At 39.1% G+C, this 142,179-nt stretch overlaps 13 protein-coding genes and 4 long non-coding RNA genes across 77 annotated transcripts in view; 7 read left to right on the forward strand and 10 right to left on the reverse strand.

Moving 5' to 3' along the window:
• Window positions 1-3,931: 3,931 nt before the first annotated feature.
• Window positions 3,932-6,381, forward strand: LOC6575474 (UDP-glycosyltransferase UGT5). Of its 2 annotated transcripts, none has more exons than XM_015168008.3 (5): window positions 3,932-4,004; window positions 4,587-4,696; window positions 4,759-4,852; window positions 4,910-5,575; window positions 5,663-6,381. In XM_015168008.3, the coding sequence occupies exons 2-5, from the start codon at window positions 4,625-4,627 to the stop codon at window positions 6,319-6,321; spliced, it is 1,491 nt and encodes a 496-aa protein (XP_015023494.1). In that variant the 5' UTR covers window positions 3,932-4,004; window positions 4,587-4,624; the 3' UTR covers window positions 6,322-6,381. The 2 variants fall into 2 exon arrangements, with proteins under 2 accessions (XP_015023494.1, XP_043863955.1); XM_044008020.1 differs by lacking the exon at window positions 3,932-4,004 and adding an exon at window positions 4,379-4,558 and having other exon boundaries at window positions 4,613-4,696.
• A 9,189-nt stretch (window positions 6,382-15,570) lies between these two features.
• Window positions 15,571-17,193, reverse strand: LOC6575475 (homeobox protein bagpipe). The gene is made up of 2 exons (XM_002001448.4): window positions 16,681-17,193; window positions 15,571-16,539 (listed from the first exon to the last, which is right to left on the reverse strand). Exons 1-2 carry the CDS (start codon window positions 17,081-17,083, stop codon window positions 15,794-15,796), a joined length of 1,149 nt encoding a protein of 382 aa, XP_002001484.1. The 5' UTR covers window positions 17,084-17,193; the 3' UTR covers window positions 15,571-15,793.
• Window positions 17,194-23,822: 6,629 nt separating this feature from the next.
• LOC6575476 (muscle-specific homeobox protein tinman) lies at window positions 23,823-27,424 on the reverse strand. The gene is made up of 3 exons (XM_032733536.2): window positions 26,851-27,424; window positions 24,998-25,683; window positions 23,823-24,419 (listed from the first exon to the last, which is right to left on the reverse strand). The coding sequence occupies exons 1-3, from the start codon at window positions 27,030-27,032 to the stop codon at window positions 23,938-23,940; spliced, it is 1,350 nt and encodes a 449-aa protein (XP_032589427.1). The 5' UTR covers window positions 27,033-27,424; the 3' UTR covers window positions 23,823-23,937.
• Window positions 27,425-28,338: 914 nt separating this feature from the next.
• Window positions 28,339-56,214, forward strand: LOC6575477 (modifier of mdg4). 29 transcript variants are annotated; one of them, XM_015168014.3, is made up of 7 exons: window positions 28,344-28,459; window positions 28,724-28,990; window positions 29,073-29,212; window positions 29,889-30,759; window positions 40,504-40,758; window positions 40,829-40,992; window positions 41,164-41,245. In XM_015168014.3, exons 2-6 carry the CDS (start codon window positions 28,777-28,779, stop codon window positions 40,948-40,950), a joined length of 1,602 nt encoding a protein of 533 aa, XP_015023500.1. In that variant the 5' UTR covers window positions 28,344-28,459; window positions 28,724-28,776; the 3' UTR covers window positions 40,951-40,992; window positions 41,164-41,245. The 29 variants fall into 29 exon arrangements, 27 of the variants coding, with proteins under 27 accessions (XP_002001486.3, XP_015023510.1, XP_015023512.1 ...); XM_002001450.4 differs by lacking the exons at window positions 40,504-40,758; window positions 40,829-40,992; window positions 41,164-41,245 and adding exons at window positions 32,736-33,172; window positions 33,411-33,950 and having other exon boundaries at window positions 28,339-28,459; XM_015168017.3 differs by lacking the exons at window positions 40,504-40,758; window positions 40,829-40,992; window positions 41,164-41,245 and adding exons at window positions 49,672-49,826; window positions 49,906-50,241 and having other exon boundaries at window positions 28,343-28,459.
• Window positions 35,375-36,020, reverse strand: LOC6575478. Its single transcript, XM_002001451.4, has 2 exons — window positions 35,931-36,020; window positions 35,375-35,871 (listed from the first exon to the last, which is right to left on the reverse strand). The coding sequence occupies exons 1-2, from the start codon at window positions 35,950-35,952 to the stop codon at window positions 35,639-35,641; spliced, it is 255 nt and encodes an 84-aa protein (XP_002001487.2). The 5' UTR covers window positions 35,953-36,020; the 3' UTR covers window positions 35,375-35,638.
• LOC116804678 lies at window positions 35,971-36,655 on the reverse strand. Its single transcript, XM_032733276.2, has one exon. It carries the CDS (start codon window positions 36,653-36,655, stop codon window positions 36,143-36,145), a length of 513 nt encoding a protein of 170 aa, XP_032589167.1. The 3' UTR covers window positions 35,971-36,142.
• Window positions 36,607-40,056, reverse strand: LOC26527489. Of its 16 annotated transcripts, none has more exons than XM_032733296.2 (4): window positions 39,930-40,056; window positions 39,158-39,310; window positions 38,224-38,897; window positions 37,474-37,642 (listed from the first exon to the last, which is right to left on the reverse strand). In XM_032733296.2, the coding sequence occupies exons 3-4, from the start codon at window positions 38,403-38,405 to the stop codon at window positions 37,576-37,578; spliced, it is 249 nt and encodes an 82-aa protein (XP_032589187.1). In that variant the 5' UTR covers window positions 38,406-38,897; window positions 39,158-39,310; window positions 39,930-40,056; the 3' UTR covers window positions 37,474-37,575. The 16 variants fall into 16 exon arrangements, with proteins under 16 accessions (XP_043863860.1, XP_032589173.1, XP_015023520.1 ...); XM_044007928.1 differs by having other exon boundaries at window positions 39,158-39,443; XM_032733287.2 differs by having other exon boundaries at window positions 39,888-40,056.
• Window positions 44,531-45,431, reverse strand: LOC122756975. Its single transcript, XM_044007929.1, has 3 exons — window positions 45,321-45,431; window positions 44,994-45,206; window positions 44,531-44,927 (listed from the first exon to the last, which is right to left on the reverse strand). The coding sequence occupies exons 2-3, from the start codon at window positions 45,046-45,048 to the stop codon at window positions 44,767-44,769; spliced, it is 216 nt and encodes a 71-aa protein (XP_043863864.1). The 5' UTR covers window positions 45,049-45,206; window positions 45,321-45,431; the 3' UTR covers window positions 44,531-44,766.
• Window positions 56,215-57,295: 1,081 nt separating the features above from the next.
• LOC6575495 lies at window positions 57,296-87,280 on the forward strand. Of its 4 annotated transcripts, none has more exons than XM_044007923.1 (15): window positions 57,296-58,567; window positions 64,891-66,169; window positions 70,986-71,133; window positions 73,402-73,646; window positions 83,532-83,654; window positions 83,767-83,904; window positions 84,140-84,277; window positions 84,349-84,437; window positions 84,503-84,630; window positions 84,700-84,819; window positions 84,893-85,038; window positions 85,409-85,589; window positions 85,675-85,997; window positions 86,068-86,265; window positions 86,467-87,280. In XM_044007923.1, the coding sequence occupies exons 1-15, from the start codon at window positions 58,514-58,516 to the stop codon at window positions 86,616-86,618; spliced, it is 3,462 nt and encodes a 1,153-aa protein (XP_043863858.1). In that variant the 5' UTR covers window positions 57,296-58,513; the 3' UTR covers window positions 86,619-87,280. The 4 variants fall into 4 exon arrangements, with proteins under 4 accessions (XP_043863858.1, XP_032584199.1, XP_043863859.1 ...); XM_032728308.2 differs by having other exon boundaries at window positions 83,541-83,654; XM_044007924.1 differs by having other exon boundaries at window positions 73,402-73,466.
• A 2,665-nt stretch (window positions 87,281-89,945) lies between these two features.
• On the reverse strand, window positions 89,946-95,048 carry LOC122756979. The gene is made up of 2 exons (XR_006356853.1): window positions 90,137-95,048; window positions 89,946-90,055 (listed from the first exon to the last, which is right to left on the reverse strand). It is a non-coding gene; the product is annotated as an uncharacterized LOC122756979 (long non-coding RNA).
• Window positions 95,049-100,910: 5,862 nt separating this feature from the next.
• LOC26527531 lies at window positions 100,911-119,001 on the reverse strand. Of its 11 annotated transcripts, XR_006356835.1 has the most exons (5): window positions 117,453-117,950; window positions 110,194-116,707; window positions 103,037-105,290; window positions 101,104-102,854; window positions 100,911-100,925 (listed from the first exon to the last, which is right to left on the reverse strand). It is a non-coding gene; the product is annotated as an uncharacterized LOC26527531 (long non-coding RNA). The 11 variants fall into 11 exon arrangements; XR_006356827.1 differs by having other exon boundaries at window positions 101,104-105,290; window positions 117,453-117,951; XR_006356837.1 differs by having other exon boundaries at window positions 101,104-105,966; window positions 112,327-116,707; window positions 117,453-117,949.
• A 2,495-nt stretch (window positions 119,002-121,496) lies between these two features.
• LOC6575496 (neuropeptide SIFamide receptor) lies at window positions 121,497-137,325 on the forward strand. Of its 3 annotated transcripts, none has more exons than XM_002001469.4 (5): window positions 121,497-121,564; window positions 123,134-124,311; window positions 130,904-131,003; window positions 134,979-135,620; window positions 135,697-137,325. In XM_002001469.4, exons 2-5 carry the CDS (start codon window positions 123,420-123,422, stop codon window positions 136,487-136,489), a joined length of 2,427 nt encoding a protein of 808 aa, XP_002001505.2. In that variant the 5' UTR covers window positions 121,497-121,564; window positions 123,134-123,419; the 3' UTR covers window positions 136,490-137,325. The 3 variants fall into 3 exon arrangements, with proteins under 3 accessions (XP_002001505.2, XP_043863948.1, XP_043863947.1); XM_044008013.1 differs by having other exon boundaries at window positions 121,514-121,606; XM_044008012.1 differs by having other exon boundaries at window positions 121,514-121,602.
• On the reverse strand, window positions 124,305-128,199 carry LOC26528089. 2 transcript variants are annotated; one of them, XR_001449622.3, is made up of 3 exons: window positions 127,724-128,116; window positions 124,517-124,771; window positions 124,305-124,436 (listed from the first exon to the last, which is right to left on the reverse strand). It is a non-coding gene; the product is annotated as an uncharacterized LOC26528089 (long non-coding RNA). The 2 variants fall into 2 exon arrangements; XR_004364899.2 differs by lacking the exon at window positions 124,305-124,436 and having other exon boundaries at window positions 124,438-124,771; window positions 127,724-128,199.
• LOC122756998 lies at window positions 128,309-129,003 on the forward strand. Its single transcript, XR_006356881.1, has 2 exons — window positions 128,309-128,451; window positions 128,522-129,003. It is a non-coding gene; the product is annotated as an uncharacterized LOC122756998 (long non-coding RNA).
• On the reverse strand, window positions 131,034-131,697 carry LOC6575497 (cuticle protein 63). Its single transcript, XM_002001470.3, has 3 exons — window positions 131,587-131,697; window positions 131,360-131,511; window positions 131,034-131,283 (listed from the first exon to the last, which is right to left on the reverse strand). The coding sequence occupies exons 1-3, from the start codon at window positions 131,596-131,598 to the stop codon at window positions 131,142-131,144; spliced, it is 306 nt and encodes a 101-aa protein (XP_002001506.1). The 5' UTR covers window positions 131,599-131,697; the 3' UTR covers window positions 131,034-131,141.
• A 2,564-nt stretch (window positions 137,326-139,889) lies between the features above and the next one.
• On the forward strand, window positions 139,890-140,940 carry LOC6575498 (farnesol dehydrogenase). Its single transcript, XM_002001471.4, has 2 exons — window positions 139,890-140,588; window positions 140,645-140,940. Exons 1-2 carry the CDS (start codon window positions 140,016-140,018, stop codon window positions 140,822-140,824), a joined length of 753 nt encoding a protein of 250 aa, XP_002001507.1. The 5' UTR covers window positions 139,890-140,015; the 3' UTR covers window positions 140,825-140,940.
• A 62-nt stretch (window positions 140,941-141,002) lies between these two features.
• Window positions 141,003-142,179, forward strand: part of LOC6575499 (3'-5' ssDNA/RNA exonuclease TatD) — a 2,718-nt gene continuing 1,541 nt past the window's right edge. The window contains exons 1-2 of the mRNA XM_002001472.4: window positions 141,003-141,465; window positions 141,925-142,179. The exon at window positions 141,925-142,179 is cut by the window's right edge and continues 94 nt beyond it. Coding sequence (XP_002001508.1) covers window positions 141,294-141,465; window positions 141,925-142,179 — 427 coding nt within the window. The 5' untranslated portion in view covers window positions 141,003-141,293. The remainder of the gene's footprint in view (window positions 141,466-141,924) is intronic.

A 142,179-nucleotide genomic window follows, 5' to 3' on the forward strand; every position in this document is an offset into this window, starting at 1 on the left:
TCCAAAGCATCAAAAGCAATTGGATCAATGGCGAGGAGTAGCAACCGTATGTAATAACCGTTATAATTAAATGTGCGTAGCCAATATAAACAGTATACGAATTCAGTAAATATCTTAACTAATATTAAAATTAATGAACGACCTAAAAAATAAAATATATATTCCATTTAAATTTGGGTTCTATTATTTTGCTTTGCTTGGTTTTCCTATATTCTGTGTGGTCTCAGTCAGCCAAGCGCAGTTGAAGTTGTCGCGACTCGACGGGCAGTTCCACTCAGGGGCGACAAAGCATTGTTATTGTCATTGTCATTGGCATTAGATAATGCTATGTATGTGTCGCAATTGTGGGCAACCGCCGCGTGTCCTGTGGTGCAAATCAAAATAAACAGCTTGGTCCATCTGTCTAGACATGACTTGGCGGCAGCGGGCTGCAGACAGTTGACCAACCAACCAACCAATTAGAGCCACCTTTCCACTTGACGAACTAGTCAAAATATTGAAGCAATCGATGTCTGCGACGCTGACATGTTGCCACGCTGCCACTTGAGGCAGAGGTTCACACATATTTCACTATGTCCTGCCAACACACACACAACTCAAGTGCAGCCGCGTCCTGTGTCCTGTGTCTCATGTCCTGTCTGGCCGACAAGTAGTAGCCGGCGCAGGCGTTACTTATAAACAAAGCCACACGCATGATTAGATGATCAGAAGATCGCTTATGCCCTGTGCCACCATGTCCACGGTTTCCAATTGCGTGCCACCGGCGCCAACGACACCCGAGATCGAACTCAAACGACATCTAATTTCAATGCTGCATGATGCTGTTGGCGGGCTGAGGGAATTTTCGGACAAGTTTGTTGTGCTGCGCGGCTTTGTGACGGATTAGTGGGCTAAAGCTCCAACTGTAAGCAAATGTAATAATCACTCTCTATCTATTTATCTATTTATATTTATATTTCTGTCTCTCTTTTATTTTGACTCTATTTTTATACCCTGAACCCATTTTCAATGGGAAATCAGGGTATGATGGCTTTGTTGAAATGTATGTAACAGGCAGAAGGAGGCGTGGCATATATTCTTGATCAGCGTGACGAGCTGAGTCGATTGGGCTCTGTCCGTCTGTCTGTCCATCCGTCTGTCCGTATGTATGAATGAGTCGATTTCAGGAAATATAAGAGCTAGAGACTTCAAATTTTTTTAAAATGTCCGTATTTACAGCGCGGATATCGAGTTTATCATTAAAAATCGATAGCTCGTCGCGATTTTATCGATAAAAACCCTTATCGAAAATCAGCTATAAAATTATATCTCCTACATCTTTAGATGTTTAGTGTCAAAATTTTGAATATATATTGATATGCAATTTATACAATTTCGTTTTTTGTTAAAATTTGCCCCCCACCACTAAATCCCTCCCCTCACCGCCATGTCCTTTGGCAAGTACACGTTTCATGAAGGTCGTATGTCCACAAACAAAGTTATTTAATAATTAACTTCTCATAGTAAGCGCACACTGCAGCCCATGCGTGTTTAGGCTTGGGTGCTTGTGTGCGTGTATGTGTGTGTGTATGTGTGTGTGTGTGTGTGTGTATGCCTGTGTGTGTATGCCTGTTTCTTGTGTAAGCAGAAAGACGCGAAAAATTACTGAAATAGCTATTGCTCGAAGGGTTCAGGGGATCTCGTAGTCGAACACACTCGACTAGAGCTTTCTTACTTGTTTAAGTTGGGAGAGCAGATTCCATGTGCGCTCTGAAAGCTGCTCAACTCTGCTCTCACTCTCTCTCTCCCGCTCTCTCGCTCTCAAGAGATCAACTTTGACTGTCTGCCTCCAGCTGGAACAGAACTCATTGCCTACCCCAACTTCTGCGCTTTTATGACACGCTCATACAGCTCTTAAGGTAGACAGTGAATGTAATGAGACTTTCTCCTTTTTTCTCTCTCTTTCCACGGTCATTCTGATTGCGGGTGAAGGTCAGTAGGGACCTGGGTACATGGGGAATACGACGGGGAGGTTGCAGCTGAATCGTTTGCCCTCTGCGCTTCTTACTTTTGAGCTCTTAAGTGCCTGGCTATTCACTTTGGCCAATGTGCGGTTTTCAATTCATTTCAATTTGGTTTTTTGCTTTTTGTTTGCCGTTGCTCGCTTTTGGTTTTTGATTTTTCCATTTTCCATTTGCTGGTTACCAAATAGTTTCAATTATTATGGGCTATTGAGTATTGGGCCTGGACAAGTACGCGTATTATTAATGTAATAGCGGCTAATTGCGCATTTGTTGGCCCAGTCGAAATGCAAATTAGACCGAAAGCACTTCAGCCAGGAGACTTAAAAGCTTCAATTTGATGGAACACTTGGCCCCAACTGGAATTTATGTCTGCATTTTGCAGCTGTTGAGATTGAGATTGAAGATCAATTGCAACGATTGCAAAGTGGATGCGATTTTGCGTTTAGAAATATTGAAACGACGACCAAAGACCACTTGAGCCCTCGCCCCGTTCAAGGTTCGCCTCAATCTCAAATGATTTACCACAGAACGGCTGTTGCATTTATTTGGCCAATTCGTGCCAATAAACAAAGTATCATTCGCCCAGGCATGTGCCAACAAATAGACTCAAATTAATCGGAGACAGAGAGAAAGAAAGAGAGAGAGAGAGAGAGATCCGAATTCGATGGATCGTGTAGAACAATAAAAACACACACACACACAGTTGGTAAATATGACAATGTAAACAATAATAAGCCCAATCATCGAATGATCATGTTGATCGCAATTCTCGTGCTGCCCGATGCCCGGAGTCTGATGTCCGATGTCCGATGCCCGATGCCCGATGCTCAACCAAATGCAAATTTCTAGCGGAACCCGGACGTCAGAGTCCGAGTTCGTATCAAAATTCCTACAAGAAAATAAAATTTAATTGCCTACAAATTGGCGCGTTGAGTTTTATTGCATTTTAAAAATATATATACCATATAGACACGATCGTCCACTGAGCGAAAACATACTTTACTAAAAAACACATAATATTAGTTCGATTCAAAGCTTCAAAGCTTTATAGAAGTTACATTAATTGAGTCAAAGTGCTATATTGTCTTATAAATATTTTATTCACGAATTCTATATAGCGAATTCTATGACCAGTTTTTATAGTAATTTAAAGTACTCATAAATAAAAAATAATAAATATATTGAAATAGAAATTATTACCTGTATTTCAATATTTATTTCCATAATTTCCATTCGAAAAGCTTCCTGATTTCTTCAAGTGTACTCACCGCCACTAGCTAAGCGTATCGCATGAAAAGTACAATGGGAGCAACGAAGCATTTGCCGTTGAGGGCAAACCCCTAAAACTAAAACAGCGAGCTTCCCTCTCCCCTCCTTCCCTTCCGATCCATCACTTCAGAGCCAACTGCTCTGCGTGTGGGTGGCATTTTTTTACAGTTAGCCGGCAAACAAATATTTGATTTAGACAAAATGCCCATGATTTATTTACGATTTCCCAACGTTTCGCCTAATTTGTCTGGGAAGTTCATAAAAAACAGAAGTTGGAGATCAGCACAGAAAGTAGAGTAGCCCAAAAAGAGTGCCTGACCAAGAGATGCCCTGTAAATAGATATTCAATTCAATATAACAATTATGAATATTCTGATCATATGAATAATTTATTTTTTAATAATACTAAAGTTAAATCTATACTTAAACTTGTTGAATTTGTTATCAATAATATTCGCCAAAGCAAAAATTCAAATTAAATTTTTTGTAATGCTAATGAAATCTCTCTTTCAGATTAACTTTCGACTGCTTATCACATTAAGAGCGCGAAAGAGTAAGGAGAGCTCTCAAGCTCTCGCAAAAGTAAACAAAGTCTGTTTCATTAGCTTTGTTATCAGTTCGGCCGTCGGTGCAAGACTTATAATAAAATGTATACACACATTTCTGTTGCGAATTAGTTGTATTGGAGCCAGCGTTGACGTAGCAAGTGGAACAGCAGAAAGCGAAAAAATGGTAAATATCTTCAATCACAAGAAAAAAAAATAACATGGATACCGGTTTTTCAATTAACTTTCTATTAATCGATTTTGTCTAGGTCAGCATATATAATATATTCTACTCAATCAAATGTGAGTAGTTGTTGACAGATCAAGAAACAGCCCCTCTATATATATACAAGCATATTTGTGTATATATATTTCTAGGTTATTATATATACGTATATAGATAATATGTATAACATTTTGTTATATGAAACACCTAATTGGATTACTCTTTCAGCGTTTATTTTCGCTCTGTTGAAATCTATAAATACGGATTATCATCTTTTTATTTATACTCTAAGCTAATTAAATATGTGTAGACAGTTGGTTTCTTTTGTGTTTTCGCGAATGAATGGAACCGGCTGTAGGTGGCTTAGCCATAAAATATATTGTCTTTATCTGGTGCACCCCAAAGAAACAGAAATAGAGTTGTAATTTAAAAGTTACCTCATTCATTCATCCACCCGTCCACCTATTCGCATGTTTGTTTCTCACAAAGTGCAGAAGATAATGGCTCTGAAATTTGTAAGTATTCAAACGTTCTTTCTTTCAGCTGACCTTTAAGCTTTACATTTATAGAAGTAATCAATAATGAAAATGACATCAGGGTATCTCTTAGTCGAGCAATCTCAGCACATTGAGCTGGTTAAGCGTGGTCATGAGGTAAGCTGGCAAATCAATCAAAATATAGTGGAGTTTCCAAATCTAACAACAGTTTACTCCAGGTCACCTTTATCACGCCCTTCTCCTTGGCCAGCGAAAACTTGGGCTCCAATTACAAAGAGATTGTGCTGCCCCATTATGATTTCTGGACAGAAAGTATGTCACAGTGATAGACGAAACATCACTCTAATCTTATCTCTGTCTGCTTCACAGTGAAGCGAATGTCAAATAGGGAGATTATCTTGGATATGGCCGATCTGTCGACACTCAAATTTGTACGCATGCTGCATGTGATGGGCGTGCAAAGCACGGACTTTGCCTTCGAGCAGCCGGAGATCAAAGCCCTGATCAATGCCAAGAACAAGGTGGGCAAATACGACCTGCTCATCGCCGAGCAGTTTTACAACGAGGGCGCTCTCATACTGGGCCATCTCTATCAGATACCCACGATCACACTCTCCTCGTTTGGCAACACCAACTACTTCTCCGAAATGGTGGGCATCATTACGCCCTGGTCATATAACCCGCATAGCTTCATATCGTCCACCACCCGGATGAACCTATGGGAGCGAGCCGTGAACGTCTTCGTCTGCGGAACGGAGCACTTGATGCGCACATTCCTCTACTATCCCAGTCACGATGCTGTGCTAAGGAAACACTTCTCGGGACTGCTCGACGTGGTGCCCACGACCAAGCAATTGGAGCGCAATATATCGGCCATCCTGATGAACAACTATATGCCTTTGGATGCTCCCAGGCCCATCTCCTTCAATATGATATCCGTGGGTGGACTGCACATACAGCCATCCAAAGCCTTACCCGTGCATCTCCAGAAGTTCCTGGACGAGGCAAAACATGGCGCCATCTACTTTAGTCTGGGTAAGCATCGAAGTGACCGAGACGGACAGCGGAACTAACAAAAGGACATAGGACCTTGCTCTCCCTAATCGCATCTTTGCATTTCAGGCACTCAGGTACGCAGCGCAGATCTACCTGCAGAGAAGCTGAAAGTCTTCTTGGATGCCTTCCGCAGCCTGAAGCAGCGTGTCCTGTGGAAGTTTGAGGAGGACAGCTTCGCTGAGCTGCCAGCGAATGTGATGATACAGAAGTGGCTGCCTCAGGCCGATTTATTGGCCCATCCCAATGTGAAGGTGTTCATAGCACACGGCGGACTCTTCGGCATGCAAGAGGCGCTGCACTATGGAGTGCCCGTTCTGGGCATGCCCGTCTATTGTGACCAACACTTCAACATCAACCAGGGCAAGGCCAATGGCTATGCCATAGGCCTCGACTATCGCACAATCACGACGGAGCAGTTGCGCTCCGCGCTGCTCGAGCTGCTCGAGAATCCAAAGTATCGGGACACCATGAAGCGATCGTCTCGCATTTTCCGCCAACGTCCACTGGGCGCCATGGACACGGCCATGTTCTGGATCGACTATGTCATCGAGCACCGCGGCGCACCCCACATGGTGTCAGCCGGCATGGATCTAGCCTGGTATCAGTTCTACCTGCTCGACTTAGTGGCCATCGCTGCGGCTGCCCTTCTCCTGCCCATATTGATTTTATGTGTCTGCCTACGCAATTCTAAGTTTAAGCCAAAAACTAAGCGTAAGCAGCATTAAAAAAAAGTCAACGAATAATGGCTTTTAATTAAAATAAAATTAATAAAACAAAATTTTGAATTTCTTTTGTTAATTCGATCGATTCGTTCAACTGGATTTTATCTTTCATTCATTACCTTTCAATTTCTTCAAAGTAAACTAATTTAATTTAATTTACATAAAATTGTAATCTTTTATATAATTTGTATTATATTATATACATATATGTATAATATATAAAAAAGATTTCATGAACATATGCTTCATTGTCTTACTCGTATTTTTGCAATATTAAAGCCTCCAAAAACACTTAAGCTTTGGCACTTGAGTCGTATACTTAAGTATTTAATGAATCAGAATACATACATAAATATATACACAAACATATGTACATATATATGTGTATGTATGTATAGACAAAGTCTACTTAAGGCGCCAGAGTGCCAGTCCAAGTGTTCTTAAGAAATTAAGCAAAAAACAGAGAAAACGAAAAAAATGAATGCAAAGCTTTTTGGTCCAAAAGTATAGAATTATAAAATCTTTGAACTCTTTAGAGATCATATTCATCATTGTCTGAAATTGATTTCAACATCTTGATCGGAATATGTAGAAAATATGAACTTAAGTGCGGGCTTACCAAATCATCAAGTATGCAGTATTCTATGTATCTCTGTATATGTATATTTATATATGTTTAGTTCGTATATAAAATCTATAAATCAATTCCTATCTATTCCAGATCTCTGACTTAACTTGACAATCCAAGAAATCTATAAATATCTATATAAGGTATCTTATATGGAATAACTTACTAAATTGTATCACAAATTCTTCACGTTGAAATCACATTAAAATAGAATATGATATATATCTTCTTGAACTCTCATAACCATCTAAAACCAATCTCAATTAATAAACAGAATTTCCCGAAAGATAGTTGCTTCCTGTTAACCCTGGTGGTCCCGCAGCTCTTCTCCTCCTGCTGACCTCCTCGACCTCGACAAGTGCACTTGAGGCGAGTGCGAGTCGCTACTTTGGGATGGGTGGAGATTCTTGGAGCTCATTATGCATGCACGAACTGACATTGAAGTGGATGGCGACGCCAGCGCCAGTCCCATCAGCAGTCCCCGTACCAGCTAGCAGTTCCATGGGCATGCCACTGCGAAAGGGAGAGTTCATGTGCGCATTAGGGTTAGATTGCCCATTGGCATTATTATTGGTATTAGTAACACATGATTACGCTTTATTGTAAACAAAAACTGAGATAAACAGACAAACAGACGAACAGACGAGCAGACGAGCAGAGGCGCATGCATGCAAATACGGATGCGAGCAGCATCGACTCTAATGATATGTTAATGCACATGGCGCACACTGCGTATGAGTGCTCTATGTGTATGTGTGTGTGTGTGTGTGCGGGTGTGCGTGCGTGTGTCAGTGAAGGCAACTGTTTGTCTGTCAACGGCTTAAGCAAATAAACTTCATTTGGGGCTTATTTGTCGCTGGCTGGAATTTCTGTTTGGCGCTATAAACAACTCGCATTGCCGGCGGAAGGAGACGGACATGCTAGAGCCGAAGCAGAATGGGGAGGAGGAGGAGGTGGAATCAGAGGAAATGTTGCTCCTGACATTAAAGTGGGTGGCGAAGTTCATTGAGTTGTTGTAGCCAACTGCTAAATGGGCTTTCAAAGTGAATTTGTTGGCTGAGTGACTGGCAATTAGGCAGACAGTGCATCAGCAAAGTGAACGCCGCATTGGAGCTACTCAACTCAAGATGAATGCTGAAGTACGCTGCAAAGGATGTAGGTGCTACTGCAACGTAGAAGAGATTTTGTATCTGTAACTACTTTTACTACAAACGTATTGATAAATGGCATACAGTCAGACAGACGAACAGTCAAGCAGAAGGACAGAGCTAGATCTATGTCATCATCGTCCTGATCCTGATGGGGTGTGCAACGGCTCATAGTACCCATAACATACATTTTGACATTCCTATATTGTTTTAACTTTGACAAGTCATATAAGTCAATGAGCAAAAGCGACCTGCATTATGTATATAAGAAAACTTAAACACAGTCCAAACATCATCATCTCTTTGGGTAACTAATTCCTTATATGCATGCAAATGCTTAAAGACTAACATTAGCAGGATTCCTTGAATAGGTTGAGTTAGCTCGGGTTATTATCTTGGCCAAGAACTCTTGGTAAGCTGTGATGAATGCAATTCAATCAAAGTTAGCCAACAAATGCTGACCAGAAGCAGCAAATAATAGCTGAGAGCCCCAGACTCACTCACATCACCTCTCCCTCTCTTTCTCTCTCTCTCTCTCTCTCTCTCTCTCACCGTCTCTCAATTGGTAGTTGGCGACACGCCGCATCGTTTAAGTGTAATTTTCTTCTTATTCAATTGAAGCATGTCCTTTGGGGTCGCAGAATGGGCCCGGATAAGGATAAGTCAGTGCGTTGCACTGAGTTGGTCGTTGACTTGCGACTTTCGACGTTCGACTTTCGACTTGCGTCGTAAGACTCGTTACAAATTCATTTCAGTGCCCGCTTTCACTTGAGATCGACATAATGGCCGTTCATTTGCGCTGCTGCCTGGAAATTGTATGAAATTCGTCTTCTTCAGGACAATTGCGGACGTGAGCCACAACTAAGGACACCGAAGATGAAAAAATTCTGAATCGAATGGCAGAAGAAATGCGAATGGAAATGACAAGGGGAAAAGGAAGGGGCAGGGTAAGGGGAATGGGAAGGTGAATTTCTCATCTTGTGTGCTTTGTGCCATGTAATTTGCTCTCTTGCCATGTGCTTCATCAGAAAGGAAATTGAAAATTGCTGCTAATGGCTCTGCCACGGGGGCTAGTGGGCGTGCCCAGGCACAGTAAAGAAGCGAAAGCTGCACAAAAAAATACCAAGTAAATTTAATGATTATGAAAAAAGTAGATATATATATATACAGATGAAGAAATGACACTATGAAAATGTGGGCGGAATTCATTTGAATCGCAATTTGCGCTTCTTGCAAGACCGAAGATCTAACGAAGCGTTAAGAAGATGCTAACAAGGCTGCAAACTGAAGTAAGAGGAAGCGCCTGACACGACGACAATGGACCCAAAAACCTGCTCATTGAGCTGATTTATGCATGCCGTAAAATATTTGTGTTAATTCGTGTGTTCAAATTCCAATTAGCTGCCGACACATGAAGCTGGAGCTGCCGAGGCGAGTCCTCAGACACCAAGTGCAGGATGTCTTGCATGCAAGAGTATGCAGGAATGTGCGAGAGTAGAAGAGATAAGCTGAGAGTTCTGCATACTCTATTCTCATTTTGTACGATCTTCCACATTGCCAGTAATGGAGATGGGAGCTACTCTTAAGGGAACTAAGTTTTAGATATTGATAGAAGATGGTAACTGGAGAGGCCTCCGCCCTATTGGAGAATCCCTGCAGTAGGCAATAAGCTGAAGTCTTAGGGACTATAAAGTCTTTTAAAGTCTTGTGCTGTGCATTTAGTTCCTTCGCCAGTCAGGGCTAGACTCGATAGATTGCTCTTCCCTTACAGAAGACATCTCACATACGTAAGCTTCACTGTACCTCACAGCTATATAATGTTGTTTACACTAAGCAATGAACACTTAAACAGACTTTAAGCGCTTTGCTCTTTTTTATGTTGCTCCAAATAAATATTAATGAGAAGAACAACAGCTAACAAAGTGCCCCAAGCAAAGGTGCGCAGAGATGAGCAATAACAAGTCAGCCGAAAGTAGAACTGAATCATCGTGCTTAGAATATACCAATATTGAAAGGAATTCACTCGATGTACCAGAAAAACAAGCACCAACTCACTTTACATTGCCAAATGTTTCCGTGGTTGGCAGCTGCGATGGTTCCACTGGAGATTACGTTGATAGCGAAAGGCGAATAGCTAGTAGCGAGTTCTTCAAGTGCTTTTTGCTGCCCTATTAGTAGCGCCCCGGCAGCTGATAATATGCGACCCCAAATAAGTACAAAAAAATATATATATTTTGTTATATATGTATGTATATGTGTGAAATCGACATCCATTGGGCAAGAATCTCACGCGCACTTCCATCGAAATTGATTTTCAGTTTTTCATTTTTTCATTTTTTTGTTCGATTTTTCCTTCGCTTTAATTGTCGAGCGTTACGAGTCGGCAGCTCCATTAAAAATGCTAATTAAGTTGCCCCAATGGCACATGTGTGTGCTACACCACAAATTTTTATCTAAACAGCTCACAAAACAACAACAACAACAACAACAACAACAACAACAACGACGACGACGACTACGTCTCTATATCTCGTATCTAGGATCTGCCTATAAAAGATTCGTTTTATACATGCGGTAAAATTTGAAAATTTTTTAGGCGAAATTTGAACAATAAACAAAATCACAAAAACCAAAACATTTATCATTTCAATTTCTACTCTTTTTTATGCACGCTCAAGCGGAGGAAAGTGGAGCGTATTAGCTGGGCTGATGCTTGATTATTGAGCAATGAAGAGGGTCATGCTCTGTAAGTCTAATCGTATATAGAACTATAGAAGAGATCTAACTATATAATACCTCTCTCTATATATGAATATTCCTAATTTGAATAGAATATTGAGATATGAGTTTTTGTCTATTTCAGTCACATAGTATATAGAGACTATATAGCTAAGACTTCTTCTATTATCTGCTCTAAGATTAGTGAGTTTTAGTCCTTGACAAGTATCTCTCAGTCGGATATTGCATATTGCAAACTTGATTTGCTGATGGAGCTAACAAAATCTGATTTAAATGCTTTTTTATTTCAAGCCAAATAAGCAGAGGAGTGCCTACAGCAACGCACAGTGTGTAGAGGGGCGGGGGAGGCGTGGCGCAAGGTAGGGGGTTCGCCGCATTACGCAAAGATTTCAACAGCTGCCGCGCTGAGGTTGAGTTTTGAGGTGGGTGGCCATTTTGATTTGGCTAGAGGGCGAGTGCCGTTATATATGACTGGGCGGCGCATATGCACACAGCATATATATATATATGCGTGTGTGTATGTGTGTCTGTGAGTCTGTGTGGGTGTAACACCATCAACAACTTGCGCAAATAGCATCATCATCATCAGACAACAATTGCCGTGTGTCAATGTGTGCGCTTGTGTGGGGGAGTGTGTGTGTGTGTATGTGGCTTCTCATGAAATTTTGGGGGACCGCACACAGTCACCCAGATCTGTTCCGTTGCTTCTTGGTTTTGGTTGGTTAATGAAATGCTGAAAAACAATTAACTATAAATTAAACGCACAATTTTCAAAACAAAATAAACAGAAATAGCACAGCGCATCATTTTCTTATACTTTATTTTGTTGTTGCTTTGCCTCGCTTTGTTTTGTTTTGTTTACGGCATTTATTGGGGCGAAACATTTCATTAACTCATCTAGTGCTGCTGCCGTGGGCTGCTCCCCTCCAGGCGCATCCAGGCAATTAGGCAATCGCACTAGACCCGCTCTCATCTCGAATCCTTTCTTCTTATCTGCATCTCTTGCCCTCTCACTCGCTCTTCCCGTGGTCGTCGATCCCATAAAACCAAGAGCACAACTTCAGTCAAACAATAAGTCAGAGTGCAGTGCTCTACATCGAGAGTGCTCTACTGAAAGATACCCTGTTAAACAGTCATTGTCAATCGTTAACTCTTATTCATTGTTGTCATTGGCAACATTATTGACATGGTTTTCATTATAATTGGCATCATCTTCAATCATGATTTACTCACAAGCGTTATCATTAGCTGTGTCATTGATATTTTCATTACCATTACAACAATCACAACATTATAGTATCTCTAACCGTTATAATAATCATTATCATTATAATTGTATGTAATACTCTTTTTCGACTCGACTCCGCTTGATTTAATGAATATGTCGTTGAGTTATTTCTACCAAGAAGTTTGGCTGTTGCATAAACAAGCCCGCCTATGAGCAACACGTGCAACAACAACAGCTATAACAATAACAACAACAACAATAGCACGTTAGCTGCAAATCGAAGTGTCAGTCGCCTCATCCTCAATCCCTATACAATGCCCACTCCCAATCTCATTCTCATTCTCATTCCCATTCCCATTTACAGTCTCAGCTCCTTTTATGGCTGGCGCACATGTGTGCAACAGACGCAGCAGCAGCAGCAGTAGCAGCAGCATCAGCCAACAGACAACAGGCAACGTGTGATGGGTGAGGGGTAAGGGGTGCAAGGGAAAGGGGTAAACGATGAGACAAACAGCGCTAAAAACGCTAAAGCAAAGTGCATGCAAATGGGCCAAGAAGAGGCAAAGCGGGCCCAAGGCGGGGCAAATGCATTTTGCAATTTGTTCAATTTGAGCATTAAGTGAACATTTTGTTTATACTTTAATCTGTCCGATCGGCGGACCATATATATGGCCAACTAGTTGCATGCTGCCATTAAATGCACTCTCAATAGCCGCTTAAGAATGCAGGCCCCAAAAAATTTGTTTAACCAAATAGCGTAAAATAAGCAACGATTTTATATTTGTTTATACAACATTTTCAGCTCAGACAAGCGAAAAGCGACAGGCGACAAGACGACAGAGCGACAGAGCGACAGCCGACGACTAATTGCAGTTCAAAGATTGCGCATACGCCACATGCAACCGTGACTAATTCGCATTCAATTGCACTCACTGTGAACCGGCGAGGAGCGGCCTCTTGAAAGGATTAGCCCTCAAGTAGTGTGTGGCGGTAGAAGTAGTAGCTGCCGCTGACAGTGTCATAAAAGAACAAAAAGAAGGGACTACATAAACAAATCCTTTAACGGCGCTCATCATAAACAAATGAAGGAGTGCAGAAATGTGAGATATAAAAACAGTGATCCTTGCAATCGGATATATGCCACATGCAGCGTAATTCTTCAACGGCCATAAGTAGCGCTGTCGTTCAACAATTCGGAATGATATTTAAACTGGAGAGAGAAGAGTTGAGCTGCGAAAAGTGGAATATAATTGAGCAAAGTATATTTGAAATGAGAGCTGCATATAGTTGAGCACTCAATAATTTGTTTAATAAATATGTTACATATTCAGATATGATCTAACATGTTTATCACAAGCAATCCAAAATCACGCCTTAGTCTAGTGAAAAATCTATTGTAGCTATAGCCATCTCTAACTGGGCAAGATTGAGTTCTTTCTGGAGTGGATTGTATGACTAGTGCATATTCTGTACACTGCTCAGAGCACCTATTCTAATTATTCAAGTGAAAGTGCGTATTATTTGAAAACCCTTTTACAAGATCTATGCCCTCCATTGCTTAAGCGACTCAACCGATCATCCTGATCAAGAATGTCTATAGTTTAAGGAGTCTATGCATACCCACCCCTCTAATAATATTACTATTATCGTGATCGTTCTTATTTTCATTTCAATTTTCAATATTGTTTTGAATAAATACTACATTGTTAAAAATATTTTAAAAATTGCATAAGCCATCTAAACACTTTTCCAGCAGCTGTCGATTAGACTGAACTAAATAAATCACTTGTTTTTTAATTTTCAATATAGCAAGTTTGTGTTTTTGCTTAGACAACTCGAATGCTCAGCATATTATTTATCTTTTGCTATTAGGGCAAAAGAATGAATGATCCATTTCATTGATCGTATCTGGAGCACTTCCTGTGCTGGCGCGAAAACTGAATTATGGCAAACAGGGCAGCAGGCGGGGGGCGCCACGCGTGTGTCTTGGCTCGCAGATACCCGCCCAGACACATATTGACACAAGTAATTACAACTGTCAATTGATTTTAGTGTCCCCAATTTCGTGGTCGTAGCTCTCAGCTCTGGGCTTTTAGCTAGAGAATGCGAGCGAGCATCGAGTCGGATCTATTGTTGACACAGTTGCCAGACGCTAGACATAGAGAAAGGGCTGCTATTTGGGCAGAGAGGCAGCAGGCCGAGAGTTGAGGCACAGTTCATCGATCTATATTGTAGATAGATATGAAAACACAATTTGTAACTCGAGCCGAATTTGTTGCTCCTAAAGTGTTTACTGTGATCAGGCGATTGCCTGATCGTCCGACTTCTGCCATTTGTTTGTTTGTAAACATGAATTGTGGAAATTGTCGCCGTTTGGCACTTGAGCCATGTCCTTGTTGTCGTCAGCCACCAGCTGTGCGGCTAAGGACATAGCCACAGACAAGTCCTTGCTACATTTCTAGCCGCTGATCTTGCGAAAGCGCATTGCAAACTGCATTGAGTGTGTGCGTGTGTGTGTGTGTGTGTGTGTGTGCGTTTTAGTCAGACATTTGTGGGTCAGAGACTGTGCGCCCGTCTGAGGCTGACACATTGAAGCACTTCTATGCCGACACTGAGTGCCCAGCGCCGACGTCGTCATCATCGTCATCATCATCATCATCATCATCATCGTCATTGATGTTCTTCCTCTTCTTGTGGCTCATTTTTGCAATTCTTTCGGCCCACACGCGTGGAACACTTCAGTGGAACGGATCTTGAGACACTTCCCGCTTGATCTGCCTGTCATTTCTGAAGTAGAATTTGAAAAGCCAAACGTAGCTCAAATTCAAAATGAGGTCAGTTTTGCATCACGACTTTCTTTTGCTAGAAAAATTACTATCAGAAATGTAGTGCTAAATGGCTTTGATGATCAAAGCAGAACTTTGCATTACCATTAATCGTTTTTTTTTTCCTGGATATATTAGAAATTCCATTTAATAATCTATACCTTAGTATCTTGAAAATATCTTGGTCTATGCTCTTGTCATATTGATTTCATTCAGTGTATACGCTTCATGGCTCTCTATCACTCAAATTCTATCTATCTATAATTCTTTCGCAGAGCCACAATGAAGTTATACTATTCTTAAAATGGAATCAATAAGGTTAATCTACTTTATTTTAATAACAAAAAATATATTAACAGAACTTTATACTTCAATCGTGAAAATGTGTTCATAATGCGTTCAATGTCGAAAATTTGTTAATTGAGATGAACAAACCACTCGTTTTACGAGGGACGTTTAAAAAACTTGCGATTAAGACGTTTTAGCTCGTATGTGTAGTATGTATTTATTTTATCATATATTATTTTGTTTATATAATTTGAGATTGTTTCTCTTTTTTTTTCACATTTTCATAGTTTTTGTCACCCTCGAGCACTCGAGAAAATTAGACTTCGCTAAAACATTAAAAAATTGTTGAAATCTTCTAAGGAAAAACTGTTCTCAATTCTGTTTGATTATTTTCATATTTATTTGCATAAAGATTTTAACATATATTTACATACTACTAAAACTTAAAGCTACTAAAGCTATCAGCTAGAGAATCGCTCTAACACTCTCTCTCGACAGGGAATCTTTATCTTTATCCCTCCCTCTCTCCCACCCACTCTCACCTCCCTCAGTCTCTCCCACTGAGAACCCACATCGATTGCTATCACAATGAGCAAATTTAAAGAAATACTCAATACTCTCAATCGATTTCCACATTCTCCTCGCAGTCTTCGGTGGCCGAGTGGTTGCTGTCGGCGCCGCTTTCCACGCACAGCACCTGCGCCGTCTGTCCGGGACTGGGATTGCGAGCCGGTGAGGAGGATGCCGACGAGCCGTTGACATAGCTGGTGGAGAGCGCGCTCTGCTGGCTGCTTGGCGGCGGGATGGGCTGCGGCACCTTTGGATGCGGATAGAAATACGGAAAGTGCACCTGGGGCAAGGGCAAGCCGCCATAGGCCAGTTGCAGCTGATGCCGGTAGATGTTGAGCAAAGCCGGATCCAGGCCATGTGGGTAGGCAGAGGCAGCCGCTGCTGCTGCTGCTGCTGCTCCAGGGCTCATGTAGGCCGTGCTGCCATCCTCGCGCACTAGCACCTGGACGGGCACACGCTTGGTGGCGCTGAGCAGCGCTGCCTCATGCTGCTGGATTTGCTTGCGCTTCGTCTTGTAGCGGCGGTTCTGGAACCAGATCTTCACCTGCGTCTCGGTGAGCCTCAGCGTCTTGGCCATCTCACTGCGCTCCGGTCCAGATAGATAGCGCTGCTGGGCAAAACGACGCTCCAGCTCAAAGACCTGGGCGTGGCTGAAGGCAGCACGCGAGCGCTTCTTGCGGCTGAGTGCAGCGCCGCTCAGGCTATCATCGTGGGAGAGCGGCGAGCCGCCACGCCCATAGCCGCCTGCGCCGCAGGAGGCAGGCGAACTGCTCAGCGGCGGCGGCGAGTCGCAGTCTGCAAGGAAAGCCACAAATTTGCAAAAAGTTAACACAAAGGACTCCAATTGGGAGGGGAATTGCAAACAAAGCTCCATCGAGGCCATTAGTCAGGCGATAATAGAGTCCATTAGCTAACAAAGGAAAGGCTAAAACTCACCGGAATCGTTGCTCGTGCAGCGTCGCATGTCAAGGGGTGCCGCCGCAGCGGACAGAGCGGCGCCAAAGTAGCTCAATTTGCGCTGCAATGAGGCAGAGGCGGCCGAGTTGGCAGCGGGGCTGCCGGAGGAGGAGCTGGCCGGATTGTTGTTATCCAGGGCATAGAACTGCAAGTAGCTCGACGGCTGGGCACTGGTAGCCTGCTCCTGGGCCAGCTTGTAGAGATTGAGATCGCGACAGCACGACTTATTGCTCACTTGCAGCTCCAACTCGGGCTCCGGATCGGAGATGCGACGCGCGGGCTGACTGCGCGTCAAAATGTCGTTGATCGAGAAGGGCGTAGTCAGAGTCTTGCTCAAGCCCGCTAATGAGGCGCCGGCACTCGCACTTTCCATATTCAACATGATTCACTTAACACACCAACTCTATATATATTGTATATATATCAGATATATATCTATCTGCTCTTTATGTAATATTAATCACTTATTTTTCGTCTGCCCGTCTCGACGGCTGCGTCACAAATGCGCTCGACTGCCGCGCCGCGAGCGCTCTTTAAATAACTGCAGCCTGAATGGATCATCCCAGAGAGAGAATCACTCACATGCTGCTCCATATGGCACACTCAAGTGCGGCGACTGCTGCTGCTGCCGTTACTGCTCTTCTTGGTGGTGGATTCTGTTCTATATTAAGACTTTGAGCTAGTTGCCGCTCGGCTCGCCCATTGGCCGGCCGTTGGGCCTCACATTTGAGTTTGCTCTCAAGTGAACTGTAAACAAATGAGATTGGAAATCTTTGCGTTATTTTTGGTAGTGCCTGCATCCTGTTTATTGTTTATAAATGTGTTAACTATTGTGTAATTGATTCAGGCTTCAACTAGGTACAGTTAGAGCTGGCTCTGAGACGCAGTTTTCTTTTCACGTTTGATTTGTTTAGATTTCAGAGAATTATGCGGAAATATCTTGAAAGGGAAAGAAACACATTGCACTGACTTGAAGTAAATTTAATGGTGCCTCATCAATTCCAAGCATTTTCCACGAGTTTACATTTTCTTAAAGTTGTATTTATTTAGTTTTAAGCATAGCATTTTAAATGCGTATCAACAATATATTAAGATTTTATGGTAATTACAATATTAACAGGTACCAATAATTCTCTCCATTTAAGATAAGACTTTTCTATATATTCTTATGCCTGATTTAGAGAAATGTGTTCAGTTCCCATGATAATTTGTCAAATTTGATGTCTTATCTACTCAATTTATGTCTTCTTTTTATTTCAATGATTAAATATAAGCCAATAAGCCAATATCAACTCTCCAAAAGCAACTCTCTAAAGTCTAGCCAAATCTCTATAAATACTCAACATGTCTTAGACACTTATTTCACATTTTTCAGGCTCTTCTTATAGTACCTCAAAAAAGGGCAACAGTTATGTGGCTGTGCTCACTAAAATCTCATTTCAAAGTACCGTTTGAGCACATTTCCAAAGAGGACGTCTGCCATTGGCCAATTGCCGCCGTCACAAATTCACAATGGCACCCGATTGGTCCGAGCAGCAAAATGGCTGCGCGCATACAAAGCAAGCTCGCCAGCTTGAGTGAGATGCTCACGAAGAGAGAGAGAGAGAGAGAGCAAATGCGAGGAGCGAGTGAATGGATGTCAGAGCGGAACAGATGCTCTCGCTTGCGCTACGGGTGGGGGATGCTTGCGCTTGTTCTCTGCTACACTTCACACCTTCGGGCTATAATCTTTTTATTGCCAATTCAATGACTCTTAATGCCAATGGGCTGCTGTCGCTGCTGTTGCTGCCGTTGCTGCCGTTGCTGCCGTTGCTGCCGTTGCTGCCGTTGCTGCCGTTGCTGCCGTTGCTGCCGTTGCTGCCGTTGCTGTTGCCGTCGCCTCGGGCAGCCGAAGTCAAAGTCAGCGACGGCGGTCGAAACAAAAGGAAGCAAAAGCAGCGTGTGCGAACTACACTGAACCCCTTGAAAGTGTGATAAGCAGGGTATAATGTCGGAAGTGCAAAGGTATGTAACAGACGAGCATTTAAAGTGTATAAATAGGAAAATAAAGAAGATCAGAAGCAACAAATCTTCAGAACTATTAAAATTAATTTTATATAATAACAGGACTTAAGTTTATTGATTATAGCTAATATAAATTAACTGTCCTCTGGGCTCTGCAATACTCTAAGCACGAATTTTCTTTGGTATCTTCTAGTCGTGTTTACCCCATTAGAGCACGCTCACATGTCCTGCTGCTGCGATTATTGTTGCTGTTGTTGTCGCTGCGGTCAGAATTGAGTAAGTAAGTAACCAATTTTCAAGTGCGCTCAAAGTGATGCAGTAGGGGTTGAGGCTTGCGGGTTGGATGGTTGGAGGGTTGAGGGTTGAGTGCGGGGAATGCTCGTTATAATGCTTTCAATTGAATGCATTTCAATAATACTCGAGTAATTAGTATAATGATGCTTGCCACGCGTTCGCCTTTGTCCCAGCACATTCACTGAATGGCAGAGCTCATTTTTTTGTTGGCACTGCTGATGCGATTATCTGCAAATAGTTTATTGACACACCAAACAGGTATTAGATTACACAGAAGTGAATCGAATGATGAATAGAGATTTTCAATTAACTTGATTTCGTGCACCCACCACCACCACTCGGCAGGAGACATTGGCTCGTCTTCCTCGCTGTCAGCTCTGTTGTCGATTTTGTTGGTATTCGATTCGCTTTAATGGTTTATCAAAAAGCACTTCAATTGTTTGCTCAGCATTGCTTTGCTTGTGCATTAACATTGAGAGTATTTTGTAAGCAATATTTAAAGCGTTCTTTAAGCCAATGTTATGAAATTTGAGCCATATTGCGTTCGCTCGTCGTTTGATTGATTTTCGGCAAGTGTTCCTCCGTGTGTTTGCTTTAAGTACACAAAGCTAACAGCACTGAGTGAGCTATGGATTCATCATTTCCTTGTTTAATTGCATTACTAGAGGAAAGACAGCTTTGGCGGATAAGAGAAAACTATAAATGAATACGCACGCTTTAATTGTTGAAAATAATTTTTCATATTACCGATTTTTCAATTTATGCGCACAATCCACATAGGCGGTTATGCTCTGCTTGCATTCAGCGTGCACTGCTTTTTAGCATCCACAATGTGACTGCTTGTGCGCTGTTGTGTTGCACTGCTTATATGATGCTTGGCGAACAAGCAGTATTCAGCATTTATTCCGTTACAATTCAAACAAAAAAATGATTTGAATCGATTATTCGATTAGAACTACGTCTTAATAATCAAACCAATACTTACATATAAACAATAATATATAAAATAGAAAATTATAGAATAGAGTGAAGAATGGCCGACTGAATGAACGAAACAGTGAATGAAAAAGTAAAAAGTGGTAAGAATTCAATATTGAATTTATAGATCGACTTGTAGAGGAGCTGAAACTTCTATAATTTGCTGTGCACCCATGAGAAATACTTGCTCGCGTACCGACGGATGATCAACACAAAGCGAATATACCCTTTTATATGCTATAGTTATATATATGTATGTATATGATATAGTGAAACGATTCCAGCGATTTCAATATATAAACTAATATTGCTTACATATTTCCTAATAGTAAATAAGAAGTTAAATTAAAGTAATTACTCTATTACTATACATCTATATCGATAGTGATAGATCCTTACTTTCCCCTGTATATGTAATATGAGTCGCTCGAGTGGGATTTTCCACAGGCCGTAAATCAAATGCTTTTAAATGACACGATCTTCAGTTTTCGTATGCAATTACTCAATTAATTTGAATATAATTGTCACAATTTTCCACTTGAAACGCCGCACAGCAGAATTGATGGAAATAAAACAGAAACATTTAACCCGATATATATGTATATGTGGTATACATATATATATAGTAGAGACTCTATAGAGTGGAAAATGTAAAATGAGCTCGCGATTTTTATGGCCACATCAAATGGAAATGAACAACTCAATGAATAAATTCAGCTTCCTCTTCTTCTGTTTTTTCTTTTCTTTTTGATATAATGTCAAACTCTTTGGGATATTTGTTGTTTGGGATGAATCCACTTGACAGAGCAAAGATTAAAGGCGAAGGCGCCCACTGACAGCCGAAAGGCGCAAAGGAAAAGCCAAAGGAAAATCAATTGGAAAATTACGCAATTCGAATGCCACCCGGCTGAGGGATCGTGGAGTACTCCAACCCTACACTTAGCGAAAAGCTGTAAACTGATACACCGAACTTAAATTATTCAAAATTTTTCAATGTTTTCTAATATTTCTAAAAATTATTTTGATTTCAATTTTAAACCTTGTTTCAGACCCAAACGGACTTCAGATATTTCAAGTTCTATATTTAACATTTCTCTGAGTGTATTTGGCTGACTAATTGTTGCTGTTGCATTTGCTATTTTGTTTATTTATTGTTGTTAATAAATCTTAATTTGCTTACCTAACGCTCACTTTGGCGGCTTCTCGCGGCACAGTTTTAATTGAGGAAATGCAAATGAAAGCGGTGAAAGCAGCCAAAGAGAGAGGAACAGAGAGAGAAAGAGATAGAGAGAGTGAAAGAGAGAGAGGGTAGCTGCGGCTTGCGTCTGCGGCTTGTGGCGCCTTTGATCCTTTGACGCAACATGAATTAAACGGCGCTACAAGCCCAACCACAACGCATCCATCGCTTATCTCACAGATCCCATGTGATATATGGGTAAATGACAAATTTTCCACTTGAGCCACGGTCTAGACTCCAGACGACGACAACGAAGTCGGCGAAGACGAAGACGTCGAATACGACGACGTCGAAGATATTGTAAGACGAAACCTTAATGTAGGCAGCGTTATTTCCAGCTTCGATCCATTCTTCTTGCTCTTGTTCTTGCTCTGGTCAGTGTGGTCCATTAGGCAACATTTAGAGGTACTTGACATGCCTCGGTTCAGCCCAAGCAGGGCGCAACATGTCCTTTGGGGGCGTTTTGTTTGCCACTGTGCTGACCACGCCCCCGCGAGAGTTATTGATCTGCTTGAAAGCGTTTAAGAATGAACAATGAGAATAATAAATAACGATGGAGACATAGAATGCTTGAATTAGGATCAGGATATAGAAAAATTTTAACAACGAAGAGTCTGAATATAGAAGAAAATATACAAACCAAATCTGAAAGAAAAAACATCGAGAGAGCCTAAGGAAATTGAGTATGATAACATCTCATTGTGATTGATATTTAAGAATTTAACAGACGCTGTGCTGGCGAATGCTTCTACTAACACTTGGAGTACAGCTCTACTTGACCGAGAAAACTTTGACCTCGGTATATCAATTTATATATATATATATCATTAAATCTACTTAGATCACTTTCATTTCCATGCTGTATACCTTTTAAAAGTTATCATAGTGATAGAGTTTATATTCCCAGAGGGCGCACTCTCGGAGTTTGCTCTATGATTGGCCCTATATGTGCTGGCAGCCTGTCATAATTTTATCTAAATCCACGACTGATGCTCTCTGATTGACATTTGACCCGGGACAGTGCCCCAAAGCCGCCCCAAAAGTTCAGCCTGTCAAAAATGCTTCACAGCAGCAAAGAAAACAAAAAAGAGGAAACAAAAAGTGTGATCAGCTGCACTTGCTTCGTTGCCCCGTTGTTCCGATACCCCCGGCCCCTGCCCCTGCCCCAGCCCTTTGGCCTGTGTGGCATGTGTTTGTGGAGTAATTGATATGTGGCACTCCAGCACCACAGCACCACAGCAACCACTGCACCACCGAGTGGCAGCGGCAACTTTGCCCCCAAGCACACACGCCATGAAATATTAGCCCGCCCTGTCATAAATGTCTGCCAATGTATCTGTGTATCTGTGTCTCTGTTTAGCTGCATCTGTATCTGTAGCTGCCACTGCAATTGTATCTGTATCTGTGGCAGTGGCTCTGCCTGTTGCTGTGTCTGTTGTAAAACATTTTACAGTTGCATTGGCTGCCACTTAAACGTTTCATAAAAGCAACCTTTGTAATGTCTGCGATGCAGCACCCCAATCCTCTCCCTTTGCCTACTTTCCCCCCACCCTTGCCCCTCTCTCCGCTCGCTCAACCCTTTTGCAAAAGGAAAACATTTCATTGTGGTTTTCGTGTTGGTTTCTCGAAAAATAAAAACGGAAATTGTTTTTGGCGTTTTTCCTCATTTATTCATAAAACTGATCGTTGCGTTTTGATAAAATTGATTTATGCGGCGATCGACAACAATTATACGCAGATGCGGTGCCTAATGGATCGGTGGCAGCTACTCCGTTACTCGCCTGCTCGCCTCCAGCACACATCCAAAACTATACATGTATATAGACGTATATGTATATATCGAGGAATCGTGGAACTGGCATGGGCGAGCACTTTGTTCAGGCAATTATTAAATGAAACTCAAAGGCAACCCAGCAGCAGCTGATGCTCTGTAATTGATCCTCATTGAGATCAAAGTGAAAAGCTGCTGAATGAGAATCACTGACAGAGAGAAAGAGAGACAGAGAGAGAGAGAGAGAGAGAGAGAGATTCCTTTTTAATCCAAATGCAAAGCACAGAGAGAGTCTTGCTAAGGAACAAACTTATGCATAAAGCTAAGGCATCAGATCCAAAGTAGAAGGGAGAAGGAAAGAGAGAGATAGAACCGATCCGAAAGAGAATGCAGCAACTGTGTGACAAAGAGAAAGAAAGAATCCTCACAAAAATCAAATTGATTTCAAGCCAAAAATATGAGAAGCGAAGAGAGTAGAAAAAACTTATAAGCTTGCATAACAAAAGTTCATGGGAAAGGGTAAGAATTGTAAGGGAAAGAGAAGAAAATACGGTCTTGATTGAAACGCTTTTGAATATGTAGAGCAGAAAGATCCTTTCGAATCTTGAGTATGATAAAAGATAATACTCATATTGAGTTTTCGATTAAGTGGACTTTTCGAGAATCACAAAGAGCGGCAGCTGAATGAGAATGTCAGAGAGGTTTATCAGACAGTATAGAGCCCAATATTAGTATACTGTTGGTCTAACACCAGATTTTCCCTTATGGAAAATCTTCTTCAACCCCAAAAAGCGTCCTCATATTCCGTTTCGTTCTTAAACTTTATTTATTGTCCAATAGTATGTTTATATATATACAAGAAGGTACTAGAGTTATGAGGCATTTTCATTGGCTAAAACATAAGATCTGCATAGGTTGCAATAAGTTAGAATTTTCTCTATTGATAGGGCTGCTATTGCAGTTGCAGCTGCTGGCCGGTAGGTGGCCACATCATGTGGCTGGCCAGCGGTGGCGGCGGCAGTGGCAGCGACGTCGACTGCGACTGCGACTGCGTCTGCGACTGTGAGGAGTCTGGCTTGAGCTTCAGCTGCTTGGCGAAGCATTCGCCGTCGATGTCGCCGCGTTTCGATTTGTAGCGTCGATTCTGGAACCAGATTTTCACCTGTGTCGCGGATAGATTCAGCTTCTGTGCGATTATCTCTCGCTCGGCTCCAGTTAGGTATTTCTTCAAGCGGAAGCGGCACTCCAGCTCCAGGACTTGCGCCTGGGAGAAGAGGACACGCGGTTTGCGTTTCATGCGGGGCTTGCCAGAGGCATTTGTGATATTGTTGTTGTTGTTGTTATTGCTGTTGCTGGTGTTGTTGTTATTGTTGTTGTTATTATTGTTATTATTCTTGCGCAACTCGGAGCGGGAGGATGTCACCTGGCTGTCCTCTGAAAATGGAAGATTGAAAGGAGTGTTTGGCATTAAGGAAGAGGAAACTTAAGAGATAACGATAATAAATATACTATCGAAAGCAATCTATAAATTGAAATATGAATTAATCTAGAATGGATGAGACTAATGAAACATCTGTTTGATGTCATTGGGAAATGGAATTATAGAAAATACCGGGAGATTTACTGTAAAATCCGGCTATACCGACTCCGCTTTTAGCGTCTGTACGGTTATTGTGACAACAAATTTGGTCTCCCTACAGAGATTCTACTGTACATTGGCTCTGTACTTAACTCCTTGAATCCCCCAAATTATAAAAGTGATTGTTTGACGGAAGTCGAACTGCTATTAACAATTTGAATAAAACAAAATTCTATTTTGATTGCGCTTATCTATCTAATAATAATACTAATAATAATAATCAAGATCTGGAATAGAATGACAGACTAATGCTATCGATAAATTTAAAAATACTTGATTTCTGACGCTGATCCTTGAAGGATAACAATCTGACCAGCTTCTACATTTGATCTACCCAATTTCACTCAATTACAGGGTATTTCAGGGTACTCACTTTTCTTTGCGCACTCCGTTGTGGCGTTCATGTGCCGCGGGTCGAGCAGTCGCTGTGCTAGGCCGTTGCCATTGGCCAGCTTGTGGGTGGGGGCCAGAGACTCCACCTCCGTCGAGCTGTTCAGATCGAGTGTGGGCGAGGGCGTGACATAGGGCGTGGGTATATACTCGCTTTTGATGGCCGTGTTCGGCGCAACAACTGCCGAGGGACTGGCGTACACATCCGACGCATTGTAATTGTAGTTGTAGTTGCTCTGGTAGCCGCCTGCAGTGGGCGTGGCATAGAACTGAGAGGCGCTCACATTGTAGGGTGGCTGATAGCTCTGATGCGGATGTGTATGTGGATGAGGATGTGCATGTGGATGTGGGTGGGCATGCTGCAGCATGTGACTGGGCATGCCATAGTCCTGGTGATAGCTGGCGTAGAGCTGATGGTGTCCATGCGACGACGCCGGCGGCGGCAACAGCGGCGACAGCGCGGATGCTGCCAACGGATCCTGCTCTGGCTCGAGAAGATGTGACTGCAGATGATGCTGCTGCTGGTGCTGCTGCTGGAGTTGAAGCTGTGCGAGCTGCGCCTGGCTGGCCTGCTCGAGTGGATGCTGTAACTGTTGCTGTTGCTGTTGCTGCTGCTGCTGCTGCTGCTGCTGTTGTTGGTACTCAGCGGCGCCATAGAGCGCGGAGGCGCTGCAGGACAACGAAAGGGAAGAAAAAGCGAAAAGTGAATGCTGAGTTCTATTGGCCTGCTTAGCACATGTTGCATTCCGGCCGCGTGTCCTGCTGGCTCTACATATCCGGCCCCTTGGTGACATCATTTCATGCCTCATCACAATTACTGCACATGCGAATCACACATGTTGGCCAGGACGCAGACAGCAGCTCAAGGTCCGGCGCGGCGCCTGGCTTGCCTTGCCTCGTTTGCCTGCCTGCCTCGTTCTCTGACTCGGACTTTGTTTTTCTTATTGTTAAAACTTTGCCTGGCTACGGCTGCGGCTGCATTTTGTCTTTGTTTTCCGTCTATCGTCTATCGTCTTTCGTCTCCCGTCTTTCGTCTCTGGCCTCTTGTACAAATAACAATGATTTGTCCTTTTAGTCCTATTTGCAATTCATGCTGCTCATATGTTTTTATAGGATTTCTTATACTATAACTCTCTCGCTCGCTCTCTCTCCTATCTATCTGTTCGCTCGCTTATCGGTTTCTCAGCCCAAAGGTTAGCATAATATTATTGTTTCGTGGAAAATTGGTAGAAATTAATTTCCTTGGCAGCCTTATTAAAAATAAATAATATAAAATACACAAGACCAAATTTGGCTTGTCCAAGACGAAGATTTGTAGAAAGGTTCGCTGACAACAGGTAGATAGACCAAGACCTTATTATACTATAGATACTTCTATACTACTATTGTAGTATAAGACCTGTCTTCCATTATGTCTTATATTATAGCTTTTCATGATCATCTAAACATTGCATCCTATATTATATCAGAGCAAAAACCTGGTATACACTTCAAAGAAACTTTGATATTTTACAGAAACATTTTAAAAGTACAACATTATAGATATTTTATAATTCTGTATAAAATAGTATAAGTAATTTTCTTTTTTCTTTGAAATCATAATCTAGTAAAGCAACAACAAACAATTAAATAAAATGTATTATTCCAATTCTATATCGAAAACATCTAAAAATGTAATTTCTCTTCTAACTAGAACTAGTATTTACCCAATTATGAAAATTACCATATTTTATGACTGAATATATTTTCTAAAGCTGTATCATATTCCTGTTACATTGTTAGACAATCTCATGCCCAGCATAGTATATGCCTATTCTGCGAACTGTATGCTCTTACCTCTCTAGATGGCCATAGGCGCCATCGTATGCCTCCGTTTGATTGACCATATTCAGTATATCCTTGACCGAGAATGGGGTTGTGTTTAGCGCATCCGCATTGGTCAGGCTGCTGGGGCTGGGCGTTTGATTGTAGTCATAGTAGACGGCGGATTGTGCCTGGTGCTGATGATGTTGCAACATTTCTTTGAATTTGATTTTGAATTTTTGTATTATTTACACTTCCTTTTTTTTTTTTTTTTTTTGTATGTTTGGTTTTTCTGTTTGTTTGGCTTTGCCACAATTTAAATCACTCGAGTGGGTCGCACTTTAAATTAAAATAAATACAGCAATTTGCCAAAATGCACTTGACTCGCACGGACTCGAGCGACACTTGACGATGCGAGAGAGAGGGGGAGGGCAGCAGCGATAATGCTTAGGTGCCAGGGGTTGGGGTGCTAACGTAATCGTCTTATTTGGCTATGTAAACTCCAACGATGCGCCGTTCCGCTGCGCACTCGAGCGTGTCCTCAATTTGTCAGCGCGTTTTTCGTACTGAATGAAAATTGAATCTTTGCAGGCGCTGGCCAAACACCCACACAAACTCGCATGCACACATACGCATCTATGTTGCCTCCTCAAGAAAATGGCGGATCTTATAGCCAATCACAGCGCAGCACAGGCCAAGCAGCTAAATGCTAGTGAGCCGCGTGCGTGTGTGTGTGCGCGTGGGTGCGTGTTTGTCTTGTCTCTTCTCTCCCTTACTGTTGTTGTTGTTTGTTCACAGCCTCTTCATGCAGATTTAATTTCGCTTCTTGAACTTAAGTATGTGTATTTATTACTGCAGTCCTTAAGTCATTTTTCTACACAAAAATATACATACAAATAATATTCCATGTTAATTGGCGCTTTTGAATCACTGATCCGATTTCAAGTGGAGCTCAAGTGCAGAATTTCGCACACTTGACTCAATAAACAAATCTTTGGTAGAATGAGTTTTAAAGTGTCACGGTAAAAATAAGATATTGTCTACAATATTTTCAATTTTTTTTTTTTTTTAATTATTATTTTATTTGTTTTTATCTAAAAAACAAATAAAGTAATAAGTTTAAAAAAAAAAATTTAAATATGAGTTATATAAAATATAAATGTAATAACTACATATTATTATTTATTTATTCAAATAATATTATAATGGGCAAGGAAAATTAATTTGAATTTAACCACACCATAACAAAATAAAAGTACGAATAGAACATTACAAATCATTATTCATTTATTCAAATAATATATTACATAAGTTTAACAGATATCAGTGTCTATTTAAATAAATACAAATTGTATTTTTTGTCAGTTACTTTGAATTTTTAAATTATTATTTTTCCTTTGCCAACACTTAGCAGTGCTGTATACGCGAAAACTATCGCGTGTATTGCGCATCGATATATCGATTACCTTGCAGCATACCTACCCAGTATAAAACTGTCGTTCATCCCTAGCTAGTATACATTTATTTCGTGGTACTCGTTGCAAAAGTTGGACGCAACTGCGCGTCATCAGCGCAGTAAAAGTAATTATTTTTAATTTGTGCTTAAACTAAGTATTTTATAATAAAAATACATTTGATATAGGTAAGCTATGCTCTTTTGCATATAGTACATTATTGAATTTAATATATTTTACGTTGATTATAATCAATGTGATAACTAAAAAATTGATGCCTCGGCACGCGTGAAAAATTTCCCAGTTTTTTTCACTTCTAAATTTTGTATGCGTCTGCATTTTTGATGTGGCTTGACATTTGTAAACAAATGTCTATCCGCATCCACCTTGCTTGCAAAAAAAAAAAAATCTAACTTAAACTGATTTTCGCATCTTTAAATTTTTTTCATCAGCACACACACAAAGCAGATACAGAAAATTCTATTGATTTCTACGCTCGTCCAAGATGGCGGACGACGAGCAATTCAGTTTGTGCTGGAACAATTTCAACACAAATCTGTCTGCTGGGTTCCACGAATCGCTATGTCGTGGGGATCTGGTGGATGTTTCGTTGGCTGCGGAGGGGCAAATCGTGAAGGCGCATCGTTTGGTGCTGTCCGTCTGCTCGCCCTTTTTCCGCAAAATGTTTACGCAAATGCCATCGAATACCCATGCCATTGGTAAGTACCGAAACAAAAATGAGAAAAAACAGAAAACAACTGCCATGCGAGCAAATTCTTACATATTTCTCTAAATTTGCAGTTTTCTTAAATAATGTCAGTCATTCGGCATTAAAGGATCTGATTCAGTTTATGTATTGCGGCGAAGTGAACGTTAAACAGGACGCCTTGCCAGCCTTCATAAGCACAGCAGAGTCGCTGCAAATAAAGGGGCTGACAGATGTGAGTATAAATCCATATACCTTAGCTTTATACGAGAAGAGAACAACATACAGCGCTGTTCGCGCGCGCAATACATACAAAGCGCACACGCACACACACACAGTAGAAATTGTCTGTATAAGAGCTGGTTTGACTGTACTCAGTTATAAAACGAAACACGCTACATACCGAGCGTGCACGCGCGACAGAGATGGCATGAGTATGCCACTGTTGACTGTGTATTTGTTTCGCTCTCTTTGCCAGCTTTAGATGGTATCAATATGCGCGCGTTTTGGTGGTTGTTTGCTATACCCTAACAAAGAGAGATAATCGCGCTTTTGTCTTGAAATATGTAACAAGTAGGTGGCCGAAGCGTGCGTGCGTTTTGGTGATTATTTACTATACGCAAGAAGTAATATCATTCTAAATTTGTATTGCAATTTGCAATATATATGAGGGTAAATATTTATTTAAAGATATTGACAAAACTAGTCAACTAAAACTATAATTTAATAGCCTACAAAAAGTAGTGGCTATATGAGTATTTAGATAGGTTCGTATGGTTTTCTCTGTTGTATTATTGAAAAAGAGTATGTATATTAAATTTATGTCAAATGCTAGAGTTTTGGGCGCACAGTTAACCCTTGTTCTCTTATCATGTTTGCCAGCCATATGTAAACATTGTTGAATTTTCCAGAATGATCCTGCGCCGCAGCCCCCACAGGAACCCACACCCCCACCAGCCGCACCTCATGTACAACAACAACAACAAATCCCCGCCCAGCGTGTACAACGTCAACAGCCTCGTACCTCTGCCCGGTACAAGATTGAGACCGTTGACGATGTTCTGGGCGATGATAAGGCCACTACACAAATCGTCATCCAGACAACAGCCGCACCACAAGCCACCATCGTACAACAGCCCCAGCAACAGCAGCAGCAGCAGCACATACAAACGCAGCAGCTGCAGACGGGCACCACAACAACAGCTACGCTGGTGTCGACAAACAAACGCTCGGCCCAACGGGGCAGTCTGATTGGCTCAGGGGCTGTGAAGCGCTCAAAGACATCCACCACAACCAGCACCGCCGCCGCCAACGTAATTGACCCACTGGAATCGACAACGGACACGTCTGCGAATGCCACAACTAGCACACAGCAGCTGGGAACCCAACAGATAACCGTGCAGACAACTGTGGTGGCCGCAGACACGAAGGTGCATCAGGTGCGCCAGCAGCAGCAACAGGCTGCCGCTCAAGAGGAAGCTGAATATATTGATCTCCCAATGGAATTGCCCACAAAGTCAGAGCCGGATTATAGCGAAGAGCATGCCGAGGTAGCGGGCGATGGCGATACGCCCTACGTAGAGGATGATGCCTACGGCGACATGCGCTATGACGACAGCTATTTCACCGAGAACGAAGATGCAGGCAACCAAACTGGTGGTAACACGAGCACCAGCATCGCAGCCACCACGTCAAAGGCCGTTGTCAAGCAGCAGTCGCAGAGCTACAGTGACTCTTCGTTTGTCGACACCGGCGCGGATCAAGGCAACACAGAGGCTCAAGGTTGGTTGACATTTAAACTTTTGCCCGATCCAGTCATCGACTGTCGATGGGCTATCATTAGACATAGATAAAGTATATAATGGCCAGGCAGTCGGACTTGTGAATTGCACACAGATTTCCTTTACTTAATTAGCAAAATCCTTTGTAACTGTAACTTTGTACTGTTTTTCAAATTGGCCATTTGTTGGCTTATTATTCGGCGTGCAGCTCACAATTCGACTTTGGCCTTATGGCTGTAAAAGAGCCCTTAAATCTGCTTCAATCATACGCTGCGATATCATCGGCACTTCATCAACATTCAATGCATATTTAAGAGCTGTTTTATCAGCCATTTTAGTTAAGATAAGATTAGCTTCTGGTAGATCGCCGCTCAATTTTTCCGAAAAGAGTTTGCGGTCGAGCAGCAGACCGAGGCAAAGTCACTTTGCTAAGGTAGCTGCTCTCGCGTTTGTGATTCGTTTGCATTTATCGCGAAGGTGGTAAGTAGAGTGAAAAATACATGTAAAATCCGATGTGAGCTGAACCTCCCTGGATGTCGAGGAGCGTATCACAGGACTGGCAGATCTTGGAGCTAATGCACTAGAACTCTATTGGACCTGTAATCAAAAGGTACTCTGTTGATGCAGGTAATTCTATATTGTTAGATTTTTTGTATTTGTATTTTGCATTTCATTATCGTTCTTAGCTAGGACTGAAGCTGGAAGCACTAAAAATTTGTGGCCATCGTTAACGGATTTCGATGTGGCGTTGCCACCTGAAAGAAAATGTCAGAGCGTCGTCGGTGGTGGTGGTTCTGCTTGTTTGAATAAGATGTTGCTTTGAATAGCCGCAGCAACGTAAAAGCTTGCTGACGGTGATTCGAGCAACGGCATTGATTGCCGAGTCTTACAATTTGTGCAGCTTATTGTTTTCCGGAAGTGAAGAAATTTAAATGGAGTTGAATTTATTTAGTGTTTTCTCGATTAGTACATTAAAGCCAGCCTTCATTCCATGGCACGTTCATGGCATACATTTTCAATACGCATTTATCGTTTGGAGTTGCCACCATGTCCATTTATTGTCAAAACGGCTGATAGCATGTATGCTTTTTCCTGGAACTATCGCCGATGATTATGGCACGACTATTAGAAATTGAGAAGCTATTCAGTTTTCTATGTGGAATTATTGAAGTTTGTTGGCAGTATACTGTTATATATCGGCACTGGGCAAACGGTTAATGATTTCAACTATAACATAAAATAAGAGACCGGTACGTACAAGTTTATTATAATAGCTGAATTAATATATATTCATGTTATACATTTAATATGCAAAAATAAATGGAATTAAAGTTGAATGGTGCTGCCAGATCGTTTTATTTTAATGGCTCTTTTATGCTAATGCAACTCTGTGCTCCCAAAAGGTGGCAACGCCGGAGATGCTTTGGAAGACCAAGCTAAATACATATTTTTATTGGTTCGTTAATTTATTTTCATTTTGCTATAGGTGCGTACATATACACAATTTTACGATTGTTTCTCTTATTGAATGTGCATATGCAGCAGTGCAACGATAAGTGAAAAGTGTTGAGTGTCTTCTTTCTGTGAAATTAAGGCCAAACTTGTGTGCATGCTTTCTGTGAAATAATTGTGAATCTGTACTGTAATCAAAAATATGTATAATTTTCTGTTGACAGCTTTGTTGTGGCTTGCCGTAAGTTGGATTGCTCCTAAATCGCCATTCCATATGCTCAGTAGCATCTTGATAAATATTTGCCTACAAATAATTGTGTGTATGTGCTGGGTGGTTGTTGTTTGCTATAATAAAATGCTTAAAGCCAAAACTGTTTAATGTGCGTTGTTTTATTTCAAGTAGCTAAGCTTAAATTGTAACTCGTATATTTATTGCATTTAGTTTTAAGGCAGACCTCTAACTCACACTCTTCTACAATTCTTGTTCACCCTCTGTATTTACATTTTGTATACGCGCTAATGCAGCTGGCAAAATCAAATTTATACGCAGCCAAAAGAAGAACGCGCAGCTAGTTTACAAGGACTACATCTACAACAAGAAGCTAACCCAGGCGAACGGCCAGACCACATGGAGGTGTGCAGATGTGCTCAAGCTGCGCTGCAAGGCGGTCGTCATCACAAAAAACGGAGAGTTCGTTGACGCACGACGTCAGCACAATCACGAATCCCATGTGAGTCGCATAGGACAGAGGCAGCTGTACAATGTGGAGGAGGAGCTGGACGAGTATATTGAGATATGCACATCGAACCCAAAGATATCGCAGTACTTGAGCAGCAGCAACATAAGCATCATGACCGCCAAGGATGGCAAGGAGTGCAAGCTGTACGTGCCCGCCTCGGAGGCAACAGAGATCGAGATGCAAGCGCTGGTCGACGCTGCCGACGACGAGGAGGATGAGATGATTGAGCAGGTCGTCGAGCTGAAGCCCATGCAGAAAGTGAAGCTGCAGCAGATGCTAAACTTAACCAAACCATAAAGAAAATTAACCTTTAAATTAAATTATACTATATTAAATGTCTCTTCAATAAAAGTCACGCTAAAATTAAACTAGTTAGCTCACTTATATGACATATACACCATGAACTCTCGCCCTTTCTTTAAATATCGTTGCTAATTACACATTTGTATCTCCCTCCTTTGCAGATGACAGCGAACTTCTCTTCATTGAGAGCCCCTGGTCGACGCCGTGCCTGGTCCTGAATGGCTTTATGTACAATTGCCACAGCAGAAAGAATAGCAAGGAGTACTGGCGCTGCCACAACTATTCCAAGAAGGTGCACGAGCAGCGTTGTCGCTCCCGCTGTGTCCTGGAAAATGGCAAACTAAAGAGTATAACCGGAGGGCTGCACAATCATGCGCCGCACACCGAGAAGATTGAGAAGATCATTCAACGCAATCGTCTGGCCGCTGTCAGCACCACGTCACGCACGAAGCTGAGTCGCGTGCCTTGCATAACCCAGTACCAGGTGGAACAGCCTAAGCAGGAGCTGCTGATACAGCAGCCACAGCCGCTTCGCTTTCTGTCCACGGACGTGCAGCTAACCGATCGTGAATTAATGCATGCCTCACTAATGCTGATGCAGGACTAGGCAGAGGCGGCCACGGCTTTTAGTTTATATCGAGTGCAATTTAGTTTCTAAGCATGAATTAAAATAAAGCCCTACATGTTGTAGAACTTAGTTCAAGATTTATAATCACTCTCTGTGCTCTCCAGTAGTAAGTGCCTAGCTATAATTAATGTTATCCAACGAACTCACATCTTGCCATTATTTTACAGAGCTCAGCTACAATTATCGCGGCCAGCTAGTCTACAAGGCTCACACGTACAGCTGCCACTCCAGGAATGTGCTGCGGTGCATGGCCTTTTGGCGTTGTAGCTTCCACAAGAAACTGGGCTGCAATGCTGCGTTGACTACCAGGAGGAAGGGAATCACTGGGCTGCGAGGCAGCCACAATCATGCGGCACCACAGCCACTAAAAACGTTCATACCCAGAGTTTACACGCCATAGATATTGTGTAGTAAACGCCTTAAATAGTTTATGGACTGATTTAAAGAGTTGTCCCTTTTCTTGCAGATTCTCACTATGGCTACTCTTTGGTAATTTCAACGATCAAGGAATTTCGTCTTTATTCTACATTAATACAAGACTTCAGAAATTTGCATAATGATTTTGTAAATATAGGGAAGAGACTATTCTAATCATTAGGATTAATAAGTACAATGCTGGACATTTATGCATAGAAGTATCAAGGGATAAATATTGTAATATTAATTCTTACAGAGACTGTCCTGCGAATCGTCAGATCCTTTCGAAATGAGAGCTTGATAACAGACATGAAAGATTGAGAGGCAGATGCTATATATTGAATTCACTATGTTCGTACTTAATAAAAACTTTGTATACATAAACTTTGTCATGTAATCCTACACACTTCCTATATAGTTTAACTATAGATAGACTATAAATTCATATCCATTCCCAAACATAATTCTAAACTAAGAACTCGTCTCTTGCAGAATACACTTACACACACAGAACACGAACTCCAAATGTGAGCAACACCTTTGTAGTACGCCGTGATCCTCAGCGTGTGCCCGTGCCGCGGGTGAACATCAAGCAATTGCTGCCGGAAGCAGGAGCTGTTAAGCGACGGACTGTTACGCCAACAACTATAAGTTTGAATATAAGTCCCGTTAAATCTGTTGTCCATGTTGGGGAGCCCATGAGAGCCAAATTGAACTTAAGCAATCCGGAGAACATCTTACGTACCTCTAGCAATCAGCACAATTTTGTATTTGTGGGTGTGCCCCGTATGAAGGGCAAATGCGTGACTTGCCTGAAGAAGGGCATATCCAATCTGCAACGTCTGGCCACCTGTTGTGACACCTGCCCCGGCAGCAACTGGATGTGCGAGCCATGCTTCGAGGAGCTTCATTAGCTGCCCACACAATTCGGCTATATATACTAGAAACAGTTTCATTACAGAACTAATATTTGATTTGATAAGGAAGCTATAGTTAAGTTATTTGCAGCTATGGCTCAATAATATCATAACCTTTATGTTCGATTACTATTTGAATTCATGTATTAAATAAGCTGATTGTGAACTTTAAATAAAATATATTTTCAGTAAGAAAAGTAGGACATATATCTCTCCATTCTAATCTCAATTGTTGACTTGTCTTGGGTTCACATTGCACAATATATATTTATAGATTCCGATATATGTATGTATATTCTTCTTGGCTTATCCTAATTCTTATTCTCAGCTCGTATAAACAGGCTTTATAAAATATAGACATTTGTTCATGTAGAAATCGGATTCCTATATATTTCGTTCGACTTAAGATTGGCTGGCAGTTTGTCATTGTTTGGCACGTTCGCTATGTCGCCGGCAGATCTGATGATTGTGTGGGCCGTGCAGCACTTCCAGAGTCTCACCTTTGGTGCGGACGCGTGCGCGACACTTGGTAGTGGAGCGAGTGGCGCAGATCCACTTGGTGCCGCGACTGTTCTCCATGAACTTCACATAGCTGTGGCCGCCATAGTTCAGTTTGATGGACTTCCTTTGGCCCTTGGTGTAGTAGAAGACAGCCGCTGCAAGAGACGGAAATAGAGAGAGCGTGTATGGACATAGGAAAGCAAGTGGGGTTTACATTGGGTGTGTAGATTATACATGTATATCGAATCACTCGGTTGCTGTTGAAGCCTTAGCTAAGTTTATTAAAATTGCGTTTACTTGAATAATGTGTAATGTGTACATGCACTATAGAAGCTAGAATGTATTAATAGACACTTTAATTATTACGAACTACAGACACCCTTCTCCTTGTCCTTCTTCTTTTGCTTGTGCTCGTCCCGTTCGTGCTCACTTCTTGCGACTCAGCACGCGCGCATTCGTATGTCCTCCCACAATGCCCGTCACGTCGGCCACGATCTCCTCGTACTTTAAATGCATGCCCAGGTCGTTGACGTCGATGGTGCCCGCTGCCTCGTCACTCAGCGCTGTGCCCAGCATCGCATCGCTCGACAGCTGCTGCGTGTGGTGAAGGTGCTGCTGTTGTTGCTGTTGGTCGTGCTGCACCTGCACCTGTTGCTGCTGTTCTTGCCTAGATGCGGCTGCTGTGGAATACGTCTTGGCATTCGCATTGCTCTGCTCCTGCGCGGGTTGGATACGCCTCACTCGCTTCTTCCGTCGCACAATCTCCTCGTGCGTGTGGAATCGATTCAGTGGACATACAATGTCGTTGATTGTGAACACTCGGGATCGGCACTTCTGATTCCACCATTGATTGCAGCGCCAGTAGCGCTTCTCCTCGCCCGTGGACAGTTTCAGAGTCTTCTCGAAGATGAATGGCTGGCCGCCATAGATGAGCTGCATGCGACCCCGCGACGTGGCCGAATATATCGCGACGCTATTCTCTACACACGCGAAAGTAAACAAACAATCAATTAGTTAAACTTATTGCAAATGAACTTAACCTAGTAATATAATTAAATAAGTCTTATTCAAATCGTTTCGCCTCAGGGCGTACATATATTTTTGTTCTCAGCTTAAACTCTAGAATCTTGCAGCATGCGTGCGATGCGCTTCGAGGGCGGATGATTATGCTCCGGCCGGGTCAGGCACACCTTGTAGCTGCCGTTGAGCAGTTTCGTCGTGGACAGCCGAGCATTGCAAGGCGGCAGTCCAGTGCGTCGTATGCGACAGTTCCAATAGGTAGTCGGGCCGTGCTCGTTGTTCTTCGCATACGCGTATTGGCTGTAGAGCAGCTGCACGGATTTGCGCTGGCCCCGAATGAAGCGCAGTTTAGGGGACTTGACCGGCGAGCGCTTTCCCTGCGCATTGGTCACCATCTCCACGGTCAGGTAGCCAGAGAGCTCGTCTGCAAATCGGAGAGAGATAAATACATTAGTGGAAGGCATTAACTGGTGTAGTCGATATCGTAAATCAATTAATCAGCAATGAAATTAAATCAAATGAAGAAAAATCACATTTTATTTTGTGTCTTCGCCACCTAAGATTAGTTTGATTTGCCACCCTTGGCGGTGCGTAGGCTTTCGCATTGTGGATTGCGAGTGAGGCACAGTTTCCTCGCATCTCCTGCGGCCCCCTCCTGCTGCAGCAGATACATAGGCTTGTGCGTGTGCTTGTGGCTGGTCATGTGAATCAGATCGCCCAGGTCGGTGATCCGCGTGTTCAGGCGAGCGCGACACTTGGCCTTGTGGTACATGGAGCACTTCCAGTCCCGCGATTTTTGTCCCTCGCGCAGCTTCTCGTTGGGCGTGTAGGTGTTGCCCTCAAAGAATACCAGATCCGTGCCGCGACTCGATCTCACATACTGGGCCAGATTGGCAGGAGACGTGCCTAAAAGCAGCAAGAGAGGGAAAATGGTTAAACAAATGCTTAACTTTAAATGGGTGTATTATTATTATTTTAATTTATATTTTTGATGGGGGTATGTATATTATTAGTGAAAAGCAGGCGACTCAATTTGCATACGAAAAACGATTTATTATACATGTGTGTGGCTGTGTGTGTGCGTTTGTATGTGAGAGTGTACTTGCTCAAGTTAACGACGTGCGTTTGTGATTGTGACTTGCGTTGCGCAGCTGCAGCTGCCCCGTCAGCTTGTTCTGAATGGCGCGGGCTCGACACTGGCTGCGGAAGTTGGAGCACTTCAGATAGCATCGGTAGCGCTGCTGGTAGCTGATCACAAATCGATATCCATCGATGAGCAGACAGCCGGCGCGCCCCTTAATGCAGATGCCTCGTCGCCTGGCAGCTGCGTCATGCAAAGGCAAGAAGTGAGCGAAAGAGAATGGATTAGTAAAGCATGATGAGCAACAGGTGGGAGGTTAGTCAAATATAGATCGAGATCGAGATTGTCGACTGTTACAATTGAATATCGTTTAGAGTTATGTATGTACAGAGCTGCTGTTTATTACGGCCTAGTTCGAGACTTGTGCATTTGGTACAGATTGCTGGGATGATTGTGTTTGCGGTGACTCAGCTTGATGCTGCGATTCGAGTTGGTCACGCAGCGCGCCGGGCAGCGCAGCTTCACGTTGCCATTTTTCGCGCAGACCCAGTTGATTGTCGTCAGATACTTGCGCTCCACGGTGTACATATATCCATTGTAAAGGAGATTCTGGCCTCCTCGACGATTGGCCACGAGGCAATAGCCACTGCCGCTGTTGCTGCTGCAGCGTGCCAGCCGAGGATCACCTGCAAAGACCGGAAATAGTTAGCTTTGGGTTAACATAGAATGTGCCTCCGAGTATAAAGAATTGAAGTTCATTTCTTTTAAATTTGAACAATCAGATTTATTTATGTCTTGCTTTCTATGGGTGATTGTGCTGCCCACGCAGAGCGGATATCTGATTGGATTTGGTCACTACTCTAGCCGTGCACTTGATGTATTTGCAACGCAGCTTCACGCACTCCCAATAGCAGGCGTCCTTGATCCTGCGGTTCAGAGTGAAAGGCTTCCCATTGATGGTCAGCAAGTTGTTGCCGCGATTGCTGCGCGTGAAGCAAACGTCCAAATGATCGAAGCTCTCCTTTCGGCCCAGTTTACGTTTTGGCAATGGCAGCTGGATCTTATAGTCCGTTAACGAGTCTGAAAATGCAAAGTTTAAAGTTAGCGTTGAATCTATTAAACACTGTTCACTGGCCTTAGGATTAATCAAAATTCCATCCACTATATTCAATAATTATTTGCTTTTATTGATTTCTTTTATATATTCAAGCATACATAGATTCTAGATAAACTTAAATCTACTTTAACATTAACATTTTTTGTTAAAATTTTTCATTTTATTTTAGTTTTGATAATAATTGATTATGCATAATGATATATATATTATGATCTTACCTTACCTTTTAATACATATATTTTAATTGATGTAATAATGCGACGTGTTTATATCGTGTTTATATGGCAGCTGCCCAGCGTTTAACTTTAGTATAGTATTTAGATGCCCAGCATTTAAAAAGTATTTCGCGATTTTATAACTTTCCACACAGCGTGCACTATAATTATTATATTGTCAAATTTGTATAGCATAGTATTCGTGAGATGTTCTTAATATGCATTAATATATGCATTATAAATAACTACTAATTAGAGTTTTGATTATCATTAACATATGCAAATTTTATAGCGCTGTGGACAAAATGTGCAACAATAATATAAATAGCATAACAGCGGCTACCATAAACATTATTATGGCGCATAGAAATATTATAGCACAAGCTCCTTTAGATGCAGTCACATCGAAATGTTGCTAACATATTAAATAATTGTAGTTTACAGAGAACACTTTAAGGGAGAGCATAATAGTGGCGCTAAAGACCTAAGCATTTTGTAATACCATTTCAATTCCGAAGGACCAAGCTAAGATATTTGCACTAAATTCAAGGGGGATAATGAGCTAAACAGTGTGCAAATTGCATTTTATGAACTTATCGATTATCCACACATAAACAATGGCACTTCTAGGGTTTCGTTTTGAGATCCCAGACAATTTCACAGATGCGATGCCATAATTTGTACACAAACATTTTTTTTATTCTACAAACAACACAAACACAGAGATACCACACATACATATATTTCGTTTGACTTCATTATTACACAAGTACTACGTACTCTTGCACTTTTACTCGATTTGCTCAGCTTACATCTACATTTTCTGGACGAGTTTCAATTTGTATATGTAAAATTGCAATTACTTCGTGCAGCAATTACTACAATTCTGTTTTCTCAACTGCGGCGAATCTTGGCGTTGCCACATAGTTTGGCAGCGCTGCCACCCATTTCCCGCGCTAAGCAACCCTGTGTAGCATTTTTATTGCTTGTACGGGTGTGTGTGCCTAGAGCAGCTTGCTCAAAAGACAGACATCTTTTTCAACTTTGTTGAAATGTGAATTATTAAAAACATTTTGCATTGTATTTGAAATTGTGCATTTATGTAATTAATATTTCGTTTATTGCCATAATGTGCATTGCTGTTACCAAAATAAAACGCACGTCGCGTGCACACAGATACGTTCGCTACGTAAATATAGGATATCTTTATAAACATATTTATTATAAAATGTTAAATAAAAACTGAAGGAAACGTTTATTGTTTTTTTTTTTTTTTTTTATAACTTAAATTATTATTTATTATGTTAATTGTTGACAATATATATGACTTTTTAATAATCGTGTACACTTGCAGGAAACAAAGGCAAGAAAAAGAAATCACAGGAAAGGGAAACGGATATAACCATAAAATTAGAAAAGGATGCACCGATACCACTATTTGCCGGCAGCAACGTGTTTGTGTCCAAAACTGATTTAGCTAAGCTTTATGTGCCCATTCCACCGATATACACGTCACGTGTTACCGATCTGGTCATTGGTAAGGACAAGCTGAAGCGCATTGCTCTGGGTGAACAGCAGCCAGAAAAGGAAACGTTCCATGCCATCATAAGTATATAGAGAACAGACCGCATTATTATGTGAATATGTATATATGTATATGATTTCTGTTCCGTCCACAGCCCATGTATGCCAGGTGTTTGCCCGGCGCGGCGACAAGCTGAAGGAAGCTAATGTCCAAGAGTACATCGATCACAAATTGGCCACGATCAAAGTAAACCTGGCTAACTCAGGCAGTGGCTAGGAGATTCTATTTCTCTCTATATTACACAAGAATTGCCACTTTGTATGTTTAACTGTTTTAACTGAAATAAAATGTTGTAGATGAATTTGTTAATACCCTACTATATATATCATCCAGCCCGTTTGTGATGTGTAAACCTTGTCTCTCCATATGTGTATTCTAACTCTTAACCCTCTCTCTAACATCTGTTCAACATGTTCTCTCTACTTGTAGGTGTAATGCAGTCCATCAAAGCGCTCTTCGAGGATAAAAACACCAGCACCAATATACAATACACTACAACGCAGCGCGGTCGCATAATGCTCATCTACAACGGTTACAGATATGTGGTGAACAGGCAGAGCTTGAAGAACGTGTTCTGGCGCTGCTCGCGCTACGTGAAGCATTGCTGTCGTGCCACTCTGGTCACGTCCAAGGTGAACGACGTCACTTTGCGTATTGCCGGCTCTCCCCACACCCATGGCCCAGAGGTGAAGGCCGACGAGTGTAGTTCGCCAGAGTTCACTGTAGAGATTCTTGATGAGCTGTCCGAGCTGCAATAGAATAATATTTAATATTTGACACTCATCTTTGTTTAGCCTAAGACATCTATAACTGGAAATAAATGTATTTAGACACATGAAAGTCTTCATGTTCTCGTTTCTCTATCGCACGCATCCGTTAAACGAGCGCATTTACTAATCTTCTGCACTTTCTATTTTCAGTTGATGTCAAAGTGGAGCTCAGTTCGGAGGCATCAGCGACTCCTACGCCTGTGTTGGAGACCGACGCTTGTGTGGCCGCCTTCGCTGCTGCGTATCTGAGCGACGACGACACCATGGCTATAAGGAAGCCGTATACACTGCCGAAAATCCTTGATGGTAAGTTCTATAAGAATATACAGCCCAATCAAAAGACGCCCGGCGCCATACAGGCTACCTGCACCAGCTGCTACGGCCTGATCTCGGGAACCACTAAGTCGACGGGCAACTTCCTCAGCCATATCAAGCGACGCCACAAGGAGCTCTTGCCGCTCTGTCAGCTCTACTGCCAGGCCAAAAGCAATGTCAGTGGGAGCGGTAGTTTGAATACCAAGCCTGCCATACACAATGCAATGTCTAGTGCCATGGAGCACCAGCAACAGCAGCCACCGCCGCCGCCTGTGCCGCAAGCGTATGCCACGAGCACAGCTCATTTGGCCGTGCCCATGCCGTTGGCTATGCCGCTGTCCATGCCGGTGACCGTGCAGGCGCCGCAAATGATGGCACTGATGCACCACCAGCACCAGCGGCAACAGCCAGGCGCGGCACTGCCGCAGCTGCAGGCCATCAATTCTAGCCACGGCGCCGTCTACATTAGCAAGGAATACTAGCCAAGGCTGCGTTGGAAGTCGTTGAGTACCTATACCTAAGTGCAACTTTGTCAAAGTCATTGATAAATATATATATATATATTTTGTATAAATTGTCAATTAATCTAAGTTTTAATTGTAATGCGAAATCAAAGTTAGTTGAGTAAGTTTCTATTTAAAGTTAGTTCAAGATGTTTGTATATAATTAGTTTTAGTATAGTTGCAAAGTGAAGATGCTTGTATATAATAAAGTCCATAATACACCTTTCATTTGTATGAGGCTTAATTTTAAAGTTAAGACTTAGAGTTAGTTGTAACCAATTAAGTTAACTTCTCTTTTGTATACAGTTATATATACACCGGCCAGTCAATACAACGAGCCCTCCACCTCTCTATTGAGAAACTTAAAATCTGCTTTTAATGTCTCAAAAGCTTTTTCTTTTCAATATCTTGCAGCTGCAACCGGAAGGCAAGAATATGGTGTAACTCAATGATGGCATCACCTTTAAAGTGATTGTCAAGAATTTAACCAATTGGATGAATGCCAACAAGTCATTCAAGGCCCACTCCTGCAAGGATAAGATCAGATGGGATAACGAAAATCAGAAACCGACCTTTGTGCTGGAACACCCAGTCCAAATGGGGTTATACAAAATCTGTGATTTTATATGTAATCAAAGAAAGCATCGAGACTTCGTCAAAAATCAAGTGGAGTAAAGTGGATTTGTATTTCTAGATTTAATCCTTAATATGTCAGATCGAACCAAAAATGTAAGGTGGAATGCAATAAAAATATGTTAACTCTACTGATTCAGATTTATTAAATTCTCAATAGAATTTGAGCTTCATATGTTGAAATTAATCAAAAACAAAAAATTTGTCATTTCAGGTCGCTCTCGCAGACGCAAGTACAGGGACTACGACGGCACTGCAGTCTTCGTGCCCACCGCTCGAAATCATCCCAAGCTGATAATTGGCCAAAATCAGTTCATATCTCACCGGGGCGTCGGCAAGATTGGAACGTGGCGCTGCTCGCAGCACTCGAAGGGATGCAAGGCGCGTGTCTTCACCTTTGCCATGGGCACAGAGATCAAATACCGTTTCTCGTGCGCCGCCCACATACATCGCAATGTTAACACAAAGTCATCCTACTCCAAGAAGAAGCAAGCCAAGCAATTCGTTAGCCAGGAATAAGAATAAGAATAAGAAGTACAAGAAGTTCTTAGCCATATTTGAGGTACATTCGATTTATAAGTATGTTCAATGTTTTATTTTGCTCTTGATTGTCCTCGTATTGTCTCTGCATAATTTTACCTACATATATTTAAATGTCAAAAAGTGTAATGCATATAAATTGAAATTGCTTAATGATACAGTATGATATGACCAAAAGTAATATATGCATATATACGGGGTTATCCATATTCGACTGACCCATGTTTTTTCTTTTAAATTAAAGACAAACTCAATTTTTTGATGTTTACTAAAATGATGGTTCAAGTAGATTTGTTGACATCACTTTTTGAATAAGATATCTCTCAAATGGCCGCCTTTAGAATTAACGGCGTATTATGCCCGCTTTGCAGCATTTTCCATAGTTATGGCTAACATTTCGGGTGGAAAAGAAGGATCTGTGAAAACCATTTTGAAAGACCATTAGGGACTACGAAAAGTCAAATCTCGTTTCCTAAGATGAGATTAAGAAGATGAGATCAAGCGAATATCTTGCTAATAGCGAGGCCAGATTCAAAATCAAGGTTATGATGACAGTTTTCGTGGTGTTTATTATCGGGAGGGGATTACTTTGAAGAGGAAGAAATTGATTTACAAGAATAAATGAAGATTTTTCATTTTACAAACAAATTCACCTTACTTTTTGCCCAGTAATATCTGGCAGATGAGTTTGTCGAATTTGAACAGCCCTGTTGTTCGAAAAAGTTAGCGTTTTTAACATCAAATAAAAAGCCCAAAAAATTAAATTTAAGTAGATTCATTTTGTTTGGCAATCATAGTGTATATTCATATACATATATGAATATAATAGAAATGGGTCAACGAATCGAAGTTATACACTGGCAGATGATATTTTCTAAATATTTGCATATATCGAATCAAGTATTATTCAGGTTTCTTCATTTTTTGCTACCTATATTGACTATATTCCCTCTAGTATACAAATAAATGTTGGCTATAATAATAAAATAGAGAAACTGTATTGCCTATGCAAAAAATTTAGTTAAATTTGTTGTCTAAACTAAAATTATGTCTTTTTAATACTTTATACATATATAAAAGAAATAGTTTATAGTAATTGTCATATAAATAGCTGATGTAATGTAATGATTTCTCCAAATAAACATATTTGCATTTTAAGTTAAAGTTCCTCGTTCCTCGTTAATCTCAGGCACGTGACTTGACGTAAGTATTTAGTTGACCAAGTGGGTCAAGGCTCACTCTTAGCAATATAGTACGATCGATAGACTTATTTACGTTCCTTCAAACTTAACCATTTGGTCGATTTGATCGGCGCGATTCCAGCCATGAATGCGATCCGCAGCGGTTAGAGAGCTCAGCTTCTTGTGTATGAGCATGCCCGAAGCTTTGGCTGCCTCAATACGCTTCGTGTCGCCCATGTGATTGTGCACATCTACAGGAGAAACACAATAATATAATAAGTGAGCTCTCGGCAGTTCCATTTCCATTTAACACAAACCATTCGTTACGTAAAGATCATCGCCAATGGTCTTCAATCGGCTGCGGCACTTCATGGATCGATTCTGAACGCACTCCCAGTACAATATGTCATTGCTCTTGCCATAGAACTTCAGATTGGAGCGATAGACGAAGTTGTTGATGGTCAGCAAGGTGCCTCCCTTGCGGCTAATGAGAAACGTCTGTGGGCCGCAATTGTGGACGTGCTGCGTCACTGCAAAGGAAGTAAGAGAGATATAAGTTATATAAATTATAAATTTACTCCTATAAATGGCTACAAAGCATATGGAGAGTTGTAAATAATTTCTAGAGTTGGTGTATTGCTTACGTGCTATTTGCTTTTTAAATTGGAATCTCTGCTTTATTGTCCTCAAAGTTTATTACAAAAAATGATTTGCTTAAAGAATTTTGTATTGCTTTGTGATTTTATATAACGAGCAGCTTGCGAATCGCCTCGAAACGTGATTATTAAGTAAATAATTTTATATATGTGTAGTTGCATATAGTGTATAGTGTAAAACATATTGTAGAAATCGAATCTATATAGGTAAGCATCCAGATTGTGCCCTATTCGTTATTTCTTCTTGTTCTGCAGGGCCTTCTGCAGGCGACGTTTTATCCGCTCACGGAAATCGGTTGGATCGACTTCTTCGGTCTGAGCGGGTTTTGCAGTCGAGTTTTCCTCTGTTCCTCCGTCAGCTGCAGCTTCGCTCAATTCAGCCTCCTCAATTTCATGTATTTCAAAGACTTCGCCCTCCTCCTCCTCTTCATCCACGTTCTCGTCATTTGCTGTGCTCTTTTGTAAAAGTATTTCTACTTTTGCCTCCGGCTTGGGCTCCGCAGGTTTGACAATTCCCTCGCCAGGCATAAATTGGGAGGAAGTGACGCTTTTGTCGCTGGCCTGCATGAAGTGCACATGCTCTCCGTCGAAGGGAAAGACATTCTTCTGGTCGCACACTACGCGCACTTTGCATTCCTCTCCATGCTCTCTGAAACAGCACTGGAACACCGAGAATTCGGCCTTGCGGAACGAAAACTTAAACAGATGCCCCTCATAGACCAGTTTCACGCCACCTGCGCAAGAGTAAATTTCTAATTAATATCGACGACTTTCTTTTAATGAATGCAACAAGTGGACTTACCTTTAGTGGTGGAGGCATATACAGCTGGCCTGCTGGCAGCTTGATTCTCGGTGGCAGCCTTGAGCTTATCGAGTAGTTTGAGTTTCGGCTGGGCATCGTCAACCTTTGTTTTAGGGCGACCGCGTTTACGTGGAGGAATTACCTGTGGGGCGACCGATGTAGATGTGGCTGCGGCTGTTGCTGTACGAGGTGTGATAGAGAAACGAGGTTAAATAAATTCGGCTCAGCAGTAAAACAGCTTAACGAAAATAAAATAAAACACAAGTATAAGAGTTTGAGGGAGTTTATTAAATAAAAAATTAAAATAAAAAAATTATAAATGCGCTGTAAATGTAAATCACAAATTAAGAAGAAGCACTGTACTTGCGTTTCAGGTGTTGCCACCTGCCCGCAATAAAGCACACAGTTGCCACTCATGCGGTACAAATGTACCAAAGTTGGTACAGTTCATGTATGTAATCAATTAATTTCAGTATAAATAAACTGTGGAGGAACTTTAGTAAAACTACTTAATATATTATAAATCATTGGTTAGTGGTATATTAATATATATTCAAAGCGCATGGCATGTTACAAAGCTTGGACCAACTAGTAAACACTCATATTAACAAATGTGTAATATACCATTTTTGTTGAGTAATATCAGTCAATTTTGAAATTTTTTGCTGAATACATTAAACATAAATTGTTTGTAAATTTATATAATTTTCGCTACATATTGGCAGTTTTAAGTGGCAACGGTAAGTGTTGAATGTAGCGTTGCTGTATCAATACAATCACGAGTCAGCCATCTTGTTATTATTTCGCCGCATTCTAGTGATTTTCGCCGCGATTAGCTACGCTTGGCTTTGCTTGCTAATAAATTTTACAAAAACCGTTCTGAAAAGTTCTTATTTAAAATGTGCCAAATAACTGAAGTGTATTTGTGCAGTTGTACTAAATGTGCTACATGTGTAAAATGTGCTCAAATGTCAATGAAACGCCGAAGCCTGGCTGCAGTGCGCACAATATCTTTTGCGTTCTTCGAGTATTGTGAGAGTTGTTGAACAACAAATTTGTTTTTATTTTGGCAAAATTGTCAGTTAATTTGAATGAAACAAGCGACTTGAGCTAAAGGAATAGCAACGGTAAGTGCTCCTACTCTTCTAACTACCATAGATGCTACGAATTGCAATGTAAACTGTTTTAGTCTATCGTATATTTGTCTATATGTATGTATGTATACCCTGAATAAAATATTTGCTGCCTTCAAATGTTGTGTTTTGCTCTAAGCTAAGTGATTTTAAGGACACAATCAAGAATCAAGTCAGAGGACCCAAACACAAATTTCCCCTCTTTCATATGCCATTGCAGGCGCAATCACCGCCCAGAATGGACAATTTATAGCGGAGCTCCCGAATAGCGTCTGGATAACCAAATACGATTATTTCTTCACGCGCAACCAGAAGCAGGGCTATAACCTGATTTTCAATGGTTACATGTACAAGAAGGAGGCCAGCTTTCGCGCTACCATCAATTGGATCTGCTCCGATGGCAATGGCAAGCGACTCAACGAGAACAAATGCTCCGCCCGTGCCATAACCAAATTCGAGGGGGGCATCAAGCTGGGCAAAAATCGTCATAATCATCCCCCCCGGTTCACAGGCAACACGCTGCCCCCTAAGCTCATGACCAAGGAAATGTTATTACAACAATATTAAAATAGATAAATCTCTAAAGAATCAATGCAATATGAAAAAAACCGCGTTTAGTAGTTTATTTAGTTGTGTACCACTGTACAGTGAAAATGTTAAGCGCGCCTGCTATAAGCCATTTATTGGCGAAGTCATTCCTAGTATTTTTCCCTAATTTTGTTTGCTTTACACCAATTTTAATAGCAATTATTTATTTATTTATTTCTTAAGTATGAAAAGTAGTAATATCTTTTACCCTGTTCGCTTTTAATAGGGTTTCACTGTGCGGTCTAAGCTAAGACTTCTTATAGTATTTAAGGTATACCTAAGCGTTTGCACTAAAAAACACGTAATTTGAAATTTGTATCATCCCCATACCAAACAGCAGCCACAGCATCCACGTCGCCCACAGCTGATGCATCTGTGAGGTTCAGGCGCACGTCCAACGGCGAGTTTCTGCTCATCGATGGACGGTGCTATAAGAAAACGCGTGCCATGCAATATCGCACCTACTACCATTGCGTGACGCCCAACTGCGCGGTGCACTACGTGCATGTCGAGCTGAGTCGCCGGCCACGCTTGACCAAGTACAATGGGCATGCGCCGCACTGTCACTAGCTCGAACGGATTGCAAATTCATATGCATATACAAATATTTAGTTAAGCATAGTCTAAGCCTTTGACTAAGCAACTGTAACTGATTGAAATGAAAAGTTGTAATCGAAAAGCCAAGCCTTGTCTTTTATTTCTGCAGCAGCAGCAGCCGCAGTAGTAGCAGCCACAGTAGCAGCAGCAGCAACTCGATGCAACTCTCTGAACCCATTCTTTGTTTAATTGCAGTCAAGTTCGACTATCCGATCAGCTTGGACGGCGAAGAAGACGATTCGCAGCTCGAATGTCAGACCCGACGCAACGCTAGCGGTACTGGAGGCAGCACCAGCAGCAGCAGCGGGGAGAACAGCTCGCCCTTCTTTATCGTCAGCAAGTATGGCACCAAGCAGATAATGCTGAAGAATCACACCTTCAACCGGCACATTACTCGCGAGGATGTCACCTACTGGCGATGCAGTCAGTTTGCGGTACTGCGCTGCCGTGCCCGGCTCAAAACAAAGCTGGATACTCTCACCATTCTCAACAGCGAGCACAACCACGAGGTCATCTCGAAGGCGCGCAAATATGGCTCGCTGAAGCGCCAGCGGGCGGAGGCAGCAGCTCGAGCGCACAAGGACGACGTGAAAGTGGAGGCAAACGTTTGAATTAGTTAGTCTTAAGCCAACTGTATATACGTAAAGACACGCTATGCATATATAATCATATATATGTATATATATATATATATATATATATATATATCGCATACTCTCAATATGTGTTAAATAAATGCCTAGTTAGAGACGTGCTTAATGTGTATATATACTGTCTGTAATTTTTCAATTATATATATTTTTTCCACTCTATGATCTTTACTAATTGCTTGTACTCTCTCTCTCTTTCTCTTACCTTATTGTAGATCCCAACTATTACTCCTATATAACGGGCTTTCGTGGCAGTCGGAAGCTGAAGATCGGCGAGTTCACCTTCACCCGGAACAAAGCGACAGGCTTAAAGACCTATTGGTCCTGTGCACGCGCTGGCGCTCACAAGTGCAAAGCGCGTGTCGTCACCGTGGAGGATCGCGATGTGATTGTCAAGTGCAGCCAGCACAACCATCCGCCATACTAGTCCTGTTTTAGTCCTTAGCAGAAAGCAATTAAATAAAATAAAAATTCACTTGAAATGCCTGTTAAATTTGACTTAAGCTAAGCTTCGTAATTTTCTAATATCTTTGCCAGTCCCATTAATATTTCTCTAACTCCGTTCACAGACGATCTGGAGGAGATGAATCGGGGCGAAATCAAACACTCACTGTTATCCTTTGTGCGAGGCCAGCGCGGCTGCAAGCTGCTGGCCTTCAATGGACACAACTATGTGCGGAATCGACGCAGCGGCCTGAAGACCTACTGGATCTGTTCCAAAAAGGTAAGTTCGTAGGTAGCGATAGTTCAATAACGTAACTCTTCAAGCAGTTATTAACAGTCTGTCTCTATCGATCATGCAGGGCAGCACCAAGTGCAGCGCGCGCGTTGTTACCAACGTGATTGAGGGCGTGCATAAGATTGTGTTGGAGTCCTGCCATCATACCTGCCTCAACTTCGATCGCAAGAAGCGTTTGTCCTTGGTCGCTCCGTTGCTCAAGACGGAGCACAAGTCGGCCATCAAGGCAGCCCTTGCATCGGGCTTTGTCAAAACTGAAGCTGAGGAGGATCTGACGCTGGAGCTGCGTTCGCTTAATCTCAGCATTGAGGATCTGCAGCAGCTGCAGTAGCTAGATAATCTTAGGCTAAGACAATTTACTAATTAATTCAAAATAAATTGCAGCGCATAAGAAATTGTATGCAGAATATCCCCAATTTATTGTACCTTACAATAGATCTAATAATTTGTAATTAACTAACACTAACTTGTCATATTTTGCGTGTCCTTTGCAGTGCAGAATCGCCGTGCTTCGGCTCCTACGCTGCCATGGCCGATGTCCAAGCGCATTCGGCAGGCCAAGCCCATGGATGACATACAATATATCAAGACTCCCGCAGGAAATTGCGTCCTTCACAGCGGCGGGCACCGATACTTGCGCAATGCTGCCTACAAGGACAAGGTCTATTGGAAGTGCAGCAAATGGCGCAAGCAATGCCGAGCTCGCATCATAACCAACACCACGGGCACTGGACAGACGCGTTACGCCATCAGCGGCATGCACAATCACTAAACTTATCGTTATATTAACTAATCAGAGTATATCAAAGTTTATTAGTTAACTGGAGAGATTATCACTGAGAGCAGGTAAGGTTTTGCTTTCACATATTTACTTTTACCTTGGCATTTCCTAATTTATTTCACATATTTTTTACTTTTAGCCAATGGCCGTGTCAGCTTTTATTTGTATTTTTAATGGTTTTTATTTTATGATCCACCAAATATAAGTTACTAAAATCAATGAATCGAATCTTTTACTTTTTGTTATACTGCTGTCTCCGGGCCGTTCTTGCGTCCAACACATCCATTAATCTCACACTTTCTTTTTGCAGCGCTGTTTCCACTGGATCCGAATATTTTGGGTGACTATGGCAACGAGAGCTTTCTGCCCCGATCACGTTCTCGATGTGGATCGCGTCGCCAGCAGAATATACGCTGTGGCCTCTCCAACAAGAGCCAACTCACTCGCACCCTGGACGATTGGGATCGAGTGCGCTATGAGCACACTCTCAGTGGGGATGTGCTCATTTATGATGACCAGCGTTTTACGCGTCGTTGCTACTACGAGGACACTGTCTATTGGTCGTGCAGTCAAAAGCGTCTAAACTGCAAAGTGTATATGATTACCAACAGCAACAAGCCCACCTATGTCGCCATATCGGGCGTTCATAACCACGCCTAAATTGGAAATATTACTGAATATATATGAATTTGAATCTCTGAATTTCTTAATAAATGTTCGCACAATCCCTAACGTAGCTAGCCTTATGATTATAGCACTACTCTTATGTTATATGTCATATATTGAGCAGGTGTATCATTCATCTCTCTTACTAATGTCTGTTCAATCTTTTGCAGAGATCGCGGTCTTCGGGACGGGCCAGCGAGGACGTACAGTTCTAATTCACAACGATCAGAAGTTCGTCAAGAATCGCAGCTCTGCCTCGCGCACCTATTGGATATGCTCTCGCAAGGTAAGTGGGACGATTCCTTATTTCACGATGTTCCTTGAGTGACTGATTGATTAACTGGATGACTAACAGCTAATTTGACGAACCCCAAGCATGCTTTAGATCATGTCTAGCATTCCCTCTATATATGTATATGACTTTCTCTTCACAGGACGTGACGATATGTCGGGCTCGAGTGGTGACTGCTCTGGACAGCTCGGGGCAGTCTCGAATTATCAAGCGCAACTTCGAGCACAATCACAAGCCCAAGTTCTTGCACAGAGGTGTCAGCCTCTCCCATCAGCTGTCCATAATTGACGGATCTGCGCTGCTGAAGAAGAGCAAGGCCAAATGCAGCCTGCCGCTGCCGCTGACTAGCAAATCAGCCTAGACCTAAGCTAGGCTTAAAATTGTTCTGCAACAAATTGTAGTTAGTCGAAGCAAAATAAATAATATTTTGATAGGACTTGCATACAAATTTATTATTATGATGTTCGCAAATAAGTTTCGATGATAAATGATAATTACTAGAACTTGTTTCTAATTTATTTTGCTTTTCTCTTGCAGCATTTCACATAGACTTTGCCGACTCGAAAAAGAACGGCGGCAAGCTCTTGGTGATCAATGGCTTTCGCTTCTTCCGCAACAAGAAACGCGGGCATTTGCAATATTGGAAGTGTCGCAACTACTACAAGGAGCGCTGCCCGGCCATAGCTATTCACGATGAGTCGACGCTCATCCTGCGGCTCTGCCATCAGCATCAGCACATGGAGAGTAATGACATTGAGATAAAGCCGCTGCCGTCCATGGCTAAAGAGGAGGAGCCTGAGCAGGAGCACGAGCGGCTGACTGAGCAGGAACGGGAGCGGGAGCAGAAGCAGCAGCTTGATCAAGATCAGGAGCAGCAGACGGACGTCGAGCTGCAGTCTCGTGATATTGCTTCACCCGAGCTGCTCTCAGCTAGAATCTTGTCCAGTCGCCCGCCTCCACCGCTCCACGAGTACAAATCGAAGCAAAGCTACGAATTTTAGTTTTACTGTTAACTTGCTAGCTAGTAAGGACTTAAGAATCGATGTATTAAAGTACGCAAATATCCGCATAGTTTTTCAATGTGCAAAGAGCATCCAAAACGAGAAGCCCCTTCGTCCACAACAAACTATAACTATAACTAATTGATTGTGAATCTTACTCTTTGTATTTCTTTTGCAGTTGTTGCTGCTGCTCCATATAAGCCCAAGGTGCAATTCTCGGTCTCGAAGCGCGGCGGCCAGTTGCTCTGGCTCGACGGCCTAAAGTTCTTCAGGAACAACGAGAACCGCTCGAACTTTTTCTGGCGCTGCCATTGGTATTACCGCCACGTACGCTGCCCAGTGCTAATCTGCATGAATAAGTTCGATTCGAGTGACTTTCGACAGATCCACGAGCATTGCCATGTGCGACCGGAGCGCAAGGAGAAGCAGCAGCAGCAGCAGCCGTCGAGCAGAAGCAAACGCGTTTAGAATCTAATTTAAGTGCAATTTTTTGGCTTGTAAATAAAATGAAAGAAAACAAAAACCAGGCAGAGCTGTGACAGTACTTGGCATTTGGCTAATCGATTATAATAATTCAATTCTCCAACCCAACGCTCACTAATTGCTTTATCGTTCAACGTTTCCCTTGCAGTTGTGCTGGCCAATGAGGAGGTGCCCAATCCGGAGGATGTTCTGGTCTTCTTCACACAATCGCTGCGCGGTCGTCCAGCTATTATGGCTAATGGCATACGATTTCTAATTATGAGCGAGAACAAGAAGAAGATCCTATGGCGCTGCAGCTCGATGGCAACCAAGAAGTTGAAATGTCCCGCGAGGATAACTATGCTCAAGGAGAATCCACCGAAATTCATCATCAACAAGGCGGAGCACATGCATGCGGAGCTAAAGCGGAATAAGTATAGCTCCAGCAAGGCGCATTCAATGACCCAGGCCCAGGACGCTGCCCAGATCAAGCTGGAGCGCGAGATGGAGGGGGCGGTTAGCTTTGAGCTACACCAGGAGGAGGTGCAGGAGCTGCACGAGCTGACAGACGATGCGATCTAAAGATAGAATTTCAAACTGTATAGTTCAGATCTGCTTAACTCTATAAGAATAAGAATAAAGTTTAAAAAAGTGTACATTATATGGCAACTATATCGCATGCGAACCACTGCAGCAAATGCACTATCTTCCCATGTATATATCTAAGCACTGCTCCTTATTGTTTCTGAATAATGTTAGCTTAAGATTTATGGAACTAGAAACTATCTAATAATGTTATATGTATATCGATCTTTCTATATCGTTTTTAGATCTGCCCAACTTCTGCTATGTGATCAGCCAGAAGGGTCGCATTCTCCTGCTGCATGAGGGCTTCTACTATGTCCGGGAGAAGGCCATCAACAATAAGACCTATTGGCGCTGCACCCAGTACACGACTATACTCAAGTGTCACGGACGCATTCACACTCTGAATGGAAGCATTGTCCACTTCTGCAAGCACAATCACAGCCAGGAGGAATATGGACGGAAGATGAAGAACGCATTACGTGGCCGAAACTAGGTCAATGGCGGTACCTATGCCACCTTTTACTATCTAAATTTTATTTATTTCTTTGCATTGTATTCATTCGTCCCTGATCTATTACCACTTTTATTTAGTAAGACCTATTAATATTTTTAAATTATGGAAATTCATCATATATTTTGCAAGTGGCATTCTCTTCAGCATATCATTCAGAGCAATACAAGACTTTATTTGGCTATAATTTAAACAATTGCTTTTATTAAGTTTCTTCGAATTTTTGCATCTTATAAAACTAATAATATCTTACCCAATATAGACAAGCTTAAGTTTTAAATAGGATTCGAATTCTGGACGAAATCCAGATTTCATTCAAAACTCCATAATATATAAATCTATGTATTTGTAGGTATATAAACTTTTTGTGTTAGATATCAGACAGTATTAAAGGACACGTTGTTAAGCAATTATTCTAGCCAACGCTAATAGGGGGAATATTGTTCAATAATATTCCCAAATATTTCTATTAATATATTAAATAATTCTTAAAATGTTCTATAGATACATTTTAAATTTGTTAAGTTGTTTTCATTGGAAGAGCTGCTGATCCCGAGCATAAGATGGAGAACTAATCCATATATATTATCTTAATATAAAAATATTTTTAAGGTAAAAGATGATATTTGTGTTAAAAAACTTGCAAGTTTAATTTAGGTATAATTTTAGTTTGAATCTATTCGTCATGGATCTTTAGAGCTCATTTAAATATATGTATATACCATATACAAAATGTTCTATACTAATTTATAATACACATTTTTCAAATAATTTTTTAAAACTTTTAATATTAAGAATAAAAAAGAATTGTTTAGTAAATAAAGTGATACAAAAATGTTCTGCTAAAGTTTTCGATAAAGCTAAAAGCTCAGTATTGATTTGAAAATAGACTTGTTATCACTAATTATATATATTTGTATGTTTCTCATTGCAGATATCATGCTGTTGGCCAACTTTACGAGCACGCGAAAGAAGAAGCGCAAATTGTTGATAGACAAACACGAATTCGTCATGGATCGGAAACTGAAGAGCAGCATCAACTGGCGCTGTGCAAGATATCGCAGTGCCAATTGCAAAGTGAGGGCAACGACGCACGAGCTGAAGAGCGGCCAGGAGGTGTACAGGATCAAATATGCCAATCACTCGCATAGCTGAGCATCGCAGCTATGGGGCTATGGGAGCTGCGATGCGCGATACAGATTAAAGTGGATCCAGTCCGCAATTAAAATACTTTTACTAATTATAGACCTAGTTGCTATTCGATTCAGCTTTGTTGAGATGTGGCTACTACTTTATAATCTAGTATCTAGATTATATTTTTCTATAAATATATATAAAATAATACCTAGATGTAATCCAGCTAATGTCTGATCAAAAAGAGAAATGAAAATTGTATAGACCTTTTAAGACTTCCCATTTATAATTAAATGTAAATCTATGGCACATCTACTTTATAATAATATATATCGAATTTCCTCTTATACTACTGCAGATAGGAAACCGAGCCAAGGAGTCGCATCTTGGAGGCGTAAGCGGCGTCTACAAACAGCTAATAACTAGTTTAAGATCTGGATCTATTTCGAAGCCTAATAAAAAGATGTTTTTGCAAAAGCCTGAACTGATTGTCGTACCATAGTGCACGTTATATCTTAGTATCAACCTGTATTGAGTTCTGGTTAACTAATTAAACCAACCTTCTATCTCTCCTTGCAGAACTCGTCCGCAAGCAGGGCATAATGATCGTCAAAGGCACCAAGGGCAAGCCGAAGCTGTTGATGGGCGGCTTCGAGTACTTTCGGAACAACAGCAGAGGATCGAAGACGTATTGGCTTTGTGCTCGGAATCGTTACCTGCGCTGTGCTGCTCGCATAATCACCTGCTCCAGCACAGGTGAGCTGGTGGTCAAGAACCAGCAACACAATCATGACCCACAATATCCGGGCGAGAGCAAAAAACAAATGAATGACACAACGAACAGCTCACATTAGCAGCGGTAGCGGCAGAGGCAATGGCAGCAGCTTCAGTTGCAACTGCGTACCAAAGTTTTCCCTTCAATAAAGAATTTTCCATTAGTTGCGCCATACAGGCTCGTATTTCGATATCGCATATGCATATATCAGAACTGTGACTAAAGGTAAACATCTCTTGGTATTTGCACAGCTGGGCAGATAAACAATTCTGTTCTATGAAGTAATCCAATGCCGATGTTATTAAAATTGTAAGTTCTACTGTTCCAATGCGATTGTGCTAATCGGCATTACACGATGCACGCTCTTTCAGTATAAATTAATATTATTTACAGTTCATTTGCTTTATATTTTAAACTCAATATTTTACTCAAGAAGCAAGGAACAAATATCTTTTAGCATTTCAGAGCAATTGTTTGATTAATGAACACCAATCAGTCAAGAAGTCGAACTGCTTTACACATACACATACATATACTATATGTATATATATACTATATATCTGTTTACACATACACACATATACGTGTATATGTTCTTGAACTCGTAAATTGATACGGCACTTCGCTAATTTCTTGGGTAAGCGTTGCTTTGTTTATACAAAAGAGACGACAAGAAACATGATTCAGATTTTCAGACACTTCAATTGTCTGTCTCACAAGTTTCAGACCGAGTGGCAGATACATGTACATATGTACGTAGCCATATGTAAGTATAAAGAAACAGTTGTGTGCGAGGTTTTTGGAGCTGAAGCATTGGGATGACTAACTGAGAATGTCTGTGATTAGTTAAATATAATAACAGCGAAATCGCCTTTCCTTTTTATTGAGACCACACAACATTTCATCAGAATTTAAAATGAAAACCAAAAGGAACGTTACAGAAGTTCCGTTTTCAAGTAAAATCTGGTTCATTTTGCACAATTTTTAAATATGCCTAGTCATTTCAGATCTAATTAACTATTTCGGTAACTAATTATTTTTCTAGTTCGAAAAAGTAATGAGTTTTTCTACCTATTTAAATAATATTGCCTATGTCATGTGTGTTTTCATTGAAAATTTTGATCAAATAATAAACGAATTACTTGGTTCATGCACAAAAAGAACCAGCGCTCAGTTATCGATATATATCGACACATCGCTTGTGGTTGCTCTTATACATCGTAGCATCGATACACCAGTTACGCTCATTCTTTCTCACAGAATCGTTGCGTACGGACGTCGCCGCGCGTCGCGTAGATATTTTTAATTATTTTCTCAGCTTCTGGTAGGTGGTGCGCGCAGCAAATAAGAAAGAAATTTGTGTATTGCAGCAGAAGTTTTCAGTGCGCACAGGCTGTGCCGCGCTGCTCACAAGTCTCCGCAGAGTAAAGATTTAAAACTAATGTGTAACAGAGAAAGGTGCTGAGGAAATCAAATACGAGTGAACAATGTAAAATACATTTAAGTTCAAGGTTTACCGTTGAACCGAAGCTCAAACGCAACTAAATTTAAAACGCTGTGCAGATTTTTGTATACACTCTACCGCGTATGTGTGTGCGTGTGTGTGTGAGAGCGAGTGTTAGTAAATGTAACTGCTGCATTTTGCTTTATCAATGGGCCAGTGCTATTATTGAATTAATAAATGTACACACAATATGAAAATATATAACATTGTCTCAATCTATCTGTGGAAAAATATCTAAACCCAATTACTCAGTTTGCTCTCAGTTTAATTCGATTGACACAGAGGCAGGCGGTAGAGCGCGAGCGCAAGCAGCAGCAGCAGCAGCAGTAGCAGCGGCGACAGCAGCAGCCCCAACAGAATATAAGGCGACAGACTTAACTTGCCCACTCTTTGTTCGTTGGTGGTGGGAGAGACGCACATTCAATACAGCAACAGCAATAGCAGCAGCAAAAGCAACAACAACAAGGAGAGCCAAATCTACTCTCAGCTCCGCTTTTGCGCAGAGAAGCGCTGCGAATTCGCCGTGTCTGTGAGCGCTGCTCAGTTGCAGCTCGGTCGACGCTATTTGGAAACACCTTGCTCCAATATTTTTGCCTGGCTTATGCTCTGCCCTGCGTTGCGCTGCTCTGTAGCTAGCGTTCGCACGACTCAATCGGTGTTGCCGTTGCCGTCGCAGTCGCTGTCTCAGTATCGTTTCGTGCGATTCTTTGGACTGCAGCAGCATAAAATTCGTCGGGAAAACTCGCTGCCACAAAGAAAAAGGCAACAATTTTTGTTGTTGTAATTTTCCAATGCTGCTTGGCTGTGCTTTGCACGCGATTCCCTACAATTTGGTTGCGGCCAGTGCTGCAGCTGCTGCAGCAACAACAATAACAACTATACGCAGAACGGCAGCAGCTTCAACATTGTCGCCGTGTCGTCAGCAGCGCCGCAGCATCGCCAGCCCCTCGGACTCGCCATGTACAACAAAAAGAAGAACAACAACAGGAACAGCGACGCCAGCATAGAACAGGTTTGTAGCTTTAACATTTCTTTTTCGTTATTTTTCTGTTTTTCCCTTTTCTCTCATCTCTCCGCTGCCGTCGCCTCAGCTCATTCTCTTGCTCCACTCGTTGCTTCGTTTTCGTTTCGTTCGCTTATTCATAACTTTTTTGGTTATAGATTTTTGTCAACCACCCAACCTGCCCATCCTCCCAAGACTAAGCTATGCTTTGGCATCCCAAAAACCGAGACCCATGTTCCCAGTTCCTTCTCCCCCGGTTCGCCCTCTGCTCTCACACATGCTCAACTGTTTCAGTTTTTCAATTATTAATGGTGGCCATTAGTGCGCGACGTCCGTCAGTTCTTCCGTCTGCCCGATCGCCCGGCCGTTCGTACGTTATGCTGCCACGCCCCCACCTACACTTCACCTCGTTGTGTGGAATTTTTTCCCTTATCGGACAAATTGTGTTTGTCTGAAAAGTTCAATGAGGTGCGCGCACTGCAATTGCACTTCGGCCCCTTCCATTCCGTCCCGTCCCGTTTCGTTCCCGTCCACTTCAGCCCGGCGTAGAGCTAGCTGCCAATTCTGTCATATTTATGCTATCGACATATTTACAGTGAAGACTCCTACTAACGAGCCCACAAGCTGTGCTTTGAGTAGTCTATCTCACTTATTAAGTTAATTCGTAAGCTCAATCGCATGTTCTCCTTAAAGAATTATTTCTTATTCTGACTTTGGAACAATAAGATATTTATAAAACAAAACGGATAAAACGGAGCTGCTGACCCTAAGGGTAAATGGTAAATGGCTGTCCACCCGATAGAGCTTTCACTGTACAATATTTGTATATTGTAAATACATGCTTGTGTATTGTATTGCTAGATTGAAATCATGTTGGCATGTCTGGGTGTTTCAGATAGCGATAACGATTCGAACCCGCAGCACAACGGAAATGCGTTGCATTAAGTGAATTACGCAACTCCCTTCTCATCGCCCTCTCGAAACACCCTTACCTCGCCTCACCCCCCGCCCAGGGGTTATTTTACAGTGTTGACTAATTTTTTTTCTCACTCTGCATGTGTGTGGGTGCTGAGAATGAAAAATTATTACTACAATAGCACTAAGATAAGATCTCTATGTGTGAGTGTACGTAATTCTCAAGAAAAAATATAGTTTAAATCTTTTGTTTGTTGTGCAAAGCTGGTTCATATCTTAGTCAACCGTCATGAAAAGTTTACAAAACTCAAAATTAGATCATAACTATAAATAATATGATTAATAGATATATAACATAATTACTCACATAAGAAGTTTGCCAATTCGATAAATTTTCTAAAATTGATACTCAAAAAATCATATATGAAAAGAAAATAAAATATATGAATTTAAAGAACTAGTTCATATAGGAAGTTAGTAGGCATTACTATCACAACAATCAACAAGAACAGGAAATTCATTGGTTTTGTTGACTGCTTTGCAAACGAGCTAATTTCGAACTAGGTGGAGTTTCATCAAGGACCTAAACAAGTAAATCCGCTAATTGATGGTATTTCCGAAAATTAGGAAAAAACAAACATTTAAAACATTGTTTCCTTTTCACTAAATAAATAAATTCACTAAATAAATAATTTATCAATTGTCCTAATGTAGCCTTAAAATTTTTTTTTTATTTTTTTATGCCAGCTGCAACATAAGGGATTTATGTCGAGTTTAATTAAGATAGCGTTCAAGCTGAAATATGTAGACCTTTTGCATTAAACGCTTACTTGAGAGAACCTACCCTCATTGGTTGCCTAATGAGAACTCGTATTATTGATAAATTTGTGCTTACCTGAGCTAAGTGCCAGAGTCCTGGCTGGCTCCTTGGCAATTTATGCGGTACTTACGGCTTGTCTACTACTTTATTATCCCAGCTTAACCTTGCGTAACCCAAGCTCTTTGTCTTGTGCAGGCAGACACACACAATCGCATACACGCATATATATATATATATATTTATGTGTGCAAATACATCTATACAAATATATATATGGGCCTTTTAGCAACCCCTTTGGAAACTTACCCAATTTGCCACCAAAACCCAATAAAGTCATTTCACAGTTAAAATTATAGTATTTGTCTGCTGAGCTGCGGACTGTGGGTCCATTTGATAATTGCTTAAAGCTGTACCCATTCCACGCACGCACACACACGCGCGTACACAGTCCCCAGTTGGAACAGTTTGTCATGGCCCATCCCCCATTTGCGAAAAACACATGCGAAAGCCATGTCGGGTCGCATATGTTGCTCAAAGTGATTATTTTCACTAAAAATAAACGAAATTAATGATTGATGAAGTGAGACAAGGGAGCGAAATGTCAGACATCAACACCAGAAGAAGAAGATGATGAAGATGGGGAGGAACCCGACCCCACAAACCATTCTCACTTCGATTCCCACTGCCTCCCGGTCGCGGTTCCTTTCTCAGCAAACAGAGAGCGAAACAGCAACATTTCAATCGTAATGAGCAGGGGAAAGTGTCATTTAATTGAAAGCAGGTGGAGTAGGTGTTCGGTGCCAAATGTAAAATGGGAGATGGAAGCTGGAAGATTGATGCTGGATGCTGGATGCTGGGAGCCAGCCAGCTTCATCTTTCTTTACGGCGAGTCCAGCCTTTTGTCGCAACCGCAACCAGACGGAAATCATAAAAATGTTGCACACACAAATATTTTTTATGTATCTTCGCTCGCGTCTTCGTCTCGCCGGGTCGAAAATAATAATAAAATGCGAATAAAATAAAACAAAGAAGAAGAGTTTGACAAACATGGAATACCCTTTGGATATAGAGAAAGTCTTAGAATGATCTTGATTGTCCGCCAAAGAGGAAAGGAAGTATACATTGAAATATGAAATCCTCTTTTGAAGAGAGCTTCAACCTTAATAATATATTGATAAGATGTAACGAATATCTTAAAGTATTCAAGTCTAGAATTCTAATTTATATAGCAGTTAGACGATATATAACCGTCTGCTAGAATATTTTGTTTTATAGATTTTCTAACTAAATTGAAATACCCAATTGGCAGAGTAGCGAATAATAAATGCCACCAGACGCCAAGACGCGGGACGCAGGAGGCGTGGCATGGCATGGGCGACCGTGCCACATATTTCGTTTATATATTTACTTGACAAGTTTCGCAGGAGCCTCGACTGTGCGCTTCATGCCCGTTGCCCGTCTCCCGTTGCCAGTTGCCCGCTGCCATTTGCGTCTTGCGTCTTGCCTCTTGGCTTGGGTCTATTTCGCTTTTGGCGTCTTTTGCCATTTCAGTGCAGTGCAGACCCCGGCGCTGCATGTCATCAACAACATCATCTACATCTCCTCGCTCTGCGTCTCGGAGTCGGACTACGTCTACGTCTCCTTTCTCCTTCCACGTCTCCGTCTTCGGCTCCAACTGCGGCTCCGACTGTTGTCTGCTGTGTTCTATTTTATAGTCCAAACGTGATGGCAAAATGTGCCTGCCTGCTGCATATATATTTTCATTTTCTTTTTTGTTTTCCCCGGGCTTTTCCCAATGCCTGCTGTGCTGTGCTGTGTGCTGCCTTGCCTTGCCTTGCCATGCCTTGCCTTGCATTTTCCTGCCGCGCTTTGGAAAAATAAATTAATGGGAAACATGCAAACATAAATTCGTTTTTTAGCTGTCAGGTGTTTCACATTTTAAACGTAAATTATATATAAAGCACCAAACAAAATTATAATTCCGCCTAAATGTTTTATTGGCCACCGACTGCTGTCTGTCTGTCTGCCCGTCCGTCCATCCAACTCTCCCTCTGTGAGCATATACCCTGTCCATATCTTATTGAGAAAGCAGGCACCTCTGTTTGTCAAACGAAATGTTCATCTTACAAATTGTTGCACTGCTTGGCTTTATGTACAGGGTATCTTTTCGTCGTGCATTTGCATTGTTTACTTTGTGCTTTTGCAGCAGCCAGTGGAAATTTAATTTTATTTAAATTAATGATGAGGCTTATAATTGGCCTCGTTTTAGGTTTTTAGCTTCCTTCTATTCATTTTGGTTTTTATGTGGACACTCTACAGTGTGAATGGCAGCGACAACGTCAGCTTCATCCCCATTTCAATCTGCCTCTTCATCAGCATCTCCTGCTCCATCTCAATCTTCATCACAATCTCTAGCTCGCATCTACATCAGGGCCTTTCTTTGGCTCGCTTTTTGAAGAGCATTTGACGTGACTTGGGCTTCGCTTTTCGTGCGATGCGCTCTCTCAACTTTGATTATGACGTGAAGTTGGCCAAGTGCAAATACTTTGCTCGTACTTTTTAATTAACTTAATTAGCATAGATGATGGGCTAAGAAGAGCAGCGCTTACATAACATGGAAATTGCATTATGCTTTCCCGCCGCCTTCCCCACACTGTGTCCATCAGCTCGTATGGGAAAGTTGACAGGGCGGGCGAACTCGGTTTTCTGGCCTTTTGATTTTGGCTATGGCAGCCCTAGAAATTACTCAGAAGAAGCTCGATTCTGTTAACATACTCTCATTATGTGCATAATGTGCTCGAAAGCTATACGAAGCGATTGCTCTTTTAAGTACCACCAGACGTACTTAAATGCCTCCCCCTCACCTTAGCTGCTTTAGAATTCCTTGTGTTCATTGATATCTAAACTACTAATTGGTTATACTAATTAAAAACATTTCAATTGAGTAACCAGCACCACTCCGATTTCGTCAGCCATTGTGGTAAATATATTATAAGGCCCGTCGAAAACCTTGTCTAGCGTTACCTCACGTGCGGTTCACGTTTCATTTGCACTGAGTATTCGCATAGACAGATGAACAGTAAAGATTATATGCAAAGCTTCCCACCTGAGCTCAGACTTCATATTTCAGATTTAACTCTAGTGTGGAATGTTTTCAGCTTGTCATGTTTTCGGGTTCTCCATTTTTCCAGCATCAATTAAAACTATGGTTATATGTATAATTGTTTCTACTGTAATAAAAGCTCCCTTTATGAGTCAATTCATAAATTAGTGTTATTACTAGTGTGAAAAAGCTAGATTATAATAAATCAGCCATTCAAAGCTTTCATTGGTTTGCAGCTGATTTATAATCCGCCAATCAAATCAAATGTTCCAAAATTGTCTTTATGGTTAGAGCTCTGAGTTGGTTAATCACTGCTCAATCAACCGTCAGTCAATGAAGCACTCATCCATCACAATCGATAGTTTCGTTCGCTCTATTTTAGCTAGATTTACACACTAAATTAATGAGTTTTCTATAGTCGTGCTTCCCTTTTTATTGTTGATTCCACAAATTATGTGCCTCGGGCTTTTCCATCTTAAATTATGTGTCTAAGTTTTCTTTCTTTATTTAAATTTTAGTTGGGCGATTTATTTTATTTTTTTAATAGCTGCTGCGGCACGTCTCGACAAAAAATTATAATCTTTCAAGTGGTTGTTGGTGTTTCTCTTGTTGATATTGTTGCTTTGCAGCCGATTTCCCCCGCCTCATTGCCCTTTGCCCGGAGGCGCTAAATGCAGGAAAACAAAAAGAAATAACGGAAGAGGCCGCGCTACACCGGAGACATAAGAAATTTGTATAAGAAATCTATAAATTTTGTCTTAATTTTTTCTCTCGTTTCATTTTTTTTCTTTTATAACGCGTGATTTTTGATTTACGCGCCGTTGGACATTTTATTTGGATTGGAGTGTTTGGTTTCCCAGAGCACATATTTATTTTTTTTTGTATCCTTTTCCCTCGTTGTATTTTTTATTTTTATTTTTATATTTATTTTTATTGCTTTTTAATGCGCCGCTGAGGAAGTTTTATTTCTGGGGGCAACTGCAACTCCCCCAATCGTTTTATGTGAGGCGCTGTGCGTGTGGATTGTTGAACAATGAATTTTCTCGGGATTATCTATGTGTGTGATATAGTGCGTGTGTGTGTCTCCTATATTGTATGTAAATGTGTCTGCGTTGTAGAGTGTGAGAAATAGTATAGGGTATTCTAATATTGTCATGAAATGTGCACAGAAAATAATATATATTTGTGCTATTTTTCAACGATTTGCTATAGAATTATTGGCCAATTAATCCATTAAAGAATAAGAATGTATAATATGTTTATTAGGTGCTTCTATCTGACTGACTGGCTGATGATTACTTAAATCTGCGAAAGAGTATTCAGGCTTCAGCCAGCCATAGCAATCAGATTTCTCGCTTGTTTTAAATTCAAATGCGGCAATTGTCAGTATTTGCCACCTTCTTTCATATTTATGCTCTTATGTACAAAACACATATATTATGTATATATAATAAACATAAAATATTCAACTCTTGTCTTCTGCAACCCACACAGAATACGCAGCAGCAGCCACAGCAAGAGGAGGGGACGCCGCAGCAGCAAATGCAGCTGGCAGTAACCGCAGTCAGGACGAGGGCGAGCACGAACAGGAGCAGGACCTTAGCCACGTCCAAGGCGAGAGCTAGAGCCACGTCGTTAATCTATTTACCGCCTTTCTGTCAGCCATGTGGACACGTGCCTGCGGCAACAGCAGCAGCGGCGGCATCGGCATCGGTATCGTCCACCAGCTGTTCCTCAACTACGACTTCTCGGTGCTGTTGTTGTTGTTGCAGTAGCAGTAGGGAACATAAAAATGATGATAAACATGCCACAGTGCCGACGGTGACAACAGCAGGAGCAGGAGCAGCTATACTGTGCCCTGCCTCAGTCGCAGTCGCAGTGGCAGTTTCAGCCTCATCCTCGCCAGCAACTCCTTTGGAGCTGGCGCACAAATTCCTGCAGCGTGATATTCAGTTTAGCGTGGCGCCTAGCTGCAACGCTCTCAGACGCTCGACGCAATTAGTTATGCCGATTGTTGTAGGTGGCAGCAACAGCAACAGCCATGGTAGCGTCTCGGAATGTTTGCGACGCCAGCGCCAGCGACGTGAGCGTATGCGAATCGAGCGACAAAGTCAGGGGGCAACGCAGCTGGACACAATAAAACCAATCAGCAGTGCAACAGCAACTAGAACTACAACAGCAGCCACAGCAACAACAACAACAAATAGTTCGCAAACAACGACAACGACAAAAATTGACGAAGAGAAGTTGAATGAGCAGCTTGTTGAGGATGAAGATGAAGATGAAGACGATGATGAGGATGATAAATGTAGGTGCTATAACTATAATGGTGATATTAGTGCGCTGGAACGTCTAGAGCAAGAGAAGGAGCGGGAAGCGGGAAGGCAGCAACAGCAACCGCAGGAGGAGATGGAACGACAGCAGCAGCAGCAACAGACGCTGCCTGAGTGGTATCAACTTCCTAGCATTACGTGGCTAAAATTCTGGCAGCAGCAACTGTGCAACAGCAACAGCAGCAGCAGAAATGGCAGTAGCGACGCCAGCAACTTCGCCAATGCGACAACGCTAACAACGAATATAACGACAACAACGGCAGCAGTAGCAACAACAACAACAACAGCGGCAACAGCGGCAACAGCAACAACAATTGACAGGAGTCGGGGCAGAAGCTGCGGCAGCAACAGCATGACGTCGACAAAAAGTTGGCTGAGAGCACTGTGGCTGACGCTGCTGCTGGCCACGTCCGTTAGCGGCTGGGGAGGACGTCAAGATGGTGAGTAATAAGTGGCCGCTGTACAGATACCCTTCATGGCTTGAACATATAAGGAACTAATCCCACAGCCAATCCTTATGTATTCATAATCAAGCTTAATTCTGGAAAGTTATTGGCAAAATGCCTTTTATAATAGTCCGTACCTCACCTCACATCTGACAAAGTTACACAAGAGTGTCATATACCCTACATTGTGTTTGTCCAGGGTATCGGCATTAGAGCAGGAGTCAAGATGAAAAGTCGCAGAAAATGCGCGTAACGCATGCCGTTAAGTAGCGTTATGATAGGAATTTATAATTTGACTTGCGCCACAATGCCACCTCCATCCATCCAATTGCCCCGCCATCTTTAGAGGCCCAACCCCCGTCCACAGCGTCCCCTTACAAGTGGCCATTCTGCTCCTCCTACTCCTCTGCTGAACGGCAACAGCATTTCATTTAATTTTGAGCATAATTTTTAGTGGCCCGAGCGTCAGCTGCCTGCCACAGCTTGTGTCTGCGCCCAACCCCTGCGAGTGATTGCCTCCGCCAACCGACCTCTCTCCGCTCTCTTCATTTGCGCCCTCTGCTCGGTCATGCTCAATTGAATCCATAAGTAGTTTGTGACCACAGATCTGCGTGCTCGTATAATGCGTTTCAACTGTTTCTCCATGAGCGAATTTGTCCAAAAAACAAGTAAGAGTACTTTAGTTATTGATGTCTGACTAGGAGTTACCCCGCAATTACATTTGAAGTGGCTTAATATATATTCAAAGACTCACAGATAATGAGTACATATCCGATTTAAGTATTTATGGTTTGGAATATATTTATATCTATTCAGACACATTCCTTAAATCTGATAAAATTTAAGATCTGCTTAAAGAACATATTCTATAAATCCTTATTTATCCTTATATTTTGATATTAATTAATCTCTTGTATTTTATATTTATAATTCCTGGCTATCAATCGATAGTTATCGTTGATGATATTATTGGATTATCCGTATGTCGGCTTTCATCCATTCAAATTATAATATACTCAATATACAGATCTGTCATCAATGACTACAGGGTATACAAAAAAAAAACATTTTTTTTTGGTTGAAAACAATAAGAAAACAACGGCAACAGCCGCCGCAGCAGAAGCAACAATAACAACAACAAATGGCAAATTGTACGGAAATTGCCCGAAACAAACAGGCAGCAACCGCCATCCGACCACCGACCGCTGACCATAATTCACTCAAGTTAGACAAAAGCATTTTCGGGCGTACATCCCACCAACGCTCTATCTGTTACCTCCTACTACCCCTACTACCCCTACTACCCCTACTTGCGTTTGCTAAGCAAAACCGAAACGAAAGTCCAAAATTCCAAATGCAAACGCAAATGAGTCTAAAACGAAGCGTCATGCTCTTTGAGCTGCCCTTACATGTGTGTGTGTGCGTGTGAGTATGTGAGTTCCATGTTTGTGTGTGCTACGTAGCCATTGTCCCATCAATAAGGGTGGTCCAGCATAGCGCCCTGATAGTACTCAACGCCAAACACTTAATGGGTCCACACCCACCAGAAGGTGCAGGGCACACGGGGGTTGCGGAAGTGGAGTGGGGGGCGTTTTAATTGGGTTAAGGAGCTGTTAGCGCGTTAAAGCTGTCATTACACATACAGATATCTAGACACAGTCGTTGAGAGATAAGCACACACATGCCTAACAACTGCTTGTAGGTCCACAACCAAAAATGGCCTGTCATAATAAGTAACATTTGGCAGGTGGGTGAACCAATTAACTGTTTTCTGATGGGGGATAATTATTTTCACTATAAGCCCAGCTGCAATATTTATATTAACAGGAAAGCAAGTTTTAGCAGGGCGACTTGTACAGTTCTTTGCCAAAGTTCTTTACTTCAGTGTTGCAACTTGTTCTTTACTAGACTTTTAAAACCCAAAAATATTACTTCTCACTGACTCATGAGTTGAATCCCGTAGAAAGGCATGGAAATATATTTTTGGGAGAGATTTATCGGATATATAAATTAATTAATGATTCAAAGTAAATTTGTATCGGGCCAAGCCCCTGGCTTTTGCTTATGATTAGCCAAAGAAACACAACCAAAGTTGTACTTACTTTCTTTAAAGCCCAAGCTTTGCTTGTACAAATTCAGCTTCCTTTCTTCGCATAAATGCTTTAGAAAATACCGTTAATGTGGCTGATAAGGGTCTTACAGCCACGATACAAGCCTAACGCCAGGCGATTACTGTCAGTTGATAAGAGTAAAATGTCATTCGCAACTCTTTTCCGAGTTACTTAAATATTTGCCAATCCAACAGGCCCAATCTAACAAGCGGTGCTGCGCTGTGCTGCGAACTTGAGCCATTCTAATCCACAAAAAAAAAAAAAAGTATTTTCATGTATGCCTGTGTGTTCGCGTGTGTGTGTGTGTATGTGTAAAGCCCTTCATTTCTTCATTTCAACTGTCCATACATATTTGCACGCTTGTCTGTCTCTCAAGTTCAACGTTCGTCCTTTCCGTCCACCCGTCCATTGGTTTATTTTTGTATTTTTACTTCAAGCGTGTAGTTTGGCTGGATTTTTGTCCTGCGGCTATATATCGGGGGTAGCTGCTGCTAAGCCATAGACAGCTATGTTGTTGCTGGCAAAAGTATTGAATCATGTTGGAGCATTATGCACGGCACTTGAAATTGGCGAAACAATTACAATGGGTCGCACGGCAAAGTATGCTACACTTTATATACACACACGCCCACTGTGCGTGAGTGGGCGAGCATATAGAGAAAGAAAGAGATAGAGGAGGGAGAGAGAGAAAGAGGGGGACACATTATGACAGCTACCGCAACAAAAGCATCGGTAGCTGAACAAATGTACAAGTCATTGGACAATGAAACAGTCAGCGAAAAGGGGGACCTGGAGCAGAGGCGAGGCGGAGTGAGCTAGCGGGCTAGCGGGCGGACGGGCGGCTTCTCAATGAGGCTCAGAGTTCACAGCGATTCGCTGATCCTGCGCAGGAGCACCTTTTGTTTGCCACAAATGTGAAAAACAACAAAATGAAAATGAAAAAAAAAAATTGAAATGGGAAAGAACAAAAGCAAAGCAAAAAATAAAATAAAGTAAAGTAAAACAAAATAAAAGAAAGCAAAGAAATAATAAAATAAAATGTGTATAGCTTGATGTATGTATGTGTGTGTGTGTTTTGTGTTTGTAAGTGTGTGCTGTGTCTATGTATGTGTGTTGATTCGTGCGCACATTCGTCTCTACTTTTGCGACTTTTGTGCATTTGAATGCGTATAGCACTCGGCTTCGGTTGTGTTTTTTGGGTCCACCCTTAAGCCCAGCCCAGCCCAACTCTGGCAGAAAGCTATTCGAGGGTGGTTTTACCATTTTCTAGCCTTGTATGTGTGCGTTTGTATGTATTGCATTGGCTATACTTATTGTTTGTGCTCAGTGTGTGTGTGTTTGTGTGTGTGTGTGTTTGTGTGTGTGTGTGTTTGTGTGTGTGTATGTAAGTATGCGTGGCATGCCTTAAGCTAACGGCTCCTTTTTCGTTTGCCTTACTCTATGCATTGGCTTGTTCCATGCTCTTTCTCGCTCTCTCTCTCTCTCTCTCTCTCCCTATGCTCTTTTTAATATTCACAATTGCCATTTCGGTAGTTTTTATATGTATATATATTATATATATGTATATTTCTATGTCTGTGTGCGACATTATTATTATTACGAGCCGTTTTCTGGTTTTGCTGCTTGTTCAACTTATTTATGAGCCCTTGCGTCGTGGCAGAGGGTCGTAAATTTGTAGTCTCTAAGAGCCACACTCACACACATATATGGATATATAAACAAGCACACACACACACACTATGGCAAGCTGACACTTATGCGCACGCACTTAAATACAATCATAATAACAATAATTGAAACAATTTATAAATTAAAAAGCCACAAATCTTGGCATCAGAATTGACATTACTATTAGAGCAGAAATGCGAAGACTGCGAACAATGGCATTATTTATTTTGGTTAGGTATAAGATTCTAGATTGTTATACTCTATACCGTTAGCTGATAGAGGGTAGATTGGTTTTTATTTTGTTTTTGTTTTACTTGAGTCTCTGGCTATTAAGTTTAACCAGGGCTCATCAATCAATCAATCAATTAGTCAGCCAATCAGTCAGACAGTCAAACCTTCAATCTATCAGCTAATTATCAGTCAGTCAATCAAACAACTTAACGATCAATCAAGTTATTATATTGATCATAAACCAATCAACCAAGTTAGTGAATCAAGTCGACATTCAATTAGTTTACTATCAGTATGCCATTAGAAATTATTCATTTAATCGGTAAGTCATTCAATAATATATCGCTCAGTCAACCAAACAGACATTAATCCTATTAAGCTCCTATTAGCACTGTCATCAGTTAAGCAATCAGCCGAACAGATTCTAATACCTACAACTACGAATAGAGTATTCGGTAGTCGATTCTCTTGGGTTATACATTTTTCTTCATTACTTGAATATTGTTAAAATATATTTTTTTGAACAATTGCTCTTTTATGGTGCAGCTTGCTTTTCTTGTTATTTGTGTTGTTGTTGTTGCTGTTGGTGTCGTTAAATGAACAATGGACCACAATTGAGGTCACATGCTACTCACACCCAATACACACAAACCCAGATTCAGAATTGGGGAATTTAAGTATATAACTCACTTATGCATGTGGCTATTAAAATCTACACAAATAATTTATTTGACTGCGTTTGGCTTTTGGTTTATTTGGTTTAATATTATCAATAAATTGCATACTTTTTCGACTTGCAGCGCCTACAAACTGCACGTTTCCTGCCCGATGGGAGGGCTCCTGGTTTTTATCTGGCTACCAGCAATCCATACACATCAAGGGCTCACAGTTCAGCTACCGGGGCAGGTGCGCCGCCTCGGATGGTAACAAATATTTGATTGTGGATGAGTAAGTACCATCAAATACAGTTCACCGATAAAAGTTTATATATGCTAACATTTTGGCTCAAAATATGCTTGGCTGGTAAATACATAGATTGAATGAAAATGAGAAGAAGAAAAATGAATGAAGAAAGATGTTCAAGATGCTCAAGTATATGAAATAGATGAAGCAGATGAAGATGAAAGCAGCTGATGAAGTAGCCGATAAAGAAGAACAGGCGTCAAAAAGCACTTGTACTTAAACTTCTACTGCCTGTAGCTTGTCGTAGCTCCCCTCGACGTTTTTATTTCCTGTTTGTAGGTTATGTTACCTATTTTTTTTTCCTTTTTATTTTGCTTTTATTTTTTCGGGTACGTTTTGTAGCATTTGACTTTTGAGTGTGCGCCAAGTGGCAATAATTGAATAAAGTTTCGTTTTGCTAAGGCACTAGACATACTCAAACAGTCGGTAGGCTAGCAGCAGGCAGTAGCAATACACTCAGAGAAAAGCCAGACAGCTGTCTGGAAAAACAAGTAAGAAATTAACTTCAACTTAAAAGCAAAATAAATTTTTTAATATGATAATGATGATCATTTTCTTTCTTTCAATATGATATTTATAAAGAGGATTTTGTCTTCAATTTAATTTTGAGCGATATATATCTATCTACATTTTGAATGGTTCTGCCACTGGTTTCAGGGTATACAAATCATTCAAATTCCTTAAAAGAACATATTGCTTACGCTTTAAGTAAACCAAGAGAGTTTACTTTTACTCTGAGTGTAGCTGTAAACCGATTAAGTAGGAACATAAAACGCTGCAACATGGGCGCCAGTTGCTCTCACACAGAGACAAAGAGACACAGGCAGAGGCATAGTTAGATATATTAGAGCAGACTGCAAACCTGTCCATTGAGACATCTGCTGTTAACTTTGTACAACTCTCGTTGTCTCTCTCCTTCTCTTCGTTTCTGCCTTTTTCTCTGTCTTCGTGTGAATGCCAAGTAGCTCGACGCTGAATCGAGCCAATTTAACCGTATATATATATATATATATATATATATATATGTTTTTTTGTAAGTGCTGTAAAGTTAATCTAAATGCTATCTATTTTTTATAGGTTTAAAGGTTAAAGTACCTCGAAATCTGCATCTATTTTGCTTTTTGCATAATAATTTAAAAAAGAAATCAAGAGAAGCTATTTTCAGTTTGAATGTTTTTTTTTGTAATATATTAAGAACAACCAAAAGATATTAATGCTGGGCTGCTCTTTACAAATGATTTTTTGAAACTTTTGCGTTTTGTCATGTTTCCAATTAAACTATATGTATAAATACATTAAACTTTAAGAAATAATCATAAGTCTTGCGAAGTTTATTTTTTCGTTGTAGCTGATATGTGTATAAATTTTTGGTTTTTGATATATATATAAAAAAAAAGTAAACGAAATCCCGATTGGATGTTTCTTTTAACATCTATTTGATATTTCGAATATTATTTTTAATGTTTTTTGTAAGTATTTTTGTCGTGTACTTCATAATCTTAACTTTCGACTTCTTATCGTAATATATATAAAATAAATCAAATAGATTTTAAGTACCATCTATCAACCAGGAAACTAACAAATTCCCCAACAAACTGCATAAAAAAAAAAAAAAAAAAAAAAAAAAAAAACAATATATATAATCTACATCTATTTTTATTTTGAAAAAATTCAATTAAAATGTTTACAGATTTGTTTTTAAACATCACAAATATTTTGTTAACTGTTTGAGTTATTTAAGTGTGCGTCCTTTTAGTTCGTTTTTATGATATCATTTCAAAGTTTTCAACAATATTACCAAATCTACATATATTTAGCTTCCAATTGAATATAGTTTAGCCCACATCGAAACTGGGTTGGCTTTAAAATAACACACACATAGTATATATGCATATACTACATATATTACATGTTAATTCAGTTTTTGGGATTATCAAAAATGAAATATATAAGATGTAACATTTCTTTAATAACTCTGGGAAACTTTCTCATCCATATTATATATACTTTTCCAAACTTAAAATTTAGAAAAGTCTTTTTGCATTCAATGTCCAACACAACAACAGATCAGAAATATAAGCCAAAAGATTTTTTTTCGCAAATATAAACACAAAATAAACTTTTATTAACATATATCATTTAACATTATCATTTAGAATCCTAACAAAAAATAAAACAAATACAAAATACATGAACTTTTCATTTGCAATCCAAAAACATAAACAAAAAAACCAAAATACAAACTTCTTTTAGGAAAGGATGTCATCGTTGCCTGGTTATCTATGAGAAGCATAAGAATGTGCTGCAGTATAAAGAAAGTGAGTGCGAAGGTGATAGTATGTATATGCATCAGTCGAACAATCCATCTGCACTGGCGATGCGTAGCTCTATAAAACAAAGTGATCATAGGGGGGGAGCTCATCCCAATACGAACGGGCATTCAAGACTATCATCATCGGATCAGTACATAATGAGATCCAATGACGATATGAATGATTGTAAGCATTAACTTTATACTTTTTTCCAATTAATTCTAAACTTAAGATCAACCCAAGACACAACAACGAATCTCTATCTCTTAACTCGCTATCTCCAGTTATACCAGTTATATATCTCATTATTACCCACTTCTGTTCAATCACCTCATAGTTTTACGTTTCAACCAAATATTACTAACCATCTAATATTTTAATTTATACGCATTTCTTTTAATTTTAATTTCGCTTTTACTTTTAACCCAGAAAAAAAAAATCAGTGAAAAATGCCAAACTTTTTGCATTTGAAAGGAAAAAGAACACATTAACTGAAGGATTCTTTAATTTTTTGTTTCAAATTTTTTAAAGTATTTTTATCTAGTATTTTAAGTATTTAAAAATTTTTATTATTATATACTTAAAGTACGTTCACTTAATTTTCTTCATATTTTTATTTTTATTTTTATTTATTTCTTTCACTTTCTGTTTTTAAAAAGCAATTTAAGTTACTTTGAAAAAGAAAAAAAAAAAAATAATAATAAATAAAAAATACAAACAAAACTTGTAAATAGTCTCCACAAAAATACTCTGCATACGAAATGATATATATATATATAAAATAAAACTAAAATTCTATCCCGTCATGGCAAAGGGTCCTCTCTCTCTCACTCTCTCTAACTGTCTCTCTAAACTAGAAACCATTTATAAAAAATATATATATATATTTATATATACAAATATATATATGTATAGATAAAGCAAGTTTTCTCAAGATACAGTTACAGCTATCAGTATCAAATTACTAGATATATCGTTAAAATCAATCCAATTAACTTACTTAGTTGCGATTCTTGAAGCGTATTAGCGGATTAGCAGATTAACCCCTCCCAACAGAACCCAAAAGAACAAAAAAACAACTCGATTAAAGCTTTAAAAAGATTTGTATAAAGTAAAATAATCGCGTCAGCTTTAAACTCAAAATAAAAATAAAAGAAATTTCCGCAAAACAATTTAAGAAAAAAAGTTTTAATTTTTCCTTTTTTATTTTTGCTTGACTTTAGTTTTCTTAAGTTTTCATTACTGTAAATAATTAAAAAAAAAAAAAAAAAGACAACAAATTGTGTAAATATATATATATATAAAATTTTTTCTTAAACAATTGAATTGTTTGTTCCGAATATATATTTTTTAACAAAACAAAAGCCATTTACATATACATATATATCTATATATATATTTGCAAAACTCTATTCAATATTTATATGATATGTATATTTTTCCTTTACTTCAAATATTCAAAAAACAAAATTAAAATCAACTCCCAACAACAACAACAGCAACAACAAACATCCATACAAATCGATTCCTCAAATGTGTACAAAATATATATTATATATATATTTTGATTTTACTTTTCTGTTTTCGTACGTTTGCGTGTGTGTGAGTGTGAGTGCTTTGTACAGTTCTATATCGCATTTATATGAAAATTCTAACAAAGAAAATTCTAACAAAAATACAAGTTTTCATTAATTGGATTTTTGCAAACTTTTGCATTTGAGAATTAAATTAAATTAAAATTTTTGTTTTTTAATTTATTTAATTTATATATTTTTTAAGGCCGCCGTATGCAGAAATTGTTGTTAAATTGCGCAACTTGTCTAGTTGATTGTACATACGCACTTCCAATGACTACTTACTCTACATATTACGATTTATATATATGATATATATTTTGTATTCATAGAGCTCTCTATATAAAGAGCTAAATTGTCATTTTTCGGCCTCTTCGATTCAGGTGTAAATAAAAATATTCATTCACCAAGTCAGTCGGGCCCAATCGACTGTTAATACTCGTTCACAGTCCAAAAAAGCTCTAAGGGGCGAAGCATATTACTTGATTTATTTATTTATAGAACTCTAGAGAATAGGAGGACAGTAAAAGTATACCAATTAACTGGATATGTGAATCGATTATATTATAAAAACTATCGAAACTTTCTATTTCATGTGATTCAAATGGGAAATTCAAAATATATATTATAACAAATAGGTAAAGACAGACATCGTGAACGAGTATGAAAACGCAATTAAAGGCAGCACACGCAGTTAACTAAAACTTTATTCTGGTCAAGAGCACCTTTATACTATTTATAAAGCCATCAATCCATAATTGTGGTATTCGAATGGAACTATTCACCAAGAAAAACTCACAGCGCTCTCACTGTAAAATTCCATTTGCTCATCTCACAAAAAACTTTAAAAAAATGCTCGCAATATTTATGAAAAAACATGTATAAATATGTATTTTATATATTGCTCACTGCATATTAAGAATTCCATATGAAAAACCATTTAGTGGAACGAGATTTTTTTGTTTCGTGTTTTAATATTAAAGTTCACCTATTATTTTGAAACGACTTATGCATTTCATTTCATTTCGTTTTTTTTTTTTTTTTTCATTCTGACGCGAACATTACTTATTTATATGTCTTCACGCAATGTTTCGAATAGCGAATAGCCCCAACATGGAGCCATCCGTTTTAAAAACGGGTACAAAAAATTATAGTTTTAAATTCAGAAAATGGAAAAAAACTCAAATGAAAAACTTCTTCTACGTGCATTAAACATTTGACGTGTACATTGTGAACCTCTGTAGTTGAATGATTTGTTGTATTGGGTAGTTTCTGCTGCGGGTTCTGCTTGTACTTTGACGTCTTGTATAAATAAATATAAAGTCGAGCTACAAAATTGGTTTCACAACAGTCTTGGTTGATTTTACTTTCTAGGGTATGTCCAGGTTCAGCTCTTGAGCTTTTGTCTCCATCGGTGCTCCGTTTAAATTTGTCTGTGTGAATGGTTTTAGCTATCCAATCCTTTTGAGTGCAGTCTGGAGTGCTACAGAAAGTGTACACAGGCATGCAGCTCTGGCCCCTGCCTTGTGCGGGCTTTTAAGTTTTCCCATTTTTTAAGGCTTATATGTATATATATATATATATATATATATATATATATATATACGACGTGGAAGTAGTTCAATGGTTAATTGCTATAATCCGCTTACTAGCATGTTTAGTGCTGAAGTTTTCGCCTGTCTCTGGGTCTGCTTGCAATTATAGTCAACTAATTGTAAGGCTAAGTCCCTAATTGCATACAAGTATCTAGAGTAGTCTCTCCTCCACACGCTCTCGCTCCCTTTATGTCCTTCGCAGTCTATCTCTCTCGGTTGGCTTACGACATGGTTTACGAGCGTACGCATAGAAATGTAAATTCATTATTTATTATTTGTTTGCCTCAATAGAAATCAAATTAGTTTAAGTGCTGCAAATACCAGCCACGGCTCGGGACCTCGACTACGGCCACAGCTCCGGCTATGGCTATGGCTCCGATATGTGACTACGGCTCCGACTAGGGTTTCTTAGCTGTGCAAGCTCAACCAGTCAACTTGAATCGATTTGAAAGCACCAACTCATGTAGCCGACGCTCAACCCACTGTGCTCCAGTTTAATCTATCTCGGACTCACTGACTGGCTGACTCACTGAGTGACATGTCTGTCAGGCTGTCTTTGAGCGTGTGCCACTCTGTCTGTTTTTATCTCTCTCGCCCTATTTCGGTCTCCCTCTCAAGTTTTTTTTTTTTTTTTTTTTTTTTTTTTTTTTTTTGATTTGATTTTGTTTAAATATTAAACGAGAGTTTTAGGTCTCATTTATAATTCAAGGAACAGGCGTACTAACTGAAGTGGAGTCCTGTTGCTATTGGTATGGGCGTAGGCGACGGAGTGGGTGTGCTCGTGTTCGTGGGCGGCAGTGGCAACGGGAGCTAGAGGTCTGTGTCAATGGGCGGTTGTTTATTTTGATTAGCCGCCCATAAAACAATCGCTTCTATGGCACAATGGCATTATTAGACTTATGTCATTATTTGTTTTGACTGTCATACGCACAAACACGCACACACCTACAATAAACTAACATACACATGTACAAATTCCTGACTTTGAGGCATTCTGTTGAAATGAGCAAAATTATTCGCAAAACTCAATGCAAATACATACACTAAATTCCCATGAAATCCAAAATTTTGTGCCATTGGCCATGCGTATTAATTGAATTTGGTTTATGCTCAATTTTCACACTTGGCCAAGACAAAGAGCAAGCGTATGTTATACTGGCAACTAGCATAGACTTACTAATAAATGCCCATCTATTATTTAATCAGATTTTTCACACACACAACCAAAAGGTACAAAAGGTACAACAAGCTACAGCTTAATATATTAAAATATTAATCAATGTTTTCCAATAACCAATTCCCAAATGGGCAAACCGCATAATTTTAGAACTTACGCGCCTGACTATATGTGGAAGTTATAGTCTTCTTTAGCTATACAGTTATTGCTAATGAAGTAAAGTTTCAAAGGTCAAAGCATTAGGCAAATGCCTTAAAAAGGGGACTTAGAACTGTTGAATGTGGGGATTTTCTTCAGCTCTTCACACTCAAGTATAGATATAATATATAGTTCCTTCAACATTCTATGGCGATACTAGACTAGCCCCCTTTCAAATTACTTAATTTACTAAGCGCAGTGTGTAACTATCATTAGCTGTAGTCAATTATTAACCACACTATAGGTACAGCTTAGAGGTAGTGCCAAGCTAAAAAGCTAAAGCTAACCACGCCCCAACTATCTCCCTCACTGCGCTCCCTTTGCTTGGCTTCTGGAATAATTATTTGAATGTTTTTTCTTTCATATTTTCGTGAGGATCCGTTTAACAGCATCTTGCGTAGCAGCTGTGGATATTTTGTACTATTTGCATACCAATTGCAGGATACCACTCAGGTTTCGCAAGTGCCTGGCACTGCGGGCATTCAATGAAGGACATGCTGGGAGGGCTTACAGGGATGGAAAGGGGGTGGATGGGGGGCGGTGACCACATTTTAATTGCTATGCAGCACACTGAGAGGAGACGAGACGAGTGCACAAATGTAGGCAGCATAAAAAATAATTAAAATAATTAAGCGCAAAACTGCGCCATCGCCGGCAGCTCCTCGAAAAATCCAACCCCTGCCCCATGCTCCGCCCGCCTTTCACCTTGCTGCAGTGACTACCTCCGCATTTCTTATTATTGCGCTCATCGTTCGCATTTCGTTCGCTTTTCTTTTCAATCCCAATTTTAGATTTCTGCTTTTCATTCCTTCAACAGACTTTCTATGGACTGCGCAGAGCGTCCGATCTTTAATATGCTATAATCGGAATTCCAAATAGTAATCTTTTGTTACTTAAATAAGTACGATATCGTAACTATATCTATTGATAGGTTATACGAAGAAATGTTCTCATTTCCTTATAAACTGCAATTTCGGGGTTATATAGATTGTACTTCTTCTCTCTTATATTCGCTGGATGACCTCTTTGAAGCATCAGAAAGTATTTAATAAATATACTAAGATGTCTATGTTCATCTTAATAGAAACTCATGGAAATTCTATATCCTTTTATTCAATATTTATTGATTAGTCCATAGGTAGCTTAAACTCCAAGCGATATGAGTGATATTCAGTTTGCACTTGCACAGCTATCCGTTTATTCTCTGGTTCTGCTCATGTATTTTTTACGTAGTTCGGCATTTAAACACGTAACGTAAGCAGCTTTAGGCAATTTTCGTGTGAGAATATTTAAATTTAATCAAATGTCTGTAAAAATGTTTAGCCTGCCTTTTACAACAGGGCATCAAAAACAACAACAAGAGCAGCAGCAGCAGCATTACGCACATCAGAGCGTGTATGCGGGGGCGTGCAGGAGTATGGGCGTGCAACCTGCTTTTGGTACGTTGACTGGGTAATTTGTTAGCCACAGTAGCACAAGCAACACAGGTCAGGACAACAGCCAATTTTATTTTATTATATGTATGCTATTTCCATTCAAGCTGCTACAAACTTGGGCATATTGTTTTTTGAAGGCAGAACGAAATATTCTATAGGATGTCTTAAAAAGAGTTCGGAAAGAAACGCCAATGAAGTCAAATCTATCCACCCATATCTGACGTACTATCCGCTTCTATAAATATGTATCGGCGTACGCAGACCTTAAGAGTGAAGGACAGCCGCAGGGCATACGTTAGTCTGGTATGCTCGACTATAGTAGACTCCTTTCGCTGTTTTATATAGTTTTTGGGCATTTTAATATGAAACACAGCTCCCGTCCCCTAGGGCTGCGTGTGTTGGTACAATTTTCGCATACCATTCATATTATATACATATATATATGTGGAGCATAAAAAAATGGGCATATCGTATTTACCTAGGCTAGGGCAGGGCGAAGCAGCCACAGGAAGCGGGACAGTGGTGAAGTCGAGTCCCAGCGAGTCGCGTGTTTTGCGACTGGGGTGTCGAAACAATTTCGCGTGTCTCTTACTTCTGCCACGCCCTCTCTTCTACTGTTGTGTTTGTTGGCGCAGTTGTATATGTGAATATATATATATATACATACATACATGCATATATATATATATACATATATATTAAGGTTTATATATTTGTTTTCGCATAGCCATTTCATTTCAATTCATTTCATTTATTTATGCAATATTTTATGTGCCCATTCATTCAATTTGGTTTTCTTGTTTTTTTCTCCTCAATTAATTTGTTATCACTCGGTTCCGTTAGGCTATATATATGTATATATAGACAATTCGTGTCATAAACCTCATTCATCTTAATTTGTTTTACGTTCCATTTTCGTATTTTGTTTTCTGTTATTTATTATTATTTTAGTATGTTTTTCCTTGACAAGAGTCAAGGATTGTACAGAAGAATTTCGCCAGTTGTGTATTATATTGAATACTAAGGATATTTACAATCACTTAACAAATACAAAAACAACAACAACACACGCTGTAAATAAAACTCCTTCCTCCAATATCTCTTGTACAGTTATATAAATATTAATTGTGTATTGTTTATTATTTTTGTTGAAATAATGATTTAAAATGATTTGATTGTTGTTTGTTGTCACCAATTGAAGTGCTTCGATTAACTCATTATTTTCATTCCGTTCATTTTCTTTTCGATAATAATAATACTAAAAATAACTCTTTGTACATGATTATAATTATTAATGTTTTTATATTAATCCACTGCTAACCAAAAAAAAAAAAAAAAAAATCATCATCGCCTCAATTTTTGTACAGTTCTTCTTCTTCAACCGAGCGAGTAAAATTTCTCATTTCTCCCGAGTTTCGGCCGAGATCGAAACTGAAATATGATTTCCGATATGCATGATATATAAATATAGTACATTTTCTATTCTTTATCCGATTTAATGAAGCTGACTCCCCCAGGCAGTTTAACAGCTTAACATTTGTATATATACACTAATTCCTCGACGTTTATTTTCTATAATATTCTCAAATCGGAAATCATATAGCTTATGCCATAAACAACTATCAAAACTCGGGTTTCTTCTTCTTTCGCATCTTTTATACGTTTACCCGCCTCCCAATTTCCCACACAATATAAAAAACTCCAACTTTTTATTTCGCTTTTAAGTTAATAAAAAAAAATAAATAAACACATATTTTTTGAAATAAAATAAAATAAATAAAAATTCTCCTCCATTATAATTTTGATTATACTTTGTTTTTTCATAAAAATTCAAGGATTTCAGCTAAATTCAAAAAAAAAAAAATACAATTTTTTGCCAAAGAAAAATTTAAAATAAAAATTATATGGCAATTTATATATTTATATATATATTTTGTATACATATTGTACATGATGATAAAGAAATGTTGGGATGGGCTGCCCGGTGACCGCTAGTATAATTGTCTCTCATTTATCCAATTACTTGTTGTACTTTCTTCTTACTACATTCTAACCTAACCTAACCTAAACAATACCTATTGCTATTTTACTACTTACCCTACTACTATTTGTACATCTACTACTATTACTTCTACTACTTCTACTTCTATTCGCTCTTTGAGTTTTCACACTTTATCCCTAACCCGAACCCGCCCCACCTCACCCTACCCAACCGTGTTGTTGTTTCCGTTTTTAATTAAATAATATGTGTGTGTACGTGTTTGTACCTTTTAGTTAGTTGTTACTGTATTACCAATACATTTACTTATTCCTTCGGTTATTTATGTGTGTTTGTCATTTAATTAATGTAATTTAAACATGAAACTCAACAATTTCTGCTCTCGGTTCCATTTCATAATGTTCCATTCCCATTTCATAGATGTGTGTCCTTTTCATTCCGTTTCATACTAAATGTTGTGTGTTTGTCTCTGTGTATGCGTGCGTTTGCGTTACAATGGGCTACTTACTAAAAAGTCCGTATCATAGTTCAGCTATATAAATATTACACTTTACATATGTGTATCTCTTTATCTTTGTATGTGTGTGTGAGTGTCCGAACAAAAGATATTAAAACCTAAAAAACAAAAAGCAAAAGTAGATTATTTTTAATGTCTGTGCTGTTGTACTTTGTTGCCTGGTCATGATATATATACATATATATATAAAGCTTCGCTGTCGTAGTTGTTGCTCCCTTACATACACACACACCCACATATACACAGACACAGATACACCACACCCAAACGTATACCGTTAGCTTGTTATACCGTTATGCTTTTCATCAACTCTAGTTGCTACTTAATTACAATCATTACTCAAAGAGGTCATAAGAGCTGGCCCACACATACACAGACACAGACACCTACACACACATGTGTCCTGCATTTGTACATAGTTTTTGTTAAATTTCGTTTACCAACACTGCTCTGCGTGTGCTTGTTTAAAGGATTTGATTTTAGAGCTTTAACCAAAGGCTTTTGCCTTTTAGATGAATTTATAACTCTGCCTGTTTGTTGGTTGCCTAACCATATCTAAATATATTATTATTATTATCATTGTTATTATTCTTATTATTATTATTATTGTTATTATAAGAATAACGTACATGTACGTTGAAAACACTCCAATATTGCTAAAAAGAGAGGACCCTATACCAAAAAAATTAACTTGACTACGATTATATATATATTTGCGAAGCAGCAAATCAAAGTACTTAACATTTATTTATTTCCTTAGCATATGAGTAATTTAATATCTTTCCAAAATTTATATATATTTAAATATTTTATTTTTTATTTTTATTTTTTTGCTTGATCTAGCAAGAAAATAAACTTTTTTTTGCCATGTTAATGAACTTTCAATTTTGTGTTGAGAGTCGGAAAGGACTATGTGTTCTTTTTCTTTCCTTTTCGATAAAAACAAATATTACAACTTAATAATACGTTCAAGTGATTTTAATAAATTCAGTTCAGCAATGCTATAAACATTAAGCATTGTTTCAGCTGATACAGAAGATATACTTGTGTCTTTATTTTGTATTTGTTATTTTTTTCTCATTTTTTATTTGTTAACACACATTTCAACAGAAATTGTTGCTGTTTCACGTTGTGGTGCACTCGAAGCTGCCGAGCTCTCTTCCAAGGTCTTTTTCCAAGTTTCAAGTGTCGTCAACCAAACGATCCGTGCAATATAAGTGGCATTCTTGACGTTGACTTGGATCATGGGCAAGGCGTCGCCAGCTTTCAGTGCGCTGCACCAATCTTTTTAGAACTTTGTAGCATTGTTTTTATCATTTGATACCCTACGAAAACTAAAAATCGATTCACCTAAATGTGTTGCTTCTCTCTATCTCTAACTAACAATATATATATATATCTGACTATACTTTTGCTATTCTACTAAGTCCATCCAAACTACTTACATATTCCCATTCCCAATTTCTACTTATTTCTTTCGCCTTCCTTTGTCTTCGTCTGTGTGTTTGTTTGTTTTTCAACTTGTTTAGCGATTTGCATTAATTGTATTCCTATGTGTGCTTTTCAAATAATCATGTCCCCCAGACCATTGCAAGGGCCGTGAGACTTTACAGAATCTCTGCGATCAAATCCCGGGCGATGCTCTGCTCTATTCGCTGTTCCGTGAGAGCGCTGAACCGGTCAAGTGCCCACTAAAGGGTGAGTTCCAACATTCATTTATCTCAATGCAATGCTTTATCGTCAACATCAACAACATCATCATTATCATCGTCATCATCATCATTATCATTGTCTTGCTTCCCTTCCACAGGTCCCTTTATATTCACTTATAATCGCGGCCATGGGGAGTGCAAATCCCCCGTGTCGAACATTGAGAGCTGCACCGAGGAGAGTCGCCTGCTATTAAGTTTTCAGGCCTGTCCCGATGTCCAAGGCACAGAGAGTACGGGTAAGTGAACATTGTAGCTGATTCCACAGAATTTAGTAAGAACTCTTTAATGAGCGAATTGTTCTGCTAAATGAGGAATATTCAACTGTAATGTAGGAAAGCAGAAGCGTATGTAGTAGAATGGGACTTAAATTATACTCTACAGAAGTTCCAAGTTACTTATACTTCACCAAATTTGTACAAAATTAAAGTATCGCCATTGTTTAAGAAAACTTAAATTACAAACTCTTTGCAGTTGAGGAACTAACGTGTCTGGCCACATGGAAGGACGGGAACTCACGGTATCTGGTGGGTCTTGTCTCACATCATCATGCCATTTCGAATGAGGAGCGTTATCGTTGCTTTGTTTACGAGAAAATCTCCTCGCTGATGGGTAAGAAAATCGTCAAACAAACAGCTGGAAAATTGTTCTAGAGCATCCTTTTTGTTTTATAACCCTTGCAGGTGGCCCAAGCATGCTCAGCTCGAAGGATGCCGAGTATAAGCTGGCACAATCCGGCGACGCCACTTGCAATGGCTTAGACAGCGCCGAGGTAAGTGAGTCAAACCCCATTCAAAGTGTCAACATTCAAATCCTTCTTTTCACTCGCCCTGCCAGGTTGGCTCGCGAATAATGTCGCTGCGAAAACCGCCGGCGGCGGAGCGCTGCGATTTTCCCGCCTGGTTCAAGGGTCCGCGACACTGGCATGCACTTATGGGGAATGCTGTCTACAATTATCATTCCAAGTGAGTGGCAACAACAACGCCGTGGGCAACACATCACAGCCAATAAAACGTTTCCAATTTTCTTTACAGCGATGGCTCTGTGCACATTATTAAGCCCAACGGCTACATGGAGACACGTGCCCTCTGCGAGCAGATAAACAAACAGACCTCGACCGAAATGATGGCTGTGGTGCACTATACCACTGGCTGGTAAGCCAAATAAAAAAAAAATCCGTAACTCTGTTGTCTTACCACCCCTACCCCCTTCCCTTCAACATTACAGCCAATCGGGCTTTATGTGCATGATGTTCTACCGTCGGGATACGCACGTCATTGAGATACAAACAGGCAAGCCGGCCATTCGACTAGAGGATGCCTGTGCTCCGGATCACTTTGACTTCAATAAGATGGCCTACATAACGCTGCTGGGTAAGCTTGTGTGCGCTCTGTTTGTGTACTGTTTATACCCTGTAACCACTGAGTACTGAATGCGGTAGATTCGAGGGTATTTGTCCGATGGAAGCATCTAACAGAAGTTACTTTGAAATATATTAACGATTATATCGTAATCTGGCCAAATTCGTAATATTTTTCGGAGTCAATGACAATTTAGTTCTACAAAAATAGCCATGGTTCATGAGCAAGTCAAAGAGTATATCTACACTAAAGTACTATGGTAAAGAAAATTTGAAAATAATAGGGACAATTGCAAGAGCTTACTCCTAGTTTAAAGGACATTCTTGAGCTGTACACTTAAACTCATTGCGATGATGTTCCTTTTTTAAAACCCCGTTCACAGCTAGCAATCCAGAGCCGCATATTTGCCCCATGGAGGGCCTGTACAATCTGCGTGGGGCAATCGGACCACCGTACCTGGTCACACGCCACAAGCGTAATCACAATGGCAAATCGCATCTTGGACATGGTCATCATCATCATCAGAACGATGGTCTGGAGACTGGCTCTTTTGGCCACAAGGGGTATGTTTACCGAACAACAAACGAGAACGAGAAACATCTCTACTACAGCTCAATTTGTGCTTTGTTTATTTGTGTTTTGTGACAGGCACAGCACACTCAGCTTCCGCAATGCCGAGCGCATGGAGCGTGGCTCCTGGCATGCTAACACACGGGGCCTGCCCGCGCGCAGTCGCCGCAATGCTGCAGAGCCGAGGCCAGACCATCAGCAGGAGTCATCAAATCGGTTGCAGCAGGTTTTAGTGCTGAACAGCTCCAATGATACTAGTGTAGGTTTCATAGCAACGCGCAGTCGACGTGATGTGCCCGGCTGTGTGACCAACTACAATGCACAGCGACAGCTTTGGGTGGGCTGCACGGCACCCAATGTCATCGATGTGAGTCCACTGTGCAGCCTGGATGGCGAGGAGGGTAAGCACACGAGCGAGTCTCTTTAACTGCAATGGATGCAACCAATATAATCTGTTTCCCATTTACGCAGAGTACTCTTGTCATGGTTCTTGGAGCGAGAACAGCACCGTCTACATCATCGCCAGGCACAAGGGCACAAAACATGGCGTCTGCATCAGCTACAGGCCCTCGGATGGCAATGCAGCTAAGCTGGTCGTGGGAGATGCCTGTTACCGAGGCACTCAAAAGCCTCCCGATCATCATTTAGTGGCCAACCTATCCTTCTTTGGTTTGTGATATTCATATAATAGCTTTATATTCACCCGCTGTACATTGTCTCATATAAGAGTGCCGTAGTAAGACAGATAAGGATTCTGATCATCACCATCAGTTATTATATACATATTTTATTTATAATAACTTCCATTTATTGATTCTATTATAAGCCTTCATATATTATCGAATTCATTTTTGATTCTTTAACTTTCAGGCAAATGCGGTGAAACGGGGTCCAGCGCCAGCTCCTCAGCTCACTTGACCATCTGGCTGTTGCTGTTAGTCATGTTGACGTGGCCAACGTTACTGGAATTGCACAACTTCAGCAATTTGGTAGATGGGTTAAGCCAAGGATCTGCTCACTAACCCAAACAATTCCCATTCTGACGAAACATGTATACAAGACACATATTTAAGACTAATTGTACATTGCATATTGTATATGTAAGGCCTACGCGATCGTAAACAATTTGAAATATCTTTTGCTGTATATAAGTTAGTTGTTTTTTATTATTATTAATTGAATTGAAACTATCTTGTTTTGTTTAGTTGTAAGTGCTTTATATTCAAATCTATATATATATATATATTCATACATATATACCAAAATTACTATTAAATGGTTTGCAAGAAAGCCTTAGAGCAAGCGCTGTTTAGGCCTAGTAAAACGCGCCTGAATGCTAAAATCTAAATAAATATAAAAACACATGCAAAAAAAACAATTGCTATTTATTTGAAAAAGCAAATTAACTTTAATGCAAAAAAACCTACATATACGAAAAGAAGCTAAAAGCTTAAAGTCTGTATGCTAAATAGTGTTCTCTGCATTTATTTTTCTATATCATTTCGAAAAATAAAAACGTTTCCTATGACTAAAGTACACAATATATACATATACACACACATACACCTAAAAGCTAAGTGAACAAGAAAGTAAACGCAATTTTCTAGCAACTACGTATATGTATGTAAAAGTTTAAATTAGTTTTCAAATTGTACAAAATAAAAAAAATTAAAAAAAAATGAAATGAAAGAAAAAATTAAAAGAAAACATATTTTGTTGTACAGTGCAAAATATTTCACAATAAACATACCTAAGCTAAATCCATATATATATACATATATAGGGTTATATACATATATCCATATATGTATGTATAATACAATTTTGCATAGGATCACATTGGTTTCATACATACATAATTAATACCTTGCAAAACTAAGCATATAATACATACATATAGACTAATATATATATATTGTATGATTCATAATTATAGCTGCAGGCATAAGAAATTGTAAAGTTTCATGAACTTTGAACTTTATTAAGTAGCTGGCACTCATATGTTCATAATCAATCAATACAAAATGAAAACAAACACATACACAAAGGACGAGACAACAATGAATCAGCAAGAAATGCTTATAATAATTAGAGTGTTTAAGGCAATTAAGCGGTGATATAGGTCTAGAATAAACAAACACAACTGTAAAAGAACTGGCAGACGGACAGACATTGAAGATAAACCTAAATATTGAGTGCATCCAAAGGATTTCAGAAATTAGCATTTCCCTCGATTACATAGAGTTAAAGAGAAAAAAAAAAGAAAAAGAAAAGAAAAACAAAAAACTTTTTGACCTAAGATGAAAAGTCCAAGCGATTTTTATAGCTAACAATTCGAAGGCCTCTTCCAGGCACTTGCATAAACAACTAGTCAAAATTTTGTAAGGCCCCCTCTCCCGTTAAGCGATATAAAGAAAACGAGAAACGTAAAAACCATGTATATAGCGAATGTTATGCGAATTGATTCCACACAAAATCGAAATTGTAACTAATTGCTAGTTAGCTAAAAAGAAAGTATTTGAGCAAACGATATATGAACTAAATTATATATCTAGACATTAGGCAAAACGCTGGGAGTGTTTGGTGCGTAACAGAGTGGGCTAACTGTATAAGGGTTACATTATAAGGACTATGATATATTTAATATATACACACATATAAGAGCGGAGATACTATGCAACAAAACGACAGCAGAAGCAGTTTAAGAACACACTCACTCTATAGCATCGAAGTTTCCTCCACTCACTCACTTATGCAATAGTTAGGAGAGGCGCTCGTAACACCACTTATAGAGCGTCGACACACCTCCCAGAATGAGACAAATCATTAAATAGCAATATCGTATAATGGTTATAAAGAGCGCCAAAAGAAAGACAACAGCAGCAAACACTAATATAACATACATATTTTTGAGTGTACCTATCAAATAAGTAAAATTCAAATTTGTTGTCAGCTTTTACTAAGTAAACATAAACAACACACTAAACAATTAAAAATACAAAAGAAAACAAAAAAGAATACGAATGCATTTTAAACTTAAATATCCATCTTTTAACATCCTGACCAATATCCAAAAGAATATTTGAGCACTACGATGTGTCCGATAGCTCTATCAATGTCCGTCTGACTATTCCTATATAGAGATTTTGTTTTTTCCCATAACTTGAAAACTATTTTATCTAACATCATCTAAGTAAGTACCGATACTCTCCATATGCATACAAATCTTCGCCCAGATCGGACATAGCATCATCATATCTGTTGACGTTAGTCAAAAAGAAATTTTTCTAAAATTGTGGAGAGCCACTCAAAAGTAACGTACGCGTGTTATAGGCATCTCCCACTCGGATCCTCTCAATTAGAGCTCTCTGCTTTGTAATTCGAAAAATGTCTGTTTATAAAATCGTTTACACTTTTGTCCAATTAACTCCAGCTAGGCCCATTGGCTATTCTCCTCATTCTAAAATCAGAAAAGTCTCCCACAAATGTATTCGATATTTCGTAACAACAAAAAAAAAAAAAAAAAAAAAAAAAAAAAAAAAAACAAAGCAAAAAAAAAATGAAAGAAAATATAATAAAAATTAATAATGAAATTCATATTTTTGTAAATAGTTAAATGCAAATGCTTGAATTTTGACCCTAAGATTTATTTGTGTGTATGAGGCCACGACCACACCATTTTGCAGGCGCATGTGGATTCTCCGCCCCCGATTTGAATGTGAAAGCTAAAGCATTTAGACATAAGGGATTTTTATATATGCGAATATATATATATTCGAAAAGCGATTTTATAAATCATTTTAATTGTCTATTTTAAATGCAAAATATAAACAATACGGAAATGAATTAATTTAGTTGAATGTGTGTGAAAATATTTCTGCAATTTTTGTCAATAATGTTTTCGATTCCTTTGTATTATAAATTGTTTCAAATTTTTTAAGCAAATATAAATAAATAAATACAAACTAATTACAAATATATTACCAAACGTGTTTTGTTTTCAATAGAATCTAAAATAATAAAATTCAAATAGTGTTTGCAATCATTGAACGCAAATTCATATTATTTATAAATTATTAAATACAATTTAATTTATTTAAACAATTTCTTTTCATATTTCAATTTACAATTCATTACATTGTGTTCATAATCAAACTGATGTATCAATTGAATTGACTTTGACATTGATGTGTACAACAAATATTTATTCCAACAGGTCAAGATCAAGCGGCTGACGAGTCCATGACTTGGTGGGTAGTACAGGTCAGTTTTCCTCAATATCGCCATTGAATTCTTCGGTAGCATATTTAGACTATTTTCTTCTGGCAGCATTGTAGAACCGAAGTCCCAGTTCCAGTTCCAGGTCCAGTTCCAGACTGAGTTTTTTATTGTTGTTGTATTGAATATTTTGTATCTCTTTGTTCATATGTTTGGTGGGTGAGGTTTTTTTGGTGGGTGGCTTTAATACCAAATGGGAGAAGGATTCTTTTTATTTTAGTATTCGGAGTGGGACATGGAGTACTGCATCATAAAACCTCACCCGAAAATCTGATGCATCTCACAAGCTGTACAACTTGGGAGGAGGGAGACAGGAAGGTGCAAGTATCTTTACATCAACAGCATACATATATACTGCCATACATATATGTACGGTAAGGAGTATAGAAAAACAGTATATTAGAATGGCTGGTTAAAGTATTAAATGAAGAAAAAATATACATATGCATAATATATTTAGTCTATAAAATTGAGAAAAATAAATTAAAATGATTGTCGAGAAGTGTTGAATTTTTTTTTTTTTTTTTTACCTTTTTAGTATGAAATTATACATTCATGATATATATTCAGGAAATTCTTAACGTTTCGTTTCAAAAGTAGAATTAACAGGTGTATGTCAATTAAAAAAAAACCAAAACGTTTAGCAAACTAACAGTTACGACAATATATTTGACTGTTAAAAAATTCAAAAGGGGTTTTATACGAGAGTACATTTGTTTTTGTTATTAGTAAGGGCCAATATGTGTTCAAATTTTTGACATGAGCATTGAAATGTATTCTGAAAATTATTAAATTGTTTAAATTTTTATGTATATATTTTATTAAAATCCAATATTCAATTAATAGTTTCGATTAATATCAGAAGGTTTGACCTTTTGAAGAACCTAAAACTCATTTTGCTGAGCGAAAATTCTTGCGTTCTCATCTTTTAAGAAAAAGTTAGTTTAGTTATTTATTTTTTTCTATTTTTAAGATGTGTTTGTTTGTTGGCTTCTGGCCTTGGCCATGTAATTTAAATATTACATATGTATATACCGAATATTACGTTGCATTTGATTATAATTGTTCCGAAGCAGTCGTTTTCATCATGCGTGTATAGTATTTGTTTTGTAGATACCATGATTATAAATAAATGATATGAAGTTAGAATCCATAATTGAAAATCTGATGGTCTATCAGTTGTCTTGCCTTTTATACTTTCTTTCATTTCTACAAAATATATGTTATACTTTTTTTTTTAGCCATAAAATTGTAGACTAAAATTGTATGTCTCTTTTATGTGAATATCAGAAATCCATCATGTATATGATTAAAGGCGATTCCAAAAAATAAATATAAATACATAGAAATGTTTTTTGCAAATGTAATTAAAATAAAATTTATATATAATTTTGCAGATAATTATTCAGTAATCCAGTTAAGTATGATATGATTATATCGAAGTGGGGCTTTCAATGCTGTGGAAAGATACATATTCAGTATTTCAGTTATGAATACATTGAAGTGAACATACGAGAATTTGTTGAAAAGTCAGTGCGATTAGCTTTAAGTGGGTAATAGAAGACAGTAGATATGTGGAGCTTAAGAGACGAGAACACATATAGCACGTGTATATCATGTATATCAATTTCTTCGTTAGCAATATATATTAGTTTTTGTATGAAAGACTACTCAAATTAAAATACATATGCCAATACTATTGGAAACGGGGATTAATAATTTTTTTTTTAAGTGTGTTACAATTAAAATTTTTTTGAGTAGAGCACAAAACATTAACTTAAAATAAATAGTTGAAAGTTAGTGAAATATTAGAAATTGGCGTAGTCTTCCGAATAAGCCATATAACAGTCATAAGCTTCAGGTAAAAAACGATTTTCGTCACCCAGATAAATAATTCATACTCAACAGTAAGCAATGTCAATGGTAATTGCATACGAAGTGCTGGGACATACAAAATGTTAATTTTATTGATCTATAACACAAAGAAAACAAAGCTGAAAAGCATGTTTATATTTATATATAGCGTGATTTTATATAGTTTTTCATATATAACATTCATTGCTAATGCTTCAGCGGAAATGACTGAATGTACCAATCGATAAACAAAACTGACGGAAAAAATAAATATTAAATATGCATTAAGGAAATAATTTTGTTGATCATGTTTATATTTATATATATAGTGTGACATTAGTTTTGCGTATATAACATTCATTGCTAATGTTGCAGGTAAAATGACGAATGAACAAACCGCTAAACAAAACTGAAGAAAAAATAAAATATTTAAAATGTAGTGTATTAAGGAAATTATTTTTATAGTATCATATATGTATGAGGAACATTGGTATGTGTAGTAAAAAGCTCACCAGATATTTGAAGGTTTGGTCAATTTTCGTAGCTTACACACCACAAAATTTTAGGCAGACATATTCAACAATAAACAAATTATGTTTTTACAAATTCTTCGGTTTAACTAAGTATTTGTACTGAAATTGTGATATGATGTTATGACTCTTTAAGTGCTTATATACCATAGAGAATATAATAGGGAAGTTTTTATGTTTTCACACAACCATTCGTTAGCTTTCACGCTGGTTTTATATACCCCTATAACAAAATTTTTTTTTTATACCCTTTAGTGCAGATTTTTTAAGAAGCATAGTGTGTTTTAGGCATTTCCATATGCTTGAAAATATGACGTAGATAATGTATAGTTGTATAGTTTGTATAGATATCCATAGTTTGCATATGGGAAATGTTTCATATGAAGTTTCCCTGTCAAACAGATCGCATCTCTTGTGTTATACGTTTTGTACTTATACATATATGCCCATAAATGACTTTCTATATTCTCACTTTGTGAGCCGAATCCGTTCTACGTAGAAAGTAATATTTGTTGTTTTATATTGATTTGCAATTTTATAAAATTGTTGATTGACTTAAAAGTTATTGTTTAAAGGGATCGTGTATAAATCAGATGGAAACAATATTCCCCATGTCGTCAACAAGATGAAGATGCTGACGTAACAAATAATTCTATCGTAGTTGATTGAAATATTTTTGAATATCTTTGAAGAACTTAGGGGTACTTCGGATTAATGTGTAGAATTCATAGTTTACAGTAGCTGCGGAAATTCTCATACTCTTGGGTCCATTGTTGAGTAGTATCATGTTTGGGCTTTCGTTTTGTCACTGAAGCTTGTTCCGGTCTATTTTCAGTGCGGATTAATTCGCTTACTGAATATTGTAAAATATTGTCGTATTAAAACTAAAAATTAAATGTATTGTCAATGATCATATTATGGCGTGAGTATTCTGGCTTACAACTTATGGGATTGTCTTCCAAAGTGCAGAGCTTTTCAAACAAAAATATTCATAATTCATAATTTTAGTTTGACCGAATATATAAGGCGCCTCGTCAGATATTTTTGAATAAATTTTCAATAAATTTTCATTACCATACTTTAAAAGATAATATGGCTTTAATATTTAAACGTCATCGTAGTAAAGGAAAACGGATATGAGGGACTTACAAATGAAAACACGGACAATATTATAAAATTTAAATAAATATAAATTAATTAATTCTGTTAGTGTGCAAGGCATACAAATGAATACAATTATATATATATATATATATATACATACACTCATGGTCAAATTAATAGGTGTGACCCAAAGATTCTAGCATATTTTAGAATAATTACGGTTTGACAACATCTATCAGCACGAAATTTTTTTTGGTAGGTATGTCCACACTATTTAAAAAGGAAATAGGTAAATCCCCCAAAAAAATTTACTCGCTAAAAAGTTTTGGCTGTTATACATTCTCTACCTCAAAATCGACCTGGACACATTAATAGGTGTGTTTAACTAAACAAAAAATTATTAAAATATTAAAGTGTTTTTGAGTAAGCAAAGGTAGTATTTTTATTGAATATAATTTGATTGAAGCATCAACATTTTCATTTGCAACATTTAAATAAAATTAGATGGGTCGTGGAGTTCACTGCAGTGCTGAAGAGAGAAATCTCGTTCTCAAGCTTCGTGAAGAGGGTAAAACTTATACATGCATTGCCTTACTAATGGGACGATTAGAGAACTTCGTTACAAATGCTCTAGCACCAAAAAAAGATAAAAGGAAGCCGGGTGCCCGGAGGAAAACTTCCGTAAGAGAGGATTCCCGGATAGTCACCTTGGCTAAAAGGGACCCTTTTAAGTCTTCGAGAGCGATTGCCATCGAAATGGGCAATGTTGTATCGGCACGAACTATTCGTCGACGGCTATTAAGCTCGAATCTACCTGGGAGAGTTGCTCGCAGGGTTCCTCTATTGCGTAAATCAAATATTCGGATGAGGCTTAATTTTGCTCAAACTCACAAGGCCAGGTGTGGTTTAGAGGGGGAGCGTAAATGGAGAAAAATTCTCTGGAGTGATGAAACCAAAATACAATTTATTTGAGAATGACTCAAATATAAATATTCGAAGACCTATAGGCAAAGAATTGGATCCTAGATATAAAAAAAAAGACGGTTAAGCACGGAGGAGGCGGCATAATGGTTTGGGACTGCTTTTCATAGCATGGTTTTGAATTGGACCATCGACCATTTTCATAATGGACAGATTCCTGTAAAAGGAACTTTTGAGTAGTGCTATGCTGCCACATGCCCACGACAACATACCTCTAAAATAGAAATTCCAACAGGATAACCATCCTAAATAGGACTCCCCAGTAGTTAAGGATTGGTTTCATGAAAATATAATTGAAGTTTATGAGTGGCCAAGTCAGTCTCCAGATCTCAATCCAATTGAGAACCTTTGGGGACACCTGAAAAGGCAAATTTCCAAGACTACCTGCTTCAATTACACCCAATTATTGGAAAATACTCAGGAGGAATGGAGCACCGATCCTGTGGAAAGGTGTAGAAAGTTAATATTCTCTATGCCCCAAAGAATCAGCAAAGTCATTGCGAATAAAAGCGGATATACAGGGTATTAACCATACTTATCTAAATATATTCTAAATATTCTACAATATTTCAGAATTTTTAATTTTTTTTTTTTAATTTGCTGGGCACACCTATTAATCTGGCCAGCAAAAATTTGAGTTTTTTGTGAAGTATGCCAAAATTATACTAAAAATTATTATTTTTTAAACTTGTTTTTTGTTGTTGTTATTCTATGATGTGTCTATTTTTTAATATAAGTTGAATTTTTTAGTTTCATGAAAAAATATAGACGTTATTCCCATTTAAAAAAAAAAAAAATTTCACACCTATTAATTTGACCATGAGTGTATATAGTACCTTTGAAAAGGTCTTAAAGTGTTGTGTTATAGATTACAAATCAGAAATGCAATTAATTTCACAACTGATAAAAAACTGAACGTTAAGGAAACTAGGAATTTAAACGAAGCTTCGAATGTGACCCATATAATTGAAGTAGGCTTTTAAATTAAATTTTCTCATCCAGATGAATAGTGTATTATTAATAAATAGCAATGTCAATACAAATTCAGTAAGAAGTGCCAAGACACACAAAATAATATATGTATTTCATGCATTGATTCGATTTAATTGTAGATATACTACAAAAGGATATATTATAGAACATTGATTATGTTTAAACTAAAGCTAAAAAATTAAAATCCAAAACATTTAATATTGTGGAGTGTATTTATAAAGATGTGTAAAGGCTCAGTGTTTGTATACAATCTATATAACAGGCACCTATTAATGCGATTACAGCCTATCTAAACTTTTTCCCAGTATAAATACACCTCCATCGTCATAAAAAAATTATTTTTTTCACACGACTATACATTTGTCACCACACTCTTTTAAACTCTTTTTAGGTACCATAGAAAAATTATGTGTTTATACACGCTTAGTCAATGCTTGCATATCGTTCAAAAACGGAATTACGGTTTTACACACTCATTAGTTTAACGTAGTTTTGTAAAAACACACTCTTTAGTTTTACGCAGTGTTTGTGTACCACCTACCTAATAAGGATTTTATGTCTTCACAGACTCTTTAGTTTCAGGCAGTGTTTGGGTACCTTCTACCTAATATGGATCTTATGTCATCACACACTCATAGTTTAACGTAATTTCGGGGAAATTATGTGTTCATAGGGAATTTATGTTTTACACACTCCTTAGTTTGACGTAGTTTCAGTGTACCACATACCTAATAGGGAAGTTATGTTCATACACTCTCCTTAATTTTTCGCAGTGCTAGCATATTTTGCTTTTTTTCTTATTAAACACCGTAGTTTTACGTAGATTTTGTGTACCATCCAACAAGGAAATTATATTTTCACACTCATTCACGAAAGTGAATTAGTATATCGGTTTTGTGCAATGTCCGTCTTGCTGTCCGTCCGTCTGTCCGACAGACCGTCTGTCCGTATGAAGCTATTGTCCGCTATTGAAGCTAGAAACTTGAAATTTGAAACACATACTCGTGTACTCCGATTTATTAAGTGTTAAAATTTTCCAGATCCGCCCACTAGGGGCGTGGCAAATCGGATAATGCATTTTCCAAAATGCCAGAAATCATATTAGTTGAAGAGCTAGAAAGCTGAAATTTAGAATGTAGATCTGCGTCGATCAACCAAGATCACGAGCTATGGCGGATATATCTACGCCTATTGGGGCGTGGCAAATCGGATAAAACTGTATCTCCAAGAGTTTTACAGATAGAAGCTGAAATTTTGCATGTAAGCTGTATGTGTAAGCATGTTATGATTCTATAAAGTCTAATCAGAAAATTATATTTCTACGCCCATTAGGGGGGTTGTAATTCAAATTTTGCCGTTAGTTTACCGTTGGATCGTTCTAAGAACTCACCAAAATGAGATGTCTACACCCAGTAGGGGCGTGGCAAATCGGGAAAAACTTAATTTTCTACAGTATTAGAGCAAAGCTTAACTACTAAATTGCTGATGGGATGTGAATGAGTATTCCGTAGTTGGTAGCGCCAAACTGCAACGTTTTACTTGATTTACGCAGTGTTTGTGTATGCCCTAACTAATAGGGATATTGAGTCTCCACACACTCCTTAATTTGACGTAGTTTATGTGTATCATTTAATAGGGATGTTATATCTTCACAAACTCTTTAGTTTTACGCAGTGTTTATGCACCTCCTACCTAATGGGGACATTATGTATTCACACAGTCTTTCGTTTTACGCAGTGTTTGTGTACCTACTACCTAATAGGGATATTGTGTCTTCACACACTCTAGATTTACGTAGTTACAGTGTACTACCTACCTAATAGGGATATTGTATCTTCACACGCTCTTTAGATTTATGTAGATTTAGTGCACCATTTAATAAGGAAATCATATATTCACACACTCTTGAGTTTAACGCAGTGTTTGTGTACCACCTACCTAAAAGGGTTTTTGTATCTTCACACACTCCTTAGTTTTCCGTAGATTTAGTGCACCATTTAATAGGGAAATTATATCTTCACACACTCTTGAGTTTTACGCAGTGTTTATGCACCTCCTACCTAATGGGGACATTATGTATTCATACACTCTTTAGTATTACGCAGTGTTTGTGTACCTCCTACCTAAAAGGGCTTTTGTGTCTTCACACACTCTCTTCAATTCTTCGCAGTGTTTGCGTATCATTTAATAGGGAATGTGTCTTTACGCAACGTAGTTTTACGTAGATTTAGTGCACCATTTAATAGGGAAATCATATCTTCACACACTCTTGAGTTTTACGCAGTGTTCATGCACCTCCTACCTAATGGGGACATTATGTATTCACACCCTCTTTAGTATTACGCAATGTTTGTGTACCTTCTACCTAATAGGGATATTCTGTCTTCACACACTCTTCAATTCTTCGCAGTGTTTGCTTATCATCTAATAGGGAATATGTTTTTACGCAACGTAGTTTTACGTAGATTTAGTGCACCATTTAATAGGGAAGTTATATCTTCACACACTCTTTAGTTTTACGCAGTGTTTGTGTACCTTCTACCTAAAAGGGTTATTGTGTCTTCACACACTCTCTTCAATTCTTCGCAGTGTTTGCGTATCATTTAATGGGGAATGTGTTTTTACGCACGTAGTTTTACGTAGATTTAGTGCACTATTTAATAGGGAAATTATATCTTCACACACTCTTTAGTTTTACGCAGTGTTTGTGTACCTCCTACCTAAAAGGGTTTTTGTGTCTTCACACACTCCTTAGTTTTCCGTAGATTTAGTGCACCATTTAATAGGGAAATTATATCTTCACACACTCTGTAGTTTTACGCAGTGTTTATGCACCTCCTACCTAATGGGGACATTATGTATTCATACACTCTTTAGTATTACGCAGTGTTTATGTACCTTCTACCTAATAGGGATATTCTGTCTTCACACACTCTTCAATTCTTCGCAGTGTTTGCTTATCATCTAATAGGGAATATGTTTTTACGCAACGTAGTTTTACGTAGATTTAGTGCACCATTCAATAGGGAAGTTATATCTTCACACACTCTTTAGTTTTAGGCAGTGTTTGTGTACCTTCTACCTAAAAGGGTTATTGTGTCTTCACACACTCTCTTCAATTCTTCGCAGTGTTTGCGTATCATTTAATGGGGAATGTGTTTTTACGCACGTAGTTTTACGTAGATTTAGTGCACTATTTAGTAGGGAAATCATATATTCACACACTCTTGAGTTTTACGCAGTGTTTGTGTACCTCCTACCTAAAAGGGTTTTTGTGTCTTCACACACTCCTTAATTTGACGTTTATGTGTACCATTTAATAGGGAAGTTATATCTTTACAAACTCTTTAGTTTTACGCAGTGTTTATGTACCTCCTACCTAATGGGGACATTATGTATTCACACACTCCTTAATTTGACGTAGTTTATGTGTACCATTTAATAGGGAAGTTATATCTTTATACACTCTTTAGTTATTCGCAGTGTTTGTGTACCTACTACCTAATAGGGATATTGTGTCTTCACACACTCCTTAATTTGACGTAGTTTATGTGTACCATTTGATAGGGAAGTTATATCTTTATACACTCTTTAGTTATTCGCAGTGTTTGTGTACCTTCTACCTAAAAGGGTTATTGTGTCTTCACACACTCTCTTCAATTCTTCACAGTGTTTGCGTATCATTTAATGGGGAATGTGTTTTTACGCACGTAGTTTTACGTAGATTTAGTGCACTATTTAATAGGGAAATCATATATTCACACACTCTTGAGTTTTACGCAGTGTTTATGCACCTCCTACCTAATGGGGACATTATGTATTCATACACTCTTTAGTATTACGCAGTGTTTGTGTACCTCCTACCTAAAAGGGCTTTTGTGTCTTCACACACTCTCTTCAATTCTTCGCAGTGTTTGCGTATCATTTAATAGGGAATGTGTCTTTACGCAACGTAGTTTTACGTAGATTTAGTGCACCATTTAATAGGGAAATCATATCTTCACACACTCTTTAGTTTTACGCAGTGTTTGTGTACCTCCTACCTAAAAGGGCTTTTGTGTCTTCACACACTCTCTTCAATTCTTCGCAGTGTTTGCGTATCATTTAATAGGGAATGTGTCTTTACGCAACGTAGTTTTACGTAGATTTAGTGCACCATTTAATAGGGAAATCATATCTTCACACACTCTTTAGTTTTACGCAGTGTTTGTGTATCTCCTACCTAAAAGGGTTTTTGTGTCTTCACACACTCTCTTCAATTCTTCGCAGTGTTTGCGTATCATTTAATAGGGAATCTGTCTTTACGCAACGTAGTTTTCCGTAGATTTAGTGCACCATTTAATAGGGAAATCATATCTTCACACACTCTTTAGTTTTACGCAGTGTTTGTGTACCTCCTACCTAAAAGGGTTTTTGAGTCTTCACACACTCCTTAATTTAACGTTTATGTGTACCATTTAATAGGGAAGTTATATCTTTACACACTCTTTAGTTTTACGCAGTGTTTATGTACCTCCTACCTAATGGGGACATTATGTATTCACACCCTCTTTAGTATTACGCAATGTTTGTGTACCTTCTACCTAATAGGGATATTCTGTCTTCACACACTCTTCAATTCTTCGCAGTGTTTGCTTATCATCTAATAGGGAATATGTTTTTACGCAACGTAGTTTTACGTAGATTTAGTGCACCATTTAATAGGAAAGTTATATCTTCACACACTCTTTAGTTTTACGCAGTGTTTGTGTACCTTCTACCTAAAAGGGTTATTGTGTCTTCACACACTCTCTTCAATTCTTCGCAGTGTTTGCGTATCATTTAATGGGGAATGTGTTTTTACGCACGTAGTTTTACGTAGATTTAGTGCCCTATTTAATAGGGAAATCATATATTCACACACTCTTGAGTTTTACGCAGTGTTCATGCACCTCCTACCTAATGGGGACATTATGTATTCATACACTCTTTAGTATTACGCAGTGTTTGTGTACCTTCTACCTAATAGGGATATTCTGTCTTCACACACTCTTCAATTCTTCGCAGTGTTTGCTTATCATCTAATAAGGAATATGTTTTTACGCAACGTAGTTTTACGTAGATTTAGTGCACCATTTAATAGGGAAGTTATATCTTCACACACTCTTTAGTTTTACGCAGTGTTTGTGTACCTTCTACCTAAAAGGGTTATTGTGTCTTCACACACTCTCTTCAATTCTTCGCAGTGTTTGCGTATCATTTAATGGGGAATGTGTTTTTACGCACGTAGTTTTACGTAGATTTAGTGCACTATTTAATAGGGAAATCATATATTCACACACTCTTGAGTTTTACGCAGTGTTCATGCACCTCCTACCTAATGGGGACATTATGTATTCATACACTCTTTAGTATTACGCAGTGTTTGTGTACCTTCTACCTAATAGGGATATTCTGTCTTCACACACTCTTCAATTCTTCGCAGTGTTTGCTTATCATCTAATAAGGAATATGTTTTTACGCAACGTAGTTTTACGTAGATTTAGTGCACCATTTAATAGGGAAGTTATATCTTCACACACTCTTTAGTTTTACGCAGTGTTTGTGTACCTTCTACCTAAAAGGGTTATTGTGTCTTCACACACTCTCTTCAATTCTTCGCAGTGTTTGCGTATCATTTAATGGGGAATGTGTTTTTACGCACGTAGTTTTACGTAGATTTAGTGCCCTATTTAATAGGGAAATCATATATTCACACACTCTTGAGTTTTACGCAGTGTACATGCACCTCCTACCTAATGGGGACATTATGTATTCATACACTCTTTAGTATTACGCAGTGTTTGTGTACCTTCTACCTAATAGGGATATTCTGTCTTCACACACTCTTCAATTCTTCGCAGTGTTTGCTTATCATCTAATAAGGAATATGTTTTTACGCAACGTAGTTTTACGTAGATTTAGTGCACCATTTAATAGGGAAGTTATATCTTCACACACTCTTTAGTTTTACGCAGTGTTTGTGTACCTTCTACCTAAAAGGGTTATTGTGTCTTCACACACTCTCTTCAATTCTTCGCAGTGTTTGCGTATCATTTAATGGGGAATGTGTTTTTACGCACGTAGTTTTACGTAGATTTAGTGCACTATTTAATAGGGAAATCATATATTCACACACTCTTGAGTTTTACGCAGTGTTTATGCACCTCCTACCTAATGGGGACATTATGTATTCATACACTCTTTAGTATTACGCAGTGTTTGTGTACCTCCTACCTAAAAGGGTTTTTGTGTCTTCACACACTCCTTAATTTGACGTTTATGTGTACCATTTAATAGGGAAGTTATATCTTTACAAACTCTGTAGTTTTACGCAGTGTTTATGCACCTCCTACCTAATGGGGACATTATGTATTCATACACTCTTTAGTATTACGCAGTGTTTGTGTACCTCCTACCTAAAAGGGTTTTTGTGTCTTCACACACTCTTCAATTTGACGTAGTTTATGCGTACCATTTAATAAGGAAATCATATCTTCACACACACTTTAGTTTTACGCAGTGTTTGTGTACCTTCTACCTAAAAGGGTTATTGTGTCTTCACACACTCTCTTCAATTCTTCGCACTGTTTGCGTATCATTTAATAGGGAATGTGTTTTTACGCAACGTAGTTTTACATAGATTTAGTGCACCATTTAATAGGGAAATCAGATTTTCACACACTCTTTAGTTTTCGCAGTGTTTGTGTACCTCCTACCTAAAAGGGCTTTTGTGTCTTCACACACTCTCTTCAATTCTTCGCAGTGTTTGCGTATCATTTAATAGGGAATGTGTCTTTACGCAACGTAGTTTTACGTAGATTTAGTGCACCATTTAATAGGGAAATCATATCTTCACACACTCTTTAGTTTTACGCAGTGTTTGTGTATCTCCTACCTAAAAGGGTTTTTGTGTCTTCACACACTCTCTTCAATTCTTCGCACTGTTTGCGTATCATTTAATGGGAATGTGTTTTTACGCAACGTAGTTTTACATAGATTTAGTGCACCATTTAATAGGGAAATTATATCTTCACACACTCTTTAGTTTTCGCAGTGTTTGTGTACCTCCTACCTAAAAGGGTTATTGTGTCTTCACACACTCTAGGTTTACGTAGTTACAGTGTACCACCTACCTAATAGGGGAAATGTGTCTTCACACACTCCTTAGTCTTACGTAGTCTTAGTACACCATTTAATAGGGAAATTATATCTTTACACACTCTTTAGTTTTCGCAGTGTTTGGGTACCTCCTACCTAAAAGGGTTATTGTGTCTTCACACACTCTAGGTTTACGTAGTTACAGTGTACCACCTACCTAATAGGGGAAATGTGTCTTCACACACTCCTTAGTCTTACGTAGTCTTAGTACACCATTTAATAGGGAAATTATATCTTTACACACTCTTTAGTTTTCGCAGTGTTTGGGTACCTCCTACCTAAAAGGGTTATTGTGTCTTCACACACTCTAGGTTTACGTAGTTACAGTGTACCACCTACCTAATAGGGGAAATGTGTCTTCACACACTCCTTAGTCTTACGTAGTCTTAGTACACCATTTAATAGGGAAATTATATCTTTACACACTCTTTAGTTTTCGCAGTGTTTGGGTACCTCCTACCTAAAAGGGTTATTGTGTCTTCACACACTCTAGGTTTACGTAGTTACAGTGTACCACCTACCTAATAGGGAAAATGTGTCTTCACACACTCCTTAGTCTTACGTAGATTTAGTGCACCATTTAATAGGGAAATCATATCTTCACACACTCTTTAGTTTTACGTAGTGTTTGTGTACCACCTACCTAAAAGGGACATTATGTCCTCACACGCTTCTTAATTTGTCGTAGTTTAATAGTTTAGTAGGGATATTGTGTCTTCACATACTCTCTTCAATTCTTCGCAGTGTTTGCGTATTATTTAATAGGAAATGTGTTTTTACGCAACGTAGTTTTACGTAGATTTATCTTCACACACTCTTTAGTTTTACGCAGTGTTTGGGTACCTCCTACCTAAAAGGGTTTTTGTGTCTTCACACACTCTTCAATTTGACGTAGTTTATGCGTACCATTTAATAAGGAAATCATATCTTCACACACACTTTAGTTTTACGCAGTGTTTGTGTACCTTCTACCTAAAAGGGTTATTGTGTCTTCACACACTCTCTTCAATTCTTCGCACTGTTTGCGTATGTGTTTTTACGCAACGTAGTTTTACATAGATTTAGTGCACCATTTAATAGGGAATTCAGATTTTCACACACTCTTTAGTTTTACGCAGTGTTTGTGTACCTCCTACCTAAAAGGGTTTTTGTGTCTTCACACACTCTAGGTTTACGTAGTTACAGTGTACCACCTACCTAATAGGGAAAATGTGTCTTCACACACTCCTTAGTTTTACGTAGATTTAGTGCACCATTTAATAGGAAAATTATATTTTCACACACTCTTTAGTTTTCGCAGTGTTTGGGTACCTCCTACCTAAAAGGGTTATTGTGTCTTCACACACTCTAGGTTTACGTAGTTACAGTGTACCACCTACCTAATAGGGAAAATGTGTCTTCACACACTCCTTAGTCTTACGTAGATTTAGTGCACCATTTAATAGGGAAATTATATCTTCACACACTCTTTAGTTTTACGCAGTGTTTGTGTACCTCCTACCTAAAAGGGTTTTTGTGTCTTCACACACTCCTTAGTTTTCCGTACATTTAGTGCACCATTTAATAGGGAAATTATATCTTCACACACTCTGTAGTTTTACGCAGTGTTTATGCACCTCCTACCTAATGGGGACATTATGTATTCATACACTATTTAGTATTACGCAATGTTTGTGTACCACCTACTTAATGGGGATATTGTGTCTTCACACACTCTCTTCAATTCTTCGCAGGGTTTGCGTATCATTTAATAGGGAATGTGTTTTCACGCAACGTAGTTTTACGTAGATTTAGTGCACCATTTAATAGGGAAATTATATCTTCACACACTCTTTAGTTTTACGTAGTGTTTGTGTACCTCCTACCTAAAAGGGTTTTTGTGTCTTCACACACTCCTTAATTTGACGTTTATGTGTACCATTTAATAGGGAAGTTATATCTTTACAAACTCTTTAGTTTTACGCAGTGTTTGTGTACCTACTACCTAATAGGGATATTGTGTCTTCACACACTCCTTAATTTGACGTAGTTTATGTGTACCATTTAATAGGGAAGTTATATCTTTATACACTCTTTAGTTATTCGCAGTGTTTGTGTACCACCTACCTAATGGGGACATTATGTATTCATACACTATTTAGTATTACGCAATGTTTGTGTACCACCTACTTAATGGGGATATTGTGTCTTCACACACTCTCTTCAATTCTTCGCAGGGTTTGCGTATCATTTAATAGGGAATGTGTTTTCACGCAACGTAGTTTTACGTAGATTTAGTGCACCATTTAATAGGGAAATTATATCTTCACACACTCTTTAGTTTTACGTAGTGTTTGTGTACCTCCTACCTAAAAGGGTTTTTGTGTCTTCACACACTCCTTAGTTTTCCGTACATTTAGTGCACCATTTAATAGGGAAATTATATCTTCACACACTCTGTAGTTTTACGCAGTGTTTATGCACCTCCTACCTAATGGGGACATTATGTATTCATACACTCTTTAGTATTACGCAATGTTTGTGTACCACCTACTTAATGGGGATATTGTGTCTTCACACACTCTCTTCAATTCTTCGCAGGGTTTGCGTATCATTTAATAGGGAATGTGTTTTTACGCAACGTAGTTTTACGTAGTTGCAGTGCACCATTTAATAGGGAGGTTATATCTTTACACACTCTTTAGTTTTACGTAGTGTTTGTGTACCACCTACCTAATGGGGACATTATGTATTCATACACTCTTTAGTATTACGCAGTGTTTGTGTACCTCCTACCTAAAAGGGTTTTTGTGTCTTCACACACTCTAGGTTTACGTAGTTACAGTGTACCACCTACCTAATAGGGAAAATGTGTCTTCACACACTCCTTAGTCTTACGTAGATTTAGTGCACCATTTAATAGGGAAATCATATCTTCACACACTCTTTAGTTTTACGTAGTGTTTGTGTACCACCTACCTAAAAGGGACATTATGTCCTCACACGCTTCTTAATTTGTCGTAGTTTAATAGTTTAGTAGGGATATTGTGTCTTCACATACTCTCTTCAATTCTTCGCAGTGTTTGCGTATTATTTAATAGGAAATGTGTTTTTACGCAACGTAGTTTTACGTAGATTTATCTTCACACACTCTTTAGTTTTACGCAGTGTTTGGGTACCTCCTACCTAAAAGGGTTTTTGTGTCTTCACACACTCTTCAATTTGACGTAGTTTATGCGTACCATTTAATAAGGAAATCATATCTTCACACACACTTTAGTTTTACGCAGTGTTTGTGTACCTTCTACCTAAAAGGGTTATTGTGTCTTCACACACTCTCTTCAATTCTTCGCACTGTTTGCGTATGTGTTTTTACGCAACGTAGTTTTACATAGATTTAGTGCACCATTTAATAGGGAATTCAGATTTTCACACACTCTTTAGTTTTACGCAGTGTTTGTGTACCTCCTACCTAAAAGGGTTTTTGTGTCTTCACACACTCTAGGTTTACGTAGTTACAGTGTACCACCTACCTAATAGGGAAAATGTGTCTTCACACACTCCTTAGTTTTACGTAGATTTAGTGCACCATTTAATAGGAAAATTATATTTTCACACACTCTTTAGTTTTCGCAGTGTTTGGGTACCTCCTACCTAAAAGGGTTATTGTGTCTTCACACACTCTAGGTTTACGTAGTTACAGTGTACCACCTACCTAATAGGGAAAATGTGTCTTCACACACTCCTTAGTCTTACGTAGATTTAGTGCACCATTTAATAGGGAAATTATATCTTCACACACTCTTTAGTTTTACGCAGTGTTTGTGTACCTCCTACCTAAAAGGGTTTTTGTGTCTTCACACACTCCTTAGTTTTCCGTACATTTAGTGCACCATTTAATAGGGAAATTATATCTTCACACACTCTGTAGTTTTACGCAGTGTTTATGCACCTCCTACCTAATGGGGACATTATGTATTCATACACTATTTAGTATTACGCAATGTTTGTGTACCACCTACTTAATGGGGATATTGTGTCTTCACACACTCTCTTCAATTCTTCGCAGGGTTTGCGTATCATTTAATAGGGAATGTGTTTTCACGCAACGTAGTTTTACGTAGATTTAGTGCACCATTTAATAGGGAAATCATATCTTCACACACTCTTGAGTTTTACGCAGTGTTTGTGTACCTCCTACCTAAAAGGGTTTTTGTGTCTTCACACACTCCTTAATTTGACGTTTATGTGTACCATTTAATAGGGAAGTTATATCTTTACAAACTCTTTAGTTTTACGCAGTGTTTGTGTACCTACTACCTAATAGGGATATTGTGTCTTCACACACTCCTTAATTTGACGTAGTTTATGTGTACCATTTAATAGGGAAGTTATATCTTTATACACTCTTTAGTTATTCGCAGTGTTTGTGTACCACCTACCTAATGGGGACATTATGTATTCACACACTCTTTAGTATTACGCAATGTTTGTGTACCACCTACTTAATGGGGATATTGTGTCTTCACACACTCTCTTCAATTCTTCGCAGGGTTTGCGTATCATTTAATAGGGAATGTGTCTTCACACACTCCTTAGTCTTACGTAGATTTAGTGCACCATTTAATAGGGAAATTATATCTTCACACACTCTGTAGTTTTACGCAGTGTTTATGCACCTCCTACCTAATGGGGACATTATGTATTCATACACTATTTAGTATTACGCAATGTTTGTGTACCACCTACTTAATGGGGATATTGTGTCTTCACACACTCTCTTCAATTCTTCGCAGGGTTTGCGTATCATTTAATAGGGAATGTGTTTTCACGCAACGTAGTTTTACGTAGATTTAGTGCACCATTTAATAGGGAAATCATATCTTCACACACTCTTGAGTTTTACGCAGTGTTTGTGTACCTCCTACCTAAAAGGGTTTTTGTGTCTTCACACACTCCTTAATTTGACGTTTATGTGTACCATTTAATAGGGAAGTTATATCTTTACAAACTCTTTAGTTTTACGCAGTGTTTGTGTACCTACTACCTAATAGGGATATTGTGTCTTCACACACTCCTTAATTTGACGTAGTTTATGTGTACCATTTAATAGGGAAGTTATATCTTTATACACTCTTTAGTTATTCGCAGTGTTTGTGTACCACCTACCTAATGGGGACATTATGTATTCACACACTCTTTAGTATTACGCAATGTTTGTGTACCACCTACTTAATAGGGATATTGTGTCTTCACACACTCTCTTCAATTCTTCGCAGTGTTTGCGTATCATTTAATGGGGAATGTGTTTTTACGCACGTAGTTTTACGTAGATTTAGTGCACTATTTAATAGGGAAATCATATATTCACACACTCTGTAGATTTACGCAGTGTTTATGCACCTCCTACCTAATGGAGACATTATGTATTCATACACTCTTTAGTATTACGCAGTGTTTGTGTACCTTCTACCTAAAAGGGTTATTGTGTCTTCACACACTCCTTAATTTGACGTAGTTTATGTGTACCATTTAATAGGGAAGTTATATCTTTATACACTCTTTAGTTATTCGCAGTGTTTGTGTACCTACTACCTAATAGGGATATTGTGTCTTCACACACTCCTTAATTTGACGTAGTTTATGTGTACCATTTAATAGGGAAGTTATATCTTTATACACTCTTTAGTTATTCGCAGTGTTTGTGTACCTACTACCTAATAGGGATATTGTGTCTTCACACACTCCTTAATTTGACGTAGTTTATGTGTACCATTTAATAGGGAAGTTATATCTTTATACACTCTTTAGTTATTCGCAGTGTTTGTGTATCTCCTACCTAAAAGGGTTTTTGTGTCTTCACACACTCTCTTCAATTCTTCGCAGTGTTTGCGTATCATTTAATGGGGAATGTGTTTTTACGCACGTAGTTTTACGTAGATTTAGTGCACTATTTAATAGGGAAATCATATATTCACACACTCTTGAGTTTTACGCAGTGTTTATGCACCTCCTACCTAATGGGGACATTATGTATTCATACACTCTTTAGTATTACGCAGTGTTTGTGTACCTCCTACCTAAAAGGGTTTTTGTGTCTTCACACACTCCTTAATTTGACGTTTATGTGTACCATTTAATAAGGAAATCATATCTTCACACACACTTTAGTTTTACGCAGTGTTTGTGTACCTTCTACCTAAAAGGGTTATTGTGTCTTCACACACTCTCTTCAATTCTTCGCACTGTTTGCGTATCATTTAATAGGGAATGTGTTTTTACGCAACGTAGTTTTACGTAGATTTAGTGCACCATTTAATAGGGAAATCATATCTTCACACACTCTTTAGTTTTACGCAGTGTTTGTGTATCTCCTACCTAAAAGGGTTTTTGTGTCTTCACACACTCTCTTCAATTCTTCGCACTGTTTGCGTATCATTTAATGGGAATGTGTTTTTACGCAACGCAGTTTTACATAGATTTAGTGCACCATTTAATAGGGAAATTATATCTTCACACACTCTTTAGTTTTCGCAGTGTTTGTGTACCTCCTACCTAAAAGGGTTATTGTGTCTTCACACACTCTAGGTTTACGTAGTTACAGTGTACCACCTACCTAATAGGGGAAATGTGTCTTCACACACTCCTTAGTCTTACGTAGTCTTAGTACACCATTTAATAGGGAAATTATATCTTTACACACTCTTTAGTTTTCGCAGTGTTTGGGTACCTCCTACCTAAAAGGGTTATTGTGTCTTCACACACTCTAGGTTTACGTAGTTACAGTGTACCACCTACCTAATAGGGAAAATGTGTCTTCACACACTCCTTAGTCTTACGTAGATTTAGTGCACCATTTAATAGGGAAATTATATCTTCACACACTCTGTAGTTTTACGCAGTGTTTATGCACCTCCTACCTAATGGGGACATTATGTATTCATACACTCTTTAGTATTACGCAGTGTTTGTGTACCTCCTACCTAAAAGGGCTTTTGTGTCTTCACACACTCTCTTCAATTCTTCGCAGGGTTTGCGTATCATTTAATAGGGAATGTGTTTTCACGCAACGTAGTTTTACGTAGATTTAGTGCACCATTTAATAGGGAAATCAGATTTTCACACACTCTTTAGTTTTCGCAGTGTTTGTGTACCTCCTACCTAAAAGGGCTTTTGTGTCTTCACACACTCTCTTCAATTCTTCGCAGTGTTTGCGTATCATTTAATGGGGAATGTGTTTTTACGCACGTAGTTTTACGTAGATTTAGTGCACTATTTAATAGGGAAATCATATATTCACACACTCTTGAGTTTTACGCAGTGTTTATGCACCTCCTACCTAATGGGGACATTATGTATTCATACACTCTTTAGTATTACGCAGTGTTTGTGTACCTCCTACCTAAAAGGGTTTTTGTGTCTTCACACACTCCTTAATTTGACGTTTATGTGTACCATTTAATAAGGAAATCATATCTTCACACACACTTTAGTTTTACGCAGTGTTTGTGTACCTTCTACCTAAAAGGGTTATTGTGTCTTCACACACTCTCTTCAATTCTTCGCACTGTTTGCGTATCATTTAATAGGGAATGTGTTTTTACGCAACGTAGTTTTACATAGATTTAGTGCACCATTTAATAGGGAAATCAGATTTTCACACACTCTTTAGTTTTCGCAGTGTTTGTGTACCTCCTACCTAAAAGGGCTTTTGTGTCTTCACACACTCTCTTCAATTCTTCGCAGTGTTTGCGTATCATTTAATAGGGAATGTGTCTTTACGCAACGTAGTTTTACGTAGATTTAGTGCACCATTTAATAGGGAAATCATATCTTCACACACTCTTTAGTTTTACGCAGTGTTTGTGTATCTCCTACCTAAAAGGGTTTTTGTGTCTTCACACACTCTCTTCAATTCTTCGCAGTGTTTGCGTATCATTTAATGGGGAATGTGTTTTTACGCACGTAGTTTTACGTAGATTTAGTGCACTATTTAATAGGGAAATCATATATTCACACACTCTTGAGTTTTACGCAGTGTTTATGCACCTCCTACCTAATGGGGACATTATGTATTCATACACTCTTTAGTATTACGCAGTGTTTGGGTACCTCCTACCTAAAAGGGTTTTTGTGTCTTCACACACTCTAGGTTTACGTAGTTACAGTGTACCACCTACCTAATAGGGAAAATGTGTCTTCACACACTCCTTAGTCTTACGTAGATTTAGTGCACCATTTAATAGGGAAATTATATCTTCACACACTCTGTAGTTTTACGCAGTGTTTATGCACCTCCTACCTAATGGGGACATTATGTATTCATACACTCTTTAGTATTACGCAGTGTTTGTGTACCTCCTACCTAAAAGGGCTTTTGTGTCTTCACACACTCTCTTCAATTCTTCGCAGGGTTTGCGTATCATTTAATAGGGAATGTGTTTTCACGCAACGTAGTTTTACGTAGATTTAGTGCACCATTTAATAGGGAAATTATATCTTCACACACTCTTTAGTTTTCGCAGTGTTTGTGTACCTCCTACCTAAAAGGGTTATTGTGTCTTCACACACTCTAGGTTTACGTAGTTACAGTGTACCACCTACCTAATAGGGGAAATGTGTCTTCACACACTCCTTAGTCTTACGTAGTCTTAGTACACCATTTAATAGGGAAATTATATCTTTACACACTCTTTAGTTTTCGCAGTGTTTGGGTACCTCCTACCTAAAAGGGTTATTGTGTCTTCACACACTCTAGGTTTACGTAGTTACAGTGTACCACCTACCTAATAGGGAAAATGTGTCTTCACACACTCCTTAGTCTTACGTAGATTTAGTGCACCATTTAATAGGGAAATTATATCTTCACACACTCTGTAGTTTTACGCAGTGTTTATGCACCTCCTACCTAATGGGGACATTATGTATTCATACACTCTTTAGTATTACGCAGTGTTTGTGTACCTCCTACCTAAAAGGGCTTTTGTGTCTTCACACACTCTCTTCAATTCTTCGCAGGGTTTGCGTATCATTTAATAGGGAATGTGTTTTCACGCAACGTAGTTTTACGTAGATTTAGTGCACCATTTAATAGGGAAATCAGATTTTCACACACTCTTTAGTTTTCGCAGTGTTTGTGTACCTCCTACCTAAAAGGGCTTTTGTGTCTTCACACACTCTCTTCAATTCTTCGCAGGGTTTGCGTATCATTTAATAGGGAATGTGTTTTCACGCAACGTAGTTTTACGTAGATTTAGTGCACCGTAGTCTATGTGCACCATTTAATAGGGAAATTATATCTTCACACACTCTTTAGTTTTACACAGTGTTTATGTACCTGCTACCTAATGGGGACATTATGTATTCATACACTCTTTAGTATTACGCAGTGTTTGTGTACCTCCTACCTAAAAGGCTTTTTGTGTCTTCACACACTCTAGGTTTACGTAGTTACAGTGTACCACCTACCTAATAGGGAAATTGTGTCTTCACATACTCCTTAATTTGACGTAGATTTAGTGCACTATTTAATAGGGAAATCATATATTCACACACTCTGTAGTTTTACGCAGTGTTTATGCACCTCCTACCTAATGGGGACATTATGTATTCATACACTCTTTAGTATTACGCAGTGTTTGTGTACCTCCTACCTAAAAGGGCTTTTGAGTCTTCACACACTCTCTTCAATTCTTCGCAGTGTTTGCGTATCATTTAATGGGGAATGTGTCTTTACGCAACGTAGTTTTACGTAGATTTAGTGCACCATTTAATAGGGAAATCATATCTTCACACACTCTTTAGTTTTACGCAGTGTTTGTGTACCTCCTACCTAAAAGGGCTTTTGTGTCTTCACACACTCTCTTCAATTCTTCGCAGTGTTTGCGTATCATTTAATAGGGAATGTGTTTTTACGCAACGTAGTTTTACGTAGTTGCAGTGCACCATTTAATAGGGAGGTTATATCTTTACACACTCTTTAGTTTTACGTAGTGTTTGTGTACCACCTACCTAAAAGGGACATTATGTCCTCACACGCTTCTTAATTTGTCGTAGTTTAATAGTTTAGTAGGGATATTGTGTCTTCACATACTCTCTTCAATTCTTCGCAGTGTTTGCGTATTATTTAATAGGAAATGTGTTTTTACGCAACGTAGTTTTACGTAGATTTATCTTCACACACTCTTTAGTTTTACGCAGTGTTTGGGTACCTCCTACCTAAAAGGGTTTTTGTGTCTTCACACACTCTTCAATTTGACGTAGTTTATGCGTACCATTTAATAAGGAAATCATATCTTCACACACACTTTAGTTTTACGCAGTGTTTGTGTACCTTCTACCTAAAAGGGTTATTGTGTCTTCACACACTCTCTTCAATTCTTCGCACTGTTTGCGTATGTGTTTTTACGCAACGTAGTTTTACATAGATTTAGTGCACCATTTAATAGGGAATTCAGATTTTCACACACTCTTTAGTTTTACGCAGTGTTTGTGTACCTCCTACCTAAAAGGGTTTTTGTGTCTTCACACACTCTAGGTTTACGTAGTTACAGTGTACCACCTACCTAATAGGGAAAATGTGTCTTCACACACTACTTAGTTTTACGTAGATTTAGTGCACCATTTAATAGGAAAATTATATCTTCATACACTCTTTAGTTTTCGCAGTGTTTGGGTACCTCCTACCTAAAAGGGTTATTGTGTCTTCACACACTCTAGGTTTACGTAGTTACAGTGTACCACCTACCTAATAGGGAAAATGTGTCTTCACACACTCCTTAGTCTTACGTAGATTTAGTGCACCATTTAATAGGGAAATTATATCTTCACACACTCTTTAGTTTTACGTAGTGTTTGTGTACCTCCTACCTAAAAGGGTTTTTGTGTCTTCACACACTCCTTAGTTTTCCGTACATTTAGTGCACCATTTAATAGGGAAATTATATCTTCACACACTCTGTAGTTTTACGCAGTGTTTATGCACCTCCTACCTAATGGGGACATTATGTATTCATACACTCTTTAGTATTACGCAATGTTTGTGTACCACCTACTTAATGGGGATATTGTGTCTTCACACACTCTCTTCAATTCTTCGCAGGGTTTGCGTATCATTTAATAGGGAATGTGTTTTTACGCAACGTAGTTTTACGTAGTTGCAGTGCACCATTTAATAGGGAGGTTATATCTTTACACACTCTTTAGTTTTACGTAGTGTTTGTGTACCACCTACCTAATGGGGACATTATGTATTCATACACTCTTTAGTATTACGCAGTGTTTGTGTACCTCCTACCTAAAAGGGTTTTTGTGTCTTCACACACTCTAGGTTTACGTAGTTACAGTGTACCACCTACCTAATAGGGAAAATGTGTCTTCACACACTCCTTAGTCTTACGTAGATTTAGTGCACCATTTAATAGGGAAATTATATCTTCACACACTCTGTAGTTTTACGCAGTGTTTGTGTACCTCCTACCTAATGGGGACATTATGTATTCATACACTCTTTAGTATTACGCAGTGTTTGTGTACCTCCTACCTAAAAGGGTTTTTGTGTCTTCACACACTCTAGGTTTACGTAGTTACAGTGTACCACCTACCTAATAGGGAAATTGTGTCTTCACACACTCTTCAATTTGACGTAGTTTATGCGTACCATTTAATAGGGAAGTTATATCTTTACACATTCTTTAGTTTGACGTAGTTCCTGTGTACGATTTAATAGGAAGTTTAGTTTTACGTATATTTAGTGTACCACCTACCTTATGTGGAAATTTAGTGGTCAGACACTCTACAAGTTTATTGTATCACTGGGTAATTTTTACAGTTTGCTTGTCAGTATTATCGCCCACTTTGTCGCAGATTGCGTTCCTATACTTATTTTTCATCTACATTTTATCTTTTAGTTTTAGTATACCATATAATAGGGTAAGAAATTATATCTACCTACTATTCATTTTTGGCTTTACGCTGTTTCCGTTCACAAGGAAAATTAATATTTTAAACCACCTATAAATTTCTGTTTTTATATATTCGGTTCATTGTACTCGTTTTGTACACCGCAGAATAGGTTTTGTGTTTCACGTATATATTCGTTACTTTTGCGGTGGTTCTATATATTTCTTGTTATTAGGTAAAAATTGTATGGGCCGTTTTTTTATAACGCAAGTTTTGGCCTATCTCTTTAGGCCATGTAGTCAATAGTTGTCAAATATAATCAGTTCTTTTTAGTATAGTTTTTTTAATAAACTGTTTTCTATATGCATGCAGCGTCATTGCTATGCTATCTCATCTATTCTATTTTTTCGTTTTAGTATTTTCACTCGAGCCTCCCACGTAAACAAATTTATCTTTTTTTATATTCGTTCGTAATTTGACGAGGTTTCATATAGATTTGTAATTTCTCAAATAATTCATTAAGAGGGTTACTTTGAATAAATCAGATTGAAGAAATATTGCCCGTATTTATAAAATCAAGACGCAGACGTCACAAATAGTGGCAGCTGCAGTTGCAATTTGATTACAATTGTGAACCTTTGAAGAACTTAGGGAGGTTTTTACAGATTATTGTATAGAAAACATGTTTTTTAGTAGCTGCTGAAATCCTCATGCTATTGTGTTCATTTTTGAGTAGGATCACGTGTAGGGGCTTATATTACTTTTTTTTTTTTTATTGATGTTGAAGGTCTATAATTCAGTAACATTTGCGATCGCAATTGGAAGAATTGTTGCATTGAAACTTAGAAATTCTTTGGGCGCTAAATTCTGCCTTTGATATCATTTAAAGCCAAAAATGTATGAATAGACCCTATTATAATAATTTCGCAAATATCGTCAAGAATTGTGAAAAATCGTGAAATATTTTGTTTAAATTGTTAAAATTTCGACTTTATTTAACCATCATATATGTAGGAGTACATATTACTATAATAACTCGAATATGTTGGATAAATATTAGTTGAGATAATTAAAAACTAGAAATCTTATAAGTTTCATTTCTTAGCATCAGAAAATGTTCAAATAAGGTTCATAGCTTTTGAAATCTAATCAATTTTCTTTTTACCATTAATTTATTTTTATAGACCGCTGTGAATTACGTCAATGTACCATACGCATGTTTTCTTAGACATGATACTTTCAATAATGTGGTTTAAAGATTAAAACTTCCTTAATGTTTTATGAATATAATATATGAATTATTGATATTTTAACTGAGTCGCTAAAATATATTTAAGATTTTTATTCATATATATACCGTTTTTTTAAGAGGATTTGTGTATGCTACGTCGAAAAAGCATGTGAGTGTGGCTTCCTTAGATTTTTAATTATTTTGTGAATAAACCTGCGGGTTTATTTAGGTTTAGATCTGTGTCCCTTCCTCCGCTTATGATGATTCGACTGAAATTTCATTTAGAATTTAAGCTTAAAATAAAAATATGGCGAACAATTGTTTCGAAATTTATTGATCTCAGATTTCATTTATTCTTTTTTGTTTGTAGCTTCTTTTCTGTTTGGTGAGCTCTTTTTCATATTTTTTTTTTTCTTTTTTTTCTTCTCATTTTCTATAAGTGAGTTGGACAAGTGTAATTACAAGAACAATAGACAAGTTTTCTTAAATCTTGGATTTGTACAAAAACAGAAGAAATAAATTGTTTTGTATTTTTTACAGTTTCAGGTATTTTATGAGTTAGGCCACGCTTGTCGTGTACTCGTAAATGTTTACGTTAACAAAGGAAAAAAAAATATATAAAGTAAATAAAATATATTCTACAGTTTATGCTTTGCGCGAAATGAACGCGCAATCGGTTGCTACTCCAGATACTAGATATATATGTATATCTATCGATGTCAGTAGAGTGTTGTATCTATTCGATCAGTATTGAGATAACGGTCGATGGTAGGTGAATAATAGACGACCGTTTATATAACGTATGTATTTGGGCGCCTTTCTTTCGAACAAGTCTTAGCAGAGCAGAGAAGTCGATACGGGTTCCTATATATATTCAATCCACGCAATCACAATCTGATAAAAACGATGTTTAGTACCCCTGTGTAGGCCGCGACATACACACACACATTTGGTCGCAGTTTAGCTTAGATATACTCTCACGGCTACATGGGACCGAACAAGCAGCATTTTGAGCTAATTGTAAGGCTTTTTCTCACGCATTGCGATCAAGTTCGATCGCGTATCAACTTTCAACGCCCAACTATAAAGTTTAGAGAAAGAAATACATAATGCTTGGTTAACGTGTATAACAATGATCAAAGTGACAGTTTATAAATAAGATTAACAACTAAGGCTATAAACGACTAAAGAACTTATGATTTAGTTACTAAAAGAATTGCCAATTATAAGCGACAGTTGAAGGAAACGTCTTATATACAAGTCATTTTTATATATGTTTGTATACGTATAGAAAGAGATGGGAACACACAAATACACTTGAAAATGGGTGGGACCAACAACCCACCACGAGGTGAGTATTGCAGCTGCTGTCTTGCCACGGAACGGCGTCTGCGTAAGGGCAAACGAGATAGAATACGTGTATACGAGTTTTGTATGTCATGAAATACAATGCTATTACATGTTAGAGCAGGCCAGCTGCTTTCCTTTCAGGGGTTTAAGCAACGAACAGTCGAGAATTTGCTTGATGTGACCGAAAAAGTATACATACACGGATGGCTAGAAAACATGACTTTGCATGGGGTGGAAATTGTTCTAGAAGCTTCGAATGTGTATGTATTACGCAGTACAATTCAATATTAAGAAAATTACACAATATTTGCCAATATAAGAATAAACGTTTACTTTAGAATGCAAAAGTTATGCTGACGTCACCATTAAAAACGCTTCAAATTGCAAATACGTGGGAAATAAAACTAGGCCTTATGCATAGATTTTTCGCTTACGTATAACAAGTAAAAAGCTGGTTTCGCTGTTTCGGTTTATACCTGTCTTCCTAAACTCCAAACTCCTCAATTCCAGGTCAGAACATACACTCCGGGGTCTGGCTATAATTTTTGCTTGCCTCAGCAATTTTATTACAAGCTCCTGGCATCTGCCTCTGCCTGCCTACAGTGTAATTTCTCTAGCCGAATGTGGGGAAAAACTTGGCCATTGATTTCCTGTTTAACCATTTCCTCAATGTGAAAATGCCTCAAAAGTGCTCACGACGATGACGACGAGCAGATTATCTTTTCCTTGTACACAGCAAAAAGCTCAAAGGGCGCTACCAACTATTTCAGTCGACGTGCCATAATATAGCTCCGCAGTTTTGCCTTTCCCACAGATTCTGCACACTTTTTCATTGCAGTTGAGTAATCTTTATATATAGCAACTATGCACTATTTCAAGAGAAACCTCTCTATCAAACTTTTTTACTTTCACTGGAGAACTTCACTTTAACACTTATTATTTTCGAATGACTGCGATGCGAGTAGTCCGCCTGTATTTATACCCAGAGGCTGCTGCCTTCTGGATGATTCTAGAGAAATCGATTTGTCTCCCTTGTGCTCCATACCATTTGATCAATAGAGTGAGTGAATACACTGCTAAGTGTTGACTGGCTGACTGCTTGGTATCAGTGTTGCCGTTTTTCCCCGAGAAAAAAAAACAGCTGAATTTGGGCAAAAAATAGGCCAAAATAAGCAAAATCCCAGAAACAATTAGCTGAAAAATAAGCTAATATTTTGGAATTGATTTTATATATAGTAATAGACAATACACGTACAAATATTGTAACAAACATTTCATATTCATGAAAAACACAACCAAAATAATAGAAATTTTAACATTACATTCATTTAAATGTTTACATTGATAATAAATCTTCCTGTAGATAGTCGACAGACTCTTCGGGCTCATAATTTAAATCTTCCCTGGTGTTTCGATCGATTTAAGGCAGTTGAGAAAAACTATGTAATCAAAACAACATCTGTTATGTCGGCTCAATTCGGATGTCAAATTTAAAAATATTAGTTTCTGTTTTAATGAGACTGTAATTTTTTGAGCCTTTACCTTATTGTTGAGTTTAACGTGTCAATGCTCATCCTGGCTAATTGACTTCGGCATTCCACCAAGGTAACGAATGTATGCGAAGCGCAACAGCCAATATATTTATCCACTATATGTTAAAGAGTGAAGAATTGCAGAACTAGTGATGTGAGCATTTAATAGTTGCCAGCTTGTTAATTTGTCTATTAATCGGTAACTAATATCTAAAAATAAAAATATCAGATTCGATTCATAAATAAGCCAGATTTTCCGCTATCCGCGATTCCAACATTTTTTCCGCAATCGCACTTGAAAATAAGTGAGATCTGGCCGAAAATAAGCCAAAACGGCAACACTGCTTGGTATACTCTTGCCAAAGCTGCAAAATTTTCGTTCTAGAATTTACCACATTCTAGGGTGGATTGAAATATATACATACATATGTACATATGTATATACATATGCACGTATGCATAGCAAAAATATATGTACATATGAATATGCATTTTTTTAAAACTCATATGTGGTTATAGATCGAGTTTATTAAAGTCTACAGGCAAATTTCCATTTATAAATTACATACATATATGTACATGTGTATGTATGTATGTACATATATATGTTTCTTTTTGTGTTGCCAGACATTTTTTGTGCGAGGGGGATAGCAACACACACTCTGACAGGCTTGCCAGACTGGTGCTGTGGAAATTTCTAGTAATGCGCGCGTCATTTGAATGTGCTGTTCAATTCTGTTATACTATAACGGTAGACTCAACTTTGTTATACACGTCGTTGTAGTTCCAATATGAATGCAATTATAGACGAATTGTACAAATGTTTTGATGTATGCAAAAAATTAAAAAAAAGATAAATAAATGAAATAAAAATAATAATAAAAAATAAATAAAATAATAATAATTTAAATAATAATAATATAATATGTTTATATTCAAATTGTTTGAAAATATTAATAATCGGTATAGTCAAGATTACCAGAAATGTGTAGCCAATGTTTTATTTAATTCTGTTATGCCTGAGAACGACTTTGTTTTTGAATATTAAATAATCAAGTTAAATTATCAAAACAATACAGAACAATAACAATTCATGTAATATTAATAAAAATTATTCGGTATCAAGATGACTTAAGAAGTTATCGATATCCGATCGAACTCAGTTTTAAAAATATGGTAAAATTTCAGTATGAAAAATTGTGGGTTTTAATCGATAGGGCTTGTTCTTATCATTTGGTGCACAATGGTGCACAAGTCCAAAATCGTCTTAATTTTACTCAAGGCATACGACTACAAAGTTTTAATGAATGAATTTTCGAAATGTAATTCGTACAGTGTATCTGCCAGTTTCGCATTGTTTGTGTGTATTGAACCAGGCCCAAGGTTTTTGAACCTTTGCGTGGTAGAGCAGGAAAGCCAGCTATTCGCAGAGAGCGCGCGCGCATCCTAAGCTTAACGCTTCATGAAGGGTGGGTATTCGCTCTTACTCTCCCTCTCAATCTTACTCTCACTCATATTGAGTGAGTGGTTTTGAGCTATGAGTGGAGTGGACTTCAATGCGCTAAATATGAATGCTAACGGGCAAAGCAATAAAACTGAAACTTCGCAACTGCCGTTAAACTTTAAACAAGAGAATGAACAAAAGGGCGAGTGAGAGAGAGAGGTTGAGTCGGTAATTGTTGACCCAGGCTTAAATCAGCTTTACGCAACTTATGCGAATGGCCTGGGCGGAAGACGCATTGGCTAAAGGAAATATAGCAATAACGCTACGGTTCGCCATGGAGGGAACCCATTCACATAACGACAATTGGCAGGACAAACACAATGATAAAGACAGAAGCTTTCGGAAATTGCGTATACGCCATGGGCGCCCGTGTATAACTGAAATGATGGCAGGCAAGAGCTTGTCGCGGCCTCCTGCCTGCTGCCAGCCAGACTTCGAGGCTTGTTGCTTGTGTTTTGCTTCCTGCGGCAGTGCAACAATTTGGATAGAAATAGACAAACACACACCCAAACCCATGCACATGCACAGATATACTCCCACACCCACACCCATACCGACTTCCCCATACACACAGCCCAACATACACACACATAACCACATCCTCGCATATACAAAGAGGGAAAACATTCAAATGGCATAATAGACATATTTACCAAGGAATAGGCCGCAACAACAGCAAGCTTTATTATGAGCCTCGCACAGAGCCTGGTTAAGTAAAGTGTTTTGTTGTGCCATCTGAGCTATGCTCAGGGTCTCTCACGCGCGTTCCCTGACATTTTGGAATCGTTTAGCCTTGGTTATTGCCAAATGTAGTCCTTCAATTTTTGAGCCTACAAACTTGTATGTTTTCCGAGCCTGCGAATTGCGAAAGCTAGAGAAAAACAACAACTGCTGTAGCATAACTCTGTCAATGCATTTGAGGGCCATTTCCAATTTATACACTGAGAAAAATTTAAGTTCGAGATGTTTTTCTCATAGTCTGAAATGCGCTCAGCAAATCATTTGAACAACTTAACTATTATACCCGTCCGCTGTCGGTTGCTGTTATACTATTCTATATGCCTCATGTATTAGATATCCTATACACAGTATCTATCCCTCAACTCTGAAACTCAATTCATCAATGATAATATTCAAAATGCCATAAATAATATTATTATTATTTCATATATTGTAGCTCCGAGGATATTCGGGCATCTGTGTACTTGTCACTTTTTGAGTGTATAAAGGCGACAAGGACAACAAGTCGCCCACACACACACGCGCACACCCACTCTCACACACACACACACCCACTCGCATTTGAGCGTTTACACACGTTGCTGGCAGCTGACGGCGGGCGCGGTTTGACAACAGGGACCTACATTCAGTCGTTTTTCCACTTCGGCTCTGTTAGCATGTCTCTCTGTATGTGTGTGTGTTTGGCATATAGAACTCTGTTTGCCACAAAAGCGAGCTGGCCGTGCAGCACTTGCAGCAGTGCCCAACCAGACACCAAGCCGTGAGCAGCTCGCGCGACTCGCATTGCCACGAACCAACAAATTTGAAAAAGGTCGAGCGCTCAACACGGAAACGAATACGCGAGTGTGTGTGAGTGAGTGTGTTTGTTTGGGTGTAGCGGTGTGTGTGGGAGTCTGTGTATGCCAATTTATGTGTGTGCCAGTGTGTGTTCATTGCTTGCTAGAGTTGTAAAGTGTTGCAGTTAAACTTTAACCCGAATGCAGCCTGCGTCTTAATTAGTTGGTCTTCGCTTGCAAACGATTTGTCAACAGCTTGTTGTTATTGTTAGTGCTGTCTTTGTCGCTGGTGCAAGGACTTTCAGGACTCTAAGGACCTCCTCGCACACATACGCACACGGCGCATAAGCGCACTTTAATGTGAAGTACTTTTACGCTGAGCGTATTGGCATTCCGTTAATGGGTCTATTGTCCGCCTGTTGGCACACCCCACGCAAAAGTTAAAACACAAAAAAAAAAAAAAAAAAAAAATAGAAAAAAATGAAGCGTAAAAATGATCGGAATACAATTTCGGTATTTATTTATTTGATATTTCTATCTATTTTTTTCTTTCTTGGCACTTCATCAATGTGTTTCGTGCTTTTGGCACTTCTATTATTTTTTGGCCATTAGTCCATTTCAGTCTTCTGCTGCTAAACACATTTGGCACGCCTCGTTTGAGGTCAAAGTGCAACAAGAATAATCACAATTCAATTAGTTAATAACAGTTGGCAGCGCATGTGTGCGTGCTGTGGCCATGTCCCTGTCCCTGAGCTTCAGCCTCCGTCTGCGCGTCCGCCACCGCCTCCACCAGCCTGCAGCCTATGTTACGCCCACATTTTGGGGGAAGGGGTGGGGGCGCACTGAAGGTACCTTGCGAGATGCACTGAGTCCAGGGCACCCAGCATTTGGCCTTATCTAAAATATGCACACAAGTCCTTGGGGCACTCGTAATGCCAACTCAAGGCAACGTCAGCTGACGAACAACCCGAATAACCCAATACCCAACCACAGCAGCAACAACAACAAGAACAACAAGAACATTAACAAACGCAACAACAACTCATTTTATAGGTGCAATCGCAGCTTTAGTATGCAGTTACAAATATTTTGCACAAAAAACTGCACATCAACCTTGGGGGGCGAAAACAACTGCAGCAACAACAACAACAATGAACCCACAAATTAAAAGTGCTTTTGTAGAGAATAAACAGCTAAAAGTTACTCAGCAAACGGCTTTGAGTGCGAACTATTTTCATTCGAATTTTATCAGAAATTTCGTGATTTACATTTTTCGTATTACTGTGAATACATAAGGACACATGACTAATAAATCAATTGATATCTTTTACAAGTTCGTACTACGAGTGAGGGCAAAACAAAACCAAATATTGCGACCTAAAATTTTGTGTTGAATTGATAAGAAATTAAATATTTTAGATTTACTTATGCCATAGTTATAGTAGGCCCCATTTAAAAGTCCGAAAGTCATTATCCACTGAGCGGTTCTTGTCGTTCGGAAACATTTATCCTATATACAAATGATAATACCCTGTTCTAAGGCTTTAACAGAGTATCCTTTCTATGTGCTTGAATTTAATTGAATGTTGTATAATTTGCTTCAGCCTCGAAAATATCTACATATCCAAAGCAAGAACCCAACTACAACTCGAACTCGAACTCAAACCCCAACTCAAACTCGAAGAGCGAAACATTTATAATACGTATATACATATAAATACATATATTTTTTGTGAGCACAACATGCCAAGTGACGCCAATTTTATAGACTTTTTATAAAAAGAAAAACAACACAGCAACAGATACACAACAGCAACATATACTAGAACAGGAATAGTTAAGGAACATAGCTTATATCTGACATTAATCTGAGCCAGACTTAGCTGGAGGATGGCAATTCGCAAACGCAAGCACAGAAGCCACATAGCTGGCGACACGCCGACGACAACGGCAACAGCAGCGGCAGCAATGGCAGCAGCAACAACAACGGCAGCAATAACTGACAGCAGAGATGCCACGCCCACGCCAGAGGCGGTTAGGTACTGGCAGAATGAATTACTCTCGAATGCCAGCGCTAATAATTTCACGCATAATTTCTTGGATTTGCAAAATCTCTTGAATTTCAATGAGGATGCCAGCAACAGCAGCAACTCCAACAACAGCAGCGACAATATTGGTCTTGCTGCCAACTTGTCGAGCACATCGAGTGCTATTAAATTGACTAACGGCTCCATTACGGACACTCTTTTGGGCACCATCTTAACAACGGCAACGGCCACAGTGGCGCCCGCTGCCAGCTCCCTAATCTCGAGCATTGCGGCAACAACAACAACAGCAACAGCGGCAGCGGCTGCAGCAGCAACATCAGCAACGGCTGCAACAAGCACTTCCCATTTGGCACTGGTCCACGATGCAACCTCATCCACCTACTATGCCAGCCTGCTGAATATGTCGCCGGCTACGACTAGCCTGATCACAGCCGCTGCTGCCACCAAGTCCTATAACGACAGCATTCTGCGCTGGGAGCAACTGGACGGAAGTGTGGACTTTGGCTTCGATCCGCTCTATCGCCACTCGCTGGCCATGTCGATTGTCTACTGTGTGGCCTACATCGTGGTCTTCGTCGTGGGACTCATCGGCAATAGCTTTGTCATCGCCGTCGTCCTGCGAGCTCCTCGTATGCGCACGGTCACCAACTACTTCATTGTCAACTTGGCAATTGCCGACATCCTAGTCATTGTGTTCTGCCTGCCCGCCACGCTCATCGGCAACATCTTTGTGCGTAAGTAGACATTCGGATTGAATAGCACCATATTTATATTCATGTCTCTCCATTTTCCGATTGTTCGATTGGTCTGATTGCCAGAGTGATTGATGACAGTTTGATTGATTACAAAAATTACAGATCTGTTGAAAATATCGTATCTCTTATTGATTGATGGAATTGTTTACACTGATACTATATACATAACTATATACATATATACCTAACGCGGAGATTCAGTTGGTACTCATTAGCACGTCTCGGTTGTTTTTTTCAGTTTCTTTCATTTGCTTTTGTTTCGCTTCCTTTATTCGGTACTTTTGCGAGCCACGCATATTAACTGGATTTATGTTTAGCAATTAATCGGCACTTGGATTAGGCCCCACGCCAGCGACACGTGACGTATGCGCAATTTGTCGAGAAGGAGCATCAAGCCTAATGCTTTCTTCTTAATGCTAATGCCAGCAAAATACATCTGCTGAAATGAAGTAAATGAAACTGAAATATTATCGTGCATTATCATCATGTTTTATGGGTTCTTAGCCAACATGCTGCCCCAACCCCATCTATCCATCCATCCTCGGAGGGTACACTGTTATGCAATTATCATCAGCTTTTATAGCCTTGCGAGTACATATAGGAAACGAAGTACGTCCGACTATAATGAGTTCATCTAACCGTATCCGATTCTCTCTTATCTAACTGAAAACTTCTGCCATGTTGCATGTCAAATACAGCAAACGAACATGGTTGCCTTTTCATTTACTTTGATAGTAATTTGGTTGAGGGCGAAAGTCGGCTACAAGGCTATGCTTCGGAGGTCGAAACTGAAATATGAGATTTGCAAAAGTCTATGGGAAATGTATTATCATACTTATATTAATTAATTAAAATTTACTTTTTTTAATCTTTTTTAAACAAAATATAATAATAGTATTTTATTATATTCATTCGTGATCTATACAATAAAAATTTTAGTTGATTCCTTCATTGTGTTTAATTTATGTTCTTGTTTTTATGTTCATTATGTTTCTTGTATGTTCATTTATTTAGGTTTTATAATTTTAGTGCAGTCGAATATATGTATATGTAAATATTTCTTTGCTTAACTTGAATCTTGGTTCTGTAGTTTTAATGAACTTATCAACTTATTGTTGAAAAATAATAATTATGCTCCACTAAAATCAATAACATAATTACGTAAATGAGCCAATTTCATCGGGGAATATTTATAGAATATATGTTTATATATTTATGTTCTTTTCTATATTTGGCCCCAATAAACGAGGTTACGCGTGATTATGAGGGCTTAGTTTTAATAAATTGACATCACCTGCATGCTCTATGTGTGTGTCTGTGGAGACTCTAAGTGTCCGTGTGTGAACTGTCAAATAGCAACTGGGTAAATGGATTGTCGCAAAGCTTTTGCAGCTGAGAAATTGCATGCAAATCGGCGCCGACATGAAAAAATGATCAAAATCCTTCAGAAATCAAACAGTGATAGCAATGCCTGACATGTCAGGGCACGACTCCCGCGCCCCTCACCTCACACCAGTAGCCCCTTCTTTACTCCACCTGTATGGTTGTTGTGGTATAAGTAGTAGCTACCCCAACATATATTCACCTGAGCGCATTTAGAGCCTCGCAGCTGGCGCCAACGTTTGCCAATTAAATGCGCCCGCCTTAGAAAATGTTGCTCGACCCGAAGACATGCATGCACAAAGGTGGCTAGAGACAGAGAGGGAGGTAGGGAGTGAAAAGAAGAGAGCGCGGCAGTGAGTGTGAGAGAGGGGATGAGTTGGTATAGTAAACGAAACGAAAGGCAAGAGACGATTGAAAAACTGAATGGGCTGTGAGTGTGTGTGTGTCTGTGTGGTGCATTGTGTATTAGTGCGCACTCGCGCTGTCTCTCTGGCACCCACTGTCCCACTCTCCCACTCTCCCATTCTCTCGCTCTCGTTCTCGTTCTCGTGCTGGCTGCCGTTTGGGGTGGCCTGAAGGATCATCGACACAGAACTGACCTAATTTCACAAATTCAACATAGGCGCAGGGTGCTGCGGGCTGCCCAGCTCTTAGTGGGTCACTCCGCATTTGCTTGTGTGTGTAAGAACGTCTCTCTGTGTGTGTGTGTGTATTAACTTGGGCTTGGGGGCAGGCACGGACTCAGACCCAGACCCAGTGACAAACGCAGCTGCCACTGCAATAGGCCCAACTAGCAACAACAATAAATAAATTGCGACAGCCCTTGGGCACATATTGAATGCTGGCTGCTTGGCATTTTGACTTGTGAAAAGTTGCGGCACGTTAAAGCAAATGGCCGAAAGGACGTTTAGCTAAGAGAGCGTCCATTTCCACTTTCAATACCGAATTTGGTCAACAGGAATGATGTTTATTTACTTCTTATCGCCTAAATACATTTGTATTTATGTGTGTGTGCACACGACTCTGGGCAGAAGAGGCTTCAAGGGGGTCTCTTACGCTTTGGAGCTATCATTACCTAAGCACACCTCAGCACTGCAATGGAAGGTTGTTTTGCATTCAAGGACCTTTTCGCTGTGCGGCTGGCTGGATGAATTGACCTAAATATTTTCCTCTTCAGGGTTAAACTCGCTCGCTGTTATGAGTGTGTGTTTGTGTGTGTGTGAGTGTGTGTGTATGTGGTTTACCTGGGCTGGGCTGAGCTGAGCCTTTATTTATGTGTGTTTCGAAAAACCAATAAAATGCGAATTGAATTGATTTGCCGAGCGATGCTACCTTGAGACGAGGCGTTACACCAGCATGTCCTTAGCGCACTTTCTAATTGGATTCTATGTGGCAATTGTGTGACTCCTTTAGACATTAGCAATGCCAAATTCTTATCATTACGTGAGTGGTTTACAAATTGCATTGAATTTGCGAGAGTTTCCACAAAAGAAGAGTCCTTAGTCAAGCTAATGTCTAATCTGAGATTAAGACTTATCAATGAAACGATTTCAGTTAATTATATATTAAGAGCCTATATGATTTAGTAAGGATTTTAATCAACAATACTACTATACGTAGGGCTCTCCTTCACTAAAAAAGGGATTGTTATCAACAATAGGCTTTCGCCTATCGGGAACATACCCAAAGAGGACCTGTAATTTTCGAGTATATGTAGGAATAGAAAATGCGTTTTGCCCCACGCCGTGGCAGACCTTAACAATATTGAATTAAATATTAACATTAATTTTAAATAAATAATAATTTCAAATAAATGATATCGCTCTTTGAAACAACGATTGGTTAAGCATAAATCATTGTACTACTTGGTTCTGATGCAAGAATGTTTTTAGCAACAAATAGTGCAAATGTTAAATCCGCTTTCCGACACATTTTGAAATCATGGAAATAGAATATTTTTGGTATCCTACGATGTGTTCAATTAAGTGATTTTAAATTTGATACATACATATATAAAGCGTTCGCTGACTGTACGATTCGCACGTCGCGTGGATGGAATCAAGTCACGTATTTTAAAGTCATGTTTGCTGGTTACTTCATTAAATAGCGACGACTGATTTGCGATATTCTTGGCTCACGGCGCGTATGCGAAACGCGGCTAAAGAGCACTGTTGGAATGCTATTGCTATTGCTGCTGATGCCGATGCGGCTGCTCTTTATGATGAAGTAATTTTTCTTCACTTTCCAATTGTATTTTAATTTAGATGCTACGTGCCTTCCGTGGCACAGCATTCGATTGGTGCTAGTTGCTGGCCTGAGTCCTGCGGCCCTTCAATTCAATTTAGGACCAAGTGACAGCAGTCACCGCAGGACGTGACGCAGCAGCAGCAGCAGCAGCAACAGCAGCGATAAACATAACAATAACGCATTTTCTTGAAGTGTTATGCGCCCATCCATGGATATTTCACGCCCATCTTAATCGAAGCAAAATCTTGACGAGCCACATTGTCGGATTTGTTCCACCCGATTATTTTATTAACTTTATGGCCCCAGAACGGATCCCCAGAACTCAAACCAAAAATTAGCGAAGCGTTACCAGCAATGCAAAACCAAATCCCATTAGCGTGGCCTACGATATAAGTTCGCGCTAACTTTTGCGCTGACATGGCTCAGAAATGGAGACAAAACCTATGAAATGACGAAGCATGGAATACCCTCATGACTGCCTAAACATCTGTTAAGTTGAACGAATACGAACGAATACGAATATGAATAATATATACTCACCATAAACACTTTTATGTAGGGTATTTAAGGTGATGCGTCCCAGAACTTAGCACTTTCAATTAAGAATCCACCATGTTACACAATGCCTGTCAAAATTTGTATATCCTTAGCGAAAGGGTATTGCAAACAGCAATCCTAGGGGCTTGGCTTGTGTTTAGCTGTTTGACATTTGCCTGCGGGTCAGAGTGCATCCATCCAGGAGCGAAGGTCGTGGTGATAAGCTGTAAATATCGATTGGAATTATCAGCTGCAGTCCATCAATATTTTCTGCGGCCATCCGCTTAGTGCCTATAAATACAAACTTCAAGCAGAGTTCGAGCAGCATATGCTGCCAATCGGAGAGTAAGAGGAAGAAGAGCTCACCAATTCGGACTGGGCTCAATTTGATTGCGTTCACATTGAAACTTCGAGGCAAAGTTTTGAACGAAGACAAACTTTTGTGTAAGCGATATATCAAACCGAAGGCCAGCGCCAAAATAAATAGCTAAATATTAAAAGCAACGGATATAACTTGAATATATCACAGACTGTTGCACTTGAAGCTGCAAAAATAGAATCGAGTAGGATAGAAGTGAAAGTGCTCGACTTGCAGATACCTTCATCAAAAGTGTATATTGATCCATTATAATACTGTATAGGATCCATCATAAATAATTTGATGTCTACAATTCGAATAGTCTTCGAGCAAAAGCAAGCCAGCTCAGTAATTGACTTAAATGTAGGTAGAAAACAGAAACATAACATATACATAGAATTATCATGAAACGCCTTGTTGCATGGATTACAGGGTATCAGAGTTGAGAAAAGTAACCAAAATCTATTTAAGTTGCTGTCCAGAGCTGTCAACTGTCCAACTGTGCTCATGTCTTTTGAGTGGTCGTCTGGAGTGTGTTGACTTGGTCAAAGCGCACACAAAGCGCACAGAAATAATAATAATATTTATATTTTTATGTGCCAAATCACATTAAATTTTGCGCTTTATTATTGGCCCGACTCGCCGGTGCACGGCGCGTATGCATAATATACCGAAACGAGATAAGACAGGCGGACGAGACAGGAAATTAGACAGAAGCCACATATGAGCATATATTTGCGCAGCTTGCCTCTGACCCCTGACTGTGTGGGTGGCTGGGTTCAGAGAGGGGTCAGCGGTGGGGCTGAGGCTGGTGCATTGAACTCCCGCACGGAGTTAATGATGCGGTTGTTCTTGTGGTTATTAGCACCTTTTAATTGCCATTCGATATGTCATGCCGCAAGTACGTTTGGCACTGTCATCAACCTTGATGACATGTGCCACAGGGCACATTCCTTGCCACGCCCTTCGCCCTTCGCCCTTCGCCACCCCTCTACTCCTTCAATCCTCCGTGTGTGCGTGTGTATTTTAGAGCCTTTTGTGTCTGACTAAGTTATTTGCTGTTGGCATCTCAAGTCATAACTCAACAGCCAAAGGCAGAGCCACTATACACTGAAAGAAAGAGTCTAGTGTAAAGTATTGATTGGCTTTGGACAACTTTTCATTTGAATAGATAGTGGAGAGAAGAAGAGACAATGAGTGAGACTGAGTGAGTGAAATGGAGCGTCAAAGAAAGTGGAAAGAGATATATTTGGTAGTCTTACGGTTTGAAATAAACTCATTCATCAATAAATGATTGTTTTAATCTATATCCAGATTTTTGATTAATAATTTATAAAATGTTTTGTTAAATATTTAAAATTTGAAATCCCCAATTTAAGTGAACTGCTCATCTTTTCTATTCTTTTCCGAGTGTATTTTCTTTAACTGTCAATGTATATGTGTGCGTATTTATAGACAGTGCGAATCATGTCTTCCATCTTTCATCAAATAGAATAAAGGGAATACAAATTAACTTGGCCAGCAGCTGAGGGCTGCTTGCTGCGTGCTTTTGGCATCGTTGGCAAACAACGCCTCATGCTGGCTTCTTGGCAATCTGAGACTTGTCACCAAATTATGAATGATATGCAGAACATAAATCTCAGTCAGCAAACAACGATGTCGGCGACGTGGACGACCGACTAGAAAGAAAAACAAAAACATGAACATAATGCATTGAACGCTAACCAGGACCGCAAACAGGACTCCGACTATGACCACGGCCACCACGACCGCGACTAGGACAACAACAGGAGTACAGACGCAGACATGACCGAAAGTTACTCAGCATAATTTTGATGCAGGCCCTGGATGTTAAGCCGAGTATATTCGCTTTGAACAATATTTTGCTCAATTCAAAAGGTGTTCGCTCGTAAAAAATTATTTCCTCGTGCTCTCAGTTCGTAAGCGCGTATTCAGCAGTTGGCTATAATCAAGTTACCTGCTATTGCAAAGTTGAGGCTCAATGAAAAACGCCCCTTCTCTAACTATTTATATTTTCTCTTGCAGCTTGGATGCTGGGCTGGCTGATGTGTAAGTTTGTGCCCTACATACAGGGTGTCTCGGTCGCGGCTTCGGTTTACAGCTTAATTGCCGTGTCGCTAGACAGGTAAGTGAGCCAACAAAGAAATGACAACTCTTTAAATTTACGTGGCTATGAACCTTTATTGTGGTATTGGAATGTGCTGGGAGATGGGTCGGTATGGGTTAGGGGTTAGGAGCGGGTATCGGAAATCGGGTAGGCTCTCTAATGATGCACCACAACAGCGGGAGCAGCATGATGCACTGGCACTAGGGGCACAATGGGCTTCACGGCATGCACAGCGACCACAGGCTTGGCGACGACTGGATGCACCACCCTCACAGGGGCGGGATGATGCACAACGTGGCTGTTGGATAAGTGTGTGGGCGTTTTAAAAGATTAATGTAATATTCAAGTCAAGTGCTTACTATCTGATTACTTACGAGTGCACCGAGTGGGCGCCGTGATGAATGATTGGTGAGTGCACCACTGCGGGAGCCGCAGCCACCACTGGTGTGTGCACCACCGGAGCCACGGCGACTACTCCCGGATGGGCATAGGCCTGGACAGCGGCGCAAGCGACGAGCACGAACAGCTGCAAAAGAGAGATACGCTGTTAGCTAATGAATCAGCTCCACCATCAGACACAGCTCCACTTCAATATACTCACAACTTTGAACATTTTGAATGTGACTTTGTTGTTGTGTTTCAGGTGGATTTGTTAAGCTGAGCAAATGAGTTGCAACTGTTGTCAATCGGAGACTCGAGTGCTGCTTTTATAGCATCCAGAGAGAACTGACTGCAATTGCAAAAGTGAACGCCGACTCAAGCTCAATGCAAGCCGGCTAGGAAAACTGGTCACAGCCAGAGTCGGAGGTTGAGACTAACTCGGAGTCTGAGTCGGAGGCTGTCTCAAGATCAAGTTCAGTGCTCGCCTTGTCCGTATTTGGCATTAATCAAACATTTTTTTTTATCTATGTAGAATGTTTGCTGAATTTTGTCGCGTTTGCCTTGGGCTGCATTCGACACGTTCTCTCCGTCAAATGTTCGCCTTGTGTTTCCTGCTGCACTAAAGCAAACTTGGTCTGCAAAAGGTCACCTAGTACATACCCTGTGGTCAGCTTAGGACAAAATTAACCTAGATTTTGAGAACAGTTGAATCTTCACTCAAGGGACTCAGCTTTACATTGTTTTTGAATCAGCATTTCCCTATATTGAGTTTTGTTTGTCCATTTTATAATTCGTATCAGCTTTCTAACTTATCATTCCATGGTGTCTAAGGAAAAGGGCTTAAGTTACTCAGCCTTACTATGCAACTTGTCAATTTTTGCTAACATAATCGATAGCTATAGATTTTAATGAAAGTTATGGAGGAATAAATCAAACTGGGCTGTCATTCAATTATCAATGCATCCCATACTGTCCATTGGTGCCCCTAAGCTTCGCTAGCACCGCAACTCAAGGAGTGTTGCGTATAAAAAAGATACAACAGATATCTTGACAGCTCAAATCTATGCGCATAAAGTCAGATATGCTGTGGCCAGTTGATTTATCAAGTGGCAGTAAAACGCTTTGACAACGTTTTGACGTGTGGCACTGCCCGTGCCACTGGATAACAGCATAGCAGGACAGCAGCTGAGCTGTGGGGCACTACAGCAGGATAAAGACAGAGGCGCCGCATTTATGTGCAGCTTTCATTTATATCAATTTCTCAGCGACAGCTGCCTCAGGCACAGCAGCAGAGGCGGCGTCTGCTGCTGTTGTCATTATTAAGAGCGAGAGGAGCAGAAGAAGAACAGCAGGACACTATATCATTTGATCGTTTGGTTGCCCGCACGTATTGCAGCGCAAGCCCATGCTTCATGTCAATCTCGTTCTGAGTTGTTTTGTATTTCTTTGTATTTTACGAGCGCTCGTAAAACGATTCGAAATTTAAGATTTATTATCTGTAACATGAAACTTAAATCAGCACGCAATGTCCTGGACGCAAGCGTACGCACATCTTTGCTTATCACTTGCTTAGCCAATGCTATTTAATTAGGGCTCTTAGTTTTATAGATATGTATCCTCAGCCTCTCAGGCTCCCATCCGCTCATAACATAAATATTATCACATGGATAAGCCAACGTGTGTGCGTCTGTGGGTTCGAGTTTTATGCCAATGACTGTGCGGCTTTTGTGTTTGCCGGAATTTTCATGCGAGTTACCCTAAAATGTGAGCAGCAGAAAAAGTATTTCTCATTCATCTGTCTTGTCTACTTTTGCGCTAATACCCTTTAGCTGGTAATGGGAAATGGGTACACTGATATTACCAGTGAGAATCAAGTATGTAAAGAAAGCGGTCATTAACGATATTATACACAGTTTTTGTTTTCAATCTGGATGCAATTTGAATTCATATGGAGAGAAAGAGAGAGAGAGAGCGAGAGAGAGAGAGAGAGATTGGAATGAAGAAGGTAATCACTAAGCTACAGGGTAGCTGTAGTCGGGTAACCTCTTGTTATAACTTTCAAGATTCTTGTCACTAGGGGAAAAAGTCATAAAAGTACAAAACTTTGAGCTGTGATTGTGTGTGTGTATGTGTGTATGTATGTGTGTGAGTGTATGCCAATGTGTGTGCCAATTATTAAATTTGTTCTTTATTTATGGAAATAACTTGCTGTGCGCATAATTTTGTGAAAACTTTTGTTCAGTCGCGGCAGCCTGGGAGCACGAGAAATGTCGTCTTCCGTTTAGCCATAACTCAGAATATAATCGGTTATCCCGGTCACAGATCGGTCAGGAGACCCCATGTTTGGCCAGCACGTGAAACTTAATTAGACTGGCAACCAAATCCCGCAGACAAATTATGTTAATGCAATCGCTATACCTAAATATATATCTAGCTCCCTTTATATATATACATATACATATATATATATATAGTTGGGTCTATAAATAAACATTATGACAATTTGATATTGGCTTTGAAAAGTTGTGGCTGGGTCCTAATGGAATTACCGTTGTGTTCGTTATCAGCAAAACGCTTGCCCGCCCAGACGACAACAAAGTGGCCAAAAAACGTACAATGGGTGCTAGAGCACGGGGCAAGGGACAGAGGTAGAGGATGGCTGGAGAGATTGGTAGAGGCTGAGCAATTGTGGCTGGAGTCGTGGCTAGCCCCATAATTATTATACCCTGAACCCATTGCGAATGTTTCGAAAAGGGTATACTGTTTTCTGCAAGTGAAATGGAACAAGTGTATGGAACAGAAAAAAATGCCCATTATATCGATGTGTATTAATATTTAGAAATAGTTTTTGAAACATAAGAGGAGGACTACAAAGTTACAAGTCAGTATAAGAAATACAATATAAATGAAATGAAAGTATTGCCTCACTTCATATTTATCTCAAAATATCTACCATCATCGATATAAGTATTTGGCATATATACTAGGGCATACAAAGGGTATATTGGTTATAGTATAGACATATATAGACTTGGAGCCAGTGCACATCTAGATATCTTGCAGTCAAGCACTCTCTATTTTGTGAATGGCGCCGACTGCAACGAGTGCGGTCTTGTGGCTGGTCTATTGAATAGGATGCCATAATAAGTGGTTAGCAGTAAGCCGAATGAAAACTGCCAAAAATGAGACCTGACCCACCTCACTCTCCTAGGTGCCCCTGCTGCCGCTCCGCACCCCGCTGTAGTAACTGCTGCTCTTATTCAAATTACGCTTGATTATGGCAGGCCAAGTAAAAAATGGGGGAGCTCCAGCTGAGCGAGGGGGGCGCACGTGTTGCGACGGGAGTTCAATAGTCGGAGCCGTCGAGATTGGAAAGTCGAGCAGTCAGCAGAAAAAGGCTTAAGGATGCGCAGTTTCTGGTCTCAGTCAAGGCATCCTGCGTGTGCGAATTAATCAGGCTAAGATATTTGCATGTCGTCATCGTCATCCCGATTGCCATTAGCCTTGACGAGGTGCCGATTTGAGGGGGAATGGCATAGCAACGGCATTGCAATGGCGTTGGGGATGGAGTGGGCGTCACAGTAGCAGCTGTTAAAAAATTCTTTCTTGCAGGTTCATTGCCATCTGGTGGCCATTGAAGCAGATGACAAAGCGACGAGCACGCATCATGATAATCGGCATTTGGGGCATCGCATTGGTAACCACCATACCGTGGCTGCTGTTCTTCGATCTAGTGCCTGCCGAGGAGGTCTTCTCGGATGCACTCGTCTCCAGCTATACGCAGCCGCAGTATTTATGCCAAGAGGTGTGGCCACCGGGCACCGATGGCAATTTGTATTTTCTGCTGGCCAACTTAGTGGCCTGCTATCTGCTACCTATGTCCTTGATAACATTGTGCTATGTGCTCATTTGGATCAAGGTCTCCACGCGCAGCATACCTGGCGAACTTTCCAAGGACGCTCAGCTGGACCGCATGCAGCAGAAGAGCAAGGTGAAGGTCATCAAAATGTTGGTGGCCGTCGTCATATTGTTTGTGTTATCCTGGCTGCCTCTCTACGTGATTTTCGCGCGTATCAAATTCGGCTCGGATATATCGCAGGAGGAGTTCGAGATACTGAAGAAGGTAATGCCACTTGCTCAATGGCTAGGATCCTCCAACAGCTGCATAAATCCCATACTCTACTCCGTGAACAAAAAGTATCGAAGGGGTTTTGCGGCGATCATCAAGTCTCGCAGCTGCTGCGGAAGACTCAGGTGGGTTCATAAGTGGGATTCACCTAGATCGCAACAGTGCACTCACATTCTTTCCTTCTCTTTTCCTCACACTTAGATACTATGACAATGTGGCCATAGCCTCGTCCACTACGAGCACTCGCAAGTCCTCGCATTACCATCCACATGGCTCACGCAAGAGTCCCAGCAGTCCGGGCTTGAGGAAGACCAATGCCGTGTCCTACATTTATGAGCACAACTCGCTGCGCCGCCATAACCTGATGATGAAGCAGGACAGCAATTTGTCACAGCAGATGCTGCTCAAGCAGGACTCGCATGGCTCTCGCCAGTTTCTCATCAAGCAGGAGAGCTCCTGTAGCGATGCCTCCGGTAATCGGCGTCTACTCTGCCAGCAGGACAGCAATGGTAGCAAGGTCTCGCTCTCCAAGCAGGACTCAATTGTTTCGTACATGGAGGCGCGTCGCGCTCAGGAACGTTCAGTGGACTCCACACTGACTCAACAGGACACAATTTCCGTTGATTCCCGTCGATGTGGCATAGGTGGCATCACTGGCATCGGCGGTATCGGAGGCATTGGTGGAATCGGTGGCCTCGCTGGCACAGCGGCGTCATCATCCCTGCTGGATAAGCGACAGAAATTCGTCAAACAGGATTCGGTGATTAGCTTTGTGGACCAACGACCAGAGCCGCGCCGCCATCAGTTGGTCAAACAAGACTCGGTTATCTCGTTCGCCGACCAGCGACGTGGCCTGCTCCATAAGCAGGACTCGCTTATGACCAATCGATCGGGAGATGCACCCACACATCATGTCTCCATACTCAAGAAGACCGACTCGCAGCTTAGCTATAGCACCTGCTCGCCCCGACGTAACGTGGAGCTCTATGAGTAGAAAACAGCGAAATAAACAACTACATACCCACTCACACATAACTCACACCTACACATACTCATAAATATATATTTTATAAGCTATCAACACTAAAAATTAGAAAGCGGAGAGTAGATGGCGAAGCAGTCGATGGAACGGATAGTGAGCGAGGGAGCAGGAAGAGGGACTGTGATAGAAGTCGAAGCCGTGAACTGAGGCCAAGGGCATGAGTTGGACCAATTCGTTAACAGAATGAGCGGGGATAGCTAAACATAAATATATCGTAAATAAGCTGAGAAAGCGCAGATATTTTAGATTAGACAAAGTTTGAATACCCTTGCAGAAATGAAGAGATATGTAACCACTTAAATGCAGAAATGGTTTATCATTATTATAGCAAAATGGCAAAAGAATTCACTATCAAAAGATTGTTTTCATCGGATGTAATATAAATACAATGTACTCACGCGATCTGCAAATCAGAGAATCAAGTAGAAATCTTTTAGCGAGCAATTGTTCCTAAGACAGTTCTGTTTATATAAATATGTATACAGATGATAAGAGACACATGATATGACCCTCTGCAAGGGTATACTACACAACCGGGCGGGCTCCCTTAGTCAGGCAAACATACCAAAGAGAAAGTGCAAAAGATAGAAAAGGAGGAAGCGAGAGAGTTATTCGCAATGCACCTAAACTAAAATAGTTTTTAGATGTTTTATACGTGTTCCAATAGTTCTATATACACAAACACACTCACATCAGTACAATAGAACATATATAATATAATATATGTATATGTGCATCAAAAACTACTCTTGAATATGCCATAGAGTATAAGGGCACGCAGTTTTTAAGATTGTTTATACTCGTCATCTTTGCTATTTATATCGAAATGCTGCTTGGCTTAAGAACCAAGACACCAAAATGTACTTGAGTGTTGGGGGGTTGGCAATTTTTTACTAGCAGTCGTTGGGGGAGTCCTACTGAAACGTTTATTTGGGTAAACATATTTTCTACGAAAAGTGAAGAGTGAAAAATAAAACAAACAAACAGGCAAGTGTCCAAGTATCAATGAACAAATAAACAAATTTGAGAAACACCGAGGTCTAAAGTAACGTACCTACTAAATTTTTGTATGAACAATTCTTACAATTTATATATTTACATGCATCTATATATATGAAATATATATATTTGTATTGATTTTGGAATAAGCAATATATATGCAATACACACACGCACACACAGACACACATATATAGAAACACATATATGTACACATACAGATGCATCTACCAAACAACAATAATCCATTTTATTAGAGTTTTACACAGAAACAGAACGTGAATAGAATTGAGATCAAAGATAGGGGGGTAGGCAGTGGAAAGCGCACAAAGTCGACCATTGGAAATGTTTACGTAGCAGTTGATATACATACATATAATAATAATATGCTACTATTTAATTTGAATTTTATTCGGTTTAGATAAGTATACTTACATACTTAAGTCAAGTAGAGGGGAGGCAGTCGGTAGATGCTGTCTGAACGGAAATTCGCACTTAGCGTATCACAAATAAAAACAATAATCGAATATCAAATATCGAAACAAAACTCGCTAAGCTCTAAATATCAAATATAGGTCGATAACGGTAACTAAAGCTGTCCGAACGAGAATTCGCACTAAACGTATCACACACAAATACAATAATCGAATATCGAATATCGAAATATAGTTCGTTGAGTTCTAAACACCAATCCGATAACGAATACGATCACTAAAACAATTTTAAACAATGACTAACTAATAAGCTATACAATATAACTATGGAGCTACAAACATACATATATATCTATATATTAAAATATATATATTGATACATACATTTACATAACGAAAACTATGCAATTTTATTGTTAGCCAAAATTTTATAAATGTCAAGTAATAACTGTAAACAAAACATTTATACATATACAGAAGAGAAATATATGAAAAGTATATACTACAATATATATATATATTATAAATATATATTCTTAACAAGTTAAAGAGTAAACATATAGCGCTGTTCCCGTGGCACGCTTTTGACAAAATCTATTTCAATCAAGCATTTAGTTTAAACAATAAGCATACAGCTTCAAGTTTCAGTATGCCCAAGATACTACAACTATAAATGCAAAACTTCATGAAGCCAGCCCGTTTAAATGCTATGGATAAAAAGAAACCCTGAAATGCCATCAAGCGAGGATATACATACATACATATATGTGCATACTTGCATATATACCAAATCTTAAACCAATATAAAATACAGGCACTTCGTGAACGAGCATAACAGATAAGATAAAATATTTCCCCAGCGCCTAAAATGCAGCAACAAATGCATAAATAAATATCCATAACAATAATATATTTTATATATATTATATATATAAATTATATAAAAAAATGTCGTTATTATTATTATTACGATTACACTATGCAACTGGTTGGGGATCATTTGTGTCTTATATTATTAAATCTATTAGTTTTCAAGTATTCATTAAATATATATATATTAAACTGATATAAATTTTATTAAATTTATATTATTTTTTCATTTTATTTTATTATTTAATTAAGAAAAAATCTTTATAACTGTTTAAACAGCTATTAAAAGTTGATCATAAAAATTGATTTCAATTAATAGTAGACGAAAACAATCTAAAAAAAAAAAAAAAAAAAAAAACAAACAAAATAAACTGATAGAAAACAAATACCCATTCCACTCAAAAAATTAAACAAATTTGACTTCTTTTTTAAAAGTTATCAAAAAATTACGAATCGAATTGGAAAAGGTTCGTTGCATGGTGTACTCCAGCGCTTAATCATAAATGAGATCCACACATTGATTTTTTTATTTTTTCATAATAGTTATATACAGCCCTAAAATCTGTATTGATATATAAGTTATATGCATCAACAGTTATAAATGAACTTTATGTTTTAAAATTACAATAAATTAATATATGAGAAGAAAGAAAAGGGGTCAATGACATAAATTCCCGTTAGATTTTGTTTAATATTATTGTATGACAAAAATATATACAAACAAATAAAACAAGAATCGATATGTTATCAAGCTATACAATAACCATATATTCACATGTATTAACATCAATGGTATAAATTCATATATATATATATATATATATATATATATATATATATATATATATATATATATATATATATATATATATATATTAATATCAATATATATGTTTACGTATATAAACTACAACACCAAAGATTCACGTATATTAGCAGAAATAAATGTAATATATATTAATATATTAAAACAAAAATCAAAATGATAAAGTGATATATTGTTTATTGTTGTTTTTCTGCAAGTGTATGAGCAGCTGTTTAAAATTCTTGGAGACTTTAAGTAGTACTATCGTTATCGGCTTTAGGCAAGCGTTTATTTTTGTAAAAATATATAATTGCTATCAGTGTGCTGTAAGTTGGTTATATTTGGATATCCGAATTTGATTCAATGAAAAATGAACCGCTGGATAAATCGTGTCGCTGTTGTTACCGGCGCCAGTTCGGGTATTGGTGCTGCATGTTCCAAGGATCTCGTGGCAAAGGGCATGGTTGTTGTGGGCTTGGCACGTCGTTTAGATAAACTTCAACAGCTGAAGGCAGACCTACCCACTGAGCAGTCAGCTCGTTTTTATGGCCACCAGTGTGACGTGAGGGTGGAGCAACAGGTAATCGACTCCTTTGCCTGGATAGACGAAGTCCTGGGAGGTGCGGATGTGTTGGTGAATAACGCAGGCATTATACGTCGTGTATGCATCACAGACGAGGGCAATGGGGAAGATCTGCGAGATACATTAAATACAAATGTATTGGGCGTTAGTTGGTGCACACGACAGGCCTTCAACTCCATGATCCGTCGCAAAATAAACGATGGGCACGTGATTATCATCAATAGTATAGCTGGTCATGAAGTACCGAAAGCTCCAGGCTTTAGCTTAAACATGTATGCACCATCTAAACATGCTATCACTGCACTCACCGAAGTGCTTCGCCAGGAATTTCAAAACAAAGGCACCATGACTAAGATTACGGTGAGTACTGTACTGATTATTTGGAAATACAATGTGACCTAAATTTTTTCCTGCAGAGCATAAGTCCTGGTGTTGTCGATACTGAAATCTTTGACTCAAACTCTCCCGAGGTGGTGGCCAAAATGCCCATGTTACTTCCCGAGAATGTGGCCGATGCTGTCAGCTACTGTATTCAGACGCCACCCAATGTGCAGATCCATGAGCTAATTATCAAGCCCATGGGAGAACAATTCTAAGCCGATATTTATATATGTTATTCCGATGCTTTTAATTATTTGAAAAGTTTCTTTGTACCAAAACGTTAAAAAAATACCGAATGTTTATATAAAATTTTTAAATATCTATACAGATATATCGATATGTGCACACATCTAAAGCAATCGTTAAAAATTCGTAGTCGATTGCATTACTATCATCGATATCATCTGCCAGCAGTCGTAGTTCGTGTCGGGAATTGTTTTTATTTTGTATTAATTTGCAAAGTTTCATTAGTTAATTGTTTAATTGGTCACTGTTTATTATATATTGCAATAAAAGAGAGAATTTTTCGCTGGGGTACTCATACCCGCATTGGTTGCCCTGTGCTAACGAAAGCTAATTAAATTACACAAAGGCAAAACATCTTCTCTGATTGTCTGTCCGTCTGTCTGTCTACGTCATTGCTATTTTCGTGCGAACACTACTATCTACATACATACATATATTATGGAACGCCAACAACAACAAGTAGCGCCAGTGGCAGAAGAGCAACTAGACATCGAGGACAGCATGAAGCATTGCTTTGAGAACCTTATTGTCATCGATGTAGGCGCAAATTTGACCAACAAGAAGTATAGCCGTGATCTGGATTCTGTTGTTCAAAGAGCCAGAGACGCAGGTTTGTTTATTAAAATTGTGACAACTTAAATAATAAGACATGATTGGGTGCGGCAAATGGTCATCGAGAGCGCACACATACGCATTGAAGAAGGTCAATCGGATGACAGGCGATAAGCGTGCAACATGTGTGAATGATTATTGCGTGTGCGTGCATGTATACGTTTGCGTGAATGCCTATGTATTTGAGAATGTTCGTATGCGAGTGCACCCAGTACAGTGAAAGCTCCGCCTACTAACCGCTGTTTAAATCAAATAATAACCGAAGGTGCAGGCATACTTATCTTTTGATTTCATATCTGCATATTTTATAATTCATTTGCATTATTAGATTTTATATACGTGATGCAGAATTATTTAACTATATGTTTTATGTATAACTATAAATATGTGTAAATATGGATCATTCATGCATAACCATATATGTACATATGTATAATATTTACATTATATATTGCAGGTGTTCAGAAGCTAATGGTACACGGCACTTCGGTCAAATCGAGTAAGGAAGCGTTGCGTCTATCGCGTATTTACCCCGACATTATCTATTCGACTGCTGGCATACATCCGCACGACTCAAAGTCGATTGTGGAGGAGCCGTCCACATGGTTCGACTTTGAGCATATTGCACAGGCGCAGGAGTGCGTGGCGATTGGTCCATGTGGCTTGGACTATCAGCGCGATTTCTCCGAGCCAGATGTGCAAAAACAGATAT

Source organism: Drosophila mojavensis, unplaced genomic scaffold, assembly GCF_018153725.1.
Source record: "Drosophila mojavensis isolate 15081-1352.22 unplaced genomic scaffold, ASM1815372v1 contig_231, whole genome shotgun sequence".
Lineage (NCBI taxonomy): Eukaryota > Metazoa > Arthropoda > Insecta > Diptera > Drosophilidae > Drosophila > Drosophila mojavensis.

Bases quoted from the DNA above. Each gene is read 5' to 3' on its own strand.
- LOC116804678 (XM_032733276.2), bottom strand. From the start codon at position 36,655: ATGCAGCTCATCTATGGCGGCCAGCCATTCATCTTCGAGAAGACTCTG.
- LOC26527489 (XM_032733278.2), bottom strand. From the start codon at position 37,966: ATGCTATCTGAAGTGCTCCAACTTCCGCAGCCAGTGTCGAGCCCGCGC. The intron at 37,643-37,842 runs GCAAGTACACTC...TGCTGCTTTTAG, and splicing joins AACGCACGTCGTTAACTTGA to GCACGTCTCCTGCCAATCTG.
- LOC6575476 (XM_032733536.2), bottom strand. From the start codon at position 27,032: ATGTTGCAACATCATCAGCACCAGGCACAATCCGCCGTCTACTATGAC. The intron at 25,684-26,850 runs GTAAGAGCATAC...GTTGTCCTGCAG, and splicing joins GCCTATGGCCATCTAGAGAG to CGCCTCCGCGCTCTATGGCG. The intron at 24,420-24,997 runs GTGAGTACCCTG...TTCCATTTTCAG, and splicing joins AACGGAGTGCGCAAAGAAAA to AGGACAGCCAGGTGACATCC.
- LOC6575477 (XM_002001450.4), top strand. From the start codon at position 28,777: ATGGCGGACGACGAGCAATTCAGTTTGTGCTGGAACAATTTCAACACA. The intron at 29,213-29,888 runs GTGAGTATAAAT...TGAATTTTCCAG, and splicing joins AAATAAAGGGGCTGACAGAT to AATGATCCTGCGCCGCAGCC. The intron at 33,173-33,410 runs ATTGAGCAGGTC...TCTCCCTCCTTT, and splicing joins ACGACGAGGAGGATGAGATG to GCAGATGACAGCGAACTTCT.
- LOC122756975 (XM_044007929.1), bottom strand. From the start codon at position 45,048: ATGAAGTGCCGCAGCCGATTGAAGACCATTGGCGATGATCTTTACGTA. The intron at 44,928-44,993 runs GTTTGTGTTAAA...TTTCTCCTGTAG, and splicing joins TGATCTTTACGTAACGAATG to ATGTGCACAATCACATGGGC.
- LOC6575496 (XM_002001469.4), top strand. From the start codon at position 123,420: ATGGCAATTCGCAAACGCAAGCACAGAAGCCACATAGCTGGCGACACG. The intron at 124,312-130,903 runs GTAAGTAGACAT...TTTCTCTTGCAG, and splicing joins CATCGGCAACATCTTTGTGC to CTTGGATGCTGGGCTGGCTG. The intron at 131,004-134,978 runs GTAAGTGAGCCA...TCTTTCTTGCAG, and splicing joins ATTGCCGTGTCGCTAGACAG to GTTCATTGCCATCTGGTGGC.
- LOC6575498 (XM_002001471.4), top strand. From the start codon at position 140,016: ATGAACCGCTGGATAAATCGTGTCGCTGTTGTTACCGGCGCCAGTTCG. The intron at 140,589-140,644 runs GTGAGTACTGTA...TTTTTCCTGCAG, and splicing joins GCACCATGACTAAGATTACG to AGCATAAGTCCTGGTGTTGT.
- LOC6575474 (XM_015168008.3), top strand. From the start codon at position 4,625: ATGAAAATGACATCAGGGTATCTCTTAGTCGAGCAATCTCAGCACATT. The intron at 4,853-4,909 runs GTATGTCACAGT...TCTGCTTCACAG, and splicing joins TTATGATTTCTGGACAGAAA to TGAAGCGAATGTCAAATAGG. The intron at 5,576-5,662 runs GTAAGCATCGAA...TTTGCATTTCAG, and splicing joins CGCCATCTACTTTAGTCTGG to GCACTCAGGTACGCAGCGCA.
- LOC6575478 (XM_002001451.4), bottom strand. From the start codon at position 35,952: ATGTATAATCTACACACCCAAT. The intron at 35,872-35,930 runs GTAAACCCCACT...CGTCTCTTGCAG, and splicing joins GTATAATCTACACACCCAAT to CGGCTGTCTTCTACTACACC.
- LOC6575495 (XM_044007923.1), top strand. From the start codon at position 58,514: ATGTACAACAAAAAGAAGAACAACAACAGGAACAGCGACGCCAGCATA. The intron at 71,134-73,401 runs GTAAGTACCATC...AACTTCTTTTAG, and splicing joins AAATATTTGATTGTGGATGA to GAAAGGATGTCATCGTTGCC. The intron at 83,905-84,139 runs GTAAGTGAACAT...AACTCTTTGCAG, and splicing joins CCAAGGCACAGAGAGTACGG to TTGAGGAACTAACGTGTCTG.
- LOC6575475 (XM_002001448.4), bottom strand. From the start codon at position 17,083: ATGTTGAATATGGAAAGTGCGAGTGCCGGCGCCTCATTAGCGGGCTTG. The intron at 16,540-16,680 runs GTGAGTTTTAGC...CTTTCCTTGCAG, and splicing joins CTGCACGAGCAACGATTCCG to ACTGCGACTCGCCGCCGCCG.
- LOC6575497 (XM_002001470.3), bottom strand. The intron at 131,284-131,359 runs GTAAGTAATCAG...CTTATCCAACAG, and splicing joins GGCGCCCACTCGGTGCACTC to CCACGTTGTGCATCATCCCG.